Source organism: Phyllobates terribilis, unplaced genomic scaffold (genome assembly GCF_046119375.1).
Source record: "Phyllobates terribilis strain yellow unplaced genomic scaffold, ASM4611937v1 Scaffold_2__4_contigs__length_985480577, whole genome shotgun sequence".
NCBI lineage: Eukaryota > Metazoa > Chordata > Amphibia > Anura > Dendrobatidae > Phyllobates > Phyllobates terribilis.
Genome location: NW_027362762.1, coordinates 443,187,439 through 443,331,617, shown reverse-complemented (window position 1 = coordinate 443,331,617; position 144,179 = coordinate 443,187,439). Strand labels below are relative to the sequence as shown.

General features: G+C 46.6%; 1 protein-coding gene across 1 annotated transcript; it reads right to left on the bottom strand.

The window, feature by feature from the left end:
- Window positions 1–54,763: 54,763 nt before the first annotated feature.
- On the bottom strand, window positions 54,764–129,511 carry LOC141246137 (schlafen family member 9-like). Its single transcript, XM_073669115.1, has 8 exons — window positions 129,459–129,511; window positions 129,165–129,304; window positions 128,996–129,100; window positions 128,652–128,871; window positions 126,758–127,788; window positions 100,496–100,618; window positions 58,198–58,912; window positions 54,764–55,547 (listed from the first exon to the last, which is right to left on the bottom strand). The coding sequence occupies exons 1-8, from the start codon at window positions 129,509–129,511 to the stop codon at window positions 54,764–54,766; spliced, it is 3,171 nt and encodes a 1,056-aa protein (XP_073525216.1).
- Between the last annotated feature and the right edge of the window lie 14,668 nt (window positions 129,512–144,179).

Genomic DNA, 144,179 nt, shown 5'->3' with positions numbered 1-144,179 from the left:
GTAAACTAATTTTGGGCATATTAGCAGTGTGTGGTACGCATTCTATTAGGCCATCTATACTAAGCTCCACCAGCTTTCAAATTACTAATAATTTTTATCTGCATCTTGCCTGGAAAATAATTTTGGGCATAGTAGCAGTGTGTGGTACTCATTGTATTATGCCATCTATACCAAGCTCCACCAGCTTTGAAATTAATAATAATTTTTAGCTGCATCTAGCCCGGAAAAAATTTTTTCTTCCCAATAGTGGTAGCAATAGAAATATGGGGCGCGCTCCTGGCTAACAAAAATATACGCTTCATAAAAAAAACCACCAGCCTTGCGCACTGCATTAATAAGATGGCATCATCGTCTCTCCCGTCTATGCCGGCTAGCATTCCTGTGCCTAAAATACAATGCATGGGTCCGCGCTAGCCACGATGCTGAAGGGTCTAAAGCTGCTGCTAACGCTTTATCACAATTCAATTGGCAGATTTTCACAGAGCTCCTCCCCAACGCCCACCCATCGGGCAACAGTTGCCCACCCTCTCTATGGGATCTAGTGGCGAATAGTTGATGCCATTAATCAGAGCGTCAGTTGCCCCGTCGACGTGGCAAGCATACGGTAAGGCATGGGAAGAGTGGACACGACTAGTAGCAGGCAGACGGGTTGACCAATGTGAACAAGCCAGATTACAAGTCACCATAGAATTTCTCCACCAGCTAATGATGAGGGGCATATCAGGGGCGTCAGCGCAGCGGTGTCTGACTGGAGTAGCATTTCACATCCAACTACTGAATTGGGGAGATGTGACAAAGAGATTCATCATCAGACTATCCATGAAAGGGTGGAAAAGGGGTCAGCCAAGTCAGGAGTGTAGACGTCCCGTCCCGTGTCACTAAAACTGATTTCTCACATCATATCCCTAACACCATTAACATGACACTCACAATTTGAAGAAACACTACTGTCTACTGCATTTGCGATCGCCTTCTTCGGGGCGCTATGCATAAGTGAATTAGTCCTTCAATCCAAAATTACCACCAGTGGAGGCTTATTACACCAGGACGTAGTCATAGCCAATAATGCAATATGTCTACGCATACGCCAATCGAGAATGGTTCCAGCGGGCAGGGGCACTTGGGTACTTCTACAACCCACAAACGGTACACTGAGTCGGGTAACAATGGTAAAAACATATATAACCGTCAGATCACAAAGTCATTTCTTCCTATCACACATTGATGGAACGCCATTATCAAGATACCAGTTCCAAGCTATATTTAATAAATGCATAACATCGGCAGGGAACCACCCCAAAGATTACGAGACACACTTATTCCGCATAGGCGCGTCCACGGAAGCAGCAAGAGCAGGACTGTCAGAAACGGAAGTTCAGAGGATAGGGAGATGGTGATCCACGTGTTTGGCGAGATACATAAGAACGGACTTGTTATCCTAACGTGGTTTGTTTCTTTTACAGGTGACGCTAAGCCAACAGTGCGGGTGATAGGCCACTCGTATATATATTGGGCAGAAAAAAGGGCGAAAGTCCGCCCAGGTGGGAGGAAATTAGAGTTTCATAACACATATTTCAACTGGAGAGGTATTAGAGGCCTGCTATGGCCACAGGTACTAATGGAGGTAATCAAGGTAGGGAGAGAGGCTAGAAGTCCAGTCATCTTAGTTATACAGGCCCGGGGAAATGACCTAGGTCATCACAAGAGCGCATAACTAATGGCAATAATGAAACTAGACACTGAGCGCTTCAGAGAATTTTTCACAAAACTAACTATAGTATGGTCAGAGATTGTGCCGATAGCGGTATGGCAAGGTGCGCGAGACATCACGGCCATCGAACGGACAAGGCGGGTAATAAATATTCGGATGGCAAAATTTAGAAGAGACAGAGGCGGTGTAGTGATACAACACGGACCACTGGAAGGAGATAAAGCAGGCCTCATACGGCCCGATGGTTTTCACTTAATGGATATTGGACTGGACATATTCCTGTCAGGACTCCAGGACGGAGTGGAACAAGCGTTAAGAGTGATGGATGGGGGTCAGAGTCCTGCATACGAGTACGCAGGATCCTCCGTGGCCTGGAAATAGAAAGGACATGTTGGAGAGTTACACTTGTTGACCAACTTGCCGGTGTGGAGACCCAGGGCATGCTGCAACAAGCTGAATTATTTTAGAAATAAAATGCCTTTCTAATGGAATGAGTATAAAGAGTTAATAAAGCTGTGACCGATCCTCACCCATCCAGTTGTAAGAGTTACATTATTGTATTGTCAAGGAAAGGGGGGCGGTAGGGGGGCTGAACGTCTGGGTTTGGTTGGGGTCCCCACAGTCTGCCTAGGCTAGATGCATTTCAAAATTCTTATTAGATACACAGGCGGTGCAGCTTGCTTCGCAGCTGGGCTACTACGCCCAAAGTATTGCCTAGGCTAGATGCAGTTAAAAATTCTACGCTGACTAGCAGACACTGAAGCTTTGGAGCAGACCTCTGAGTAAACAGCTCTTCAGACTCAACCATCTGTGTTACCCCAAGCCATAGTGTATGTAGTTTCTTACAGTTAAAAGGGGGGGGGGGGCAAACCCACCTGGAATTGACGATGCCAACGTCACGTAAAACACAGCAAGGGACTCAAAAAAGAGTCTCCATTTTTTCCAAAAATTGTGGCACAGACACCACTTAAGTGGCATCAATTGCCCCAGAGTTGCTTAAAACGGTTGGTGAAGTGATTTTACCAAATCCTCAAGCTTTTAGTCTCCCCAGGATGACACAGGGGTAGAAAAGTCCTTGCGGATCCATGATTTGTTCATCTTTATGAACGCTTGCGCTTGCGTGCGCTTATCTGTCAGCACACCACCAGCAGCGCTGAACACACGTTCAGAGAGAACGCTGGCTGCAGGGCATGACAAGATCTCCAAGGCGTGAATGGCGAGCTCCGGCCATTTTTCCAGATTGGAAGCCAAAAATGAGCAAGGGTCCAGTGACACAGTCATAGCTTCGATGTTCACTTGGAGATACTCCTGTATCATCCTCTCTAGGCGTTGACTATATGTCAGACTTCTTGTCTCCTGTGGCCTTGCAAAGGATGGTCTAAAAAAGTGGTGAAACGATTCCACAAAATTGCTGTTACCAGCAGATACTGTGTTACTGTTACGGTTTGAGTGATGAAGACTCGACAGTCCCACGGTTGGCAAGTTAGAACTGTGAGATTCACTACGTGCACCACTGGTGTTTTGTGGAAAAGCACATGTAAAATTCTGCAACAGCCTCTGCTGATACTCCTGCATGTGTGAATCCCTTTCTATGGCAGGAATTATTTCGGCAAATTTACTTTTGTACCGGGGATCTAAGAGTGTGGCAACCCAGTAGTCGGGATTACTTCGAATTCTGACAATCCGAGGGTCATGTTGCAGGTAGTGCAGCAAGAAGGCACTCATGTGTCCTGCGCATCCAGGAGGACCAAGTCCTTGTTGTGTTGGTAGCGAGGTAAGAATCATGCTTCCTTCCTCTGCCCTCTCCCCCAAACCTCGCACAACAGAAATCTGATCAAGGTCTCCCTCATCTGATGAGTCTTACATGCCCATCGCCAGTTCGTCCTCCACTTCTTCCTCGGCTCCTGCACTTTCCTCAACAGTTTGGCTGCTGCCATGCAACCTAGTTAATCCCTCTCCCCCACCCTCCCATGCCTGCCGCCTTGGTGCTGCCGACCGTCTGGACCTTGGAGATGTTATCCGTTCCGCATACGACTCCTCCTCTACTTCCTCCACCTCCTCTTGTCCCACCACCTGACTCTGAATTCTGTTTAACGTGTGCTCCAGCATGTAAATCACCAGAATAGTCATGCTGATAATGGCATCGTCGTCAGCACTAAACATCTTCGTCGCCATTTCAAAACTGTGCAGAAGGGTGTGTGGCGCCCCTGAGGGTTCAGTCGCCACAGAGGTACTGCATCTCTCCCAGAGGTGTGGTATCTCACCCTCATGTAAGGAAGGAGTATGGCTCGGGACCCTAACACCTGCATCCAACACATACCCGCAGTGGGGGTAGGGCGAGATTGCTCCTAAGGGAGAGCCAGGTCCCAGGTCCCTAGCTGGTGGGAGGGTCCTATGTAGTGGGTGTGGGTGGAGAAAGCAGCTTAGGGGGGCATATGACAGGGAGAGTATAAATAGGAAGCCATCTTAGAAAGAGCAAGCCAGTCAGAGGAGAATTGACAGGAGCAGAGGCTCTGCATGAGCTCAGCTCCGGAGGCAGGCCTAGCCTGGTAGGCCCAGGACTGAAGGAGAGAAGAGAGGAGTGGGAGGAGGAAGGCTCCAGGAACCGAAGGGACCCTATGAGTAGGGGCCGTGCAGAAGGCCACCCGTACGCCCGCGGCTACCAGGAGGTAGAGGGGTCAGGCCAGATAAGGGGAACCGGTCCCTCAACTAGCGGAGAAACAGCAAGGCTCAACTAGAAACCGGAGGCTGCTGAATTTCATGTACTGCAGGCCAAAGTCCACACCAGTCTCACTAAGAAGGTAGCCACATAGGACCCAGGGGACGGAACACACGTCGCCCGCCAAGGCCCAAGGATACCGGATAGAAGTGTCACTGGGTGTGAGGTGCAGGGAGAAGGCCAGAGAAAGGACACACAGAAGGGGGTCCTGCTAAGTACTCCGGAGCTATCTGGGGGTGTACTGAGCCCCTCACTGAGTATGCACAGCACGACGGGGGAGATTGCTCTGGTACCTGTAATCTGGACTGCAACAACTGTGAGTAAAGATCTTGGGACTGCATCACACGGACTCTGTGTTCATTACTGACTCCCTGCACTACAACCACCATCATCCACCCACACTGCCCTGAAGCTACACTCTTCCTGTGGGGAGTAATAATACCATTGCTGCAAAACCACCAGATTCAGAGAACTGTTCCGCAGCGGCGGCCCCTTTGGCCGCACTCCACAGGTGGCGTAGTCGGACATTATAAAACCCATATATACAAATTACCCTTGGATTGACCGCCCTGGGTCACGGACCGGGTCGCCGCCACAGTGACTACAGCCCCCAGCGTCTACCGGCCCGGCTCCGGGTACCCCATGGCCCAGGGGGCGCGTCAACTTCATAGGTCCCTGATCTGAGACCACTCCTGCAGCCTGATTTGCCCCACCTCTGGATCTCGTTGGCCCAGGCTATACGTCAGAACGTATTGCACCAGGGCTTGTCGGTGCTGCCACAGTCGCTGCAACATGTGCAGAGTTGAATTCCACCGTGTCGGCACATCGCATTTCAGCCGGTGAACTGGCAGGCCCAACGACTTCTGTAGAGATGTAAGTCATTGAGCTGCGGGATGCGAACGGCGGAAGTGAGCACACAGCGACCGTGCCCTCTGCAGAAGGCCATCTAGTCCGGGATAGTGGGCTAAAGATTTATGAACAACCAGGTTCAACACGTGAGCCATACAAGGCACGTGTGTGACATTGCCCCGGCGAAAGGCCGCACCCAGGTTTGCAGCATTGTCGCACACGGCCTTCCCTGGTTGCAGGTCCAGTGGAGATAACCATTCATGAAACTGGGTCTCCAGAGCTGACCACAACTTCTCAGCAGTGTGACTCACATTTCCCAAACATTTCAAAGTAAACACCGCCTGATGCCGTTGAGCCCTGCTGCCAGCATAGTAAGGAGGTGTGCAGGATTCCTTCTGCGCAGTTAGAAAGTGGGTGGCATTACCAGACAGGCTTTGGGTGCAGGTGGAGGACCGAGAGGAGGTTGAGGAGGCAGAAGCAGTGGAGGAACTTCTAGATAAAGAGGATTGACGTACAACTCGTGGGGACGGCAAGACTTGGACAGCAGCCCCTTGTCCTGCTGTCACCATAGTTACCCAGTGCCCAGTCAGCGACATGTAACGCCCCTGTCCATGCCTGCTCGCTTAAGTGTCTGAGGTGAAATGCACCCTGTTTCTCAAAGAAGCGGTGATGTTGTGTGCGACATGCTGGTGGAGCGCAGGCACACCTTTCTTTGAGAAGTAGTGCTGAATGGGCATCTGGTACTGGGGCACTGCGAAGGACATAAGGTCTCGAAAATCCTCTGTGTCCACCAGGCGGAAAGGCAGCATTTCTGTAGCCAACAGCTTGCAGATGGTGAAATTCAACCTCTTAGCTTTGTCATGGCTAGGAGGAAATGGTCTTTTACTTGTCCACATCTGACGGACCGAGGGCTGGCTGTTGTGCTTAGACGGGGTTGAGTAGGGTGTCCCCGGCAAACTTGCCGGTCTGTGAGGAAGATGCAGGCGGAAAAGTTAGGTTGCCTTGATCCAAAGGTGGTGCTCTCGATGTCGGAGAGCGCTCAACACCAGCTGGTGTTTCCACTTCCAAATGAAATGATGACCTGCCAATCACACTGGCTATTGCGGGTAAAGAGGTGACAGGTCTGTGTCCAAAAACATGTGTGACTGCTGTTCCCCCAGTCACAGAGGATGAAGAGGCCGCGGATGCACAAGATGGGGCAGACGGTGGTTGGCCGGCCCGCTAGGCCGCATTGTAGCACAGTGAGCTTCCCACTGCAACTTATACTTCATATCCATGTGACGGTTCATGCATGAAGTACTCAAACTATGGATTTTTTGGCCTCTACTTAGCTTTTGGTGACAAATATTATAGATAACACGAGTTGGGTCATCCTTATCGATCTGAAAAAATACCCAGGCTATGCAAGGCTTAGAGCCCATGCGACATGAAGAGCCACTACGACTTGTGGTCAGAGGCAGAGTTGTGGTTGAGGATGCAGTTCTTGACGTGCTTCCAGTACTCCGTCTCTGTCCAGGAAGGCGCAACCTAACCTCGTCGTCAATAGCATCTGTGACACCCAGCTGCGCTTGGTATCACAGATCCTAGAAGAGTACATTGATGGAATCCTCCACAAGAGGCCCCCATAAACATTCACACATCTCCACCTTCCACCTCAGACCAGCAGAGGGAGCCCATTAGGGATATAAATAGGGAAGGTGGAGCTAGGCAGTTCAGTTCCTCTGAAGAGTTCCTGCAGTAGAGAATCCTAGGAGAGGTCAGTCTGCAGTGGAGCTCAGTCTAGTCTAGAGAACTCAGTTAATAGTTCAGCAGTGGAGCACGAGGCTCCTGTTAGCTAGATTCAGGGAGCCCAGTTAGAGCTTAAGGTGTGCCGGCGCCATGAGATCGGTGAAGCGCGGCAAGTTGCCGTTAGTGTGTATAGCCTAGTGAGAGCCCGAGTAGGCCGAAGGCGAGTGGAGAGTTAGTACATAGGGGGCAGAGGAGCTTAACCTGCTCACCCCGAAGAATTTACCGGACACCGGATCTGAGCTTACCGGGATCTCTATGACCCAGTAAGGCATAACCGGAATCCCTGGAGAACTACAAGTCCCAGGATCGCTAAGGTGCTGATACGTAACAGAGCCAGGAGACGCTTAGGCCCCGCATACTGGGAGCGTGAACTCCAAGTAAAGGCCCTACCACAAGGTCAGCCAGCGCAGGACAGAGACAAAGTTAGGCCTAGCTCCAGGCAGGTCAGAAACTTACTACGCAGAGGCAAGAAACAGGAGGCCCTACACCCGCTCATTGGGGAGGATCCTGATATGCACCCTTCACCCTACAGTGCTCCGGGATGTGCCTGAATTTCCACCAGTAAAAGGTACTGAAGTGACTACCGTGTCCGTTCCCGTTCTTGCTCTGACCCAGCTGGGTCTCGCCTGTCCTGCATTCCCCCTGCATACGCTTTTCTGAGGCCTAGCTCCACCTGTGGGGAGCTATACTATTGAGCTGCCTCATCACCGGCCTCAGTGGACTACTGCAGCGCTGGTGCTTCTCACTAGATACCACAGGTGGCGTCACGAACTCTTATAAAATTAACAATTATCCACCCTTTTAAAGACTGACCCCAGGGTACGGGCCCGGCAGCCGACCACCGCGACATCCCAAAGGCCAGGCAAAGGCCCGCGTACCGAGTCATCCCCATCCCCTGGGCTAGTCCCATCCTCCTCCACCTCCTCTGCTGACCGTAAGTGGGATCTCCAACCTCGTCATCATCACCCTGTGTGTTCTCACACCCGTCGTCCTCAGAGCCAACCTCTTCCTGCCCTGACCGAAAAGTCAAGTTGTCGCTCCAATCAGGTATTTGAGTCTCATTATCGTCTTCATTTATTGTCTCCACCAACAGGAGTTACAGTTTGGGAACGAGGGTCTACATTATGCTCAGAACCTTCTTCATCTGGTCCTGGATCCGACTCTGGGCATCAGTGCAGATCATTTCCTCGTCTGGATTAACAGAAGCTCTGGAGCAGACCTCCGTTTCCCAGGCTATAGTATGAGTAAACAGCTGTGCAGACTCAACCATCTGTGTTACCCCATACTCAGATGGTCAGCAGGAGACTTGGGAGCTGTAAGGAAGCAAGTGCGATTGGGGTGACACCTCTGAGGACTGGAGTATTTGTGATGTTGAAGTTGAGATGGAGGAGAGCCCACTTGAAGGAGCACTTGATATACGTTGAAGCACCTGTTGTTTTTGTGCCTCATCTGGAATTTGTAGCGATGGGTGTGTCCGAAAGAAAGGGATCGTATCACATTGTGCACGAAAAGAAGTAGACAGCTTAGTTTGGCTGGAAGATGGTCTTTCTTCTGCAGATGTTACTCCCCCTGCGGGGGGGGCTTGACCCACCAGCGGACAGGCACCAGTATTGAGAGAGGGGGGCTGGCCGTCAGGGTCCACCGCAGCTCCGGCACAAACCCGGCGACACGGAGGTCGCACGGGCAGGAACAGACGTCGGCTTCGCACTTTTTTGGTTTTAGAAGGGCATGACATGCCTATATCTGTGTCTCCCCCTCCTTTTACTCCTCCACCTCTTTTCTTTTCGCATGACTATATGTACTTGTCACTTTTCCATGTGTTAGTTGTGTCTTCTGAGCAGTTTGTCAGGTTTTGGACACCTTTGAAGGTGTTTTCTATGTGTTTCTATGTGTTTTTCTTTGCCTGCCATTGGTTTTAACGGTGTTCGACGAACAGTTCGACGAACCGAACCGAACTTGAACACTACGGGGGTGGCTCAACACTACTAGTGAGGGCCTTGAGTGGGCCGAAGGCGAGAGGAGAAGGAAGAAGTAGTAAGTGGTCAGAGGAGCATACCAGGCTCACCCCTATATATATACCGGACACTGGGTCCGCGCCTACAGGGACCCTTTACACCCAGTAGGAACCACCGGAAACCCTGGAGGACTACAGGTCCCAGGTTCACCAAACGCTGATTGCAGTACCAGGGCTAGGAGTCACGGAGGTCCCAGCGTCCAGGGAGAGCGATCTCCAAAGAGAAGGCCCTACCACCAGGTCAGCAGGTGCAAAGAGAGACAGTAACCAAGCTAGGCCTAGCTCCAGGCAGGTCAGAAGCTTAACAAGTAAAGCCAAGGATCAGGAGGCCCTATACCCGCTCACTGGGTAGAGTCCAAAAGTGCGGCCTTCGCCTGGAGTACCCTGGACCGTGCCTGCAGCATCACCAGTAAAGGTACTGAAGCTTACCCCCGTGTGAGTGTTCGTCTTTCCTCCGAGACTATCCTGCCGTCTCTCCCCTGCAGCACCATCCACTACACCCCACGCTGCCCTGGTGCTGGCTCTACCTGTGGAGAGCCTCACCATCCCTGCTGCCGTAACACCAGCTCCAGAGGACTGCTCCGCAGCGGCGGCTCCCTCTAGCCGCAATCCACAGGTGGCATCACGAAAACTTTCCCAAATCCCCTATAAAAATCCCCCTTTTTACTGACCGCCCTGGGTCACGGACCGGGCCAGCCACCGTGATATCCCCCGGCATCCAGAGGCCCGGCTGCCGAGTACCCCACGGCCCAGGGGGCGCGTCACACAGTTCAGGACCCCGTCCTCAGATTGAGACTCGGGCAACTCCCGCCAACGAGTCCTCACTGTTTTTTAATGGCAGTTGTAAATATAATAAAGATTGGCCACTGTTGTGTGCTTGCCCCCCAGACTAAAATTTGCCAGCCACTCATTGATTGCAAACTTGCTTATTTTCATGCTGTCTAACTAAAGTAATTTAATAGTGTGTCACCCCAGTCCTGGATGCCACAAATATTAAAGGCTGTGTCTGAGAGCAGGAGGGAGGTTCCCTGGTCAGGGACCATTAGCATGCAGCAACTCCTGTCCCAGGCCAGTAGGGGGAGCAGGCTGCCCCTATAAAAGCTGGAACTGGGGCAGGGTTTGAGAGACCAGAACCCACTTCTGAAGTGAGCAGAAGGGTTCTCAGAGGAAGGGACAAGTCAGCAGCAGCTGAGGAGTCCGTGATGCAGAGGAGAGACTACAAGCCAGGGACAGAGGCGACGAGAGCCAGTCCTGGCTGAGAGAAGCACACAACCAGACAGTGGGGTCCGAGGCTGTCAGGGTTGCAAGCCCAGCAGCAGAGAACCAACCCGCGAGGGATTTCAAGTCCCTTGGCCTAAGAAGCCTGGAGGCTCCGCCACACAGAGGGACCAGTACAGCAAGGAGAAGCAAAGGTACCCAAGGCCCGAGTCGCAAGCCATACAGGCAAAGTACGCGGCCAGCTCAGGGACGTGGGCTATTACACCACGAAAAGGGGGATAGTCAGCAAGAGCATAGAGAGAGAACGGTAGGCCTACACACTCACCCTGACCAGTGGGGCTCGCCCGAATGCTCTCAGATACCCAGGCCCACTCCTAACCGGTACTCTTGTTGGGTCAGTAATAACATCTGCAATAAAGACCCTGGACTGTTTGAAGTGGACTCTGAACTCTTACTATTGCGGCCTGCACTATCACCCCCAGCATTCACCTACACTGCCCTGAGGCTACACTCTTCCCGTGGGGAGTTGTCCTACCCCTGTGCTGCACACCAACACCAGCCTCAGTGGTCTGCCTCGCAGCGGCGGTTATCTCTGACCGCAATCCACGGGTGGCGTAGTCGGACATTCACAAAACACTGATAAATAGACTGCCACAGCATTTGGTCTGACCACCCTGAGCCACGGAATCAGGTTGCCATTACTACCCCCAGCATCGCACAGAAGCCCGGTTCCGGGTGCCCCACGGCCCAGGGGACGAGTCAGCTTTGGCGTCGTCGGCAGGATTGTGACCAACCCGCCACAAACGGGTATTGCGTGCCTGAAAAAGACTTTATACTTACCTGAGTGAAGTTTCCCGCCATTCGGGGCCATTTCCCGCCATTCGGAGCCGTTTCCCGCCATCGGGCGCCATCTTCGGGACGTCGCGCGCGAAGAAGAGGGGCGTGGACGTCAAAAACGCGCGAGACCTGAAGCTCCGCCCTACGCTGAGACGCTGCGCAAGGTCCTGGAAGGAGATCCAGCGGACGCTGACGTCACCAGGACGCGACGCAAAGTCCTCACCCAGAGCATCGCGAGCGGAGCCGCGGCCTACAGAAGAGGATCGCCGGAAGGTAGGCCACGGTTAACTAGGGGGGGAGGAAGATGTCGGACGCGGAGGGTCCCTCTACCACCAGCGTAGCCGCTGCAGCTGTGATGCCGTTTTCCATGCCCTATATCCCCGGAGCGGCCTGGCTGCCACAGTATGCCGGCGAGTCGCATACCTAGGGCAACTTTAAAGAAAGGCTGTAGAGCCTGTTCAAAGTTTACCCCCTGACAGAAGAACAGAAAGTAAGCATACTGATAGGGCAGTTAACTGGTGCGGCCCAGCGGGAGGTAAAGTCTTGGACAGCTAAGGAGAAAAGGACTGTAAAGGGGGTTCTGACCCATCTGCGGGACACCTTTGACACCCGTACCTCAGCAGAAATCAAAATGCGGTTCTATGGCTGTAAGCAGCGAGCCCAAGATAGTATCAGAGACTATGCCCTAAATTTACAGGAAGCCTTGGGGGCAATTAAGCAAGCTGACCCTGGCAGCGTGCAGGATACCGATAAACTGTTGACTGATCAGTTCATAGAAGGTCTGCTGTCCAGCGCCCACAGAATCCAGCTGCGCCTCATGGCCCTACAGAACCCCTATTTGACTTTTGCACAGTTCAAAGATAGGGCCATCCGGGTGCTCCGAGAACCCGCACCAGGTGGCACTGTAGTTTCCCGGTGCCCTGCCATCACTTACCACCAGGAGGCAGCGCCCTACCCTGCAGACCTTGTGGAGGCTGATGCGCAGGCCCTAAACCCATCCTCGCCTGCAAACCTGCACCATCAGGTCCAAGAACTGATAAAGAGTGTTGCTGCATTGACCAGGACCGTACAGTCGTTACAGATGGACCCGTCAGGACCAATCAAGCTGGCTTCCAGTCCGGAGGATGTCCCGTGGCGTCGACGGAGGAGGATCCCGTCGTTCAGAGGGAGGCCCGCCGATCGTTACACTGAGGATGGACAGCCAATTTGCCGCCGTTGCACCCAGCCGGGACACGTAGCCAGGTACTGTACTTTAAATGGGTCCGACCTGGGGCAGAGGGCCAACCCCCAGGCATAAGGTCACCAGGCCCGTCTAATTGGCGTGATAAGTACGTAGGGGGACGCCCGGTTTTACCCGTAGTGCTGGACGGTATCCCCATGAGTGCACTGCTGGACACCGGGTCCCAAGTGACTACCATCCCCTATATACTTTTCAAGCAGTACTGGAGTGACACTGACATAACCCGCTATCCAGGCAGTGACTTGAGCATCATCGCCAGCAATGGCCAGCCGGTGCCGCAGGTGGGATTCAGAGAGATGACCATTAAGATTGGTAAAGTTGAACTGCCGGCACAGGGAGTGATCATTGTGGACATTGACCGTCGAGAAAGTCACCCTAAAATAACCTTGGGTACTAACGTGATTGAAAATTGTCTTTCAGAAGTGATTGTAATTTTGCTGCAGGTGGCGATGAATACGAGCTCCAGCCAACAGAGGGTCCTCCAGAAAGAGATAAGAGCCCTGATGAGACGGCAACAGGTAGAACTGTCTGGTGGTGAGCTCGGTAGCGTGAGGATGAGCGACCCGTTCCCCATTGCCATGCCTCCCAAAAGTGAAATGATGATCTGGTGTCGGACTGCAATCGGGTTAAGAGGGAGAGACTACCAAGCCATGGTAGAACCCGTGTACTCAGACAGCAGGCCCACCATTTTGACAGCCCGGGGGGTGGTTGATGTCCGCCATGGAAGGGTGCCCGTCCGGATCTTAAACATTGGGGAAAGGGAAGTACACTTGCCCCGGTACGCTACATTAGCCAAATTGTTTGCTGTTGAACACAATGCTCTCAGGGTCGTGGAACCCTTGCCTCCATCTCCACCAGTGGAGGATAATGGCTCCCAGAAACACAAGGAGGACTGGTGCCAGAAACTCCACGTGGGTGCTGACTCCACTCCCTCGCACCAAAAACAAGGAGTCTACCGGGTGGTTCAGGAGTACGAGAGAATCTTTAGTAAGCACCCGCTAGACTTCGGCAGGGTAAAAGGGGTAGAACACCACATCCCCACGGGGAGCCACCCAACAATAAAAGAGAGATACAGACCTGTACCCCCTGCACATTATCAGAACGCAAAGGGCATGCTGAGAGAAATGAAAGAAGCCGGGGTCATTAGAGACAGCTGTAGCCCCTGGGCAGCCCCCTTGGTTCTGGTAAAAAAGAAAGACGGTACCATGAGAATGTGCGTGGACTATAGACAAATCAATCGTATCACCCACAAAGACGCGTACCCGTTACCTAGGATAAAGGAGTCTTTAGCCGCACTAAAATCAGCTAATTTCTTCTCTACTTTGGACCTTACTAGCGGGTACTGGCAGGTTCCTGTGGCAGAGGCTGACAAGGAGAAGACCGCCTTCACCACCCCGATGGGATTGAGTGAATTCAACTGTATGCCATTCGGGCTCTGCAATGCACCCGGGACCTTCCAGAGGCTGATGGAATGCTGTCTAGGGCACCGAAACTTCGAGACCGTCCTACTTTACCTGGATGAAGTGATTATCTATTCGAAGACTTACGAGGACCATCTAAAGCACCTGGCCGAGGTGTTCGAAGCCCTGGCAGGCTATGGCCTGAAAGAGAAGCCCTCAAAGTGTCACCTGTTAAAACCGAAGGTACAGTACCTAGGGCACATGGTGAGTGCTGAGGGAGTAGCCCCCGACCCCGACAAGGTTACAGCCATCAAGAGCTGGCCAAGCCCCTCTAACATCAAAGAAGTGAGGCAATTCCTCGGGTTGGTAGGCTACTACCGAAGGTTCATCCCCGGGTTCACTAAGATGGCAGCTCCAATGCAGGACCTCCTGATAGGTCAGTCTAAATCCAGAAGTCACAAGCCACCCTTCAAGTGGGACAAGCCGGAAGAGGAGTCCTTCCGCCGGCTGAAGATGGCCCTCACGGGGGGTGAGATCCTGGCCTACCCCGATTATGGCCAGCCTTTTATCCTCCACACGGACTCCAGTAATGTGGGGTTAGGAGCCGTACTGTCCCAAAACCAACAGGGCAGAGAAAGGGTGATCGCGTACTCCAGCCGGAAGCTGAGGCCCACTGAAAGGAACCCAGAGAATGACAGCTCCTTCAAGCTAGAATTCTTGGCAGTGGTGTGGGCCGTCACAGAACGGTTTAAACATTACCTGGCCTCCGCAAAGTTCACGGTGTACACGGACAACAACCCGTTGACACACCTGGACAATGCAAGACTAGGTGCCCTAGAACAGCAGTGGATGGCCCGGCTATCAAATTATGACTTCACAATCAAATACCGGGCAGGCAGAACCAACGCAGACGCCCTCTCAAGAATGCCCCACCTACCCGAAGGAGAAGAAGACTCGGAAGAGCTGGAGGAAGTAGAGCTCCCTGCGTTCCACCGGTATGGGGCCACTCAGTACTCTCACCGGGTAAGAGACAAAGACCTAACCACCGTCATGTTCAACCCCTTACCCCACCACGGCTGGGCTGAAACGCAAGATAGTGACTCTGCAGTTCGCCTGGTGAAAGACCTGTTAACCCAGGCTGACGCTAGCCCTGGCCCGGACGCTCCAGAGGAAGCCAAGCAGTTATGGAAGGAGAAAAGCAGGCTATTCCTCTACGAAGGTAAGCTGTGCAGAAGGCTTGTCAACCACCGGACGCACGAGCTGACCTGGCAAGTAGTGGTCCCGAGACGGAATGCAGCAATGGTCCTGGAGGCCTACCATGACAGAGCGGGATACTTCGGGTGGAAGAAACTGGAGTTCCTACTGAGAAAGCGGTTCTACTGGATCGGTATGAGAGGGGCCATAGAGAAGTGGTGCAGGGACTGCGGCCCATGTCACCTCAGAAGGGACGACCGTACCAGCCAGAAGACACCCTTGAGGCCCATCGTCACCAGGCAGCCTCTTGAGCTGGTAGCTCTGGACCATGTGAAGTTGGCTCCAAGCCGGTCCAGCTACATCTATGCCCTCACGATTGTGGACCATTACTCCCGGTTCTTGGTGGTGGTCCCGGTTAAAGATTTGACGGCCCAAACGGCGGCCAGAGCCTTCCAACAACACTTCTGCCGTCCACACGGGTATCCGGAACAGGTCTTGACAGATCAAGGTCCAGCGTTTGAGGCAGAAGTCTTCCAGGAGTTCTGCAACCTCTACGGCTGTAGGAAGATTCGGACAACGCCTTACCACCTGCAAACCAATGGGCTGTGTGAGAAAATGAATAATATCGTCATTGATCTCCTCAAGACGTTGCCCCTGGAAGAACGCAGCCTGTGGCCGGAGAAGCAGCCAGACCTGATAGACTTGGACAACCATATCCCGGTGAATGCTACCAACTGCACCCCGGCTTATCTGATGCGAGCAAGACCAGGTAAGCTGCCTATGGACCTGGAGATGGGAGTCCTGACACCCAAGGACACCTTCCCAGATGCGGACTGGGATACGGAACGGCAGCTACAGTACAAGAAGGTACAGGAGAGTGTGGAGAGGCGTCTGGCTCAAGCGAGAGAAAAGCAAGAGAGGCTCTTCAACCAACACGCCCCTGCTGGTCCCCTAGAACCTGGTGAGCAGGTCCTGAAGCGGAAGAGAAGGCTTCACAAACTAGATGACCAGTGGGAGAGCGACCCGTACGTACACAGTACTGCCGTCCAACCACGACAACCCGAAGGTATGTGTAATTACCAAGGATGGAGGAGAAACCACTAGCACTGTCTCCAGAGACCACCTAAAACGGTGCCCCGAGCAACTGCAGAGTCCAAGTGAAGATCAAGATGACCTTGAGCCCGCAGTGGACAAGGAGGAAATGGTCAGCACCATTCTCGGAGAGTTCCCTGGACTCGGATAAATGATGCCATAGTGGTACCCATCCTACAGTTCCTTCAACCTACCCAGCAGGACCCTACAGGAGAGCAGGAAGAACAAGAAGACCAAGCAGCTCCGGAGGCAGAAGAACCCATGCCAGCAGCCCAGGAGAGTCAACCCTCTGCTGACAGTGAGCCTGCCATGCCTGCGGTAAGCCAAAGGACCCGCAGACAGCTGCCTGCCCTGCCTGTAAACCCAGCTAGTAGCTGTACCCTAAATGATAGTGGGGAAAACCAGGTTAGACCACCACCAGATAGTGGGTTACGCAGGTCAACCCGGAGCACTAGGGGTCAAATACCAGCTCGCTGGAAAATCTGAATGTAAAGTATGTAGTTAATGTTTTATGCTTGTTACCTGGTTACTAATACTGTTTTCTAGTTTTTCCTAGTACAATGGACTGACAGGTCATGGACACTGAATGGCCAGAACTACCATGTAGATAGTTGCACTTGGTGCCCTCTTGTGAAGATGGCCACGGAAGAAAAACCTGTCTGGCGTGGCTCCCTTGTGGCCCAAAGTAGTTAGCTCGGCCTTGTCGCCACGCCCAAGGCCAGGAACTTGGGGTTTATAGAGACAGGTCCCCACACCGTGGAAAACTTCACCTTGTTGGGTGATATGGACACCCGGTCACGGAAGCGCCGTGACCTTAAGGACAAAATGTGCTTGTAAATATGTTATGTTATTGTTTATACCCTGTTTGTTGTTGACCAAAAAGGCTTAGTCCCAGAGTACTAAATTTTACTAGGGGGGAATGTGTCACCCCAGGCCTGGATGCCACAAATATTAATGGCTGTGTCTGAGAGCAGGAGGGAGGTTCCCTGGTCAGGGACCATTAGCATGCAGCACCTCCTGTCCCAGGCCAGTAGGGGGAGCAGGCTGCCCCTATAAAAGCTGGAACTGGGGCAGGGTTAGAGAGACCAGAACCCACTTCTGAAGTGAGCAGAAGGGTTCTCAGAGGAAGGGACAGGTCAGCAGCAGCTGAAGAGTCCGTGAGGCAGAGGAGAGACTACAAGCCAGGGACAGAGGCGACGAGAGCCAGTCCCGGCTGAGAGAAGCACACAACCGGACAGTGGGGTCCGAGGCTGTCAGGGTTGCAAGCCCAGCAGCAGAGAACCAACCCATGAGGGATTTCAGGTCCCTGGGCCTAAGAAGCCTGGAGGCTCCGCCACACAGAGGGACCAGTACAGCAAGGAGAAGCAAAGGTACCCAAGGCCCGAGTCGCAAGCCATACAGGCAAAGTACACGGCCAGCTCAGGGACGTGGGCTATTACACCACGAAAAGGGGGATAGTCAGCAAGAGCATAGAGAGAGAACGGTAGGCCTACACACTCACCCTGACCAGTGGGGCTCGCCCGAATGCTCTCAGATACCCAGGCCCACTCCTAACCGGTACTCCTGTTGGGTCAGTAATAACATCTGCAATAAAGACCCTGGACTGTTTGAAGCGGACTCTGAACTCTTACTATTGCGGCCTGCACTATCACCCCCAGCATTCACCTACACTGCCCTGAGGCTACACTGTTCCCGTGGGGAGTTGTCCTACCCCTGTGCTGCACACCAACACCAGCCTCAGTGGTCTGCCTCGCAGCGGCGGTTATCTCTGACCGCAATCCACGGGTGGCGTAGTCGGACATTCACAAAACACTGATAAATAGACTGCCACAGCATTTGGTCTGACCACCCTGAGCCACGGGATCGGGTTGCCACTACTACCCCCAGCATCGCACAGAAGCCTGGTTCCAGGTGCCCCACGGCCCAGGGGGCGAGTCAATAGCATGAGAATACCACTTTAAACTTGGGTTGGGGATCTTCTCTGCAGGAGTTCCCACCAAGTCAGTTTGTGCCAAAGTGACTAATGGCTCACCACCAGCCATACAGTGCCACTATGACTCTCTGTGTGACTACCTTCTACCATAGCCGTGTGCCAGGTGCTGCATGTCTGTTCATTTCCACATTGGGTGTAAGGTTGCTGATGTCATGTCTACAGATATCTGCCGACTTGCCACATGTTCTATTCATTAGAGCAAGATAGACGCATGATACCTGACACTGGCACACATGAAGAGGCAGGTTGTCTGTAGAGATGATGTTATTGGCTCTGCTCACCCCCTGACAATGAGTGGAGCTGGATTACCCATTTAAGGAGAACATACACATTAGATAAAAGTAGTTTGATAGTTGTACATTTTAGTACACATGAGTGGTTACAGTCATTCAAGCTTGCCTCATATTTTCAGTGAGGCTGGGTGACAAATGGACGATCTTTCTGGGAACATCCTTTTAATAAAGATCATAATTTGTGGGGGGGCTATTATACTGTATTGAGGCTGTGGTGGACCATCATACTGCATTGGGGCTGTTGGGACCATCATATTGTGTGCGGGGTTGTGGTGACCATCATACTGTGTAAGGAGTTGGGGTGCAAACAATAAACTGACCTCAGTAACATGTATATAGTCTAACACCACAAGTTGCCGTCATGCAGTTGTTCCTCAAAAACTGCTTAAATGCACTCGATTTGAAAAAGACACGGCACAGATCTTGTTTATCATAATTTAATTCTTCAGCTTAATCCATATTGTAATACATTCAAAAAACTTGCATATCAATAAATAATTATAATAATCAGCATTTGTGAATAAGACCTCCAACGAGGAATATAGGCTTAAAATTAGCTTACGGACAACCTGCCCTGCCTGTGGGGGCTGAATACTCCGGATGATGCAAACTCCAAACAAGTGAGTAGCATTGCCATATTATCACCTATATACTCAATAACAAACAAATATGACACGTCTATTATCCTTAAATGTCAAGGGACTTAATTCCCCCCAAAAGAGGAGAATAACCTTGAGAGAATTAAAGGCCCAAGGACCAGGAATTGTTTTCCTTCAAGAGACTCACTATGATAAATCCGGTACCTTCCATTTTGCAGCCAGACAATTTCCAACTGCTTATTCGGCGTTTAATAAAAATAAGAAGGGGTGTGTGACAGTCTTGGTTTCCTCAACTTGTCCACTGCAGGTGACTAATTCTCACTTAGACCCAGATGGTAGGTACCACATACTGGAGGCCCTCCTTGGGGGCAAATGCATTATCCTATGCAATATATTCGCACCGAATACAGGTCAAATCCGTTTCCTAAAAAGAGTGTTCTCCCTCCTTCGGGGTCTGAGTGCAGCACCTATGATAATGGGCGGGGACTTTAACATCCCTTTTTCGGAATCATTTGATAGACATTCAATAAAGGATTCCTCTCCCCCCAAAAATCTAGTTAACTTGGCAAAAAATTTCAGGAGATTGATCAGATCCCACTCGCTGTTTGATTTATGGAGGATTGCTCATCCTGGGAGAGAGCCTATTTTTTTTTCTACTCTCCCCCCCCCCCAACACACACACACACACAATACTCATACTAGAATAGACTTCTTCTTTGGTAATATTTCAGCTCTTAGGACGATGTCAAAGGCTGAAATGGAACCCATCACATGGGCAGACCACACCCCAATCCTCTTGGATCTGAAAACAACATTTCCATCGGTACGGTCGTGCCACTGGAGACTGAACAAATTTCTCATAAAGGATCCTAATACTAGGCAGATATTATTAGACCATCTAAAATAATTCTTCCAGCATAACATGGGTTCTGTCTCTTCTACCTCGGTTTTCTGGGAGGCACATAAGGCAGTTATGAGGGGCCACTGCATCAGGGAGGGGACTAGGATAAAAAAATAATGCAAATCTTAAACACACTAGACTCTCCTCTCAGGTTAAACGCTTGGAGAGGAAGCTGGTAGCTACTCCGTCTAGAGGAGTCCCGAGGAAGCTGATTGCCACGAGAGAGGAACTGAAAGACCTCGCTATGCATAAGGTTGAAAAGGCGCTCTTATACTCTAGACAAAGATACTACGAGAAGGGCAACAAAGCCCATACTCTTTTGGCCAATCAACTAAAGGACCGCTCGTTGGCCTTGGCTCCTCAGGCCCTTAGAGACGAGAAGGGAATAATTCAGTATCACCATGCTGTTATTTCAAAAATATTTTATAAATTTTATAAAAATATTTACAACCTTCCAGATTCCCTCCTATTTAGCCAGGGAAGGTGGTCTGAGCTTCTGGGGAGCCATCTGTCCAAACTTAATCTGCCGGTCCTCCTACCGGAGTCGGTGGATTCTATGAATAAAGTGATTACAACGGAAGATCTGGAGGAAATTCTTAAAGATCTTCCTTTGGACAAATCTCTAGGTCCTGATGGCCTGATGTATCTTTATTACAAGACCTTTAGCGTGGAACTAATCCCCCATATGGTTAGATTGTTTAACTCCTTCATGGAAGGATCATCCATCCCTGATACCCTTTCCCACTCTTATCTCACCCTTATCCATAAGTCTGGTAGAGATCCTCTAGATTGCTCAAACTATAGACCAGCGGTCTCAGGTCTCAAACACGTGGCCCCTGAGGCAGGCATCTGCGGCCCGCGGTGCACAAGTCTCACCATAGCAGAGAGGAGGAGTTCGCCACTCCATAGTGGCTGTGGCCCTGCGTGATGACATCCCTCTGGCACTGCATGATGACATCACACCAGCGCACAGAGAGCGGAGGCGTGACTCCCCCCCCCATTGCTGGATTTTGCAGGTGACATACGCTGTCTCTGTGCGTGTACAGCGAGATGATAGCGCTGGCTCACATGCAGAGCCGACACTATCATCCGCAGAGGTAAGCTGTACATCACAACTGACAACCTACTTTAACGGCCACGATTGGTATTAACACCGATCGTGGCGGTTTAACCCCTTAGATACCGACATAAATTGTGACAGCGGAATCTAGATGGCTATTTCAGGGGAGGGGCTTACTCTTAAGCCTATGGTAACCTGAGGCCAAGTAATGGCTTTAGGTTAGCCATCTTTGGGGCTGGGAATATGCAGGGTCCTACGTGTGAACTGTCAAGATAAGACAGACAGACCTAATATTCTGCAGTACAGAAGTATTGCAGGATATTAGATCAGTAACTGTAAAGTAAAAGTTAAAGCTACGTAAAAAAAAATATAAATAAAGTATGAAATAAAAGTATTCTGCTACTAAACTTGAAAGTGAAAAAAAAGTACACATTTGTGGTATCTCCCCATATGAAATGATCCAAACTATAAATCTGTACCATATACCTGGCTTACTGTGCTTTCACATTGCGCTCAATGTCCCCATCGGGACATACGTCCAGACCCCCCCCACAAAACGGGATTCAGACATATGTGCCTATGGGGCCATATACTGTAATGGTGCCGACAGAGCGAACGTGCATTCTGCAGGCATCATTTTCGGAAGTGTACATGTGGCGCCCCTGAGGGTTCGGTCACCACAGAGGTACTGCATCTCACCCAGAGGTGTGGTATCTCACTCTCAGGTAAGGAAGGAGTACAGCTCGGGACCCTAACACCTGCATCCAACACATACCAGCAGTGGGGGCCGGGCGAGATTGCTCCTAAGGGAGAGCACAGTCCCGGGTTCCTAGCTGTTGGGAGGAGCTATGTAGTGGGTGTGGGTGGAGGAAGTAGCTTAGGGGAGCACAGGAAAGGAGAGCATAAATAGAGAAGCCATCTTGTTTGGGAGGAGTAGAGAGCAGTCAGAGAGATCAGTCTGAGGAGGAGTTGGGAGCAGGAGCTCTGTAAGAGCCCTGCTCAGATGGAGGGCCTGAGGAGAGGCCCAGGACTGAGGGAGAAGGAGAGAGGAGCAGGAAGGGCTCCAGGAACGAAGAAGGGACCCCAGAGGTACGGGTAGTGCTGGAGGCCACCCGTACGCCCGAATCTACCAGGAGGTGTAGGGGTCAGGCCACACAAAGGGGACCGGTCCCTCAACTAGCAGAAGACTGTACGTCTCAACTAGAAACCGGAGGCTGCAGTATTTCAAGTCCTGCAGCCAACAGTCCATACCAGTCTCTCCAAGAAGGTAGCTATAGAGGACCCAGGGGACCGAACGGACGTCGCCCGACAAGGCCCGCGGGTGGTGGATTGGGACACTTGGTATGAGGTGCAGGGAAACGGCCAGAGGGAGAACACACAGAAGGGGGTCCTGCTAAGTACTCCGGAGATTTCTGAGGGTGGACTGAACTCCTCCCTGAGTAAGCGCAGCACGACGAGGGAAGTTACACTGGTACCTGTAACTTGGACTGCAACAACTGTGAGTAAAGACCCTGAGGACTGCACCCCACTGTCTCTGTGATTATTATCTGCGCCATCACCCCTGCACTACAACGCCCAGCATCACCTATATCATCTACCACATTCCCTGCCCTGGAGCTAATGTGCGATGCTGGAAGCCCTACCCTGGGAGATGGGGGACTCGGAGCCGGGTCCTATGTTGTCGATGGGGTGCAGCCGTGGCCCGGATCCGCTCCGTGCCCAGGGCCGTCACACTAAAAAAATGATGGTACGGGCTTATCCGGGTTGAGTGGCTGATTTCGACTACGCCACCTGTGGCACCTGGTGAAGGCCACCAGCACTGCTGCAGTCCTCTGAGGCGGGATGTTGCGGCAGCCGTCATTGTTACTACTCCCCACAGGCAGAGCAGGGCCTCAGGGCAGAGGGACAGGATGACGAGGGTTGTAGTGTAGGAGGTCTGGTGCCAAGTAGTGCGGTGTAGTGCAGAATAAACAGTCCGGAGGCCATAGGGGTTAACTTCCAGGGTTTTTACTCACGTTGAAGAGTACAGCTGCAAGACTTCTCCCTGCTCCTCGCGAAGTTCTGCGGTCACCAGTAACGGGGGTCTGACAACCTCCGAGTAAACCAAGTGTTCAATCAGGACCCCGCACCAGAGTGTTTCTAGACTTCAGACCGGGTACTTTCCTGTCTGTATGTGTGTGAATAGGCCAGGTCTCCCTCTGGACTTCGCTCAGAAAAAGGGGTTCGAGTGGCAGCTCTGCTTCTTCCGTTACCCGGTGGGATCCTCTGGGCCTACCGGGCTTCCCTGACCAGGACATAGAGTAGCAAGGTCAGGTGGCGGGGGCCGGTACCCCTCTTGCAGCCGGAATCCCTCTGAATAGATCAGCATAGCGAGGACAGGTGGCGTATACCGCTCCGTCTGCATCCCCCTGGGATCCATTTGCGGTGGAGCTACACTCCTGAGCTCTGGGCCTTCTTGGTCTTGGTCCTTGACCGGGCTGAGACATACATTATCTGCAACCTGCCCCTCGACCCAAGGCCAGGGTACGAGGGCCATGTCTCCATCCTCTGCAGGTCCACACAGGATCCACATTCAGGGTGGGAGATTGTGACGCCTCGGTTCTCGGAAGCCCCTGTTTACCCTGGGAGATGGGGGACTTGGAGCCGGGTCCCAAGATGGAGAGATGGGGGTGCAGAAGTTGCCCGGACCCGCTCCGTGCCCAGGGCCGTCACATTAAAAAAAGGGTGGTATGGGCTTATCCGGGTCGAGTGGCTGATTACGACTACGCCACCTGTGGTACCTGGTGAAGGCCACCAGCGCTGCTGTAGTCCGCTGAGGCCTGGTGTTAGGGCAGCCGGCGTTGTTACTACTCCCCACAGGCGGAGCAGGGCCTCAGGGCAGAGAGACAGGATGGAGAGGGTTGTAGTCTAGAAAGCCTGCGTAGTGCGGTGTAGCGCAGAATAAAGAGTCCGGAGGCCATAGGGGTGAACTTCCAAGGCTTTACTCACATAAGAGATGGCAGAAGGAAGGCGACTCCCTGCTCCCCGCGGAGTTCTGCGGCCACCAGGGACGGGGGTCCGACTACCTCCGAGTAAGTCCAGCATTCAATCAGGACCCCGCACCAGAGTGTTCCTGAACTACAGACCGAATCCTTTCCTGTCTGTGTGTGTAGATAGGCCGGGTCTCCCTCTGAACTCCTCTCAGAAAAAGGGCACGGGTGGCAGCTCCGCTCCTTCCAATACCCGGTGGGATCCTCAGGGCCTACCGGGCTTTCCCAACCAGGACATAGAGTAGCAAGGTCGGGTGTCGGGGGCCGGTACCCCTCTTGCAGCCGGACTCCCTCTGAATATATCAGGTGGCGAGGACAGGTGGCGTACACCGCTCCGTCTGCATCCTCCCCGGGATCCATTTCCTGTGGAGCCACACTCTTAAGCTCCGGGCCTTCTTGGTCCTGGTCCTCGACCGGGTTGAGACATTCCTGGTCTACAACCTGCCCCTCGACCCAAGGCTAAGGTACGAGGGCTGTGTCTCCGTCCTCTGCAGGCCCACACAGGATCCACTATCAGGGTGGGAGATCACAGTACTTGACCGCCAAAAGACTTGACTAACAAGGACCAAGAACCAAGATGGCTTTTTATTAAATACGAAATTTACAGTGTCTCTAAAATGAGAGTCCTCCACCCTCACCCACTAACTGGTTCCCCTAACTGTTGGTTCCCCGGTCTCCCTGTAACCAGGAGGGCAGCACCTAGTGTATTCTAGCCCCCCTCTGGTGGAGAAATGTGGTGTTGGATGTGGGGGTTGGGTCCTGACCATCACACTGTTCTTACCTCAGAGGAGGAACACTATACTCCATTAAAGAAGTGCAGCATCCCTGTGGTGGTTGAACCCTCAGGGGCGCCACAAGATCACAATCAAAAGATGACCAAGAGCCAAGATGGCTGTGTATAAATATGAAATTTAAAGTGTAAACTAAATGTGAGTCTTCCACCCTCACCCACTACTTGGTTCCCCCTATCTCTTGGTTCCCCAGTCTCCCAATTCCCAGTAGGGGCAGCACCTAGTGCATAATAGCGCCCTTTGATGGGAGAAGTGTGGTGTTGGATGTGGAGGTAGGGTCCTGACCATCGCACTGTTCTTACCTCAGAGGAGGAACACTACACCCCATTAAAGAGGTGCAGCATCCCTGTGGCGGTTGAACCCTCAGGGGCGCCACACTAAGCTCTGCCTGTGGAGAGCTGAACCAACCCTGCTGCACCAACATCAGCTTCAGAGGCTCTGCACAGCAGTGGCGGCTCCATATAGCCGCATACCACAGGTGGCGTCACGAACTATATATAAAAACTATAAATCCCCTGTAAATAATTCCCCCATTTGAATGACCGCCCTGGATAACGGACCGGGTCTCCGCCACTTTGACATCTCCCCAAGCAACAACCGGCCCGGCACCAAGTACCCCACGGCCCAGGGGGCGCGTCATCTTTGGCGTCACGAACAGGATATGAACCCACCCGTTATCACCGGGTATTGTGCGCCTAGATACTGTGCTCTATACTGAATGTGGCGCCCGCCCCAGAAGAACGGGCGCCATTATGTGCGAGCCAAAAGACAACAAGAAACCACCTCCCATAGTGGGCCGGGTTCCAGAATGGCACCAAAAGCGAGGCCCGCCCCGAGCAACAGTGACCATGTATGTGGATGTGTCTATCAAACTAGGGGGGCCGCCCCAAGGTGTGTCCGACAGCAAGTTGCCATGGAACCGCCCCCGAAAGGGGAGAGGAGAGAAGAAACCTGGGAGACAAGGTGGAGTCTCCAGGAGTCCAGACAGACCGCACCCGGAGGGCAAGATGGAGAGTCAGGAGCCAGCTCCCATCCGTGATCTGCAGCAAGCGGCAAGGCCTTTCACCTTGGAGGAGGCCATGGCAGAGCTATCCCTGGAGGACATCGAATTCCTCCAGGCTGAAATCCAGGAGCTGGGCCGGAAAATGGAGAAGGCCCAGCAGGACGCCATTGCAGGCTGGAAAAAGGAGCTGCTGGAGAAGCTGATGGAGACGCTGCACTCCACCAGCAGCGTCCCAGCCCCGGAGGAACCTGAACGGAGCCAGGAGGCAGAGGACGGTACAAGCGCGGCCACGGGAGCAGATAAGGAGAGATTCCCTGTTCGGGGCGCTGAGAGTGCTAGCCTGCTCCTGGGCTCCCTGGCGGAACCTCCGATCCCGGGCGCCTGCTCCACCAACCTACTCCTGGGCTCCCTGGCAGAACCTCCAATCCCGGGCGCCTGCTCTGCCAATCTGCTCCCCGGTCTCCAGGCGGAATCTCCCGTCCCGAGCTTCTGCTTCACTGACCGGCTCCTAGACCCCCTGGCGGAAACCCAGATCCCAGGCGCTTGTTCCGCCGACATGCTCCTGGGCCCCCTACCAGAGCCACCTGCCCCCGCACCCGAGTGAGTCTATAGAAACACCACCTACGACTGGTCCGTCAGATATGAGGACCAGCAAGGACCCCCACTAGCACCTGCACCTGCACCCCCGGTTACCTGCCCAGGAGGAGAGAAGTTCCGGTGGGATAACCGGGAAGGGGACCTCATGGGGTTCCCCAGAGAGACGCAGGCCCAGGCCCTCCGGAGGGAAGAGCACTGCAGGAGGGAGCTCCTGCAGTTGGAGCGGGAGCGTCACGACCGGCAGGTGCGGTGGGAACAGATGGAGGCCCGGAACATAGAGGCCAAAACCTGGTCCAGCAAAGCGAGAGCTGCCACCCCTAGTCCCCGTCTGGAGGGGATAGTGGTCAAGTTCGATCTGGACGCCGCGTGGGGTTTTGTGAGGGAGCCGCACACCGATCGAGATGTATTCGTTAACCAGCGGGATGTGGAACCCCACCTTCAACAGGGGCATCCCGGCCGAGACCTTTACCCCGGTGACTACGTCACATTTACCCGTCACAAGGGCGAGCGTGGCTGGTATGCCCTCCAGGTATATCGAGTGGCGAAAAGGAGAGACATGCCCCTGCAGCACGAGGCTGAAGACCCGGCTGGGTCAGCCTGCAGGAACCAGGAGTTCCCCCGGAGGGAGCAACCCTGTTAAACTGTTTAGTCTAAAGAAACTGTCTACAGTTACCTGGAAGGGTACAACCCTGCCAGTTTAAAAAGTTAAATTGTGTGCATTTAAGGTTTTATAGTTACCCGTTTGAAAAGACTATCAGGTTATGGACGGTGAATGACCAAAGAACTTTCATCTGTAAATAGTTGCACTTCTTAAAGTGCCCCTTATTGGTTTTATGCAACAACGAATGACCTCAGAACAAAAACCCGTTTGGCGTGGCCGAGGACATGGTCCAACATCTGGATCACCTATGCCCTGCAGCCACGCCCAGGGCCTACGTTGAGGGTTTTCGGACGGGTCCCTCATGTTCACTGAATAGCACCTTGATAAAGAGAATGGACACCCGGTTGCAGATTGTGCTGTAGCCTGTTGAAAAATGTTTTATAAGTGTAAAGAAAGATGTTCTTTAAAAAAAAGTCTTGTAATGTTTTGATAAAAACGTAACAAGTAACGTTCAAGAAAAAGTGCCTCCCATAAAGGGAAGAAATGTTATGTTTATGATCTTATATGTGATGCATCAAAAATTTTGCATGTCTGAAATACCCTGTGTTTTACTCTGTTCCAGCCCGCGGACGTGCTGTGTTTTACCAGGGGGGTATGTGGCGCCCCTGATGGTTCGGTCGCCACAGAGGTACTGCATCTCACCCAGAGGTGTGGTATCTCACTCTCAGGTAAGGAAGGAGTACAGCTCGGGACCCTAACACCTGCATCCAAAACATACCAGCAGTGGGGGCAGGGCGATATTGCTCCTAAGGGAGAGCACAGTCCCGGGTTCCTAGCTGTTGGGAGGAGCTATGTAGTGGGTGTGTGTGGAGGAAGTAGCTTAGGGGAGCATAGGAAAGGAGAGTATAAATAGAGAAGCCATCTTGTTTGGGAGGAGTAGAGAGCAGTCAGAGAGATCAGTCTGAGGAGGAGTTGGGAGCAGGAGCTCTGTAAGAGCCCTGCTCAGGCGGAGGGCCTGAGGAGAGACCCAGGACTGAGGGAAAAAGAGAGAGGAGCAGGAAGGGCTCCAGGAACGAAGAAGGGACCCCAGGGGTACGGGCAGTGCTGGAGGCCACCCGTACGCCCGAATCTACCAGGAGGTGGAGGGGGTCAGGCCACACAAAGGGGACCGGTCCCTCAACTCGGACGTCGCCCGACAAGGCCCACGGGTACCGGATTGGGACACTTGGTATGAGGTGCAGGGAAACGGCCAGAGGGAGAACACACAGAAGGGGGTCCCGCTAAGTACTCCGGAGATATCTGAGAGTGGACTGAACCCCTCCATGAGTAAGCGCAGCACGACGAGGGAAGTTACACTGGTACCTGTAACTTGGACTGCAACAACTGTGAGTAAAGACCCTGAGGACTGCACCCCACTGTCTCTGTGATTATTATCTGCGCCATCATCCCTGCACTACAACCCCCAGCATCACCTATATCATCTACCACATTCCCTGCCCTGGAGCTAAGCTCTGCCTGTGGAGAGCTGAACCAACCCTGCTGCACCAACATCAGCTCCAGAGGTTCTGCACAGCAGCGGCGGCTCCATCTAGGCGCATACCACAGGTGGCGTCACAAACTATATATAAAAACTATAAATCCCCTGTAAATAATTCCCCAATTTGAATGACTGCCCTGGGTCACGGACCGGGTCACCGCCACTGTGACATCTCCCCAAGCAACGACCGGCCCGGCACCGAGTACCCCACGGCCCAGGGGGCGCGTCATACACATACTGGAAGTGGACATTCAGATGCAGTCTATTATGTCTGAGTGTCCGCCTCCTGTAGGCATGCACTCCAGAAAATTATGCAGAGTGCACTTTTTGCTCTGCCGGCATCATTACAGTCTATGGCCCTGTAGGTACATATATCCAAATCCCGTTTTCTTGGAGGGTTCGGACTAATGCCCCGACGGGGACATTGAACAAAAGCGTTTTTGCAGTGTTTTTCACCCATAGCAATAAGAAAGTTGGAAAACACTGATTTTGCAGCTTTTTTGGTGAATAAAACTGACTTTATTAAACGTACTGTGGATTCCTATAATCTCCACCAAAAAATGCCACAAAACCTGGGGAGAATGAGTGCCTCCAGAGCTGAGCTCAGGAGCTGTGTCCGGTCACTCACTGAGCTCAGCTCTGGAGCCGCTCATTCTCCCCGGCTCCTCAGCATCAGCGGTCAGAGGATTATAGCGGGGGACACCTAGGAGAGGTGAGTATATGGATTTTATTATTTTTATTCTTATTTTTACAGGTGGACACTGCGAGATCAGACACTACTACCCTCATCATTGTCCCTGCTGGTGCTGATCGCAGAACCGGCAGGGAACCATGATGAGGGCAGCATTCAGCACCCGGCGTTTGGGAACAGCTGATTCCCAGGCACCGGTACGTGTCACACGGATGACACAGGGATGTCATCCGTGTGGTACATTTTGCGGACCGTGCATCTGCAAAAAAACAGACATGTCAGTATGTGGAGCACACGGACACACGGTCCGTGGAAACACACTGAGATGTACACAGACCAATTCATTTGAATGGGTCTATGTGTATCAATGTCTTCAGCACGTGTGGAAACTGTCACCACTCATACTGGAGATACTAACATGTGAAAGAGCCCTTATATGCAAGAGCAAATTTTGGTTGCAGAAAAAAACACTGCAAAAACGTAATGTGTGATCATAACCTTATCATGAATAAAAAATAATAAACACACCTAAAATGTAGCTTTTCCATCATACTGACTGAAAATAGAATAAAAAATTATCAAAAAGCCATATACCAAAAATGGTATAGCTGAAAACGTCAGATACAGGAATAATCTGCAGGTAAATAGTGTTACAACGTTTCCTGGCAGCTTTACTAAAAGTTCAGCTACTGGGAGAAACTGAACTACATTTCTTTCAAGAGCCATCGGCTTTCAGTCATGCAAGGAGTTGCTTAAGCCTGCTTAGTAAACTATGAGTAGTTGCTGTAAGCACGCTCAGCACTTGGATTGCCAGCTCAATGTGCAGCGCATCTGTGCGGAGAAAATCAAAAGTTCTGGGGCGTGCTTACAGCCACACAGTATAGTGAGCAGTGCTGTGAGCCATGAATGTAACTTCTCCTATGACTGAAAGCCCATAGCTCCTGGGAGGAAATAAGTTAATTCTTTCCTGGTAGCTGCACTTACAGTAAGACGGCCATGTAGCATTGTAAAGATATTTACCTGCAGATTGACTCTATATCTCCAGGTAAATAGCGTTTTCTGACATACAGGTTTTCTTTAATATTGACATGTATGGTATTGCTATGGTGAGAAACTACATAAAGAGATTCTGCAGGACTTAAAGGGATTGTCCATTGCTTTTACATTGATGGCCTATCCTTTATAATGGCTGCAACTGGGTAATGCAAATCTACGCCTATTCAATAAGAGTGGATATGAAGTGCCCAGCCGTGGCCACTATGCAGTTGATGGAGCTGTGTAGTTCTGCTCCGCAAGTGAGCACATACCACGGGCACAGGGAACTGCTGATCAGTGGGGGGAGCTGGATGTTGTATCCCACCGATCAGATATGGATCACCTGTCCTAATGATAGGCCATCAAAATAAAATTGTCTGACAGCCCCTTTAATGATTAAATGGCCACTTCATTGAATAAATCAGTGATATGAGATCAGTGGGGTGCGGGCACCCGGCACATCTCTCAGCTGAAAACTGCTCTGGCAGTGAACTAAGCAGTGTATGGACAGAACACAGCAGCCTCATATATTGCTAAGGCCCCTTTCACATTGTGTTCTTGCCCATGTTCGTTGGTCCCGTCGGGGCTTATGCCCGAACCAATATAAAATGGGATTTGGACGTATGTGCCGATGGGGCAAGCGCAAGATTGCTGATGAAAAACGAATATTTCAGGAAAAGTGGGAAAACTTATATTTGTCACAGTGGTAGGAGAGAGAGCCCAGTGTCTGATTTGTCTTCAGTTTGTCGCAGTGCTTAAGGACTACAATGTGCGTCGACATTACATGACGCAGCATGGAGAACAGTATGAAGCACTGTCTGGCAGACTGAGAGAGGAAAAGCTTCAGCAGCTGAAAGCATCTCTTCAAAACAGCGAAACTTCTTCTCAAGTATTAACAGGTCAAGTGAAGCTTCTGTAAAAGCAAGTTTTGTACTCAGTAACAAGATAGCAAAACATGCACGACCATTTACTGAGGGTCAGTTTATTAAAGACAGTTTTATAAAAGCAAGTGAAATTATTTGTCCGGACAAAAAAAAATGTTGGAAGGTATAAGTTTGTCGACAAATATTGTTGCTAGCAGAATCACTGAATCTGCTAGTGACGATCATCAGCAACTGACTACAGCAGCGCAAAGTTTTGAAGCATTTTCCATAGCGCTTGACGAGAGCATCGGGGTAACAGATACTTCATACTGTGCTGTGTTCATTTGTGGGGTTGATGAAAACCTAAACATAACCGAGGAATTATTGGATTTATTACCAATTAAATGCAGAACGACCGACATTTTTAAAGAACTTGAAGGTTGTATTAACACAGCAGGACTGCCATGGGATAAACTGGTGTCTGTGGTAACGGATGGGGCACCAGCAATGTGTTCTGAAAACATTGGTGTTGTGGGGTTATTGAAAGCAAAACGAAACCAGCTTTCATTGTCAGGTCCTTTCAGTGCTATACACTGCATTCTGCATCAGGAAGCGCTGTGCGGAAAAAGTGAACAAATGAAAGAAGTTATGGACTTCGTGGTTAAGACTGGTAACTTTATACGGGCAAGAGGTCTTAACCATAGGCAGTTCACTTCATTCCTGTCTGATATGGACTGTGAATATGGAGACTTGCTGTATCATACCGAGGTCAGATGGTTGAGTCGGGGAAGAGGGTTGAAAAGATTTTTTGCTTTGAGACAGGAGATAGCGCTCTTTCTGGCACTGAAAGATAAAGACGTTTTCCAACTTTCTGACCCAGCTTTTCTATCTGACTTAGCGTTTCTAACAGATGTCACAGAACACCTCAACGCACTCAACTTGAAGCTCCAGGGCCCAAAGCAGATGATTACAATGATGTTTGATAGTATAAAAGCATTCAGATGTAGCTGTCTTTGTGGGCCCAACAGCTGCAGTCTGGCAATCTGGCTCATTTCTCAGCTATAGAGTCGCTGGTACCAGCTGAACAAGAACGCTTGAACTACTATTCCAATATAATTTCTCAGTTACTACAAGAGTTTGATCGACGTTTTCATGAGTTTCAGGATCTTGAAGCTGAATTTACACTCTTCGCCACGCCATTTGTGGTAGACATTGCTGTCTGTTTCAGAATATCTGCAGATGGAGATTGTGGACTTGCAATGCGACACTGTTCTTAAACAGAAGTATATGGATATTGGTGTTCCAGATTTCTATAGTTTTGTCGCACGAGAAAAATTTCCAAAACTTCTTAAAGCCGCTGCCAGGATCATGGCCATGTTCGGAAGTACATACGTATGCGAACAGTTTTCTCTTCAATGAAGCTTAACAAATCAGCATTAAGGTCAAGACTTACAGACAAACATCTTTGTGCAACATTGCAATTGGCCAACGCTCATGATTTCAAGCCCAATCTTGACATTCTCGTATCTGGCAAACGCTGCCAACTGAGCAGCCAGACTGAATTTTGCGACACTTGAACTGGAAAACTGGATTATTAAAATAAGCATGTGGAGTAAGCCTGCAAATTTCTGTTAAGTTTAAACCTAGCAGTATTATAATACAGTAATGTAGAATTGTTATAGTAGTTCAAATAAATAATTGTTTAACAATAATTTTGTACTGTATTAAATTTGAAAGAAAGAAAATTTCTTTTTATGTGCGGCCCATTTACTCTACCAAGTTTGAGACTCCTGTTATAGACCCATTGCATTTCTCAGCTCGGACTTGAAAATATTTACCCGACTCCTGGCTGATAGATTGAACCACTGGCTTCCGCAGCTTATTCATAAGGATCAGGTGGGGTTTGTCCCATTCCGTCAGGGGAGGGGGATAACACGAGGAGGACTGTGGACTTGGTTGAGGTGGCTAATAAAAACAAGGTCGGGGCGTTTCTCCTATTCTCCTAAGTTTGATGCGGAGAAGGCTTTTGACCGCCTCAACTGGTCCTTCATGTTTGAGACTGTGGTGGTCTTTGAGATTTCGAGGTCTTTTCTAACAGTGCTAAAAGTACTATATAAATCTCTCTCTGCATCAATTAAATTACCCCTCTGTTCCTCCCCGACATTTAAAATCATTAATGGAACGAGACAAGGGTGTCCCTGGTCCCCCTCCTCATTGAACCATTAGCAGCTGCTGTTCGCCTCAATCTCAATATAGAGGGAGTGACAGTAAGAGATATGATTTTTAAAATCTTGTTGTTTGCAGATGATGTGACGCGCTCCCTGGGCCTGTGTTGTGCATGCACGTGTGTGCGGGGAATACCCGGAGCCGGATCGCTGGGGGTTAGAGTCTCCGTGGCGATGACCCGGTCCGTGCCCAGGGTGGTCAATTCAGTGGCAGTCTTATTAGTGAGATAATAGTCCGACTACGCCACCCGTGGATTGCGGTCAGTGGGGGCCGCCGCTGCAAGGCAGACCGCTGAGGCCGGTGTTATGTTTGCAGCTAAGAATGGGATGACTCCCCACGGGAGAAGTATAGCCTCAGGGCAGTTAGTGTGGATGATGGGAGTGATGGTGCACGAGCGTCCCAGCACTGGTAGTGCTCGTGCGGCGAAGAAGCACAGAGACGTGTGGTTGCAGTTTCCAATGCTTTACTCACAGTTCTTTACTGGTCCTAGTCACCTCGGTACTGGCGGTGACTGCCCAAGCCGTGCTGCGTCCACCAGGCAAGGGGCTTGACCAACTCCCAGGCAATTCCAGAGCGTGGCACAGGGCACCCTTCTCTTCCCTTCTCTGGCCGTGCCCCACCAGTGACTCTACGTTTGTCCGGCTGCCTCGGGCCTTCTCTTGGTATGCTGATCTCTGCGTCCCTGACCCTATGTGGTGTGCCTTCCTGGTAGGTGTAGTGAGGGGTCGCACCGAGATATAGTCACGACCGCCGGTCTTTGGCTGAGGATTAGTCACCTCCACCAATTTGGGATCCGGTACCCTGTTCTGCCAACCCGTCACCCGCAATTTCCTGGGCCTATGGGGTTCCTTCTTCTCTCGTGTCTCTGGGCCTCTCTTAATGTGCTGTTCCTTGTTTCCTTTCTCTTCTGTTCCTGTTCTCTCTGCTGTTTCTGGCCTCCACTCCAGGCCTGCCTCGTGGAGCTGGGCCCAGACTGAGCCACAGCTCCCTGTCAGCCCTCTCTGGCTGAACTCCTCTCTGAACAGACTCCTCGGACTGAACACTGTTCTAAGATGGTGCCCACCTTATATACCTCCCTCTATGTGTGAGCCCTGGTGACTAGCAACCAATGGGCTCCTACCTTTGCCCAGAGACCCACCCCTATCTGCTCCTACACCACTGGGTTTTCCTTCCCCTCCCCACTCCAGCCCGGGACAGATGCAGTCGTGCCTGCACTTCTGTCTAGTGGGAGCACCGTTGAGCTGTCCCTCGGAAATGGGGTGTGTGTGGTGCATGCAGCTACTGAGTCCTGGTCCACACTCCATCCTTACCCGGGAGTGGAATATCACACCTCTGGTTTGAGGTGCAATACCCCTGTAGCAGCCAAGCCCTCGGGGTGCTACAGATGTATTATTAACTCTCACTAAACCACATACCACATTGCCCAATCTCCTTTCGACTTTGAAAGAGTATGGAAACCTCTCAGGGTACAAGGTTAACCCCTCTAAAACAGAGGCCCTTCCACTGAACGTTCCACATGATACAGTGGATCATCTTAAACTAAATTATAAATTTCGGTGGAAAGAACAGCAATCAAATATTTGGTGTTCAAAATTTTGGCCTCCTATAGCACTTTATATTCAACTAACTTTCCCTATTTATTTAGAGAACTTAAGGGTCTATTGATCAAATGGAAGTCACTAATAATCTTACTAATGGGAAGAATAGCAGCAATTACCATATATACTCTAGTATAAGCCGACTCGAATATAAGTTGAGGCCCCTAATTTTACCAATTTTTATCTCATCCTGGTATGCATGGCCCCCTCATCCCCAATCCTGGTATGCATGGCCCCCTCATCCCCAATCCTGATATGCATGGCCCCCTCATCCCCAATCCTGGTATGCATGGCCCCTTCATCCCCAATCCTGGTATGCATGGCCCCCTCATCCTCAATCCTGGTATGCATGGCCCCCTCATCCCCAATCCTGGTATGCATGACACCCTCATCCCCAATCCTGGTATGTATGGCACCCTCATCCCCAATCCTGGTATGTATGGTACCCTCATCCCCAATCCTGGTATGCATGGCCACCTCATCCTCAATCCTGGTATGCATGGCCCCCTCATCTCCAATCCTGGTATGCATGACACCCTCATCCCCAATCCTGGTATGTATGGCACCCTCATCCCCAATCCTGGTATGTATGGTACCCTCATCCCCAATCCTGGTATGCATGGCACCCTCATCCCCAAACCTGGTATGCATGGCCCGCTCATCCCCAATCCTTGTATGCACGGCCCCCTCATTGCCAATCTTGGTATTTATGGCTCCCTCATTCCCAATCCTGGTATGCATGGCCCTCTCATCCCCAATCCTGGTATGCATTGTCCCCCTATCCTGTTATGCATGGCCCCCCATCACTGCACACATGATGTCATGGTCCCCGCGGTGTCCTGGAGGCGGCTCAGTGCGGTGGCGTGTGTGCGGAGCCGCTGCTGAGCCCCGGGAGCCGCTGCTCCTGCCAGTTACCTCACCTTATGGACGGGGCGCTGTCAGCTCTGCTCAGGCAGCTCCTCGGGGTGCAGCGCTCGCTGGAGCTCTGCATCTTCACCATCTCCAGCTGGCCCGGGCTGTGCTGCTGCTCCATGGCCGCCGGGTGCAGGTCCGAGTCCTCACTGACAGCGACTACATAGCAGCGGCAGGATCCCAGATAGGAGAACTGAGGAAGGCGGGTAAGATGGCGGAGAGGAGGATGGGGGGCAGCGGTACATGAGGGGGCGGCGGTGACTGAGGCAACAGTACATGAGGGGCTGCGCAGACTGGGGCAGCAGTACATGCTGGGCTGCGGTGACAGTGTGCGCCGCTATTAAAGAAAATGAATATTCACCCCTCTGCTCTCCCATGGGCATGGAGAAGGGTGAATATTCATTTTCCTTTAGCAGCGGGCATACGTGGTAGCTGCAGCAGCCCGCTACTGCGTGTGCCCGCTCCTCCACCGCCGCAACCCGCCCACACCACCTTCCAGAGCCGGTATATATACAGTAAGTATACACTCGAGTATAAGCCGAGGGGAACTTTTTCAGCCTAAAAAATGGGCTGGAAAAGTCAGCTTATACTTGAGTACATATGATAAAATGGAGTTTTTCAAAACCCTCCCAGTCAAGGTCCCCTTGGGTGAACTTAAGCCTTTACAGGCTAGCATTTTACATTTTTTCTGGTGTGAGAAACTTCACAGAATATCTAAACAAATTTTGACTACACATAAACACACTGGTGGCCTGTCGGTACCGAATATTATCAAATACTACTGGGCTGCCTATCTGCGTAGAATACCGTCTTGGGCCTCACTATGGGCGTACAACAAATGGACGGAAATAGAGAAATTGTGGTTGGCTCCTATTCACCCAAACTCATTGCTATGGTCGCCCCATCCCATTAAATTAACAACCCCACTGTTATGCCCCATCCAGTTTACTAGGGATATTTGGACAGCTTGTAGGAAGCGGTTTGGTCTAATCTCATTAAACTCACCAATGGTCTCTTTCATATATCAGCCTCTAATACCTAATAGTTCAGATCCGGCAATGGTACATCCCTGGATATCAGCAGGCCTCTTCAGATACGCGGACATCGTGAATAGAAATACTCTGGAAATCTTATCATTTGATAGTATCAAAACAAAATACTCGATAACGAATCGGGAATTTTTCCAATACCTACAAATTAAACATTTAGCCTTAACCCTCTATGGTTCTGCAAAAGTATCCAGTCCAACTGAATTTGAAATAATATGTAGGAGGAGTCCTTCAGCTAAGGGACTAATTTCTAGCATCTATGCCATCCTTAATGCCCCTCAAAACAGTCCCTTCCCTACATGGTAAGATGGGGATATCTAACCTTGGTGCTGGCAGACCATATGGAATAGGGCGTATAAAACATCCAGATGTACATTGTATAAGGAGAACCAGTACAAAATAATAATGTTTTTTTATCACACGCCGGAACTTTTGCATAAAATGGACCCCCCGTCTCCTGGATGCCTGCTTGTGCTGTTGCTCCTCGGGAGCTTCTCAGGTTCACATTTTCTGGTCCTGTACATTGATTACAGGGTTTCAGGAAGAGGTCAGATCCCTTCTTCAAAGAGTATTATTCACTGATATTCCCCTTGACCCGCTTAAATACCTGCTCAACTTTACCCCAAAGGGAATGGGTAAGAATTCTTCTAAATTGCTGCTCCACCTACTAACAGCGGCCAGATGCCTGATAGCCTTGCACTGGAGGAAGGGAACCCCCCTTTCCCTTCTGGAACTGTTGAGTAGAATTTCTGATATTAGGAGGATGGAATATATGTTGGCCATATTAAATGATAAAGTGACTCTCTTCGACACAATCTGGGCCCCTTGGGACTACTACTGGGCTCAACATAACTGTTGACTAGTTCAAATGACCTTACCCCCCTCTTCCCCTTATCTTTCTGTCTTATGTCTTTTGTCTGTTAGTTTGTAAAACGTAAGTGAATATTTCATTGTTGAAATTGAAGGTTGGAAAGAGTACTCATTGGCAATGGAAAGGCCATGGAGAGAGGAGAGGATGCACCTGATATTGGGGCCTCTCTCAACCTTTAACGTATTTACTGGGTTGTTTCCAGCTGTACTCAGTCTTACAATAAAGAGGGTCTTCCTAGAATTAGAAAAGTTTATATTTCAACCAATATTTTGCAACAATTTTTTTGTAATTTTACATGAATATGCAATATGATGCTTGTTATGTTGTATTCTTTATTACACTTTAATAAAAATTACAGTTATAAAAAAAATTAGCTTCCAGGCTGCTTTAGAGGTGTGAGAGTGGACGATCCAAGCGCACAGGAGTGTGATACTTCAAATGATAAACAGGCAGAGACTCTCTCTGACGACTGATGGGAAGCATACCTGTGGCAATGTTTCGGGGGCCTCCCCCTTTCTCAAGCCAGATCATTTGAAAAAGGGGAGCTGGGGTGACTGTCTTACTGTGTAGGGGAAGTTTTGACTATCATACTTTGTGGGGTGCTTAGGTGATCATTAGGGCTGTGAAGTCGGTAAGCGAAACCTCAGACTCCAACTCCGACTCCTCAATTTCCTTGACACCTACTCCAACTCCGACTCCCTCATACATGGCTCATGTTTAAGTGATAAATTTACTGTAGCACAGATTTATCTCAGCTAAAAGTCTAGACCCTTATATCAGGAATAGGAGAGTCATTTATAGGACATTTCATAACTTTCCCAAATTCTTATGAAAAAAATATTCCCCACAAACTGCATTGAACTACTGTGCCCAATTTATTATAGATTTTAAGAGTTGGTACTCCTAAATGCTACTACACACAGATAAAAATACAAAAAAGCATAATTGGTATTGCTGCAACCATAGCAACTTACAGTATTTTCTAAAATTAATAAACTCATCCTACACGGTGAATTGCGAAAAAAAAAGTCAGATTTTTTTTTGCTGTTCGTCTCTTCTACTACAAAAAAAATAAGTTAATAAATAATTTCTATGTATCCCAAAAGGGTGCCAATGAATATTCCATATTGTCCAGTTACCACATATGGACAGTTAGGAATGAGGCAGCCCCTTAGATTTAACTTTCCTCATATATACAGAGATTTTTCATATCCAGGCTTCACATGAAAGGTTCTTTCCACTATTGAAACTTCTTTTTCTTGCTGTGACTGTGGACAAAGGAGTTTTTCCTTGCAGCCTGCACATGGCATAGAGATGGGTGTGTGCTGTAAGCGCCCCATGGGGTTGCTGGGATTCAGTATATTGTTTTGTTGCACTCAGAGGTTGTCCAAGTTGTACTTCCTAGGTCTTCTCTCTCCTCATTGACTCCCCTTTTGTCACACAGTCTATGTAGGTTTGGGCTGTATAGATGATGTATACTAAGAAATGGCCATTCTATGGGATATGTAGCAAACTTTCATCGGAGGTATACTTTCAGAGTTCAAAAAGTTATGCTGCGTGGCACTCGCTGTAATGTGGGTGGCCGGATAGAATTCCACTCCACAATAATATGCAAATATAGATCCAGCACTCCAGATAAGCGAAACATGCAAATTTATTGATACAGATTAATCCACTCAAAAAACAATTGACGTTTCGGCCAATATCTAGGCTTTCATCAGAACATCAGTGTGATAAAGTCTAATGGACACGTAGAGGTAGCGTTCATGCTAGGAATATTACAGAGGGTGGCACAGAGGCCTGGGGTAACATCTCACATAAGCCTGAAAACAGAGCTGGTGACCTGCACCTTTCTTCTACCTGTAATGAGTGCCCCTGGTCCTTAGTATGGTCTTAGGAAGGATTAAGTCATGTGCAAGTCCTTTGTACTGACCACACATATATTTATACATGTAAATGAGATCTCCTCTGAGGCGTCTTTTTCCTAAGCTAAACAGACAACTTTTTCAACCTCTCATTATATGAGAGGCCTTCCGTCCCTTTTAATAATCTAGTTGCCCGCCTTTGAACTGACTCTAACTTCTGAATATCCATTTTAAAATGTGGAGCCCAAATCTGGATCCCATATTCCGGATGTGGCATCACCAGTGATTTATAAAGGGGTAACAGTACGTTGGGATCGCAGGATTTTATTTCTCTTTTTATACATCCTAAAATCTTATTTGCTTTTGCAGCTGCTGCTTGACATTGAGTACTGCTGCTCAGCTTACTTGTAACCAGAATACCCAAGTCCTTCTCCTGCACTTTAGTCCCGAGTATACTCCCATTTAATGTGTACGCAGCAATAGGTTTACGCCGTCCTAGGTGTATTACTCTACATTTATCTACATTAAACCTCATCTGCCAAGAGTTTGCCCATTCAGTCATCTTATCCAGATCGTTCTGCAATATTGTTTAGCTAAGGTGTTCTCAAAGTTAGATTTAAGGGGAGCCTATAATCTAGTTAGAATCAGAGTGGAGGATGAATGGAAAACAGTGCTCAATACCCCAGAAGGGCATTTCGAGAGTCTGGTTATGCCTTTCGGTCTGATCAATGCACCTGCGGTGTTACAGCATTTCATTAATGATATTTTCCATAATTTGGTGAGCAGATTTGTGGTGGTCTATATGGATGATATTTTGGTTTACTCATCTGATTTTGTGACACATCGGGGGCATGTTAAACAGGTGCTTCAGATATTAAGGGATAACAAACTATATGCCAAACTAGAAAAGTGTGTTCTCGCCGTCCAGGAGGTGCAGTTTTTGGGGGACCTGTTGTCATCTCCGGGTTTTCGGATGGATCCTGAGAATATCCGTGCTGTCCTTGATTGGGACCGTCCCGAGAACCTGAAGGCTCTGGGCTTTACTCATTTTTACCGGAAATTCATCCAAAATTATTCAGTAATTGTAAAACCCCTCACTGACATGACAAGGAAGGGGTCTGATTTTTCCAAATGGTTGGATGCCGCCCTGCAGGCTTTTTCCTCCCTAAAAAGCTGTTTTGCCACAGCACCTATACTCAATCAACCCAATGTTTCCTAATCCTTTATTATGGAAGTTGATGCGTCGGAGGTGGGGGTTGTGTTGTCTCAGGGTCTGTCCCCTGGTAAATGGCGTCCATGCGCTTTCTTTTCTAAGAAATTATCTTTGACGGAGAGAAATTATGACGCGGGTAATAGGGAGCTTTTGGCGATTAAATTGGTGTTCGAAGAATGGTGAAATTGGTTGGAGGGGGCTGTTCATCCTACAACCCCTGGCAAAAATTATAGAATTACCGGGCTCGGAGGATATTCATTCAGTTGTTTAATGTTGTTGATAAAAAGCAGATCACAGACATGGCACAAAACTAAAGTAATTTCAAATGGCAACTTTAGGGCTTTAAGAAACACTAAAAGAAATCAAGATAAAAAATTTGGTACGCAGTAAGGGTAATTTTTTTCAGACCAAGCAGAGTGAAATTTTTTTTGAAATCAATCAATTCTGAGGAAAAAATTATGGAATCACCCTGTAAATTTTCATTTCCAAAACTAACACCTGCATCAAATTAGATCTGCTCGTTAGTCTGCATCTAAAAAGGAGTGATCACACCTTGGAGAGCTGTTGCACCAAGTGGACTGACATGAATCATGGCTCTAACATGAGAGATGTCAATTGAAACAAAGGAGAGGATTATCAAACTCTTAAAAGAAGGTAAATCATCACACAATGTTGCAAAAGATGTTGGTTGTTCACAGTCAGCTGTATCTAAAATCTGGACCAAATACAAACAACATGGGAAGGTTGTTAAAGGCAAACATACTGGTAGACCAAGGAAGACATCAAAGCGTCAAGAACGGAAATTTAAAGCAATGAGTCTCCAAAATAGAAAATGCACAAAAAAAACAAATGAGGAACGAATGGGAGGAAACTGGAGTCAATGTCTGTGAACGAACTGTAAGAAACCGCCTAAAGGAAATGGGATTTACAGACAGAAAAGCTAAACATAAGCCATCATTAACACCTAAACAGAAAAAAAACAAGGTTACAATGGGCTAAGGAAAAGCAATCGTGGACTGTGGATGACTGGATGAAAGTCATATTCAGTGATGAATCGTGATTCTGCATTGGGCAAGGTGATGATTCTGGAACTTTTGTTTGGTGCCGTTCCAATGAGATTTATAAAGATGACTGCATGAATACAACATGCAAATCTCCACCGTCATTGATGATATTTTGGACAGTTTTCTTATCCCATCAATTGAAAGGATGTTTGGGGATGATGACATCATTTTTCAAGATGATAATGCATCCTGCCATAAGCAAAAACTGTGAAAACATTACGTCAAAGAAGACACATAAGGTCAATGTCATGGCCTGCAATCCAATTGAAAATCTTTGGTGGAAGTTGAAGAAAATGGTCCATGACAAGGCTCCAACCTGCAAAGCTGATCTGGCAACAGCAATTAGAGAAAGTTGGAGCCAGATTGATGAAGAGTACTGTTTGTCACTCATTAAGTCCATGCCTCAGAGACTGCAAGCTGTTATTAAAGCCAGAGGTGGTGAAACAAAATGCTAGTGATGTATTGGAGTGTTCTTTTGTGTGTTTGTTTTACATGATTCCATATATTTTTCCTCAGAATTGAGTGATTCCATAATGTTTTCACTCTGCTTGGTCTGAAAAAAATTACCCTTACTGAGTACCACATTTTTTTATCTTGATTTCTTTCATTGTTTCTTAAAGCCCTAAAGTTGCCATTTGAAATGACTTTAGTTTTGTGCCATGTCTGTGATCTGCATTTTTTCAACAACATTAAACAACTGAATGAACATTCTCCGAGCCTGGTGATTCCATAATTTTTGCCAGGGGTTGTATTAGTGTTATTACTGACCATAAGAACCTGTCATATCTTCAATCAGCTAAACATCTCAACCCTAGGCAAGCTAGATGATCCCTGTTTTTTATTAGGTTCAATTTTGTTGTCACTTTTCGTCTAGGGGTCAAAAACGTCAAGGCTGATGCATTGCCCTGGAGCTTCCCTGCGCAGTGCATGACCAAAGTAATGTCTCCCTGTGTGCAGCGCTGACAGGCTGAATGGCATAGGGAGCTGCTGCTCTCTATGCCATGCAGCCGATCAGGCTACAAAAAGTAAAAGTCCCATAGTGGGACATAGTGTAAGAGTAAAAAAAAAGTAGAAAAGTGAAAAAAAAAAAAAAAAATTGTACAAATATAAAAAAAAATTGAAAAAAATAATCTCCCCAAAATAAAAATATATTGAACCCATAATATTTATTTATTATGAAAAAAATAAAAATAAACCAATAAAAGTACACATATTTGGTATCACCGCGTCCGGAACGACCTGGCCTATAAAACTGTCCCATTAGTTAACCCCTTTAGTGAACAGGGTAAAAAATAAAAAACGAAGCAAAAAAACAATGCTTTATCATCATACCGATCAAAAAGACGAATGTAAATAAAAATAGTACCGCTGAAAACATCATCTTGTCCCTCAAAAAACTAGCCGCCATACAGTTCCATCATCCAAAAAATAAAAAAGTTATAGGTCTCAGAATAAAGCGATGCAAAAAATTTTTTCCTAGAAAATAGTTTTTATTGTGTAAAAGCGCCAAAACAAAAAAAAAGATATAAATGCGGTACCGCTGTAAACGTACTGACCGAAGAATAAAGCTGCCTTATCAATTTTACAACACGGCGAGCGGCATAAAAAAAAAAAAGCATAAAAACAATTCCGGAATTGCTGATTTTTTTTTATTCTGCGTCCCAAAAATCGGAATAGAAAGCGATCAAAAAATGTCACATGATCAAAAATGGTACCAATAAAAACGTCAACTTGTCCCACAAAAAACAAGCCTCTTGTTGGCTGACTCTGTCAGTCAAAATATGGAAAAATTATAGCTCTCAAAAATGGCGATGCAAAAACTAGTCATTGCAAAAAAAAAGCATCTTTTACTGTGTGACAGCTGTCAATCATAAAAACCGATATGAATCTGGCATCGCTGTAATCACACCGACCCGAAGAATAAAGTAGTATAATCACTTATACCACATGAAGAACGGTGTAAAAAAATAAACTTTAGGGATGTGCTGGGTTAGGATTGGGGTCAGAATTGGGCTAGGGTTAGGGTTGGGCTAGGGTTAGGGTTGGGCTAGGGTTATGGTTGGGCTAGGGTTGGGCTAGGGTTGAGCTAGGGTTAGGGTAGTATTAGGGTTGGAGTTAGGGTTGTGCTAGGGTTAGGGTTGGGCTAGGGTTGGGGTTAGGGTTGGGCTAGGGTGGAGCTAGGGTTAGGGTTGGGGTTAGGGTTGGGATTTTTTTTAAAAGTAAAGAAAAAAATGATGACAATATGGCGACCAGTGTTGAGCGCAAGCGCTCGCTACTTGAGTTTGCATTGGGTGCTTGGGTATGCACTGAGTATCGTGGGTGTTCAAGTGACATGCTCGAGTCTCCGCCCCATATGCTTCGCGGCCAAAAAAACGTTGCTGAGATCGCCTGCCATGCACGAGCAACCCCGCATGTTTTTTTTTGGGTGTCTAACAACCGTGAAACATGCGGGGCAGGGACTCGAGCATGTCAATCGAGCACCCGTGATACATGGTGCATATGACACGCCCCCTGGGCCTAGTGTGAACGTGTGTGGGTTACCCGGAGCCGGGTCTCTGGGGATTGTAGTCTCCGTGGCGGCGACCTGGTCCTGTGGCTCAGGGTGGTCACGCCGATGGCAGTCTTTTAGGGGGTTTTAGGTTAATTGTCCGACTATGCCACCCGTGGATTGCGGTCGGGGTGTGCCGCCGCTGCGAGGCAGTCCGCTGAGGCTGGTGTGGTGTGCACAGCAAAAGATGGGATAACTCCCCACGGGAGGAGTATGTCCTCAGGGCAGGGAATGTGGATGATGGGAGTGATGGTGCGCGTGCGTCCCAGCACTAGTAGTGCTGGTGGGGCGATGAGCAGGAACGACTCAGAGTCTTCGCAGTGCAGTTCAGGGTCTTTACTGGTGATATTAAGGCAGACCCTCCCGGGAGTACTGGCTAGCATAAGGGGCCTGGTCAGTCTGCGAGCAAACAGGAGTTCCCCTGGCCAGGTGGAGTTGTAGGCCTCCCCGTCTATCTGCACTCTTTCTGGCTACCTTGCTGTAAGCGGGTAGAAGTAGCCCACATCCCTGAGTATACCGTGTGGTGCTCACCCGTATGGCTGGTGACTTGGGGCCTTCTGTTAGCCTCCGCTCCTGGATGGCGGTGCTGGTCTCTTCCTTGTGACGGAGCCTCCGGGCTTCTATGGCCAGAGGACCTGGAATCCCATGCCGGCTGGTTTCTGCTGCTGGGTGGCTATCAGTCCCCACAGCCTCGGACTCCAGTGTCCGGTTATCAGATTCTTCTGCCAGGGCGAGCTCTGCTTAGCTTCTAGCCCCTGGTCTTCAGCTACTGCTCCTACAGAGCTCCTGCTGTAACTCTCCCTGTGTCTGGAACTGTCTCCAGGCTCTGACTCAACTCACTAATCCCGCCCCAGACCCAGTTTATAAGGGCAGATTCCTCCCCTCCCAGGTCTGGGCAGGAGATGTTGCATGCTTAAGGGCTCCTGACCAGAGAAACCTCCCACTTGCTCTCAGACGTATTATTTCTATTACTGTGGTAACCAGACCCCTAGGGTGCCACACATACTCGAGTACCCGATGCAAACTCAAGTAGAGAGGACTTACGCTTAAGACAGCTTATTCAATATGATGACCTAATGTTATCAAATTCTGTCGTACCTCTGGGTTCAAAATGTACAGTATACACCTTGATAAAATCCTTGAGGGGTCTAGTTTCCAAAATGGAGTCAATTGTGGGGGGGGGTTTCCACTATTTAGGCACATCAGGGGCTCTCGAAATGAGACATGGCGTCTGTTCTTGATTCCAGCCATTTTTGCGTTCAAAAAGTCACACAGTGCGCCTTCCCTTCTAAACCCTGACGGGCGCCCAAACGGTGTATTTTCAACACATATGGGATATTGGCGTACTCGGCAGAAATTGCACAACAGTTTTTAGCTTCCATTTTCTCCTCTTACCCTTGTGAAACTAAAAAATTTGGAGCTAAAAGAATATTTTTGTGGAAAAAGTTAGACTTTTTTATTTTCACGGCTTCAAGTTCTAAACGTCTGTGAAGCACCTGGGGGTTCAAGGTGCTCACCACACATCTAGATAAGTTCCCTGAGGGGCAGTTTCCAAAATGGCGTCACTTGTGGGGGATTTCCACTGTTTAGGCACATCAGGGGCTCTCCAAATGCAACATGGCATCCGCTAAATATTCAAGCAAATTTTACATTCAAAAAGTCAAATGGAGCTCCTTCCGAACCCTGCCGTGCGCCAAAGCAGTGATTTTCCACTACATATGGGGTATTTGCTTACTCAGGAGAGATTGCACAACAAGTTTCATGGTGCAATTTCTCCTGTTACCCTTATGAAAATGCAAAACTGGGGGCTGAAAAACATTTTTGTGGGAAAAATGTGAAAATTTTATTTTCACGGCTTCATATTATAAACTTCTGTGAAGCACCTGGGGGTTCAAGGTGCTCATCACACATCTAGATAAGTTCCCTGAGGGGTCTAGTTTCCAAAATGGTATCACTTATGGGGGGTTTCCACTGTTTAGGCACATCAGGGGCTCTCTAAACACAACATGGCGTCCGCTAATTATTCAAGCAAATTTTACATTCAAAAGTCAAATGGTGCTCCTTCCCTTCTGAGCCCTGCCGTGCGCCCAAACAGTGTTTTTTCCCCACGTATTGGGTATCTGCGAGCTCCGGAGAATTTGCATAACACATTTTGGGGTCCATTTTTTCTGTTACCCCTGCAAAAATAAAAAAATTGGGGTCTAAAGTAACATTTTTGTGAAAAAAGTTAAACGTTAATTTTGTTCTTCCCCATTTCAAAAATTCCTGTGAAGCACGTGAAGGGTTAATAAACTTTTTGAATGTTGTTTTGAGCACCTTGAAGGGTGCAGTTTTTAGAATGGTGTCACTTTTGGGTATTTTCTGTCAAAAAGGCCCCTGAAAGTCACTTCAAATGTGATATGATCCCTAAAAAAATGGTTTTGCAAATTTTGTTGTAAAAATTAGAAATCGCTGGTCAACTTTTAACCCTTATAGCTCCCTAGTATAAAAAAAAATGTTGTTTCCAAAATTGTGCTGATGTAAAGTAGACATGTGGGAAATGTTATTTATTAACTATTTTGTGTGACATATCTTTCTGATTTAAGGGCATAAAAATTCAAATTTTGAAAATTTCAAAATTTTCAACATTTTCGTAAAATTTCCGATTTTTTCACAAATAAACGCAAGTGATATCGAAGAAATTTTACCACTATCATGAAGTACAATATGTCATGAGAAAACAGTCTCAGCATCAGTGGGATCTATTGAAGCGTTCCAGAGGTATTACATCAAAGTGACAGTGGTCAGACTTGTAAAAATTGGCCCGGTCAATAACGTGCAAACCACCCTCGGGGGTAAAGGGGTTAAGATCCACAATGTCTTTCACAGGTTTCTGCTCAAGAAATGTATCGAACCTCTTGAGTCCTCACCCCTACTGCCACCCCCAATAATTAGAAATCACAGTAAGATTCAAATTACTTAGTACCAACAATAAACAAGAGAGCTCACAGATTTAGTACCCTATACTTATATTTAAAAATTAACCTTTAATATGTATATCTTAAAATTAGACACCATTAAATACCATAAAAGCAACAAACCACATTATCAGTGCAAACGAATGAAATAAGGTAGTACCATAACAAGGAAAGGTACTCCCCTTACCCTACCTTGCTGCGGAGGTTGGCACCCTCTATCCTGCACAATGGCGCCCCCGCTCACCGACGACTCACCCTGCTTTCCCTATATCACTCTATAGGAACAAAAAATTCAAGTGCAAGGTGCAAAAAGTTGAGGTAGAGATATTTCAGAACCATTAGCAAATAGTAAGGTAACTTAACATTCTAAAAGGAATTGTCACTAGTTATATACCAGGGATATGAAGTATTCCCAGCATAGATTTTTCAATCTCCTTTTTTCTGCTGCTAAATTGGACTGATCAGAGCAGCCGTTATTTTTTACCCTATCATTTGCTAATGTTCTGAAATATCTCTACCTCAACTTTTTGCCCCTTGCACTTTAATTTTTTTTCACTATAGGGTGATATAGGGAAAGCAGGGTGAGTCGTCGGTGAGCGTAGGCGCCATTGCGCAGGATAGAGGATGCCAACCTCCGCAGCAAGGTAGGGTGTTTTTTATGAATGCTTTTTGGAGCTAAATAAAAAGTTATTTGGTGGGACATTGCTTCAAGTATATTGAGTATGAGTATATTGGTTAATTTAAATGATTGAAGAATGTGTCTGTTGTATTTCAAATAAAGTGTTTACTCTGTGTTTATTTATATTTGACATCTTGTCATCACCAACCAAAAGAGATGGGTGTCTGCTAGTCTCATTCACCCAATCTTCATTAGCATTTCTATTCATGTAATTTATGCGGCTGCTGTGAGCTGGTATTTTTAGCCTGGGAAGGTGCCATTTGCAAACATTTTCACTGCCCATAATTAACATCTCACAGCTGGTTCGTTAGCTGCTATGTCCCCACAAACCGCAACAAGCATCACTTTGGACGCAGAATATTTTTGTTGCGACCAAAACGTGGTGTTCTAATTCTGCACTTTTGTTGTCGGTACATGTGAATCCACAGCATATGACACTTCAATCGGTCAAAATCTGCAGCGGAGACTAGCATGTCCGGTACAGAAATTGACATGCTGCGGGTGAGTTTGTGTACGTGGCCATGGTCAAGAGCTGCTGCAGGTTTGAAGCTGCGTGTTTATATAGTGTGTGACAGAGTCACTGGTATAATACATGAGGGGAGGTATGTGTGTCCCGCAGGTTGCTGGCCTGTGTGAACTGAAACAAATAGATTTTCTGCCAGCATGTTGTATGCTGGGGGTTTACCCTTTTAAAGGGTGTGGTTTTATGGGAATGACGTAGAGATGGGAGGGAAGTCATTCCTCATACCTCCACCGTGTGGCTGACCAAGGTTTAAATGCTCAGTCGCCTTTTTTTTCTGTTGTTGAGTTTGGAGTGGCAAAGACTCCAGACTGAAAGGCCTCAGCTCAGAGAGGAGCTGAAAGCTGGGACTGCAACCTGTGTGGTGAAGCCCACACTGCTATGGACTGTGATATCATTTATCTTTTGTTTTGCTAGTAAGGCTGTGTTTATTTTTGCTGAAGCTCCAAGGCTTTATGCCACACAATAAAGCCTGCAGAGAAAACACGGTTCCTGAGTCTACTTCCGGAAGCAGTCGAGTGAGAAGCCTTACCAGAAGCATCAAACCCGCAGCGTCCAGATGTTACAGTATAGTGGATGGGATGTCTAGAAATCCCATGTCCACTTTGCGTACATCAGAGGCTGCGAATCACCCGTGGACACCGACATGCGGTGCGCAAAAAATACGCGTCCAAAGGGCTGCTACGTCTGGATCATGGGCAGAGCCTGAAATTAAAAAAAAAAAAAAAAAAAAAAAATGGCATGGGCTCCTGCGTCATTTTTATAACCAGCAAAGGGAAAGCCAACCACTGGGGGCTGATAATAGTAGCCGGGGAAGGGGCCATTAGCCAACAATGTTCCCTGGATATTAATATCGGCCCACAGCTGTTTGTTTAGCCTTTACTGGCTAGATTACAGGGGGACCCCAGAAAAAAATTGACGTGGGGTCCCCTATAAAATCTACCTAGCAAAGGCTAAACTAGACAGCTGCAGGCTGAAGATCATGGGTGGAGAAAGTTTTTGTTCTTATTCATATTCTCTGAAACTAGGCCAAGAAAGCAAAAATTCTGCCGGGGTATGTAAACTTTTGAGCACGACTGTGTCAGCAGGAGCGGCAGTCGGATGAGAGGAGCTGTAGTCCTCCTCTACCAACCCGGGTACCACTCACACCGCGTTTCCGCCGGAAATTCTCGGCCATTGGCTTTTATTGAAACGCAGCAAATCCACAGCTATCTGTGGGTTTGCTGCTGTTCAATGCAATGGTAATCCGGAGCGGAAATTTCCGCATCATGTGTACAGCACATCTGGATTATCATTGCAATACCTGGCAGACCTATTATACTTACCAGCTGTCGTCTTCAGCTCTTCCCGATGTCGCTCCGGTCCACTATCTTGTGACTGCAACTTCTGACTCACCAGAAGTCAGAGGTAACGGTTACAAGTTCTCAATGTAAGTCTATGAGGGCCTCGTTCTGGCTCTCGGACTTGCATGAAGTTGTGACGTGTGGCTCAATCAGCAAACACTGGAGTGATCTGGCAGGTCACAAACTGCTGGAGACCGACCGGAGCAGTGCCGATAAAAGATGAAAATAGCAGCTGGTAAGTATAACAGGGGCAGAGACCTTGAAGAGTTGCAAAAATCTCCAAATGTGTTGGATTTCTTAACGATGGTTGCAAGCGACTCATTTGCCATAAACTTTAATGCAAGTCACTGCAACTTGTCTGCGATTTGCAGGCTTTATGTATTTACAGCAAAATATGAAAAAAAAAAAAAAAAAAAACAACAACAATCAATCAGTGCTCAAAAATAGTTCCATGACAGCAATATGTAGACAAGTTGCACAGATATTTTTGTCTGTGCAACTTGTCGGAGAATTGTTGTAATGCGAAGTGTCGTTATGTAACTCCAGCTTATAAAAGGTGCAAAGTGGAAAGAGGTAAAAACAAAACAAATCACACTTATTGCTACTTTAAAAGTATTTTATTGCACAAAAATAATCTGATTAAAGATAACATAATTTGACATGGTGAAAAGCAATATTTTCTATTTGTTTTGAATTTAAGCCATTATAGTACATAAAAATGTTAACATTTAATATATGTGTGACATGTGGGCAGCATGGTGGCTCAATGGTTAGCACGCTGGGGTCCTGAGTTCACATGCCATCAAGGACATCTGCAAGGAGTTGGTATATTTCTCCCCGTGTTTGCATGGGTTTCCTCCCACACTCCAAAGACATACTGATAGTGAATTTAGATTGTGAGCCCCAATGGGAACAGTGGTGATAATGTCTGTAAAGCACTGCAGAATATGATGCAAAGCATAACAATAATAATAATGCAATGTGTGATGCGTTAAAATCAATTCTCAGTGATGAAGTGAATGGCCCTAAGCTCCATTATCAAGTAGTCATGCACTAAATCAGTATTTCCCAAACTCCAGTCCTCACGACTCCCAACACATTATGTTTTCAGGATTTCCATAGTGTTGAACAGGTGAGAGAACCAGTGGCAATTTCTGATGCCTTAATAATAATTCCATCACATGTGCAATACTAAGGAAATCCTGAAAACATGATCTGTTGGGGGCCATGAGTTTGGGAAACCCTACACCAAATGAGCATTGAAAAGACTGCAAGGGAGCAGAGCTGCAATGCCAGGCAAAGTCGCATGTTTAGAAACTCTACTTGAAAAACATCTGACAGTGAGGATCTTAGAGGTTGGATCTCCACTGGTTAAAGGTTATGCCACAAATCTGGCATACTTTAACCATATCTTTACTTTATCATTACTTCATCATTACTTTAACCATATCATTAACACCCTACTATGTAATTCTCACACTTTTGCCTCAAATGATGTCTGGTACATTTATTATCAATCTGTCATTGATTTGTTGCATCATCTCATTGACTTCATAAACCTATTCAAGACAAAAGTGTTAGACAGCACGAGTACATCTCCCCAAAGTTTCCTGAATCCAGAACTGCAATTGCTGAAAACCATTTACTTATGTGAGTTTTTAGGAGGTGAGCTAGCCAGATGTTATACTTTAATGAATGGGATTTTCTGATTATCACAATGTAGTATGGTAAGCTGTGGCTTTGAGGAGTATTTGGCCTTGATTTCCCTATTAACCTCAAGATTGTTTAAGAATATTCTTGCCTTATGGACACAGCTCCTTTATCCTCTTGCTATCATGGCGATTTTACATTTATGCGTTTTTTCCCTTCCCTTCTCAAAAGAGCTATAACTATTTTATTTTTTGTCGATATAATCATATGTTTTTTTGCAGGGCGAGTTATAGTTTTGAATGGCATCATTCATTTTACCATTCAATGTACTGGAAAACAGAAAAAATATTCAATGTGTGGTGAAGGTGCAGGAAAAACAAACAAACGCAATACTACAAATTTTAGGGGTTTTGTTTTAACAGCATTCATTGTATGGTCAAAATGACTTGTCAACATGGTTCTCCAGTTCGATACAAAGACAGCTGTACCAAAACATAGGGGTTTTTTTTAGTTTAAGCAGTGGAAAAAAATTCAAATACTTACTTTTTTTTGTAATTGTGTCACTATTTTCAGAGACCTGTAACATTGCATTTTTTAGTCTTGTTTTTTGCCTTTTAAGCTTATATTTTATGGATACCATTTTGGGATAGGTATAAAGTTTTGATTACTTAATATTGCATTTTTTTGCAGAGTTGCAGCAACAAAAAAACAACACAATTTAGGAGTTTCTATTTTTTTTCTCTCGTACTGGAGCTCACTGATCAGGTTGGTTAATTTTATATTTTGATAGATTGGAATTTTACGGTTCTGGCAATACCAAATATGCTTGTTTATTTCTTTTTGTTGGTTATTTATTGTTACTGCAATCACATGGAACGCCTCTCTCTGACTTATACCATACCTCAGCACTAGTGAGTTAGCGCTGAGGCTTCTTAGGTGGCAGAGGAGACTGAACACGGCTGAAGTCACAGCAGCCCGATATTGACAGTTTGTTACAATGTACTTAAATGGTGCAATCATTGCTACATTATAATAAAAGATTTAATCACTATTTGAATAACATTGTTATGTCTGTTCCATTACAGAGCGTTTTCAAAAATATATAAAGTTTTTTAAAACAATTATCAACCGGTTCAAGCTCTAATATAACCAATCAAATTAATGCAACACCTTCCAACCTATCCATGGATTATAATTTCAACACTCTCCTACAATAAGCTGTGCATTTAATTCATATATATGTGTCACAAATGCTTTCTGTATTAACTATATAACAGAGTTTTAAACGGGTTGTTCAGTCTAAAATGAAAAGCCTGCAGTCACTCTGACGGCAGACTTGTGAATCCTACCAGAGCACGCACTGTGTGCTGCAAGGGTTTGTCTGCCTTGGAACGGCTGTCAAGTATGCGATATGCATACTCCTGGGCAAAACCCATCTAGTAGGCCCAGCCGTCAAGTGACACCACGCCTATGCAGTCTGCATTCGAAAAGTCAAATAGCGCTTCTTCCCTTCTGAGCCCTCCCGTGTGCCCAACCAGTAGTTTTTCCACTGATAATGTTGCATGGTGTATTCAGGAGAACTTGCACAACAAATTGTATGGTCCATTTTCTCCTGTTACTTTTGTGAAAATGAAAAATTTTTGGGCTAAAGCAACATTTTTGTGAAAAAAAAGTGGGTTCAAGATGCTTAACACACCACTAGATAAATTTCTTGAGGGGTGTAGTTTCCAAAATTGGGTCACTTGTGGGGGGTTTCTGTTTTGGCACCTCATCGGCTATTCAAATATGAAATGGCGTCCGCAGTCAGTTTTAGTAAAACCTGTAAAATAGTGCTTACCACATAAAGTGACACTGGTCAGAATTGAAAAATTTGGCCTGGTCAGGAAGGTGAAAACAGGTTTTGGCAGGAAGGGATTTGTGAAGAATATGGGGGGGGGGGGGGATTTAATGGCAGCTTACAATCCTCCTTCAGCATGTGTAGCTGTAGCAGGACACTTGGCTCAGCAGGTAGTCCAGCCACACCAGCTAGTATCTAAGCTCATACAGGATGACCTCCTATGGAGCCCACGCCATGTAACTGGTTTGTCAGGTCAGATATGATTTTGTAAGGACAGTTAAGGAGAATATGGAGTTAACATACATCCTAGCCACATACTGGTTACATTTTTGAGATTTCTGGAACGGGTCGAATGCCTTCCAGGCTCTTGATCCGTTCTAGCACCCCAGGGTGGGGAGATCTTGGAAGCCGGGTACCGACACGGTTTGGTCTCCAGGCATAACAGGACACGGTCGGATCCAATGGCACCAGAACCACCGCCCTATGACCTTCCGTTAGGAAGATATGATCCTTCAAGGGTTTTTGGGCGTTTTAGCTACAAACACCCAGGGGGAGGAGAATAAGGACCATCCTGGGGGTGGAAAAGGGGTGTGACCGACCAAGGGGTTAAAAGTCTTGTGTAAAGTCATGTGCTCCTCTCTTTTTGTCATGCTTGCTGTTAACTTCTAAAGGAATGGCCACGTCAAATAACGTGCTGGAAGGAACTGGAACCAGCTGGCAGCCCCATGCGGCCCAGCACACTTGTTGGCACATCAAACCGGTAACTGACATGTTCATCTGCTTAATCTTTTGTAATTCACCAATATTTGCATATCTGACCATTGTATATGTATAACCATTGTGTATATAGTGTTTTGTCTAGTATGCCCTTAAGGCAATTAAATATACAATTTACCCTTGGGTTGCGCTTTTATCTCGATCCACGAATCTAGACGTCCGTGTTCTCGGTTTTAACTTTCCATGCCATCGGGGCTGGTTTCTGGCCCGATATATTTCCATTGACGGACCGGGCTTATATTTAACAAGGAACTAGGGGCAGTCCTACCAGGCTGATTAGGCGCTCTTTCACAGGTGCTAACGAAAGGGGTCTCTCAGGGTTGTGAGCGAGTGTGGTGCCACGTCAGCAACTGTGTGGGCCACATCCTCTCACTCCCCGTGCGACAGGGGATGTCTGTGTCAAACTGACCTTACGTGTTGCTAAGGGGTGCGGAATGTCACGCTGGTGCAAATGAGGAGACCGTACCGCTTTATCCCTCCGACGTAGTAACGTCAGGTGGGGTGGCAAAGTGTGGGTTCATCACAGGGTTAAAAACCCCTATTATAAATGTTGCTCATAAAACCTCAAAATGCACCAAATTATAAAAAGAAAAATACACTCAGAATCTTTTTCTATTTACATACAGCATATGGAGATTCCCAGTAGCTCTTGAGGCAGCACAGACAAAAAGGTTGTTGTTAACTCGGTAGTTTTTAGAAACAGGGTTAATTGCAAACACAATGAGACACTCCAATCCTGAAAAGCGTCGGACACTGTCTACAATGATTGCATCTTGTGTCCGATCTTCTGCTCTTCTGAATGGTGTGACTAGTACTCTTCCCTTCCTTGCACAACTGTTTATCTCTTTGTACAGCAGTTCTTTATATTCCGTAGCTGTAGAATCTGTGCTGCACAAAATAGCGATATCGCTTTGTGAGTATCCATTGGAAAGATATTCGTGACAGTTTTCAGAGACATACTTCACAATATCTGCCTTCACTAGCGTCCAAATTTCACAGAATCCCCCTATCGCATGGCAACAGTCACTCTTCTTTATCAGATCGTTTAAGAAAGGGTCCTTAGCTCTGCAAGCAAATTTGTTCATTTTGGGAAGAATTTTCTCGTAGATTAAATAGGGACTCCGAACCACCTTAGTTAACATGTACTTATTCTGAGATCTGCATTCTGGCAGTCCAGTAGATTTTTCGTGGCATGACTGGAAATTGTCCAAAAAAACCCAAAATACACCACCAGAGTTCTTAACAATATCTTCTGCCTTTTTAAACCAATCACCTTCATTGATATGAAAATTTTGAGCCTCATCAACCACAATGTGCTGGACATTAACCATGTCTTTAGTTACAAACCACATACGAGTCCTGGTCTGACAGATGCCTTGACTCCTGAAAATGCAAAACGATATGATCAAAATAATACATTCACCATATAGTAAAAAATAATTTAATCATCAGGAGTGCCTGAACTTGATAAATATAAGCTAAAGTACCTTTGTGGTTTTGTATCTATGTGTTTTAATACACAAAAAAAAAATCTAAAGATAAGGCAGGTAAAATTGTGAAATGAAAAGAAAGAAAAGAAACACAAATAGGTCCCGAATAGTGATGAGCGAGTATGTTTTGTTAACCCTTTCGGCGAGTATGCTCGGGCAAGCACCGAGAAGTTACAGCTGCTCGGTGATATGTTTGAATCACTCCCGTGTGCATGATTTGCAACTGTTTGACAGCTTTAATACATGTGAGGAATGTTTAATTCTTACACATTCCTCACATGAATTAAAGTTGTCAAACAGACAGCAGTAGTAATCTGATCCTGCAGTCTTGTTATTCCACACCATCCCCACTTCTACTGTCTGTAGGTTAGCAAGAAATACAAATTAGTCTGCATAAGAGCTGTAGAAAAAAAACGGTAGATTTCAAATCCAAATTATTTGCAGAGTTGCTTCATTATTAATTTGAATGAATTGTAGCAATAAAAAAAAAAAAAAAAAAAAGTTATGCTTAGGTACGCACTTAAATTTGCTAACAGTTACCATTTGGGGAAGATCAGTGCATATACAATTGAAACCAGAAGTTTACATACACTACATAAAAATACACATATGCATTTCTTTCTCAATATCTGGCATGTAAAAAGAATAATCCTTTCACGTTTTAGGTCAATTAGGATTACCATAATTTTTAAGATTTGCCAAATACAAGAATAATGAGAGAGAATTTTTAAGACATTTTTATTGCTTACTGCAAAGTCAAAAGTTTACATATACTAAGATATGCCCATATGAGGATGTCATGTGTTTGGAAGCTTCTGACAGATTTTTTGGCAACATATGAGTTCATTAGAGACACACATGTGGATGTATTTTAATGCACACCTGAAAAACACTGCTTCTTTGTGTAGCATCATGGGAAATTCTAAAAAAATTAGCCAAAATATCAGGAAGAGAATTGTGGACTTGCAGAAGTCTGGCTCATCCTTGGGTACAATTTCAAGATACCGGAAGATGCCTCGTACATCTGTACAATCATACGCAAGTACAAACAAGATCAACATCATACCGCTCAGGAAGGAGACGAGTTCTGGTGTCCCAGAGGTGAACGTGCTTTGGTTCGACATGTGCATACCAACTCAAGGACAAAAGCAAAAGACCTTGTGAAGATGATGGCGGAAGCTGGTAAGATGGTGTCAATAACCACAGTGAAACGAGTACTGTATCAACATGGACTGAAAGGCCACTCTGCCAGGAAGAAGCCATCACTCCAAAAGAAACATAAAAAAGCCAGATTAATATTTGCAAATGCACACAGGAACAAAGACCTTAATTTTTGGAGACTAGTCCTGTGGTCTGATGAAACAAAAGTTTAACAATTTGGGCATAATGACCATTGTTACATTTGGAGGAAAAAGGGAGAAGCTTGGAAGCCTAAGAACACCATCCCAACTGTGAAACACGGGGGTGGCAGCATCATGCTGTGGGGTTGTTTTACTGCAGGATGGACAGGTGCACTTCACAAAATAGAAGGCATCATGAGAAAAGAAGATTATGTGGCAATACTGAAGCAACATCTCAAGACATCAGCTAGGAAGTTAAAGCTTGAGGGGACATGGGTTTCTAAATGGACAATGACCCGAAGCATACTGCCAAAATGGTAACAAAGTAGCTTACGGATAACAAAGTCAATGCTTTGGAGTGGCCATCACAAAGTCCTGATCTCAATCCTATTGAAAATGTATGGGCAAAGCTGAAAAGGCAGGTGCGAGCAAGGCGACCTACAAACCTGGATCAGTTACATCAGTTTTGTCAGGAGGAACGGACCCAAATTCCGACCAACTATTGTGAGAAGCTTGTGGAAGGATATCTCAAATGTTTGACCCAAGTCATTCAGTTTAAGGGCAATGGTACCAAATACTAATGAAATGTGTGTAAACTTTTGACTTTGCAGTAAGTAATAAAAATGCCTTAAAACATTCTCTCTCATTATTCTGGAATTTGGCAAATATTAAAAATTATGGTAATCCTAATTGATCTAAAAAGGAAAAGGTTAATTCTGATTTCATGTCAGATATTGAGAAAAACCTGCATATGTGTATTTTTATATAGAGTATGTAAACATCTGGTTTCAACTGTATGGCTAAAAGATTATTTAGACAGAATTCTCTTCAATATTCATGACTGTTGGGGACTTTCATCAAAATCCTGAAAATGTGGATTCAGACATGCCCGTTAACGCAATTGAGAGCAATGAGATAAAAGGAAGTCCAAAATATGTAAGTTTGGACTCCTATTTTAGCCGGATGTCTTTTTATTGTCACAGTATTCTACAATATTCAAACAGAAGCTCCGGATACATTATGTACGGGGCCCAAAACGCAGTGTGAATACTGCCTAAAACAATTTCCAGTTATGGTAACTCTGAACAAGTATATTGCGTAGTAAGCTTCTTTAGGAATTGCTGCAGTAAGGCAGATACAGTGAAGTTACATATACAGAACATGAAACTAAAAATCAATAAAAAGTCCAATTACTATATTTACCTCACAAACTCCGCTAATGGTATATTCTCACAAATGTAGAGAATGTCATCAGGTGGACAGTTATACAAGTTTTTTATTTTCTTGATTATCTCCAGAGCAATCACAGTCTTCCCGGTTCCTGGTGGTCCATGCACAAAGGAAGTCTTATTAAATAAATTCCCTGACAAAATCTTGTACTGTTCTATGGTAAGAAGGCTGAAGTACTCAATCCCAAGCTTGTCACTTAGCACGCCCCTAAAACTAAGAATCACTATAGTGAGTGAATCGAATAATTCTTCCAGAGTGTCCAAATCATCTAATTTATATGTCTCTGGGTACTTGATCTCAGGCCAGGATGGGCTGGATCTCCCATGCTCAGCATCCAGACACAAAAATTTAGGAATTACACAGAACTTTCCAGTGTAGCTTCCAACATTAATTAATTTTTTCTTCAAGGCAAATGCTGTTCCTAGTGAATATTGAAACTCCTCTTCTGACACCTCAGCACTGAAAACGGAGTAGAGTGTTGGATGCTTGTTAGGTGACAAAAGCAAAATGTCGCACACAACTTTTGGATTTATCTTCTGCTCTAAATCCGCAGCCCAGCTCCTGGATACAATGAGTACTGCACTGGAATTTGGAAGCACAGTATTCAGCAGGTCTTCTAAACCAGGGTACTCTGCTTGAAGATCCTCATACAGTTTATCAGGTATTATAGTTATGCCATCAGCAATACCTGTGAAATTTAACACAAAAAAAACGAGTTGTTTAAACAGATTAAAAAAACTAAACAGAATTAAACGATTCCTTGTGTTACTATTCTATTATGGCTAAATAGATCGACACAAAATTGGATGCAAAATGGACATGCACTGAGTTTAATACAACGTACACACTAATGCATTTAACAAAAAGAAGCAAGAGATGTATGAATGGATGCATTAACCTCTAGGGAACAGTGTACTATCATAAAACTCATCACTTGCAGTGACACAGAGAAGACTTTAGAAGACGATTGTAGACTCTGATATGGGACATGCTGAGTGTACAAATGTCATCTTGAAAGGTTTTTCTGTTGCCAAATACTTTTATTTGGTAATTTTCATTACTTGGCTACTTAAAAAATATAATGGCTCCAGACATGTTCTGAAGTTGAAAGGAATATCTCAAGTTGAGCAAAAATACTTGCAACACCCTGGTCCAATGTCCATGTTGGTGGTCCATGGCTGCCAGAGCACAGCCTTGTGAAGCTCCTTCTGCTTGCAGGCATCCCTGGCTCTTCTTTTGATCAGTCAGCCCAGCACGATGTAATAAATAATAATAATAATAATAATAATAGTTTATTTTTATAGCGCCAACATATTCCGCAGCACTTTACAAATTTTAGGGGGGACTTATACAGACAATACAGAATAAGCATATCTCATATCGAACGGAGTGAGGGCCCTGCTCGCGAGCTTACAGTCTATGAGGAAGTGGGGGAGACACAAAAGGTAAAAAGTACATATATTGTATAATGCAGCCTTGATATACTGAATAGGATAAATAATAATACATGGACTGGTCGCCAGCCAGTATGTGTGCAGTCCTGACAGAGGCTTTTATGTGCATGGTTGGTTTGAACCCGAAGTTGAAGAAGATTTTAATATGGGGGAAAGCTGGGATGGACAGAGTGTGTTTAGGTGATACGCCAGTCTAAAGAAATGTGTTTTTAGGGTTCGCTTGAAACTGTGGGTATTGGGAATTAATCGAACTGTCCTGGGTAGTGCATTCCAGAGAATTGGCGCAGCACGCGAGAAATCTTGGAGACGGGAGTGGGAAGTTCGGATTATGGAGGATTTTAGTTTCAAGTCATTTGCAGAACGGAGGGCACGTGTAGGGTGGTAGACTGAGACAAGGGAGGAGATGTAGGGGGGTACTGAAGCATGGAGCGCTTTGTGGGTAAGCGTGATAAGTTTAAAACGAACTCTATATTGGATGGGCAACCAATGCAATGACTGGCACAGGGAAGAGGCATCTGAGTAGCGGTTGGCGAGGAATATGATCCTGGCTGCTGCGTTCAGGACGGATTGGAGAGGGGAGAGTTTAGTAAGAGGGAGACCGATTAGTAGAGCGTTGCAATAGTCAAGACGAGAATGAATAAGAGCGACAGTAAGAGTTTTTGCCGAGTCAAAGGTGAGAAAAGTCCTGATTCTTGAGATGTTTTTGAGGTGTAGATGACATGAACGAGCGAGTGATTTGATGTGAGGAGTGAAAGAAAGATCTGAATCAAAAATGACCCCAAGACAGCGGGCTTGTAGCTGGGGAGTAATGGTTGAGCCACAAACGGAGATGGCAATATCGGGCACAGGTAGATTAATGGAGGGAGGAAAGACGAGGAGTTCAGTTTTTGACAGATTCAGTTTTAGGTAGAGGGAGGACATAATGTTAGACACAGCAGAAAGACAATCACTGGTCTTTTGTAGTAATGCTGGGGTGATGTCTGGAGCAGAGGTGTATAATTGGGTGTCATCAGCATAGAGATGGTACTGAAAACCGAATCTACTGATTGTTTGTCCAATAGGAGCGGTGTATAAGGAGAAAAGAAGGGGGCCTAGGACTGATCCTTGAGGAACCCCGACAGTAAGAGGAAGGAGAGAGGAGGAGGAGCCGGCAAAAGACACAGAGAAGGAGCGGTCAGAGAGATAAGAGGAGAACCAGGAGAGAACCGTGTCCTTGAGGCCAATAGTGCGGAGCATAGTGAGGAGGAGCTGGTGATCCACAGTGTCAAATGCTGCAGAGAGATCCAGGAGAATCAGCAGGGAGTAGTGACCATTAGATTTAGCTGTTAGTAGATCATTAGAGACTTTAGTGAGGGCAGTTTCAGTAGAATGTAAAGAGCGGAAACCAGATTGTAAAGGGTCAAGAAGAGAGTTGTCTGAGAGATAGCGGATTAGACGGGAGTGGACCAGGCGTTCCAGGAGTTTAGAGATAAAGGGAAGATTGGAAACAGGTCTGTAGTTGGCCGTGCAGTTCTGGTCGAGGGATGGTTTTTTAAGTAATGGTTGTATGCTGGCGTGTTTAAAAGAAGAGGGAAAGATACCAGATGAGAGGGAAAGGTTGAAAATTTTAGTTAGGTGAGAGGTGACAGCTGGAGCAAGGGACTGAAGGAGATGTGAGGGAATAGGGTCGCTGGTGCAGGTGGTAGGGCGAGAAGATGCAAGGAGCCTGATCACTTCATCTTCCGTGACTGGTTCGAAGTCAGAAAATGAGCAAGATACAATGTGGCGGGGGGGAGCATGCATAACATTTGGGGATTGGGAGAAAATTTCCTGTCGGATATGGTCAATTTTTTCTTTGAAATAGTTAGCCAGATCGTCAGCGCTGAGGTCGGTGGTCGGGGCCTGTGCTGTTTGATTGAGGAGAGAATGAAACGTGTCAAAGAGTCGTTTAGGATTATTGGAAAGTGAGATGATGAGGTTGTTAAAGTAGGTTTGTTTGGAGAGGTGAAGGGCAGAGTTATATGTTTTCAGCATAAATTTATAGTGGAGGAAATCTTCGGGCAGATTTGATTTTCTCCACAGCCGTTCAGCGCACCTGGAGTACCTCTGGAGAAGACGTGTTTGAGGCGTGTGCCAGGGTTGTCGCCGTCTATGCCGAATTGTTCTTTGTGTAGGAGGTGCGGCTTCATCCAGGGCGCATAGCATTATTTTGTTATAATGCTTCAATGCAGATTCGGGACATGAGAGGGAGGAGATTGGGGCCAATGATGATTGCAACCTTTTTATAAATTTCTGGGTGTTAATGGCGCGTAAATTTCTATAAGTGTGGACGGTGGGAGTGTCTTGAGTAGAGTCACAGTTCTTGACAGAGAATGAAAGAAGATTATGGTCAGAGAGTGGAAGGGGAGAGTTAGTAAAGTCATGTACTGAGCAAAGCCGGGAGAAGATCAGGTCCAATGTGTTCCCGTCCTCCTGTATCACACTCAATCTACTAAACCAAATGATCCCCAACCTTTTTACCTTGAGAGCCACATTCAATTCAGACATAGTCTCTAGCCACATCCAGTGCCCTCCTCTCTCTACCCCCCCCCCCAGAGTAATGACACTCACCATGACCATTGTTATGATAGTCAAAGCTTCCCCACAGCAAGCAAACAGACCATGTGCCCCCTTCCCATACAGGCAGTATCCTTACATCCAAGGGTTTCCACTTAATACCCATTTGGTATTCCTGAATCAGTCACTCTTAACACTATTGTGTCCAACACAATACTTGAATTTACATCGGGTACTCGGGTATGCACCAAGTATTTCGGGTGCTCAAGTGACATGCACAAGTCCCCACCCGCATGTTTCACGGTTGTTAGACACGCAAAAAAAAAACATGTGGGGATTGCTCGCGCATGGCAGGCAATCCCAGCAAGGTTTTTTGGGCTGTATTAGAGCTGCAAAACACATGGGGCAAAGACTCAAATATGTCACTTGAGCACCCGCGATACTCTGTGCACACCCGAGCACCCGATGCAAACTCAAGTAGCGAGCACTTGCGCTCAACACTAGTCGCCATATCATCATTTTTTTTCTTTACTTTTGAAAAAATCCCAACCCCAGCCCTAGCACAACCCCAACCCCAGCACAACCCCAACCCTAGCACAACCCCAACCCCAGCACAACCCCAACCCTAGCACAACCCCAACCTCAGCCCCAGCCCTAGCACAACCCCAACCCCAGCCCTAGCACAACCCCAACCCCAGCCCTAGCACAACCCCAGCCCTAGCAAGCTTTTATTTTTTACGCTGTTCACCATGCGGTATAAGTGATTAGACTACTTTATTCTTCGGGTTGGTGTGATTACAGTGATACCAGATTGATATCGGGTTTATATGATTGACAGCTGTCACACGCTTAAAAATTTTTTTTTGCAAAGACTAGTTTTTGCATCGCTATATTTTGAGAGCTATTATTTTTCCATATTTCGTCCGACAGAGTCATGTGACGACTTGCTTTTTTGAGGGACAGGTTGATGTTTTTATTGGTACCATTTTTGGGCACGTGACATTTTTTGATCGCTTTCTATTCCGATTTTTGGGAGACAAAATAAACAAAAACCAACAATTCAGGATTTTTTTTTGTGTTTTTTTTTATGCCATTCTGCATATGGTAAAATTGATAAGGTAGCGTTATTCTTCGGGTCAGTACGTTTACAGGGGTACCACATTTATATTTTTTTATGCTTTGAAGCTTTTACACAATAAAAACTATTTTATAGAAAAAATAATTGTTTTTGCATCGCTTTATTCTGAGAGCTATAACTTTTTTATTTTTCAGCCGTTGGAGCTATATGGCGGCTTGTTTTTTTTGCGGGACAAGATGACGTTTTCAGCGGTACCATTTTTATTCACATTCGTCTTTTTGATCGCGTTTTATTCCATTTTTTGTTTGCCGGTATGCTAAAGCATCGCTTTTTCTTGTTTTTTTACAGTGTTCACTGTAGGGGTTAACTAGCAGGACAGTTTTATAGGTCAGGTTGTTCCGGACGCGGCAATACCACATGTGTACTTTTATTGTTTTTTTCATAATAATATTTATTTATGGGAACAATATTTTTATTTTTTGGGAATTTTTTTTTAAATATTTTTAACATTTTTTTTTTCTGTTTTCACTTTGACACTTTTTGAAATTTTATACTTTGACCCACTATGGGACTTTTACTTTTTGCATTCTGATCGGCTGTATTGCATAGGGATGCCGCAGCACTTTCTCATTTAAAGATTTTTCTGTATTTTCATGACTATGAAAATTGTACATTCACACTGAAGGCATCAAAACTATGAATTAACACATGTGGAATTATATACTTAACAAAAAAGTGTGAAACAACTGAAAATATGTCTTATATTCTAGGTTCTTCAAAGTAGTCACCTTTTGTTTTGATAACTGCTTTGCACACTCTTGACATTCTCTTGATGAGCTTCAAGAGGTAGTCACCGGAAATGGTGTTCCAACAATCTTGAAGGAGTTCCCAGAGATGCTTAGCACTTGTTGGCCCTTTTGCCTTCACTCTGCGGTCCAGCTCACCCCAAACCATCTCGATTCTGTTCAGGTCTGGTAACTGTGGAGGCCAGGTCATCTGGTGTAGCACCCCATCACTCTCTTTCTTGGTCAAATAGCGCTTACACAGCCGCCTGGAGGGTGTGTTTGGGGTCATTGTCCTGTTGAAAAATAAATGATGGTCCAACTAAACACAAACCGGATGGAATAGCATGCCGCTGCAAGATGCTGTGGTAGCCATGCTGGTTCAGTATGCCTTCAATTTTGAATAAATCCCCAAAAATGTCACCAGCAAAGCACCCCCACACCATCACACCTCCTCCTCCATGCTTCACGGTGGGAACCAGGCATGTAGAGTCCATCCGTTCACCTTTTCTGCGTCGCACAAAGACACGGTGGTTGGAACCAAAGATCTCAAATTTGGACTCATCAGACCAAAGCACAGATTTCCACTGGTCTAATGTCCATTCCTTGTGTTCTTTAGCCCAAACAAGTCTCTTCTGCTTGTTGCCTGTCCTTAGAAGTGGTTTCCTAGCAGCTATTTTACCATGAAGGCCTGCTGCACAAATTCTCCTCCTAACAGTTATTGTAGAGATGTGTCTGCTGCTAGAACTCTGTGTGGCATTGACCTGGTCTCTAATCTGAGCTGCTGTTAACCTGCAATTTCTGAGGCTGGTGACTCGGATAAACTTATCCTCAGAAGCAGAGGTGACTCTTGGTCTTCCTTTCCTGGGGCGGTCCTCATGTGAGCCAGTTTCTTTGTAGCGCTTGACGGTTTTTGCAACTGCACTTGGGGACGCTTTCAAAGTTTGCCCAATTTTTCGCACTGACTGACCTTCATTTCTTAAAGTCATGATGGCCACTTGTTTTTCTTTACTTAGAATTTGTATTATGGCAAGAAAAAAGCAGCTAACAGTGTATTCACTAGGACTATCAGCTGTGTATCCACCAGACTTCTGCACAACACAACTGATGGTCCCAACCCCATTTATAAGGCAAGAAATCCCAGTTATTAAACCTGACAGGGCACACCTGTGAAGTGAAAACCATTTCCGGTGACTACCTCTTGAAGCTCATCAAGAGAATGCCAGGAGTGTGCAAAGCAGTCATCAAAGCAAAAGGTGGCTACTTTGAAGAACCTAGAATATAAGAGATATTTTCAGTTGTTTCACACTTTTTTTGTTAAGTATATAATGCCACATCTGTTAATTCATAGTTTTGATGCCTTCAGTGAGAATGTACAATTTTCAAAGTCATGAAAATACAGAAAAATCTTTAAATGAGAAGGTGTGTCCAAACTTTTGGTCTGTACTGTATATGTATCCTAAAATTTCATTTTCTTATTTACACAAAACCATTTTTTGGAGTCTATATTAGTTGTATATGGAACTACTCTGATAACCTTATTTTTACATCAACATTTCAGAACTTGTATTACAGCTGTATTTTATACAAGTACAGCTAGCTACTTTATCCGGAAAAATTGCTGTAATTCCTAAGAGATGGTCGATTGTATTGAAATTTGGACTCTACATACTTTGGTTCATGAGAAGTAAGAGTGTAATGAACCTCAGTGACAGCAACAAGAAACATCCGTGTGCCGAATAGTCTCACCAACTTGTTGCCTGTAGTGCCGGCGTCCCTGCCCTCTGCTAGGCAGGGACGCTGTTCCCCTCACCGCTCTGTTCCGTGCCCGGCGTCCCTCTCCCGCTCTGCTGGCAGCGCGCGCTCCTTCCCGGCCACTGTGCTTAGGGCGCGCGCGCGCGCCCTCCCTCCCTCTTAAAGGGGCCGCGCGCGCCGTCCTAAGGAGTCCCCGGCCAATGGCCGGAGGACTTTACCATATATAAGGCACCTCCTCCAAAATGGAGGTGCCCGAGCAATGTTGTTTGCACCTGTGTCTCACCTGTGCTTCAGCCCTCAGGTCCCGTTGCCAGTTACCTGCCAGATTCCTGCCTGATTACTTGCTACCTGCCTGCTAGTCTGAGGTCCGACGGTCTGCCTTACTAATCCTGTCAGTCTGTCTAAGGACCAGCCTGCCCGCTCACCTGGGAGCGCACATCAGCTACCTGCCTGCTTGCCTGTGGTCCGACGGTCTGCCTTCCAACTCCTGTCAGTCTGTCTATGGACCAGCTTGCCCGCTCACCTGGGAGCGCACATCTGCTACCTGCCTGCTTGCCTACCCGGAGGCTCTGCCGTCACGTGCTGTGACCACCCGCCTGTCCAGAGACTTCTGCCCGCTCACCTGGGAGCGCTCATCTGTCGCCTGTCCGCTGGTCTTCCTGGAGGCTCCGCCGTCACATGCTGTGACCACCCGTTCATCCAGAGACTCTCGCCTGCTCACCTGGGAGCTCACGTCTATCTTCAGCCGCCACAGGTCGTACCAACCCTATACCTAGAGACTGCCCCGGTCACTTGCCGTGACCTCCAGCCCGTTCACTCAGAGACCGTCCCGTTCACTCAGAGACTGTCCCGTTCACCTGCTGAGACTTCCAGCCCGTCTTCCCTGGTCGCCACCCGCTCCCTTACAAGGACCGCCCCCTTGTATAGTAGCTCAGAGGTTCCGCCTCCCAGACCCGTTACATTGCCCCACCGATCATATCCACTACGAGATAGACTTGCTGTACACCTTTCTGCACGTCGGTAGTTTATGTGTGGTACTTGCATTTCACTCCCACCGAATTCTTTCATTTGTTAATAATGTACAGATACAGTGTGGAGGAGAGTGTTTTCATTGAGAAAACTTATTGGAAAACTAAGTCCTTAAAGAGGTGCCAAAGTGAGTTTCTAAAAGAAGCCTAGATGTCGAAATCCGCTGTCCAAATTGTGTATTTCGTCATTGGTGAATAACCTGGAGCACTAGCATCACTGGATAGACATGATGGAGGACATCTGAAAATGTCTGATGAAATAATTAAAGATGTGAAACAGTGACTTCTGGCATCTCCACATAAATCATTGCACAGGCTTTCCCAAGAGACAGGCATGTCGCATTCCACATGTCAACTAGCGGCCAAGAAAAGTCTTGCTTGCCAGTACAGAGTCACTGTAATTCAGGAATTGAAAGGGCCCGATCAAGAGAAAAGAATTAGTTATTGCTGGATTTGTACTATACAGTGGTGTGAAAAAGTGTTTGCCCCCTTCCTGATTTTGTATTATTTTGCATGATTGTCACACTTAAAAGTTTCAGATCACAAAACAAATTAAAAAAAACCCTAAATTAACTGTGGTTAATCATATTTTGGGGAAGCGAAGTTCAATTTCACCAAGCCACACATAGGGCTGATTACTGCTACACCTGTTCTCAATCAAGAAATCACTTAACCCCTTTACAACCCAAGGTGGTTTGCACATTAAAGACCAGGCCAATTTTTACAATTCTGACCACTGTCATTTTATGAGTTAATTACTCTGGAACGCTTCAACGGATTCCCCTGATTCTGAGACTGTTTTTTCGTGACATATTGTACTTCATGATAGTGGTAAAATTTCTTCGATATCACTTGCGTTTATTTATGAAAAAAATGGAAATTTGGCGAAAATTTAGCAATTTTCAAAATTTTAATTTTTATGCCCTTAAATCAGAGAGATATGTGTCTCGCCCCCGGTGGGGCCTTACTGTCTGGGGCAGTATATATGTATATCACCGTGGCTGGCCCAGGGCGGACAGTGCGCCAAAAAAGGGGGTTTAATAAAATGAAAATAAAAGTTCGTGACGCCACCTGTGGATTCTGGTAAGAGGTTACCAGCGCTATGACAGTCCACTGAGGCAGATGTTAGGGACAGCTTTGATGGGACGGCTCCCCACAGGTGGAGCAGGCCTCAGGGCAGTGTAGAATGAATGGAGGTGGGTGCGCTGGGCGCTGTGGTGCAGGTAGGGAACGATGGCACGGCCAGAGTAATGGACAGAGGCAGGGGGTTTTGCTTCGTTACCTTTACTGGTACAGCTGGTAGATATGGTCCAGGGTACTCTAGGTGAAGGGCGCACTTTTGGACTTCTCCCCAGTGAGCGGGTATAAGGCCTCCTGTTCCGTGTCTGTCTCTGTGTAAGCTCCTGGCCAGCCTGCAACTGTGCCTAGCTATTGTGTCTTGCTTTTTACGCTACCTGTTGCTCTGAAGTAGGACCTCCGGTTGGTAACCACTTTCCCTGGACGTCGGAGCCTTCGTGGTACCTGGTCCTGAGAGTCTAGCTTCAGGTCTGCCAGGGACTTGTAGGTCTCCTGGGAGTCCAGTTAACCCTACTGGGTGTGAAGGGTCCCTGTAGGTTTGGACCCGGTGTCCGGTAAATATACTGGGGTGAGCCTGGTATGCTCCTCTGCCCCCTTTATCACTCCTTCTCTACTCGCCGTCGGCCATGCTCGGGGTCTTCACTATAAGGCAGCTGGCGTACTGCATCTTCACCGCTCTCTGAGCGTCGGCACGCTCTCTGTCTGGCTTCAGAGCTGCTGGAGGCCTAGCTTGCCTCTCCCAGCAGCCTGTATGCTGCTGAACTATTCTCTAACTTTCTCACAACGAAAATGCCTAGCTCCACCTTCCCTTTATATATCCCTATCAAGGCTCCCTCTGCTGGTATGAGGTGGAAGGTGTTTGCATGTAGTGAGGGCCTCTTGTGGAGAAATCCAGCTATGCACCCTTCTGGGTTCTGTGGCACCAAGCGCAGCAGGGCGCCACATTCCCCCCCTAGTAAAACACAGTACTCCCGGACTGAAGCATCTTTTTGCAAAAACAGGTTAACAATAATAACTCTTCCCTTTACGGGAGGCACTTGCTTGAATGTTACATAAGACAACAATAATAACAATAAATATATGTACAATGGTTAGAGTTTTTCAAGTAAATGGTGTCCTTTTCACCAAGAGTACATGGTAGCTTGAGGGACCCGTCCGCAAATCCTCCACGTAGGCCCTGGACGTGGCTGCAGGGCATAAGTGATCCAGGTAATGGACCACGTCTTCTGCCACGCCAAACGGGTTTTTGTTCAGTGGTCAATGACAAGGCACTCCAGGGAGTGCAATTATGTACATGGAACAGTTTTTGGGCTGCTCACAGTCTTCAGCCTCAGAGTTCTTTATGTATATATCCTTACGGGTAACTAGAGATAAGGTTAAGTGTCCATATACTTAAATTGTCCATTTGCAAGGCAAAAACACATCAATAATTAAATGCACAACAATTTTACAATAATAACATACCCCAGGGGTAACTATTTATACCAGGGGTCCTCAAACTTTTTAAACAGGGGGCCAGTTCACGGTCCCTCAGACCATTGGAGGTCCGGAATATAGTTTTTTAAAAAAACTATGAACAAATTCCTATGCACACTGCACATATCTTATTTTGTAGTAAAAAAAACAATACAGGAACAAATACAATATTTAAAATGAAGAACAAGTAAAGTTAAATCAACCGGTATTTCAATAGGTAGCATAGGTCCTCGATAGGCAGGTAAATGTCCCCAATAGGCGGCATAGGTCCTCAATAGGCAGGCAAATGTCCCCAATAGGCAAGTAAATATCCCCAATAGGCAGCATAGGTCCCCAATAGGCAGGTAAATGTCCCCAATAGGCAGGTAAATGTTCCCAATAGGCAGGCTGTTTCCCCCTTATAATGCCATATGCAGGCTGATTCCCCCTTATAATGCCCCAAGCAGGCTGTTCCCCCCTTATAATGCCCCAAGCAGGCTGTTCCCCCCTTATAATGCCCCATGCTGGATGCCACCCCCCCATATAATGCCCCATGCAGCATGTCACCCCCCCATATTATGCCCCATGCAGTATGTCACCCCCCCATATTATGCCCCATGCAGCATGTCACCCCCCCCATATTATGCCCCATGCAGCATGTCACCCCCCCCATATTATGCCCCATGCAGGATGTCCCTTTCCCCCCATATAATGCACCATGCAGGATGTCACCCTCCATATAATGCCCCATGCAGGATATCACTCCCCTGTCTCTATAATGCCCCATGCAGCATGTCACCCCCCCATATAATGCCCCATGCAGCATGTCACCCCCCCATATAATGCCCCATGCAGGATATCACTCCCCTGTCTTTATAATGCCCCATGCAGCATGTCACCCCCCCATATAACGCCCCATGCAGCATGTCACCCCCCCATATAACGCCACATGCAGCATTTCACCCCCCCCCTATAATGACCTATACCTCCATACATTAAAAAAAAAAAAATCCAATACTCACCTCACTTCTCACTTGCTGCCACTGCTCTACTCTGGTCTGGACTCCTGCGTCGCGGCGGCGCTGTCCCGCTCTGCGCTGCCTGTGACGGCACTCGGGAGGGCGCGGTGAAAAGACGTCACCGTGCCCTCTGTCCTGAGACGTCACAGGAAGCGCAGAGCAGGAAAACAGCGGATCTGCGGAGGCACGGAGAGAGGTAAGTATCCGCCTGCCGGGGCCCTGAGCAAGCGGCGGAGAAGGGTGGGTGCTGACACCGCTCTCCTCTCCTCCGCCCATAGCCCGGCGGGCCGGATAAAAGTCCTCCGTGGGCCGCATGTGGCCCGCGGGCCGTAGTTTCAGGACCCCTGATTTACACGATCAGAATTTCCTTCTTCATTCTCTATATCTGGCAGGGGTCTGACATTTGGTACTACGTGTGGACCTGCGTGGTACTGGAATGCCTGTAGTACTGGTATTCGCACTACTTCCCATTCTGTCAGTACTAGGTGTGGATGTGCTACAAGACTGCCTTGACCTCTCTGCGGGACTGGCAAGTGTACCATTAGCTGGGCCTTCCTGCTCTGCTCCAGCCGGGGATCCTTCTTCCTGGAACTCTGCTTGCTGTGGGTAGAAGGTGATTACAGGTATGATTATTGCTCCTCCTAGTTGGGGCCAATCTGCCGGGAAATCTCCTAGTTCAGTGTGCATTACTGCTTCTTTAGGCTCCTCCGGTACGGTGAGAGGCACTTCCTCCTGGGGTTTTAGCAGACCTGGACACAACTTCAGATGGTCCCTGGATACTGTTGCAGTCATTCTTCCTCCGTCATTTGTAATTAAACAGGTCTTCCTGTTATCAAACCTTGAGTTTAACACAGTGTAGGGTTCTCTCTCTTACTGGTCATCAAGTTTGTGGTTTCTCCTTTTTCTTTTTAACACCACTTCTCCTGGTGTGAAGGGTTCTGCGGGTGCACTCTTATTGTAGTGGGCTTCCTGCTTGTCCCTCACCCCAGTGAGACTGTCTTCGACACAGGCCTGTACTCTTCAGTACTGCTCCTGTCTGGTCGTGTCCCAGTCCTCAGTGGACATATCTGCTTCTGGTTCTACTACACCAAGCTCCAGGTCCATGGGCAACTTTCCGGGTCTTGCTCGCATGAGATATGCTGGAGTACAATTGGTGGAACTCACAGGTATGTGGTTGTACAGATCTACCAGGTCAGGTAGTAGGTCTGGCCACTGATTTCTCTCCTCTAGTGGTAAGGTTTTCAGCAGGTCGATGATGATGTTATTCATCTTTTCGCAGAGTCTGTTGGTTTGGGGGTGGTATGGTGTAGTCCTGATCTTTTTACACCCATACAGATGGCAGAACTCCTTTAACAATTCGGCTTCAAAGGCTGAGCCTTGATCTGTCAGCACCTGCTCCGGGTATACATGGGGCCTGCAGAAGTATGCCTGAAACGTCTTCGCCGCAGTTTCTTCCATCAGATCCTTGATGGGGGCGACCACCAGGAACCGGGAGTAGTGATCCACCATGGTCAGGGCATAGGAATATCCTGACCTGCTGGGTGACAGCTTGACATGGTCCAGGGCCACGATCTCCAAGGGTTGAGTTGCCTTGATGGGTTGCAGGGGTGCCTTCTGGCTGCTGTAGTCTTTTCACCTAAGGCTACAGGGTCCACAGTCCCGGCACCACCTCTCAATGGAACTGCGCATTCCTACCCAATAAAACCGACACTTCAGCAGAGTTTCTAGCTTCTTCCAGCCAAAGTGCCCCGCCTGATCGTGGTAGGCCTCCAACACCATCTGGATGTCCATCCTGGGTACTACGATTTGCCACACCATCTCATGGGTCCTCGGGTTGACGTACCTTCGGCACCGCTTCTCTCTATAGATGAACAGCCGGCTTCTCTCACCCCACAGTTGCTTGGCTTGTAGAGACGCTTCCTTCTCCAGGGAGGAACCCTCCTGGGTTATCAGTTCTTTAATACGGCTGATAACCGGGTCGCTGCCCTGGGTCTTCTTCCAGCTGTAGTGAGGCAAAGGGTTTAGCGTCTTACCGCGATGCCTCCTGGAGGCTCGTTGCTCATGGACCATTCCATTACGGTGAAAGGCAGGTAGCTCAATCTCTTCCAGGTCATCCACTTCTTCTTCAGTGTCCGACTGGTGAGGCATCCTGGACAGGGCATCGGCATTCTTGCAGCCCGCCTGGTACTTTATGGTGAACTGGTAGTTTGACAGCCGAGCCATCCATCGTTGTTCCATGGCTCCTAGCTTGACTGTTTCCAAATGAGTCAAGGGGTTATGGTCTGTGTAGGCAGTGAACTTACTGGAGGCTAGGTAGTGTTGAACCGCTCGGGGATGGCCCAGACCAGGGCCAGGAACTCCAACTTGAAGCTGCTATAGTTCTCTGGGTTCCTCTCGGTCGGGCGGAGCTTCCTGCTTGCATAGGCGATCACCTTTTCTTGGCCATTCTGCTTCTCACTTAGCACAGCCCCTAATCCCTCGTTGCTGGCATCAGTGTACAGCAGGAATGGTTGGCTGTAGTCAGGGTAGGCTAGGATCTCTTCGCCGCTCAGGATCTCCTTCATCACCTTAAAGGATTCAGCTTGCTCCTTACCCCACTGGAACGGGGGGTTTCTGCCTCTCCCGGACTGTCCTACCAGGAGATCTTGCAAAGGCGTCGCCTTCTTGGTGTAGTCCTTCACAAACCTCCGGTAATACCCGACCAATCCCAGGAACTGACGTACCTCTTTGAGGCTCTTCGGCCCTGGCCATTTCTGTATAGCAGTGACCTTCTCCGGATCCGGTGCTACTCCTTCTGGACTGACATTGTGCCCCAGGTACTGTACCTTCTCTTGAGCAGGTGGCACTTGGAGGGTTTCAGCTTCATGCCATACCGGGACAGTGATTCAAGTGGTCCTCGTACGTTTTAGAGTACACTATCACGTCATCCAGGTATAGTAGTACAGTCTCGAAGTTGCGGTGTCCCAGGCAGCACTCCATCAATCTCTGGAACGTTCCGGGGGCGTTGCAGAGTCCAAACGGCATACTATTGAACTCGCAGAGTCCCATCGGGGTAGTAAAGGCAGTCTTCTCCCGATCCTCCTCAGCAACAGCTACTTGCCAGTACCCACTAGTGAGGTCAAGGGTGAAAAGTAATTTGCAGACTTTAAGGCAGCCAGGGATTCCTCTATACGGGGTAAAGGGTATGCATCTTTATGTGTAATGCTATTTATTTGTCTGTAATCTACACACATTCTCATGCTTCCGTCCTTTTTCCTGACTAGAACTAGGGGAGCTACCCAGGGACTACAACTATCCCTTACTACCCCTGCCTTCTTCATGTCGTGCAACATCTCCTTTGCCTTCTGGTAGTGTGCTGGTAGTATAGGCCTGTAACGTTCTTTGATGGGTGGATGGTCACCTGTGGGGATATGGTGTTGTATCCCTTTAATCCTCCCAAAGTCAAGTGGGTGTTTACTGAACACCTGTTTGTATTCCTGAACCACCCGATGTACTCCCTGCTTCTGATGGGCAGGAGTGGTGTCTGTCCCAACATGGAGCTGTTGCCACCAATCCTCCACCTGGGTTCCCGGGTCATTAACCTCCACTTCATCTGGTGAGGTTAAGGACTCCGCCGTGTGTATGGAGTTGTTATCTACTGTGTACAGTTTAGCAACAGTGGAGTAGTGTGGTAATCTAACCTCGTCCTCCCCATAGTTTAGGAGGCGTACGGGCACCCTCCCATTGCGTACATCCACCACCCCTCTCTGGCAGTCAAGAGTGTAGGTCTATGCTCCGAGCTAAGGGGCTCTATTACCGCCTGGTAGCTCCGTCCTCTGAGACCTATTGCTGCTCTACACCAAATTAGCATCTCACTCATCGGGGGGATCACAATGGGTATTGTGTCTGTCACCCGTACATTACCAATTTCACCACCTGATAGCTTTACCTGTTGCTGGTACATAAGGGCTCGGATCTCTTTCTGGAGCACCCTCCTCTGCCCTGGCCTGGCGGTGTCAGACATCTGTTGGAGCAAGAACAACACTTCTCCAAAACAGTTACCAACAATATTCGTGAAAAGTACCATATACAAGTCTGTATCACCAGGATTAGTCTCTACTACAATTAGTCCCTGGTCCTTCAGTTCCACTCTTCCCACCTTTACTGCCACATCCTTAACCCCGACTAGGTTAAGGGGGAGGCCATTAGAGGCATAAACGGAAAGGTTTGGATCTGGCGGGTGCAGTTCGTCTATGGACCAGAACCTTTGGTAGAGGACATCAGGCATAATGGTTACCTGAGATCCTGTGTCCAGCTGGGCAGGGGTCGCGATGCCGTCCAGCACAATGGACAGGAAAGGTCTTCCTCCTACAAACCGGCGGTACCAGTTTGATGTGCCTGGTTGCTCTACTCCTGGGTGTTGGCCCTCAGCCCCAGGGTTTTCTCGTTTAAAGGACAGGCCCGAGTGGTGTGGCCTGCTTTATGGCAGCGGTAGCAGATGAAGTCTTCTGGAGGGCGTCGTTGGTCCTCCCACGGGGTGGCGTTGTCCTTCTCCTCATCCAGGGGACATCCTCAGGGCTGTCGGCTAGCAGGATCCTTCTTCCGGCTCAGGCTCCGTTTGTAGCTGCAGGGTACTCATGACAGTGGCCAGGGTTTTACTTAACTGGCGCACTTCAGAGCGTAGGCTGTCCAGCTCACCAGGGGGCACTGTTTGCATCCTTGTTTCAGCCGTCAGTGAAGGAATGGTGGGTGCTGCAGGCTCTGGGGTGGTCCCACCCTGGTAACACTGGATAGCAGTATCTGTGGTTTCCAGGGGCTGCAGGCCCTTTATAGCCATGTCCTTAAGGGTGTCAAAGGTGGCATCTGGATGGTCTAGAGCCCACCACCGTACTGTTCTGCTCTCTTCCTGGGGCTTCAACCCCCGGATGAACTGTTCCATCAGCATTTTATTTTCATTATGGATGCTGGCTGGACTAACCTGTTTCAGGGACCGCAGGGCCTCCTGTAAGCGCCAGGCATTGTCCCGGATACTCTCCTCAGGCTTTTCGACGCAATGGTAGAACCTCATCCGGAGATCTGTCTCAGTGCGGTTTTCAAACGCTGCTTGCAGTCTTTTAAAGATAGTGGACACTGATTCTTGGTCTGCGGCTGGTCAGGTTTCAACTTCGCGCTCAGCAGCACCAGTCAATTCTCCTAACACTACAGTGGCTCTCTGTTTGCCTGTCATAGAGTACATGTCCAGCATGCCGCATATCTTCCTCTTGAATCTGGACAGCGTGTCCGGTTTGCCGTTATACTGGGGGAACCACTTCGCTCCCGGGATATACGGCAGAGCCATAGGTATAATAGGGGTTACAGGCCCTGCGGCTGGAGTGGCCGCTTCAACCTGCTCAGCGCCGGGCGCAGGTGGGACATCGGGACCGTTAACAGATACTTCGGCATTCTGCTGGGCTTCCGACATCGTAACGCCCCCCTAGTGAATCGCGGCCTACCTTCTTTATTTTTCTTCCGGAAGGCCGCAGCTCCACAGGTGACGGTCATCTTCAGGACCTTGCGTCGCTTGCGTCCTACGTCCGGGTGTCCTCTCGCTCCTTCCAGGACCTGACGCTTCCTGGTTCGACATCAGGGCGGGGCATGTCCTCGACTTCGCGCGGTTCCAGCGGTTACGCCCCTCTTCTTCCCGCACGGTGTCCGGAAAGTGGCGGCCACTGGCGGAAAACTCCAGAAAATGGTGGGAAAAGCTTCACCACAGTAAGATATACAGTCTTTAAGGTGCACAGTACCCGGTGGCAACGGGCACGCAATCCTGCTCGTGATGCCAAAAACGAGCTGTCTCGCCCCCGGTGGGGCCTTACTGTCTGGGGCAGTATATATGTATATCACTGTGGCTGGCCCAGGGCGGACAGTGCGCCAAAAAAGGGGGTTTAATAAAATGAAAATAAAAGGTCGTGACGCCACCTGTGGAATCTGGTAAGAGGTTACCAGCGCTGCGACCGTCCACTGAGGCCGATGTTAGGGACAGCTTTGATGGGACGGCTCCCCACAGGTGGAGCAGGCCTCAGGGCAGTGTAGAATGAATGGAGGTGGGTGCGCTGGGCGCTGTGGTGCAGGTAGGGAACGATGGCACGGCCAGAGTAATGGACAGAGGCAGGGGGTTTTGCTTCGTTACATTTACTGGTACAGCTGGTAGATATGATCCAGGGTACTCTAGGTGAAGGGCGCACTTTTGGACTTCTCCCCAGTGAGCGGGTATAAGGCCTCCTGTTCCGTGTCTGTCTCTGTGTAAGCTCCTGGCCAGCCTGCAACTGTGCCTAGCTATTGTGTCTTGCTTTTTACTCTACCTGTTGCTCTGAAGTAGGCCCTCCGGTTGGTAACCACTTTCCCTGGACGTCGGGGCCTTCGTGGTACCTGGTCCTGAGAGTCTAGCTTCAGGTCTGCCAGGGACTTGTAGGTCTCCTGGGATTCCGGTTAACCCTACTGGGTGTGAAGGGTCCCTGTAGTCTCGGACCCGGTGTCCGGTAAATATACTGGGGTGAGCCTGGTATGCTCCTCTGCCCCCTTTATCACTCCTTCTCTCCTCGCCGTCGGCCATGCTCGGGGCCTTCACTACAAGGCAGCTGGCGTACTGCGTCTTCACCGCTCTATGAGCGTCGGCACGCTCTGTCTGGCTTCAGAGCTGCTGGAGGCCTAGTTTGCCTCTCCCCGCAGCCTGTATGCTGCTGAACTATTCTCTAACTATCTCACAACTAAACTGCCTAGCTCCACCTTCCCTTTATATATCCCTATCAGGGCTCCCTCTGCTCTTATGAGGTGGAAGGTGGAGATGTTTGCATGTAGTGAGGGCCTCTTGTGGAGAAATCCAGCTATGCACCCTTGTGGGTTCTGTGGCACCAAGCGCATCAGGGCGCCACATATGTCACAAAAAATAATTAATAAATAACATTTCCCACATGTCTACTTTACATCAGCACAATTTTGGAACCAAATTTTTTTTTATTGGGGGAGCTATAAGGGTTAAAAGTTGACCAGCGATTTCTCATTTTCCAACAAAATTTACAAAACCATTTTTTTAGGGACCACATCATATTTAAAGTCACTTTGAGGGGTCTTTATGACAGAAAACACCCAAAAGTGACACGATTCTAAAAACTGCACCCCTCAAGGTGCTCAAAACCACATTCAAGAACTTTATTAACCCTTCAGGTGCTTCACAGGAATTTTTGGAACGTGGAAGAAAAAAATTAACATTTACAGTGCCTACAAGTAGTATTCAACCCCCTGCAGATTTAGCTGGTTGACACATGCGGAATTAACTTGGCATTGTGACATTTGTACTGTAGATCAGCCTGGAAGTGGGAAATGCACTGCAGCAAATATTGTTTTTTTTTTTAAAACGTTAAAAGTCATTTCAGAGTGTCATTTATTATTCAACCCTTCAAACCACAAGAATTCTGTTTGGTCCCCCTAAAGTATTAAGAAGTAGTTCAGGCACCAAGAATAATGAGCTTCACAAGTGCGGATTAAAGATCTCTTTTGACAGCCTTTTCTGACTATTTAAGACCCTCCCCAAACTTGTGAACAGCACTCAGACATGGTCAACATGGGAAAGACAAAGGAGCATTCCAAGGCCATCAGAGACAAGATCGTGGAGGGTCACAAGGCTGGCAAGGGGTACAAAACCCTTTCCAAGGAGTTGGGCCTACCTGTCTCCACTGTTGGGAGCATCATCCGTAAGTGGAAGGCTTATGGAACTACTGTTAGCCTTCCACGGCCTGGACAGCCTTTGAAAGTGTCCTCCCGTGCCGAGGCCAGGCTTGTCCGAAGAGTCAAGGCTAACCCAAGGACAACAAGGAAGGAGCTCCGGGAAGATCTCATGGCAGTGGGGACATTGGTTTCAGTCAATACCATAAGTAACGTACTCCACCGCAATGGTCTCCGTTCCAGACGAGCCCGTAAGGTACCTTTACTTTCAAAGCGTCATGTCAAGGCTCGTCTACAGTTTGCTCGTGATCACTTGGAGGACTCTGAGACAGACTGGTTCAAGGTTCTATGGTCTGATGAGACCAAGATCGAGATCTTTGGTGCCAACCACACAAGTGACGTTTGGAGACTGGATGGCACTGCATACGACCCCAAGAATACCATCCCTACAGTCAAGCATGATGGTGGCAGCATCATGCTGTGGGGCTGTTTCTCAGCCAAGGGGCCTGGCCATCTGGTCCGCATCCATGGGAAGATGGATAGCATGGCCTACCTGGAGATTTTGGCCAAGAACCTCCGCTCCTCCATCAAGGATCTTAAGATGGGTCGTAATTTCATCTTCCAACAAGACAACGACCCAAAGCACACAGCCAAGAAAACCAAGGCCTGGTTCAAGAGGGAAAAAGTCAAGGTGTTGGAGTGGCCTAGTCAGTCTCCTGACCTTAACCCAATTGAAAACTTGTGGAAGGAGCTCAAGAATAAAGTCCACATGTTAGAACCTTGCTGTTAGGTTTTTTTTCCTTTGCTGGTCACATGACCTTGTTGGCCTATTTAATCCTGCTCCGCCCTTCTGGCTTTGCTGGACTTCATTGTATATCTACTTTCTAGCTAGCCTGTGCTCTGTATCTAACTCTGTTAGTTTGCTTGGTCTATGGACCTCTAGGTTCTATCTATTTTGTTTGTTCGTCTGTCTGCTGCTATTTCTGTTAGGAGGTGTCCCATATTCCTCCCAGTCCTTAGTACTTGTAGGGATTCCCTCCCCAAATCTATAGGTCTCCGTACAGACTAGATTAGGACTTTAGCAGGTCTGATCGCAGGATCAGGTTCCCTGTTACATCGTAGGGATTCAGCTGAGTCTTATAGTAGGGACAGATCTCCTCTCTTTCCTTAGCTTTGGTAGCAGAACATAACAGTAAGTCCAGCCTGTAAATTCTCTAAGGAAAGATTTTTTTTTGTTCCATCATGGTGTCGGTTCAGGATTTGGCTAAACACCTGCAGGGACTCTCTCTGGAAGTGGCCGAGCTCCGTCAGCACGTGAGTAACTGTCCTGGAGCATATTTCTTGGAGCCTAAGGTATGTTTGCCGGATTTATTTTTTGGTGAACATCGAGAATTTTTTTCATTTAAAAATGCTTGCTTATTGTATTTTCGTTTGAGACCCAAGTCCTCTGGGGATGAATCCCAGCGCGTAGGGTTCATAATGTCACTTTTGCGCAAAGAGCCTCAGGAGTGGGCCTTTTCTTTGCAACCTAGTGATACATGCTTCAGATCAGTGGATAGTTTTTTTTCTGCTTTAGGACTATTATATGATGATCCTGACCGTGTGGCATCAGCTGAGACTGAGTTGAGACGTTTAAAACAAGGATCAGGTAATATGGAAAAATATTGTACACATTTTCGTCGTTGGTCCACTCAAACAGGGTGGAACGATTCTGCTCTGAAAAGTCTATTTCTTGCTGGGCTCAGTGAAAAGGTTAAAGACCTGCTAATTGCTTATCCTACACCTGAGGATTTGCAACAGGCTATGCAATTAGCTATACGGGTGGACAGAAGACTGCGTGCTAGGGTTAATGAGAGCAAATCCTCTGCTATGTCAGTTTCTGGTTATGATAATGTGTGTACTAACAGTGGTGAACCGATGGAGATTGGATCGGTGGCACCTCGCTCTCAAGAAAAACACCGTCGTTTTTCAGAAGGCTTGTGTTTCTATTGTGGAAAATCTGGTCATTTGATTAAAGGCTGTGAGCTTCGTATGAAGAAAGAAAAAAAAATGGTCAGTCACGCCCGTATTGCCTGTTTAAATTCCAAGGGTATATTTTTAGCTGCTTCCACGATTGCTCAGGAAAAATTAATGGAATTTCGGGTGTTTGTTGATTGCGGGTCTACACTGAATGTTATTGATGGGGGATTCGTGGAAAAACTCAATTTAAAACCTGAACCTTTATCATCCCCCATTGCTGTGGTTTCTGTGGATGGCTCCCCTTTGAAGAATATTACTCTCAAGGTCAGTGAATTTCCTCTCACTATTAATGGTGTTCACCATGAGAAATTGGATTTGGTAGTGTTGAATAACTTGCCTTCTCCAGTAATATTGGGTTTGCCCTGGTTAAAATTTCACAATCCTGTACTGGATTGGTCTACCAGTGAAATTAAATCCTGGAGCCATAAATGTTATGACAAGTGTTGTAACGGGCGTATTGCAGCTTTGGATAGGGGAGAATTGCCTGTTCCTATTCAGGATTTTTGGAGAGTTTTTTCTGAGAAAGAATCGCAGGTTTTGCCTCCCCATAGAGACTATGATTGTTCTATTGAATTTGTCCCTGGAGCGACTCTTCCTAAGAGTCGTTTATTTAACCTTACTATTCCTGAGAGGAAGGCTTTGGAGGAATACATACAGACAAGTTTGGCCGCCGGTCACATTAGGCCCTCTAAGTCTCCTGTGGCGGTTGGATTTTTTTTTGTAAAAAAAAAGGACGGCGGTTTACGTCCTTGTCTGGATTTTCGTGAGATTAACAAAATTACGGTACGCAATCCTTACCCACTGCCATTGATTCCTGATCTGTTTAACCAGTTATTGGGGGCCAAGTGGTTCTCTAAAATTGACCTTAAGGGGGCATACAATCTGTTGCGCATGAAGGAGGGTGATGAATGGAAGACTGCTTTTAACACTCCTGTGGGTCATTTTGAGAATCTGGTTATGCCTTTTGGTCTTACTAATGCTCCTGCATTTTTTCAGAATCTGATTAATGACATCCTTAGACCTTTGATCGGTAAAAATGTGGTTGTGTATTTGGATGACATTTTGATTTATTCGCCAGATCTGGAGTCTCATTGGCGGAGCGTGCGTGAGGTATTACAGTTATTAATGGACAATTCGCTTTTTGCTAAGCTGGAGAAATGTGAGTTCGCTGTACAGAGAATTAGTTTTTTGGGCTACATTATCTCCAGCAAAGGTTTTGAGATGGATCCGGTTAAGGTTCAGGCTGTGCAGGAATGGCCTAGGCCTATTGGTTTGAAATCAATACAGAGGTTTTTGGGTTTCGCCAATTACTATAGAAAATTCATAAAAAATTTTTCTAGTATTGTCAAACCTCTGACTGATCTCACCAGGAAAGGTGCTGATGCGGTTCAGTGGTCTTCTGAGGCCATTGAAGCTTTTGTGTATCTCAAGGAGAGGTTCACCTCTGCTCCCATCCTTATGCAGCCTGATGTTACTAGGCCGTTTTTGGTTGAGGTTGATGCTTCCTCTGTGGGGGTTGGCGCAGTATTGTCTCAGGATAACGGGGATGGATTACATCCCTGTGCATTTTTTTTCAAAAAAATTTTCGGAGACTGAATTGAATTACGATATTGGTAATCGGGAATTATTGGCTATTAAACTCGCATTTGAACACTGGCGCCACTTCTTGGAAGGTGCGGAATTTCCCGTTCAGGTTCTTACGGATCATAAAAATCTGATATATCTTGACGCTGCCAAGCGCCTGAATGCCCGTCAGGCTAGGTGGGCACTGTTTTTCTCGCGGTTTAATTTCTCCGTTACTTACATCCCTGGTACTAAGAATGTTAAGGCGGATGCCTTGTCTCGCAGTTTTTCTCCCATAGTCGGTGCTGAGAAAGAGGAAAACATTTTACAAGAAGGTGTTGTGATAGCTGCTTTAGACTCCGTTTTGGAAGATGAGATTCTTAAAGCTCAGGAGAATGCCCCATCTAACACTCCTCATGGGAGGTTGTTTGTGCCTGGGACCTTTAGGAGAGATTTGTTTGTTGAGTGTCACGAATCTCGGTTGGCAGGTCATCCCGGAATCTCTGAGACCAAGAGACTGGTGGGTCGCAGTTTTTGGTGGCCTGGATGGCAGAAGGAAGTCATTAAGTGGGTGCGCCAATGTACTATATGTGCTAGATCTAAGTCCTCACATACTCCTGCTGCGGGGTTGCTTTGTCCTTTGGAGGTCCCCAGTGCTCCTTGGACACATTTGGCTATGGACTTTATAACTGACCTTCCCCCCTCTGAGGGTTTTACTGTCATCTGGGTGGTCGTGGACCGTTTTAGCAAGATGTGTCACTTGGTTCCCTTCGTCAAACTGCCCTGCGCTAAAACTCTCGCTAAGGCCTTTGTCAAGGAAATTGTCAGACTTCATGGCGTTCCTACTGACATTGTTTCTGATAGGGGTCCTCAGTTCGTGGCTCGTTTTTGGCGTGCCTTTTGTGACAGGTTGGGAATTCATTTGTCGTTTTCGTCCGGATATCATCCTGAATCTAATGGCCAGACAGAAAGGAAAAACCAGGATGTTGAGCAGTTCTTGCGTTGTTTTGTGGCAGACAATCAAGAGGGGTGGTCTGAGTTTCTGCCACTTGCCGAATTTGCTCTGAACAATCATACATCTTCTTCTGCTGGTTGTTCGCCTTTTTTTTGTTGTTCTGGGAGACATCCGTCGTTTGGGTCGTTCTCCAAGTTGGGATCTGCCGTGCCTGAGGAGGAGAATTTTTCCGGTGATTTGGAAAGAGTTTGGACGGATGTGCGTGGTAATCTTCAGGAGGCCAACAGAAAATCTAAAGACTACTTTGATAGGAAACGACAGGAGGTTTTGTTCGCTGTTGGTGACATGGTTTGGTTGTCCTCTAGGAATCTGCGGTTGAGGATTCCTTCTAAGAAATTGGGTCCCAAGTTTGTAGGGCCCTTTAAGGTGCTTCAGGTTGTCAACCAATCTGCTGTTAGGTTGGAGGTTCCTACCTCCTGGAGAATTAATCCGGTCTTTCATGTCTCTCTGTTAAAAAAAGCTGTTGTGTCGGATGGTGACGCCTCTGCCTCTGTTCCTCCGGTGGTGGAGGACGGGGAATATGAAATTTCTCGCATCCTTGACTCTAGACGGTATAGAGGTAGTTTGCAGTATCTTGTGGCCTGGAAAGGTTTCGGACCCGAGGATAACTCTTGGGTGAGGTCAGATGATATTTCCGCGTCCAGACTTATCAGAGCGTTTCACAGGAGATTTCCTGATAAGCCTGGTCCTAGGGGATCCGGAGGATCCTCTTAGAAGGGGGGGTACTGTTAGAACCTTGCTGTTAGGTTTTTTTTCCTTTGCTGGTCACATGACCTTGTTGGCCTATTTAATCCTGCTCCGCCCTTCTGGCTTTGCTGGACTTCATTGTATATCTACTTTCTAGCTAGCCTGTGCTCTGTATCTAACTCTGTTAGTTTGCTTGGTCTATGGACCTCTAGGTTCTATCTATTTTGTTTGTTCGTCTGTCTGCTGCTATTTCTGTTAGGAGGTGTCCCATATTCCTCCCAGTCCTTAGTACTTGTAGGGATTCCCTCCCCAAATCTATAGGTCTCCGTACAGACTAGATTAGGACTTTAGCAGGTCTGATCGCAGGATCAGGTTCCCTGTTACATCGTAGGGATTCAGCTGAGTCTTATAGTAGGGACAGATCTCCTCTCTTTCCTTAGCTTTGGTAGCAGAACATAACACCACATGAGACACCCAAAGAACCTAGATAACTTGGAGAAGATCTGCATGGAGGAGTGGGCCAAGATAACTCCACAGACCTGTGCCGGCCTGATCAGGTCTTATAAAAGACGATTATTAGCTGTAATTGCAAACAAGGGTTATTCCACAAAATATTAAACATAGGGGTTGTATAATAATTGACCCACACTTTTATGTTTAAAATGTAATAAAATTCAACTGAGCAACATAACTTTTTGGTTTGTAAGATTTATGCTTCTGTTCATAAATCCTACTCTCGTTTGCAGTTTGAAGGCTCTAACTTATTTGCATCTTATCAAACCAGCTAAATCTGCAGGGGGTTGAATACTACTTGTAGGCACTGTAACTTTTTTCACAAAAATGTTACTTTAGACCCAATTTTTTTTTATTTTCGCAAGGGTAACAGGAAAAAAATGGACCCCAAAATTTGTTGTGCAATTTCTCCTGAGTAAGCAGATACCCCATATGTGGGGGAAAACGACTGTTTGGGCGCACGGCAGGGTTCGGAAGGGAAGGAGTGCCATTTGACTTTTTGAAGGAAAAATTTGCTTGAATAATTAGCGGACGCCATGTTGCATTTGGGGAGCCCCTGATGTGCCTAAACAGTGGAAACCCCCCACAAGTGACACCATTTTGGAAACTAGACACCTCAGGGAATTTATCTAGATGTGTGGTGAGCACCTTAAACCCCCCCAAGTCCTTTACAGAAGTTTATAATATGGAGCCGTGAAAAAAAAAAAAAAAATCAAACTTTTTCCACAGACATGATGTTTTAGCCCCAATTTTTTTATTTTCACAAGGGTAAGAGGAGAAAATGGACCCCAAAAACTGTTGTGCAATTTCTCCTGAGTATACCAATACCCCATATGTGGGGAAAGTACAGTGTTTGGGCGCACGGCAAAGTTCAGAAGGGAAGGAGCACTGTGTGACTTTTTGAACGCAAAATAGCTTGGAATCGAGAGCGGATGCCATGTCGCGTTTGGAGAGCCCCTGATGTGCCTAAATAGTTGAAACCCCCCACAAATGACCCCATTTTGGAAACTACACCCCTCAAGGATTTTATCAAGGGGTATAGTGAACATTTTGAACCCAGAGATACGACACAGAATTTGATGACATTAGGACATCATATTGAATAAGTTGTCATTAGTCTTGAGCGCAAGTGCTCGCTACTTGAGTTTGCATCGGGTACTCAGGTATGCACCATGTACTGCGTGTGCTCAAGTGAAATGCTCGAGTCCCCGCCCGCATGTTTCACGGTTATTAGACACCCCCCCAAAAAACGTGCGGGGATCGCTCGTGCATGGCAGGCAATCCCCACGAGGTATTTTTGGCCGCGAAGCATATGGGGTGGAGACGCGAACACCCGTGATACTCAATGCATAACCGAGCACCCGATGCAAACTCAAGTAGTGAGCACTTGCGTTCAACACTAGTTGCCATATCGTCATTTTTTTTTTTTTACTTTTGAAAAAAAAAAAAAAAAAAAACACCCCTAACCCCAACGCTTATTTTTTACGCCGTTCCTAGTGCGGTATAAGTGATTAGACGACTTTATTCTTCCGGTCGGTGCGACTACAGAGATACCAGAATCATATCGGGTTTTTATGATTGACAGCTGTCACACACTAAAAGACACATATTTTGTAAAATCTAGTTTTTGCATCGCCATATTTTGAGATCTATAATTTTTCCATATTTTGTCCGACAGTCATGTGACTGCTTGTTTCTTGGCAGGATGAGTTGACGTTTTTTATTGGTGCCATTTTCAGGCACGTGACATTTTATGATCGCTTTCTATTCCAGCTTTTGGGAGGCAGAATAAACAAAAACCAACAATTCAGGATTTTTTTTTTTATTATTTTTTTATTCTACTCCACGTGTGGTAAAATTTATAAGGTAGCTTTATTTTTCGGGTCAGTACGTTTACAGCGGTACCACATTTAGATCGTTTTTCTATGTTTTGGCGCTTTTACACAAAAAAAGCTATTTTATAGAAAAAATTATTCTTTTGCATCGCTTTATTCTGAGAGCTATAACTTTTTGATTTTTCGGATGATGGAGCTGTATATGGTGGCTTGTTTTTTTGCGGGACAAGATGACATTTTCAGCGGTACCATTTTTATTTATATTCGTATTTTTGATTGCGTATTATTCCATTTTTTGTTTGGCAGTATGATGATAAAGCATTGTTTTTTGCTTTGTTTTTTATTTATTTCTTTTTTTACCATGTTCAATGAAGGGGTTAACTAGTGCGACAATTTTATAGGTCAGGTCATTCCGGATGCGGTGATACCAAATATGTGTACTTTCATTGTTTGTTTTTTCATAATATTTATTGATGGGTACATTATACTTTTATTTTTGGTGGATTATTTTTTTTTATTTTTATACTTTGTCCCACTATGGGACTTTCACTTTTTTTTATTCTGATCGCCTGTATAGCATAGGAATGGAGCACCATACCTGTGCTATGCAGGCTGTCAGCGCTGCACATGCAGAAGATACTTTGGTCATGCATTGTGCATGACCAAAAAATCTTCCTGCTGTCTGGTGACCCGGATGTTGTCATGACGACATCGGGTCATCATGGCAACATCCGGGAAGCCACGGTAGACAGCGCTGGAGGCCGGAAGAGGAGGTGAGTATTGTGATCACCTCCCCTTAGCCACCGCAATGCTGCGATCGACTTCGATCGCAGCATTGCGGGGGTTAATGTGACAGGAGTGGTGCAGGACAGCTCCCTGCACATAGTTCTGGGTGTCAGCTGTGACAATCAGCTGACACCCGGCGGCGATCGCGCCCGCACAGCCTGTGTGCGGGCGCGATCGCCATGATGTACTAATACGGGTCAGGCTCTTAAAGCCCAGGGCACTGACGCGTATTAATAAGTCATGGGCTTTAACTGGGTTAAGTTCAGCTGACTGATTCAGCCCTCCACAGCAGTGCCAGTTTCTCATGTGGCCCCTTGGGAAAATGAATTGCCCACCCCTGCTCTGTAGCATTGAACAGAGGTCACAGCTCAACTTGTGTTATCTTTGTCTAATATTTAAATTTGTTTTGTGATTTGAAACACTTAAGTGCGACAAACATGCAAAAGAATAAGAAATCAGGGAGGGGGCAAACACTTTCACACCACTGTACATACACACACAAAATAGTAGCAAACCGTGCCAGTTGTTTTAAGGTGCATTCACTTGGTGTTGCCAAATTGTGTTTTATGATGTGAATAAAGCAAGCAAAACTTAAAAACTTCGATATTAGACATAAGCAGATTGATCCGCAGAGGACTGATTTTGAATTTCCTGAAAATTCAAACAAACAATCTGCAATTTGATTTGCAATGAGCTGCAAAAAAGAAAAAAAGTGCCCAGCACCATTTCACATGTCATGCACACTCAGTGAGCAGGCTACTGGCATCTGGCGCAGTGACGTGGGTTTCCCCATACTGCTGTGCAGCAATTCAATTACATGGTATAGCAAAACATAGGGGCTGGCCAAAGAATCACATTTTATGCTTGTACTGTGTAGGGATTGGTGCGCTCAGAAAATAAACCGGATTGGCATAGAAAAAGGCCTAATGCAATTGTGATGTACAACTTCAGTGCTGATGTACCAGATTGAAAATGGGAGTGATAGTCTCAGTCTTTGATTAGAAATCCAAGATTCAAGTGACATACAGTGAAGTGATGTGACTGAATATACAGGTGCATCTCACAAAAATTAGAATATCATCAAAAAGTTAATTTATTTCAGTTCTTTAATACAAAAAGTGAAAACTCATATTATATACAGTCATTACAAACAGAGTGATCTATTTCAAGTGTTTATTTCTATTAATATTGATGATTTTGGCTTACAGCCAATGAAAACACAAAAGTAATTATCTCAGTAAATTAGAATACTTTATAACAACAGCTTGAAAAATGTTTTTAAAATCTGAAATGTTTCCCTACTGAAATGTATGTTCAGTAAATGCACTCAATTCTTGGTTGGGGCTCCTTTTGCATCAATTACTGCATCAATGTGACTTTTCTGTTGTGTTACTTTTTCCGTACACACACAAATATATATAGATTTTTTTATTGTCTTCATTTATCAATAAATGTTATATTTTATACTATCCTAGTTCCTGTGTCATATATGTAGGTTATTAGAAGTGAGTACTGATTTGAATGCAAGTGTTGCTTGTTTGAATGCTGTGAAGTCATCTTGAGAATGTGTTTTCTTCCAACACCGCTCTTGCCGAAGCAGTTTAGTGAGGTTGTTCTGCCAGGGTTGCCTGTTGACTCGTTGCGCCCTGCCATGCATTAGAGGGGCGATCGAGTCAATAGGTGATGCGAGAGTGGCCTTGTAGAAAGCAGTGGTGCTGTCTGTGTCATGAAGTGAAGATATGGATGTCAGTGGTAAAACAGTCAGAGTTTGTGTGCGTCTAGATGTGCGAGGTTTCTGCAGGGGTGTGCTAGTTGCTGAACATGGGTGACAGGTGAGGAGGACAGGGATGAGAAAGTGAGAACATGGTGGTCAGATAGGGGTAGGGGGGGGGATTGTGAGGTCAGATAGGGAGCAGAGTCAGGTGAAGATGAGGTCTAGTGTGTGTCCGTCTGTGTGTGTGGCTGAGGAGGACCACTGAGTAAGTCCAAAGGATGAAGTAAGCGACAGGAGTTTGGATGCTGCTGACTGGCGAGTGTCAGTGGCGATGTGAAATCGCCCATGATGATTGTGGGAATGTCAGCAAAGAGAAAGTAAAGAAGCCAGGTGGTAAATTGGTCAATAAAGGCAGTGACTGAGCCTGGAGGTCGGTATATGACAGCCACTTGGAGGTTGGAGGGAGAGTAGATGCGGACAGAGTGGACTTCAAAAGAAGGGAGAATAAGAGAAGAGAAGTAGAGGAAGAGTAGGGCTAAAGGTGCAGTTGTTAGAAAAGAGAAGACCCACTCCTTTACCATGTCTGTTACCAGGGCGAGGAGTGTGGGTGAAGTGCAAGCCACCTTAACACAGCGTAGCAGGGGAGGAAGTGTCGGAAGGTGTCAGTCATGTCTCTGTGATGCCCAGGAAGGAGAGATGATGAGATGTAAAGAGGTCGTGGACAAAATGGAACTTGTTGCAGACAGAGCGTGCATTCCAGAGTGCTCCAGAGAGAGGGAGCAGGGGGACCGATTTTGCGTAAGAAAGGTTGCGGTAGTTTGCAGTTGGTTTGATGCTATAGGTGGGAGAATTGGTGGAAGGTGCGAGTTGTGGGGGTCCAGGATTGGGAGATATGTCGTCAGCAGTGAGGAGAAGCAGATAGAGGGAGAGCAGGTGGGAGAAGGAGAGCGTCCGACTTGTGTTATGTTTTGGTAGGATAGATCTAAGGTTGAAGAGCAGGTCTGTAGATGAGGTCAGGTGGGGAGGTAAGAGGGCAGGAGAGATGATGACTTGGTTAGAGGGTGCTGGGGTTTAGGGATAGCGAAGGAGAGTGAGAATTAGTGTGGCAAAAACAGTAAGGGCATATGTAAGCATAATGACTGTTAAGTGTGAATGAGAAAGAGAATCTAAGTACAAATAGTAAATAGTTATCCGTACCTTCTGGTCACTTCCAGGCCATTTCTGGCATAGTTCATTTTTAGCCCCTTAAAAAGCAACCCTTTAAAAGCCAGACCTGTCTGTGCCAGACTTGGCTCACTTGACGTATGGAGCTCTGGCAAGCACATGTGGTGGGTCTTGTGTGCAGGAAGGGGAGGAGCCGCAGGAATACTGCTCACAAAAGCATGGGTGGGGGTGGTGGGAGTAATTAGGACAGAGGCTAAATGTATTCAGGAAGCAGACAGCTAGGGACCAGTGTGTGTTGGGATCAAAGGATTGAGGTGATGAACGTTCAGATTGGATCAAACATACCAAGGACAGATAGAATGAAATTAGCAGGAATCAGTGGATACACAGCAGATATTGGATACAGGGAACATACCGGGAGACAGATACAGTTTGGAAAAGGCGGTCAGATATGCAGCATGGGGTTTGCAGATGGGGTCAGATGACGTACTGGGATCTGTAATCTGTAATTTACAGCATCAATACCACCTTAATAGCTACTGAATATCACAGGGGAAACAGAATAAGGGGAAAGAGTGCTGGTCATTTCACACACAGAGGAACCTATCAGCCAAATCATGGATAACGCTGAAGATGATGAATCTGTGTTGGTCAAAACCTGGGAACAAGACCGGTGACTATGAGTTGAGGTCATCAGAGGAGGTTGCTGGTATCGGTTATACACAGTGAAGAGGATGTGCGTAAAAATTATACTCTGGGGCCAAATCAGCTCTGGAGCAGTTAATGCCGCATGAGCTGTTGGTGGAGGAGGCTCTACAGCACTTGAAATGTTTGGTCGTGGAGGTGGCGAGTCATACAAGCGGCTTCTCATGTGGGAGTTGTTTAGCATGTTGCCGCTAGAGGATTCTTTGACACTCTGCTGGAGGAAAGCCATGAACATTCTGGCTTTAATAGACTAGGAACTACATAGAAATGGTGGTAAGAGGCAATAAAGTGCAGGGAGATGCTCACCTGATGCAGTTGTGTACCACACAACAATAAGTAGATTTGATTATATCAGTTGCTGCAGTTCCACGGGTTAAAAAAAACAATAATATGCCAGAAGGAAGTAAGTGGGTCCTCTGCGCTGCTGATGGATAGCCAAAAGAAAATTCCAGGAGACGAGATAAATTATTTTGGATTTCTTATCGACGAGTTGCAAGGTCATCCGACTTCATCAGGAGAAAAAAACAAAAAAAACCACACTCTAGAGCAAATGCAAGTGCTCTAGTGTGTATTTTTTTCCTGATTAAGAAGATGGATGACTTTGAAACGCATTGATAAACTGCAATGATTCATCTAGTCTCTTGGGATTTTCTTTTAGAGCTTCATCAGTGAGGACATCACCTACTCATTTAGCAAAGTGAAGTCGGCCAGCAATCAGAGCAAGCTGCATCATGGTCATCCTCAACTTCAGCGCGTTGTACCCCAAGTACGCCTCCTCCTCCATCAAATTGGCAGACAATCACCGATTGTATGTCACGGAAACAAGTGTATGTTCCCAGTCATCCGCTGGTTTACCAACAAAACTCACATCTTGTTAAGTTGCTGGTAGTGCAGCCGCTGCCTTACCAGGTTGTGGATTCTGCTGCCCTTTCAAGAAACAATGCAGTGCACTCCGCCTCACTGGAAGATACCAACCTGTTATTCCTTACAAAAAGGGTTTCCCACTGTCTGGTCTTCTCTTTGAGTTCAAAGCGTACTGCACTATAGATACCTGGAGCAGCAACTATGGCCAGGGACAATAAAGGAGTTTCACAGTTCACTGGGTGAATGTTCACAGTCGGTGAGGCTTCTGTGACTGTGAGCTACGCTGCTTCTCTTTCTCCTTCTACAACTCCTCCGGATTTACAAAAAAAAAAAAAAAAAAGGCTTCCAGAACACCACAACACAACCTGCTCAAATTTGATACTGTATATGTTGCAGCATTAGTATGAACAGTCTAAAGCTGTGACGGACAACATCATGCAGCATTCAAACTGGAGTGTTGATTGCTTTGAGATCTGACAGTAGCAGCTAGTAAGGGATGCGTTGTTTCCAGCTGAAACCTTTTGAAGAGGCGACAAAATTTGTCAGTAGGGCCTAGTGTGGAATCAGTAATGTAATCCCACTAACATTTATCCTGAAAAAAAAAACAACAACTTACCAGCATGCAAGACTGGATGGAGCAAGAATAGCAATTTGCACCTGTTCAGCACCGCCTTGTCTGTGGGGGCTCTCAAGGTCTATGTCACATGCTGCATGTTTTGGAGGAGGAGGAGCAGGTGGAAGTGGAGGAGGACATAGTCTTGGCACAGAGCGCAAAAATAATGATTACTGCAATGCTAGCCATGACAATCAATCGTCATAGGGGGTTACAACAATGAAACAATGGGACCCCCTGTTGTGCTGATGGACATGGCAAGCCGTATGCTGCAATGCTTGTGGGAGGACAGGTGTATTGTTAACATGATGCAAAGTGATGACTACTAGATAGGCAAGCTTTTAGACCCTTGCTATAAAAGCAAAATGAGGGAAATTATTCCAACTTTCAAAAGGGAGTTCAAATTTGCTTACTTCATGAATAAGCACTGTTGAAAGCTCTGCAAAGCTTTTGCCAAGCAAATGCCTGCCACCCACATGACTGACCAACAGACCACTCTGTGATCCATGCATACATAACGTTCCCCTAAGTCAAAATCAATCAGGCATGGATTAGTGCAGACTTTCATGCATGATGGCTGATGCCAAAGATTAAAGGAACTCTGACAGCACAGGATGCTCAGTGTATTAAAGGTGTGGCCAATCATTTAAATACATCTTCCCACCTGCTAGTTTCCCTCAATCTCTACCGCCCCTCTTCTTTTATTGACAGCTCTGGCTTCATAGAGCTAGAGAAGATTGGACATAGATGGAAAACAAGCAAGTGGGAAGGTGTATGTAAATGATGGCCACATCTTAATGCACCGAGCGCACCTGTACTTGGTTTGAACAGTCATCCTATGCTGACAGAGTCCCTTTAAATCAGCCATACCATCTGTTTGCCTGACCATTGACTGTCATCTACACTATTCAGCTGCAGTCCATGCAGATGGACCACACTCTGCAGGACATGTACTCCCTGTCCATCATGTCATCTATATTGTAGTTTTGCTGCTGCCATTGCTGGCTCTAAACTGCTAAGCATCTCCTTGTTCTGTCCTGCTGCAGCCACATACCTACTGGCTGCCCACTGTTTTAGTGTTAGATTTATGTACCCTCAATAAACAGCTCTCAAAATAGGGCTAGTTTTTTTTAAAAGGCTTAGTGAAAAGCCATAATTTATTCACGTTCAAAACAGTACTCCCGTTTTCTCTCCAGAAAAAAGGGGATGATTTTTGGAAGGCTTGATTAAAAAAACCTTTGTATTTGCCTAATCATTTTGTGATCATCAAACCAGTTGTAAACTCCCCCTCACCCCCCAAAGAACATTTCTCATTCCTTCTTGAGTAGTCATAACGTCTAAAACAGTGCAATTGTTTTGACTTCAGAAAAAAAGGGGATAATTTTTGGGCAACTTGATAAAAAGCCTTTACAATTGCCTAATTAGTTTGTGATACGCAAGCTAGTTGTGTACCCCAAAAAAGGAATATGTTTTTCACTTCTAGTTAACAGGCCATTACTTCTTCACATTCAAGACAGTCGAGAACATCTATTTGTTCTTCTTAACTAAAGAGATAATTTTTGGAAGTCTTATGAAAAAGATATAATTTCTTCTTTTAGCAAAGCTCTTTACACTCCACAGACAGGAATAATAGTTACATCCAACCGTGTGATAGCATTTCTTCATTTAAGAGCAATGAGACAATGTAAGCCTCTGTCACACTATGTCACAATGGTCAATTCATTGAACAAGTTAAACAATGGTCAGGATGCTTTTTTGAAAATTATAAAGTTACAAGGTATTTCGGGGGTTATATACTTACCAATTGATTTATTCTGATTTTTTATAATTGGAGTTAGAACATTTTTTTTACTGCAATATTGGACAACCAGCATGTGCCTCATGGATCAACCCATTATAATTAAAAATTTAACTCTATGAACTTGTATCTTTTTTTTTTTAATCTTATTAATGGCATTTTGGAATCCCAAACTGACAGTATACATTAACCCCTTTACGACATAGGGTGTATTAGTACGTATCTGTGCCCTGGGACTTATGGACCAGATATGTATTTATACGCCGTGGCGATTTCGCCCGCACACAGGTGTGCAGGCGCAATCGCCGCCGGGTGTCAGCTGATTGTCACAGCTGACACCCGGTGCTATGTGCAGGGAGCGGTCCCGCACCGCTCCCGGCACATTAACCCCCGCAATGCTGCAATCAAAGTCGATCGCAGCATTGCGGTGGCTAAGGGGAGGTGATTGGAATACTCACCTCCTCTTCCGGCCTCCAGCGCTGTCTGCCGTGGCTTCCAGGATGTTGCCATGACGACTCGATGTCGTCATGACAACATCCGGGTCACCAGACAGCAGGAAGATTTTTTGGACATGAGCAGTGCATCTCCAAACTATCTTCCTCCTGTCCAGCGCTGACAGTCTGCATGGCACAGGGATGGTGCTCCATTCCTGTGCCATGCAGGCGATCAGAGAAAAAAAAAGTATAAAAACTGTCATAAAGTGAAAAAAAAAAATTGTAAAAATATTTAAAAAAAAAAAATCCACCAAAAATAAAAATATAATGTACCCATCAATAAATATTATAAGAAAAAACAATAAAAGTACACATATTTGGTATCGTCGCATCCATAACGACCTGACCTATAAAACTATCCCACTAGTTAACCCCTTCAGTGAACACGGTAAAAAAAAAAAAAAAAAAACCGAAGCAAAAAACAATGCTTTATCACCATACCGCCAAACAAAAAATGGAATAACACGCGATCAAAAAGATGAATATAAATAAAAATGGTACCACTGAAAACGTCATCTCGTCCCGCAAAAAACAAGCTGCCATACAGCTCCAACAGCCGAAAAATAAAAAAGTTATAGCTCTCACAATAAAGCGATGCTAAAAAATATTTTTTTCTATAAAATTGCTTTTATTATTATGCAAAAGTGAAAAACATAGAAAAACTATATAAATGTGGTACCGCTGTAAACGTACTGACCTGAAGAATAAAGCTGCCTTATCAATTTTACGACACGCGGAACAGAATGAAAAAAAACAAAAAAAAACAATTCCTGAATTGTTGGTTTTTGTTTATTCTGCCTCCCAAAAATCGGAATAGAAAGCGATCAAAAAATGTCACGTGCCTGAAAATGGCACCAATAACAAAGTCAACTCATCCCGCAAAAAACAAGCAGTCACATGACTGTCTGCCAAAATCTGGAAAAATTATAGCTCTCAAAATATGGTGATGCAAAAACTAGATTTTACAAAAAATGTGTCTTTTAGTGTGTGACAGCTGTCAAATCATAAAAACCCCATATGATTCTGGTATCGCTGTAGTCGCACCGACCCGAAGAATAAGGTCGTCTAATCACTTATACCGCACGAGGAACGGCGTAAAAAATAAACTCACGGGTTAGGGCTAGGTTTGGGGTTAGAGACCCCATTTTGGAAACTAGACCCCCCCAAGGCACCTATCTAGATGCATAGTGAGCACTTGGAACCCCCAGGTGCTTCACAAATTGATTCGTAAAAATGAAAAAAAGTGGGTTTTTTTTCCACTTTTTCAATTTTACGAATCAATTTGTGAAGCACCTGGGGGTTCCAAGTGCTCACTATGCATCTAGATAGGTGCCTTGAGTGGTCTAGTTTCCAAAATGGGGTCACTAGTCGGGGAGCTCTAATGTTTAAGCACACAGGGGCTCTCCAAACGCTACATGACATCCGCTAATTATTCAAGCAAATTTTACAATCAAAAAGTCAAATGGCGCTCCTTCCCTTCCGAGCCCTGCCGTGCGCCCAAACAGTGGTTTTTCCCCACGTATGGGGTATCTGCATGCCCAGGGGAAATTGCACAACAAATTTTGGGGTCCATTTTTTCTTGTTACCCCTGTGAAAATAAAAAAAATTGGGTCTAAGGCTGCGTTCACACATTGCGTATTTTCGCGCGCTTTTTCAAAATATGAAATGTGCCTTGTGTCTGCCAGCAAAGTGAATGGGAAATTCACTTTGCCGTTCAGACACTATGTGATTTTACGCAGCGCGAAAGCGCAGCTGCGTAAAGAATTGACATGTCAATTCTTTACGCAACTGCGTCCTGCGCTTTCTCCTATTGTGCCCATTATAAGCTATGGAATTACGCAGCGGTGTTCACACACTGCGTAATTCCAGCGCTTTTTTATGGAGGCGCAGGACAAACTATGGATACTCACCTATCCGATGGATGGGAGAGCCGTCCGGTCTGGTCCCGCCGCTTCCAGCATCTGCCGGTGAAGCGATCAGGTAGCTGTAGCTTACCGGCTTCCGGTCAGCTGATTTACAAGCCGGTCACGTGACAGTCAGCTGATCGCTTCACTGCAGATGCTGGAAGCCGCGGGACCGGACCAGACGCCTCTCCCATCCTTCGGATAGGTGAGTATCCATAGTTTTTTTTCTTTTAAAGCAGTGTATGTATTGCAGCCAGAAGCTGTCTGTACATACACTGCTAGGGGGACACAGACGCACAGGACACAGACGCACACATTACATTACATACATACACATACATTACATTACATACAGGTGTCAATGCTCCTCATACTTCATTTTCTCCTGCACCTCCGTAAAAAAAACGCAGGAAAAAACGCAGTGTGTGAATGGAGGTGCTTTTTTTACCTGCGTAAAAAAACGCAGGTAAAAAAAAGCAGGAAAATACGCGCGCGTAAAAAAACGCAGGGAAATACGCAATGTGTGAACGCAGCCTTAAGTAACATTTTTGTGAATAAGGTAAATGTTCATTTTTTTCTTCCACATTCCAAAAATTCATGTGAAGTACCTGAAGGGTTAATAAACTTCTTGAATGTGGTTTTGAGCACCTTGAGGGGTGCAGTTTTTAGAATGGTGTCACTTTTGGGTATTTTCTGTCATAAAGACCTCTCAAAGTGACTTCAAATGTGATGTGGTCACAAAAAAATGGTTTTGTAAATTTTGTTGGAAAAATGAGAAATTGCTGGTCAGCTTTTAACCCTTATAGCTCCCTAACAAAAAAAAAATTTGGTTCCAAAATTGTGCTGATGTAAAGTAGACATGTGGGAAATGTTATTTATTAACTATTTTGTCTGACATATCTTTCTGATTTCAGGGCTTAAAAATTCAAAATTTGAAAATTGCTAAATTTTTGCCAAATTTCCATTTTTTTCACAAATAAACGCAAGTGATATCGAAGAAATTTTACCACAATCATGAAGTACAATATGTCACGAAAAAACAGTCTCAGAATCAGGGGGATCCGTTGAAGCGTTCCAGAGTAATTACCTCATAAAGTGACAGTGGTCAGAATTGTAAAAATTGGCCTGGTCATTAAAATGCAAACCACCCTCGGGGGTAAAGGGGTTAAGCACATTAGGGGCATTGTCTCCTATAAGCTTATGAAAAAAATATGCTCCTTTAGTGTTATAATTGCTACTTCATTTGAACATTTAGGGTATGTGCCCACGATGCGTTTTTCAAGAGTTTTTGCTGCGGAATTTTCCACAGCGTAAACACTTGGGAAACGCATGGTAAGCCTTCTGCCATGGTCCCCTATGCAATTCCGCACTTTTAATGCCCATGCTGCGGATTTTTCCGCAGCGTTTATGCTGCGCTCAAAAATCCGCAGCATGTCCATTAATTTTGCGGAAGCGGTGCGTTTTCGCCGCCATTGACTTGCATTAGAACGCGCCAATTCCGCAAGGCAGCATCTGTACTCGCATAATTGGCGCGTTCTAATGTGCAGATGGTACATGAGTGTGGAGATGAGAAGACTCTCATCCACACCCAGGTACCATACAAACTGTAAAAAAAAGAATAAAATAAAAAATAAAGATTATATTCACCTTCCGACGGCCCCCAGTCTCCTTCCCTGTGCTTGCCAGCAGACTGAAGGACCTGCGCTGACGACAGGTCTTTCAGTGCAGTGTCCCGCGATCAGCTGGCAGCCAGGAAGGAGCGCAGCAGCACACGCTGGGCCATTGGAAGGTAAGTATAGGTTTATTTTTAACCATTCTAAAGGTCACACTATATAAATCCATGCTGTTTGCATGGATTTATATAGTGTGACCTAGTTGTCAAGCACTTTCAAAGTGATGCTAAAATCACTTTGAAAGCGCTTGTCAATCCGCATGCGGAAAAGCATGTGAATCCGCATGTATTTCGCAGGAAAAAACGCATGTACAATCCGCATGCGTTTTTTCTGCCAGGGAGATGCAGAAACGCTTCAGAAATTTTCTGCTTCATTTCTGCATCGTGGGCACATAGCCTTAGGGGCAAAGCTGAAAAGGCAGGTGCGAGCAAGGCGACCTACAAACCTGGATCAGTTACACCAGTTTTGTCTGGAGGAATGGGTCCAAATTCCAACCAACTATTGTGAGAAGCTTGTGGAAGGAGATCCCAAACGTTTGACCCAAGTCATTCAGTTTAAGGGCAATGGTACCAAATACTAATGAAATGTATGTAAACTTTTGACTTTGCAGTAAGTAATAAAAATGCCTTAAAACATTCTCTCTCATTATTCTGGCATTTGGCAAATATTAAAAATTATGGTAATTCTAATTGACCTAAAACGAGAAAGGTTTATACTGATTTCATGTCAGATATTGAGAAAATCATGTGTCTTTATATATATAGTGTATGTAAACTTCTGGTTTCAACTGTAATGTGAATTTAAAATGGTTATTCTCAAGTTGTCTCTTGAACAGCTCACAATTCTGCAACCTCCTTACTTTCTGGTTTCAGGCAGGATGGACACTTCTCCTTGAGTAACAAAACTGTAGTATTAGTAGAACTATAAAGCTCAGCACAAGTAGTAACACATTCAGCTCTCATTTTTTTGTTCTGGAGTCTATACTGCTATCACTGTATTTGCATATAGAGATAACAGTGCATTTTAACAAGCACACAGCACCAGACAGTGAGAGAGACACAGGAATTGTGACTATAGCACTGATAAGAACAGCTGAGAGGGAGAGAAGTGAGTAACTAATTGCTGTATGGAAATCAATGGGATGGAGAGAAGAAGCTGGTGGTGTTTAAGGCTATGTGCCCACGATGCAGAAATGCTCAGGATTTTTTTCCTGAGAGTTTCTGCATCTCCCTGGCAGAAAAAATGCATGCGGATTGTACATGCGGATTGTACATGCGGATTGTACATGCGGATTGTACATGCGTTTTTCCTGCCAGGGACATGCGGATGTGAAGCGTTCTTCACATGCATTTCCGCATGCGGGTTGACAAGCGCCTTCCAAGCGATTTTAGCATCACTTGGAAAGTGCTTGACAACTTGGTCACACTATATAAATCCAAGCAAACGGCATGGATTTATATAGTGTGACCATAAAGAATGTTTAAAAATAAAAAAATAAATCTATACTTACCTTCCGATAGCCCCCGGAGTCTTGCTTCGCTCCATCCTGGCTGCCGGCAGCTCGCGGTACACGGAAGGACCTGCCGTCACATGACTATGACGTCAGCAAAGTGTCCTTCAGTCCACCGCGATCTGCCGGCAAGTGAAGACAAGGAGACCAGGGGCCATCAGAAGGTAAATATAATATTTATTTTTTATGTTATTCTTTTTTTTGTTTTACAGGTTCTGTGGTACCCAGGTCGGGAGGAGAGTCTACTATCCTCCACACCCGGGTACCATCCGCACATTGAAACGCTTGGATTCCGCATGTACAGATGCAGTGATGTGGAATCCAAGTGTTCCAATGAAAGTCAATGGTGGCTTAAAACGCAGCGCTTTCGCTAAATAATTGGTAGTGCTGCATTTTTTTCCGCAATGATAACCCACAGTGTAAATTTCCGCAGTATGTGCACAGCACATGCGGATTATCATTGGGGAACATGGCAGGCCTTCTACCATGCGTTTAAGAGTTTCTGCAGCATTTTTGCCGCTGCGGAAACGCTTAAAAAACGGATCGTGGGCACACAGCCTAAGAGTTAAAGCAAATCTGTCAGCTTACACATGTTACCCAAACCATCGGCATTATGTATCAGGCACTGGCTGTATTTAATAGCCGGTGTAGACCGAGCTGCGCGGGTGACTAGTCGTACAGGTAGGTCCCCGGCGACTTCTCCCTAGCCGCTGACCGTGACTGGCAAGCCTCTGCCTATATGTGCGAACAAGTACATGCTTGTCAGTCACTGTCAGTGGAAGGGTAGAAGCCGCCAGGGACCCGCCTGTACGACTAGTCAATAGCGCAGCTATTTAAAGTATGTTTACACTGTGGCGTTTCAGAGACAAACATACCTGGCCGAGATGCAACAGCCAGTGCAGGCTACCCACGGTTTGGGCATCATGTATCAGCTGACCGGTTCCCTTTAACTCCTCTCCTGGAATGTAACTACTGCACTCTCTGGCCCATGTCTTGGCAGGCAGTCATGGAAACAAGATGTACACTTTGAAGATAAAAGCTCTTACAGCAAGAGAATGACAGCAGATAGAAAAAGCAAGTCAAATGCAAACTTGCTTATTTTCATGCCAACTAATTAAAGCAATGTGATAACTTAAGAATACCTCTTTAAGAATAATACAATTATATTAATATGGAGCCTATAATGATGAATGAAAAAAATGTAAAGAGTAGTTTTGAGCGAGTATGTTCTATTAACCCTTTCGCCGAATTTGCACGGGCCGAGCTCCGAGTATTTACAGCTGCTCGGTGATATGGTTGAATCACTCCCGTGTGCATGATTTGCAACTGTTTGACAGTTTTATTACATGGGAGGAATGTCTATTTCTTACACATTCCTCTCATGTAATAAAGCTGTCAAAACAGTTGCAAATCATGCACATGGTAGAGATTCAACCATATCACCAAGCAGCTGTAAATACTCGGAGCTCGGCTCGTGCATACTCGGACAGAACATACTCGCTCAACCCTAGTAAAGAGCAAAACAGTGAGAAAGTGTGATTGAGTACATACTGCCAAACAGACTTTTCTTCAACTTGGGTAACGTTTCCAGGCCTTTCTTGTTGTACACAGGCTTAGCCAGTGGTGGTTTTTCATTAATGCTTAGGCTTTCAAATTGTAATTCCAGAGAAGGATCTATGGAAGCAAGTGTTACAAATATTAAAAAAGTGACAAAAATAAACAAAAAAGTAAAAAGTTATATTTATATCCAACAGTAATATTTATATGTACTGCAAACAGAGGTTTTTAACCCCTTACAGACATCCGCTGTACATGTACGGCCCAACCTGTTAGCGGGTGTATGGAAAGGACTCACAAGGTGAGCCTGACCAATCCCCAGCAGCTAATGGCTGTGACACACAGCCAGGACCTGGATCTCACAGCCGCCAGTGGATCGGAGCTCAGCCTGCGACCGTTAACCTGTTCAATGCCACTGACAGCGGCATTAACAGTGGACAGGCATGAGGGCGTCTCATTCTATGCAAAGCGATTGCAGGGCGCTGATGTGTTGCTATGACAGTTGAGGGTCTGTTTAAGACCTCTGTTCCTGTCATTATGGAGCTTCTTTGAATGAAAGCCTATGGCTGGGCTTCAAAGCAGACTGTCATTTTTACCATATACGGCAATACTAATATATTGCCGTATATAACAGGTGATCAGATGACCGCAAGTTCTTTTTTATTCAAAAGGATTTATTTTCCATTTTTTAACCCCTTTGTGACGTGTGACCTAATAGTACGTCATGGTGACGTGGGCCGATTGGACCAATGACATACTATTAGGTCATATGGCGATCGATCCCGCACACAAGCGGTGAGGGGCGATCGCCGCCGGGTGTCTACAGATAGTCACAGCTGACACCCGGTGCTATGTGCAGAGAGCGGTCCCGCACCACTCCCGGCACATTAACCCTCTCAATGCTGCGATCAAAGTCGATCGCAGCATTGCGGGGGCAAGGGGAGGTGATCGCAATACAAGGGCATGACCAAAATATCTTCTGCATCTGCATCGCTGACAGCCTGTATAGCACAGGGATGGTGCTCCATCCCTATGGTATACAGGCGATCAGAGTAAAAAAAAAAGTGAAAGTCCCATAGTGGGACACAGAATAAAAGTCCAAAAAGTGTTAAAAAAAATTTTGGGAAAAATATTGAAAAATAAAAAATCCACCAAAAATAGAATTATAATGTACCTGTCAATAAATATTATTATGAAAAAAAACAAAACAAAAAAGACAAGTACACATATTTGGTATTGCCGCGTCCGGAACGACCTGACCTATAAAATTGTCCCACTAGTGAACACTGTAAAAAAGAAAAAAAAAAAGAAAAAACGAAGCAGAAAACAATGCTTTATCACCATACCGCCAAACAAAAAATGGAATAATACGCGATCAAAAAGACGAATATAAATAAAAATGGTACCGCTGAAAATCTTGTCCCGTAAAAAACAGCTCCATCAGCCGAAAGATGACAAAGTTATAGCTCTCAGAATAAAGCGATGCAAAAAATAGCTTTTATTGTGTAAAAGCGCCAAAACATAGAAAAACTATATAAATGTGGTACCGCTGTAAACGTACTGACCCGAAGAATAACGCTGCCTTATCAATTTTACCACACGCGGAACAGCATAAAGAAAACCCCATAAAAACAATTCCTGGTTTTTGTTTTTTCTGCCTCCCAAAAATCGGAATAGAAAGCGATCAAAAAATGTCAAGTGCCTGAAATTGGTACGAATAAAAACGTCAACTCATCCCGCAAAAAATCAAGCCGTCACATAACTCTGTCGGCCAAAATATGGAAAAATTATAGGTCTCAAAATATGGCGATGCAAAAACTAGATTATACAAAAAAATGCGTATTTTAGTGTGTGACAGCTGTCAATCATAAAAACGCGATATGATTCCGGTATTGCTGTAATCGCACCGACCTGAAGAATAAAGTCGTCTAATCACTTATACCACACGAGGAACGGCGTAAAAAATAAGGGTTAGAGTTAGGGTTGGGCTAGGGTTAGAGTTAGTTTTTTTTTTCAAAAGTAAAAAAAAAAAAGACGCCGATATGGCGACTAGTGTTGAGCAGATTGTACATGCGTTTTTCCTGCCAGGGACATGCGGATGTGAAGCGTTCTTCACATGCATTTCCACATGCGGGTTGTCAAACTCTTTCCAAGCGATTTTAGCATCACTTGGAAAGTGCTTGACAACTTGGTCACACTATATAAATCCATGCAAAAGGCATGGATTTATATACTGTGACCGTAAATGAATGGTAAAAAATAAATCTTTACTTACCTTCCGATGACCCCCGGAGTCTTGTTTCGCTCCGTCCTGGCTGCCGGCAGATTGCGGTACACTGCACTGAAGGACCTGCCGTCACATGACTATGAAAACAGCGCAGGTCCTGCAGTTCACAGCGATCTGCCGGCAAGTGAAGGCGAGCGCACCACGAGACATCAGAAGGTAAATATAATATTAATTTTTTATTTTTTTTTTTACAGGTTCTATGGTACCCAGGTCCGGAGGAGAGTCTCCTCTCCTCCACACCTGGGTACTATCCGCACATAGAAACGCATATTATGCGCATGTACAAATGAACTGACATGGATAATATGCGTTCCAATGCAAGTCAATGGCGGCGATCACGCTGCGTGTCCACAAAATTAATAGACATGCTGCGGATTTTTGAGCGCAGCATAAACGCTGCGGAAAAATCCACAGCATGGGCATTGACAGTGCAGCTTGTCATTGGGGACCATGGGGGACGGATTACCAAGAGTTTCCCAAGCGTTTACGCTGTGTAAATTACGCAGCATAAAAGCTTGGAAAACACATAGTGGGCACACAGCCTAAAAGCCATCCCACCAGAATCAAGGTGTACCCAAATCTGGATGGTTCTAACCTTTAGTATTAAAACTTTAACCATGTGTCAGAGTGACATCAATGTGAATAAAGGTTGAGCAGGGCCGGGTCCCGAGTGGATACCCAGCAAATGGGAAGATATATTAACGTTATGTCCAGCTCAAAGAAAGGGAGGCCACACTCTTACCTGAACTGAGTGCAGAAACCTGAAACTTAACCGAAATAAATGAAGTGGAGTATAAGTTGGTATGTACACAAAATAGGAGCATGTTCACACTGGCTATTAAGTAACCCATGCTATATATTTGCACTATTGCTTTTACTTATTTACTTACAGTAAAGTATATGTTCATTTTGTTTCGGTCTTGGATTTTGTCTGTTTAATGGCCAGTGTGAACATGCTCCTATTTTGCATGTATACCAACTTATAACTCCAGTTCATTTTTTGGGTTAAAATCAATAAATTCTAGTTGCATAGAACAAATTAACAACAACTATACCGATTCCCATGTCCATTACCCGCTTGAAATGTCATTAAGGACATATGATGGAACTAAATATACAGAAGGCTCTGCTGGGAATGCTATTGGGCAGTGTCTGCTATCGCAAACCACCATCCCCACACCTTATCAAACTTATAAGCACATCTTCGATTTGTAGAGGACTTTATATATTGGAACACATTTATTGATTAGTTGCAGCCAGTGGATCATACAGGGGACTTCTATGCCATTATAATTATTTTTCTAGCACAGAAAAACTGAAATCTAAAATAGTCTAAAACACAACACCCAGAATAAAGTCCTTTAATTGAAATAAACACACAATTCTTTATTGTTCTAAATTAAACCATACCTACCATCACACCCATTCCAGCTGAAACCAACGATCTCCTGCAATAAAAGAAAAATAATAAACCAACATCATCCTTACCTTTCGATGGTTCCCAGGACAGCTCCAGCTCTACTACATCGAGATGACAGGCTGGATCGCAGCAGAACGCTGCCATCCAGCTTGCCATGCCGCAGGCAGACACTGAGAAGTGCAGGCATGCTTGCGCTCCTCAGTGTCAGACTGTGACGGCATCCAGATGAGCCGAGTGTCTCACGCTCACTGCATGCGCAGGAGAATTCTCCTACACTGTCAGTGACGTGCATGAGGTGAGCTGAGTTCATTGGACATGAACTCGGCTCATCTGGATGCAGTCACAGCCAGACACTGAGGAACGCAAGCATGCCTGCGCTTCTCAGTGTCTGCGGCATGGCAAGCTGGATGGCAGCTTTCTGCTGCGATCCAGCCTGTCGTGTCAATGTAGCAGAGCTGAAGCCGTCCTGGGAACCATGGAAAGGTAAGGATGAGGTTGCTTTATTATTTTTCTTTTATTGCAGGAGATCGTTGGCTTCAGATGGAATGGGCGTGATGGTAAGTATGGTTTAACTTAGAACAATAAAGAATTGCGTGTTTATTTCAATTAAAAGGACTTTATTCTGGGTGTTTGTGTTTTTTTTTAACTTTGACTATGGGGTTAGTAATGGGGGTGTCTTATAGACGCCTCTCCATTACTAACCTGGGCTTGATGTCAGCTGGCATTATAAGCTGACATCAACCCCAGCCCTATTACCCCACTGCCACCACTACAGGGCAGTGGGAAGAGCGAGGCTAAGAGCCAGAATTGGCGCATCCTATGGATGCGCCATTTCTGGGGCGGCTGACGGCTTGTTGTTTCTAGCCTGGGAGGGGGCCAATATTCATGGCACCCTTCCTGGGCTATTAATATCAGCCCCCAGCTGTCTGCCTAGCCTTTGCTAGCTATTAAAATAGGGGGGACCCCACGTCATTTTTTTGGGGGGGGTCCCCCATTTTAATAGCTAGTAAAGGCTAGGTATTCAGCTGGAGGCTGATATTAGTAGCCTGGGAAACTCCGTGGGTACTACCCCCTTCCCAGGCTTCAAACATCTGCCCCAGCCGTCTGCTTAACCTCCGCTAGAGACTAAAATTACGGGGAACCCCACGCCAATTTTTTTTTTAATAAATCCTTTTAGTGTTAAAATAATGACAAGTACAGTAACCAACACTATCACTGTACTCATATATGTGACTGACATGTTTCTATCTATCTAATCTATGTGCGATGCTCTATCTTTCTGTTCTAAATTGTCGGGTACCGCTGCTGAATTGCCAGCCGGCTTTTTTAAAGAGACGGTGCATGAAAACACTTGTTTTTTAAAATAAATCCTTTACACTAAATGACAAGTACAGTAAGCAACACTGTCACTGTACTTATTATATATGTGACTGACATGTTTCTATCTATCTAATCTATGTGTGAAGCTCTATTCTTTCTGTTCTAAATTGTCGGGTACCGGTGTATGCCGCTGCTGAATTGCCGGCTTTTCATGTTTCACTGTGAGCACTGTTTCCATCGATTTGGGCAACCACCTCCCCAATACATTCTACATTATTGTTAGTTGTTTTCTTTCATGTAGAATTAACCTACAAGGAAAGAAAGGGTTTATTTTCATTCCGATATTTGTGTCCCATTGACTTGCATTGGTTTCCGGTATCGGAATCGGCGATATCCGATAGTCAAAAAGTATCGGCCCGATCCAATCCGATCCGATATTTCCTGATATCGGAAGGTATCGCTCAACACTACTAGTCATCATAACCGGGGAGGAATTAAATAAATATAAGAATGTGGTCAAATATATAATTTTAAAGAGATTTATGCGCCCAATAAGACTTACAGGGAGAAGTTGTTTGGACATGAGTGGCTTACCTGTCTCTGTTATTAGAGGATCATTGTTTAATGCAATAAATTGTTCTAACTTTTGAGAAACAATAAACCCCCAAATACTTATCAGCCACAGGTAAAGAAACATCTCGAGTCTGGCTCAGACTACATGAAGGCAATGCAGGGAAAAGAACCAATTTCTGCCAATTAACCTTTCTATCAGAAAATGACCCAAATTCATCCACCAGATATACTAACGTATCATCTGCATATTAAGAGACTTTTTCTCTTAAGGACCCTCAGATAAAACTCTTGACGTCCAAAGCCTGCCAAATAGCTAGGGCCAATGGCTTAATGGCCACAACTACGAGCAGAGGAGACAAGGGGCACCCTTGCTTAGTGCCTCTTCGCAAAGGAAAAAAGGTTGTGATATATCCAAGTTAGTTTGAATTCTTACTCTAGGAGAATCATATAATAATTTAACCCAAGTACGAAAATTGAGATCAAACTTGAGGTGTGACTGCAGTGAATGCAAATATATTCGGGTCGCCACAACAACGCAAAAAAATGCTGTGAGAAGTGATGAAAACATTGTATACAGTACAGACCAAAAGTTTGGACACACCTTCTCATTTAAAGGTTTTTCTGTATTTTCATGACTATGAAAATTGTACATTCACACTGAAGGCATCAAAACTATGAACTAACACATGTGGAATTATATACTTAACAAAAAAGCGTGAAACAACTGAAAATATGTCTTATATTCTAGGTTCTTCAAAGTAGCCACCTTTTGCTTTGATGACTGCTTTGCACACTCTTGATGAGCTTCAAGAGGTAGTCACTGGAAATGGTTTTCACTTCACAGGTGTGCCCTGTCAGGTTTCATAAGTGGGATTTCTTGCCTTATAAATGGGGTTGGGACCATCAGTTGTGTTGTGCAGAAGTCTAGTGGATACACAGCTGATAGTCCTACTGAATAGACTGTTAGAATTTGTATTATGGCAAGAAAAAAGCAGCTAAGTAAAGAAAAACGAGTGGCCATCATTACTTTAAGAAATGAAGGTCAGTCAGTGTGAAAAATTGGGAAAACTTTGAAAAAGTCCCCAAGTGCAGTTGCAAAAACCATCAAGCGCTACAAAGAAACTGGCTCACATGAGGACCGCCCAAGGAAAGGAAGACCAAGAGTCACCTCTGCTTCTGAGGATAAGTTTATCCGAGTCACCAGCCTCAGAAATCACAGGTTAACAGCAGCTCAGATTAGAGACCAGGTCAATGCCACACAGAGTTCTAGCAGCAGACACATCTCTTCAACAACTGTTAAGAGGAGACTTTGTGCAGCAGGCCTTCATGGTAAAATAGCTACTAGGAAACCACTGCTAAGGACAGGCAACAAGCAGAAGAGACTTGTTTGGGCTAAAGAACACAAGGAATGGACATTAAACCAGTGGAAATCTGTGCTTTGGTCTGATGAGTCCAAATTTGAGATCTTTGGTTCCAACCACCGTGTCTTTGTGCGACGCAGAAAAGGTGAATGGATGGACTCTACATGCCTGGTTCCCAAAGTGAAGCATGGAGGAGGAGGTGTGGTGGTGTGGCGGTGCTTTGCTGGTGACACTGTTGGGGATTTATTTAAAATTTAAGGCATACTGAACCAGCATGGCTACCACAGCATCTTGCAGCGGCATGCTATTCCATCCGGTTTGCGTTTAGTTGGACCATCATTTATTTTTCAACAGGACGATGACCCCAAACACACCTACAGGCTGTGTAAGGGCTATTTGGCCAAGAAGGAGAGTGATGGGGTGCTACGCCAGATGACTTGGCCTCCACAGTCACCAGACCTGAACCCAATCGAGATGGTTTGGGGTGAGCTGGACCGCAGAGTGAAGGCAAAAGGGCCAACAAGTGCTAAGCATCTCTGGGAGCTCCTTCAAGATTGTTGGAAGACCATTTCCGGTGACTACCTCTGGAAGCTCATCAAGAGAATGCCAAGAGTGTGCAAAGCAGTCATCAAAGCAAAAGATGGCTACTTTGAAGAACCTAGAATATAAGACATATGTTCAATTGTTTCACACTTTTTTGTTAAGTATATAATTCCACATGTGTTAATTCATAGTTTTGATGCCTTCAGTGTGAATGTACAATTTTCATAGTCATGAAAATACAGAAAAATCTTTAAATGAGAAGGTGCGTCCAAACTTTTGGTCTGTACTGTATATCCCAAAATAGTATCAATAAAAGCATTGTCTCGGCCCCACAAAAAATGAGCCCTCTCACAGCTCTGTTGACTGAAAAATGAAAATGTAACAGGTCTCGGAAAAAGGTGATACAATCCCTCCAAATTAATTTTTTTTGTTACAAATTTTTAATCCCCCCCCCTCCGATAAAATAACAAAAAAAACTGCATAAGTTTGGTATCAACGTAATAGTGCTGATGAGGAGAATCATATTGGCAGATGAGATTTACCATACAATGTTCGCCAAAAAAACAATTCCCCCAAAAAAAACAAAAACAAAAAAAAGACAGAATTGCCTTTTATTCCCCTCTTAATTTCAGTACACTTGGAATTTTTCCCCCGATCTTCAGTACACTATGCAGTAAAAGGAATGGTGTCATTCAAAAGTCCAATTCATCTCACAAAAAAACAAGCCCTCATACGTCTATATGAACAGAAAAAAAGTTATGGCTTTTGGAAGAAGGGGAGAGAAAAAATAAAAACACAATAACGGAAATTGCCCATGTCAGTAAGCGGTTAAAGTACAGTATATAGCTAGATTATTTACAGTATAGATATAGAATATGGCAGCATTACTTATAAGTAAAATTCAAAGCTGCATTATTTGTCTGTATAATACATTTTGCACTACATGTTTGGTAGTATTTTGCAGCTTATTTTGAGGACCGTTCCAGCAGTGTCAGCACTGGCTCTCCTAGGGCTCACGTGAGATTATGTCACGTGAGCCCTGCGCCCAATCAGCGCTGGCTTCACTCTCTCCACCATTGAATGTTTTGAATATCAAGAAGAAGTCAGTGGCCAATCACAGCTATGACTTCCTCTTGAGTGAAGCCAGTGCTGATTGGGGGCAGGACTCACGTGACATAAGCTCACGTGAGCATCGGGCGAGCGAGTGTGGACACTGCTGGAACAGTGATAGCACCGGAGGGGAGAATAAGTGTTATTATTTTACTGGCACAAACATGTTAATTAAGATGGGGTTGTCCGAGAAATGAACAACCCCTTTAAATGGGCTGTAAATCCCTGAGATTGGTGGGCAATGAGCACCGGTAACTAGAGATGAGCGTTGTTCTACTCGAACTGTTCGCCAATCTCAAATTCGAGCTGTTTTGGGCGGTGTTCGAGCCGTTCGGCGAACACGAACAATTTGAGAAAAATTCGGCTGTTCGAGGTTATGTTCGATAACTGTTCGTGCACCAAAATCATAACTGGATTTTTTCTCAGTAATGATGAAAATTAATGTTAATACGCAGTTTGAGTGTACAGCGGGGTGGGGGGAGGGGCAGGGGATGGATCTCTGCAGGAATAATGAAGATCTCCATTTTTTTTTCTCTTTCCCGCATTTACAGTGGGGAGGTGCAATCTGTCAGCCTATCAGCAGCGCACACACGGAGCGAAGTGCTTTTTTTCACACAAGCAAGGGCATGTGTCATTGGCAGTGTATGTCACATGTCCTTGCCCTATAAGACCAAGCCATTTTCCCCGTCGCCACCATTTTCTCACTGCTGCAGCTGCGTGTTAGACGGCACCGCTGTTGCTGTGTGCGCTATACCTTGTTAATTTCAAGCCAATTTTCGCACAAATCTACAGATAGCTTGGGAGTAGGGAATAGTTGTGATTGCAGTCCTTTTAAGGACTAGGTTACAGCATTTCCTATGACTTACCAGGCAGGTCTGTGCTCTTAAATAGATAGATTGTGGGAGTAAAGACTAATTGTAATTGCAGTCCTTTTCAGGACTAGGTTACATCAGTTCCTATCAGTTTTTGCCAGGCAGGTCTGTGCCAGTGCTGTGCAAGTTTTTTTCACAGCATTTGGCTGAATCTAGCAAAGCTAATCCTTTTTGGCCTATTGCAGAGTGTGTTAGTCAGTGGAGTAGCCTATCTGTGTTGCAAGATGTAGCGCCGGCGTCCCTGCCCTCTGCTAGGCAGGGACGCTGCTCCCCTCACCGCTCTGCTCCGTGCCCGGCGTCCTCTCCCCGCTCTGCTGTCAGCGCGCGCTCCTTCCCGGCGTCCTCCTCCCGCTCTGCTCTCAGCGCGCGCTCCTTCCCGGCCCCTGTGCTTAGGGCGCGCGCGCGCGCGCTCCCCTCCTCTTAAAGGGGCCGCGCGCGCCGCCCTAAAGAGTCCCCGGCCAATGGCCGGAGGACTTCATCATATATAAGGCACCTCCTCCAAAATGGAGGTGCCCGAGCAATGTTGTTTGCACCTGTGTCTCACCTGTGCTTCAGCCCTCAGGTCCCGTTGCCAGTTACCTGCCAGTTTCCTGCTAGTTACCTGCCAGTTACCTGCCTGTTTCCTGCCTGAATACTTGCCTGAATACTTGTTACCTGTCTGCCAGTCTGAGGTCCGACGGTCTGCCTTACTACTCCTGTCAGTCTGTCTAAAGGACCAGCCTGCCCGCTCACCTGGGAGCGCATATCAGCTACCTGTCTGCTTGCCTGAGGTCCGACGGTCTGCCTTACTACTCCGGTCAGTCTGTCGATGGACCAGCTTGCCCGCTCACCTGGGAGCGCTTCTCCGTTATCTGCCTGCTTGCCAGCCCGGAGGCTCCGTTGTCACGTGCTGTGACCACCAGCTATCTCAGAGACTCTTGCCCGCTCACCTGGGAGCGCATCTCCGTTACCTGCCTGCTTGCCAGCCCGGAGGTCCCGTTGTCACGTGCGGTGACCACCAGCTATTCCAGAGACTCTTGCCCGCTCACCTGGGAGCGCTTCTCCGTTACCTACCTGCCTGCCAGCCCGGAGGTTCCGCCGTCACGTGCCGTGACCACCTGCTATTCCAGAGACTCTCGCTTGCTCACCTGGGAGCACACATCTACCATCTGCCTGCTAGCCTACCCGGAGGCTCTGCCATCACAGGTCGTACCTACCCCTTACCCAGAGACTGCCCTGATCACTTGCCGTAACTCCCTGTCCGTTCACCCAGAGACTGCCACCCGCTCCCTTACAAGGGCCGCCCCCTTGTATAGTAGCTCAGAGGTTCCGCCTCCCGGACCCGTTACAGTCCGCCTCCCGGACCCGTTACAGTTTGCTCGGGCCATGGAACCCGGTGGCACCCAAGCTCCCTCGCTCACGGACCTGTGTCATGAACTGTCCCGTCAAAGGTCCCAACAGGAGTCCATCCTGGGTCACCTGCGGAATGTCAATACTCGCCTGGACACTCTGACTGCACCACCTGCAGCCACTGCCAGTACCATGACTCGCAACCCGGCAGCTCCGCTACCCACTAATACCATGGTAACCTATCCCGGTCCCCGGCTGTCTGCACCTCCTCGCTTCGGAGGCGACTCCGTCCAGGCTCGGGGCTTCATAAATCAGTGCACCCTGCACTTTGAACTTTTGTCCCATCAGTTTAATTCCGACCGGGCCAAAATTGCCTTTATCATGTCCCATCTCACCGGGGAGGCCCTGGCCTGGCTAAATCCTCTATGGGAGAGAGGAGACCCCCTGGTGTCCAACTTGCCTGCTTTTCTCTCGGCTTTCCGGAAAGTCTTCGACGAACCCGGACGGAAGACCTCATCCGCATCCTCTCTGCTACGCCTCCGTCAGGAGGGTCTCACCGTGGGCCAATATGCCATACGGTTCCGCACCCTTGCCTCGGAGCTGGCTTGGGATAACGACGCTCTGGTATCCGTCTTCTGGGAGGGTCTGTCCGGTCGTATTAAAGATGAACTTGCTGGTCGGGACATTCCTACCTCTCTCGATGATCTAATAACCCTTGCCACCCGGATTGACCTACGGTTCCAGGAGCGTGCCAAAGAGGTCACCCGTGAGAGAAGGATTCCACGTTTAGCTCCTACTTTCCAGAAACCCGTCATTCCCTCCATCTCTCCCCAGGTACACTCTCCTGAGCCTATGCAGGTCGACCAGAAGATGGTCAAAACCCGTCAGGACTCACGCCGTGCCGAGGGGAGCTGCTTCTACTGTGGCAGTAAGGAGCACCGGATCCGTGCCTGCCCGGAGAGGTCGGGAAACGCCTGTGTCTAGGTTCGCTCAGAGAGGTCCACCTAGACAAGAATAAATCCTCTCCATCCCTGCTGTTGTCAGTTTCGATCATCTACGGGGAGAACCGTTATTTCGAACTAGCCCAACTTGACTCTGGAGCAGCCGGGAACCTTATTTCACAGTCCCTGGTTGAGAAATACCGCATCCCCACCAAACCTCTGGCTGTACCCTTGTCTGTCGCTGCCGTGGATGGGGGCCTCTTACCTCGCCCCATTCAACTCATCACCGAATCCATTACCCTGCAGGTGGGAATGCTGCATTCTGAAAGTATCTCCTTTCATGTTCTGCCTGGACTCTCTCACGCCCTCTTGCTAGGTCTGCCCTGGCTCCAGAGACATGCACCCGTGCTAGACTGGCAAACCGGAGAGGTCCTTCGCTGGGGACAAGACTGTCATAAAACCTGCCTGGTTCCCGTCCATCCCGTCCGTCCCTCTCCTACCCCAGCTAATCTACCTGGACTTCCGATTCCTTATTGGTCTTATGCAGATGTCTTTAATAAAAAGGAGGCAGAGACATTACCACCACATAGACCATACGACTGTCCCATCGATCTACTACCCGGTACTACTCCTCCCCGTGGGCGTATCTATCCTTTATCCGCTGCTGAGACCCGGTCAATGTCCGAATATATTGAGGAGAATCTGGCCAGAGGATTCATCCGGAAATCTACCTCCCCGGCGGGAGCAGGCTTCTTTTTCGTCAAAAAGAAGGACGGCTCTCTCCGTCCCTGTATAGACTATAGAGGCCTAAACCTGATCACGGTGAAGAATAAGTACCCCCTTCCGCTCATTCCAGAATTATTTGATCGTCTGAGGGGGGCTAGGATCTTCACCAAACTGGACCTTCGTGGGGCGTACAACCTGGTTCGTATTCGTCAGGGGGATGAATGGAAGACGGCATTCAACACCCGGGACGGCCACTATGAATACCTGGTAATGCCCTTTGGTCTCTGTAACGCTCCTGCCGTCTTTCAAGAGTTGGTCAATGACATCTTCCGGGACCTTCTCTACTCCTGCGTAGTGGTGTACCTGGACGACATCTTGGTCTTCTCTCCGGATCTCCAGACTCACCGGAGGGACGTTCGTCAGGTCCTGCTCAGGCTAAGGCAGAACCATCTCTACGCTAAATTTGAGAAGTGCCTCTTTGAGCAGACCTCGCTTCCGTTTCTGGGCTACATTATCTCTCAGACCGGCCTACAAATGGATCCTGAGAAACTGTCTGCCATCGAGAAATGGCCCCGACCGGAGGGGTTGAAGGCCATTCAGCGATTCCTGGGCTTCGCCAACTACTACCGCCTCTTCATACCACACTTCTCTTCCCGGACGGCCCCAATTTCTGCGCTCACCCGTAAAGGTACTAATCCCAAAGAGTGGCCACCCGAAGCAGAGGAGGCCTTTCTTTCCCTTAAACAGGCCTTCTCTTCCGCCCCGGTGCTGCATCGCCCAGATGGCAACAAGCAGTTCTTCCTGGAAGTTGACGCCTCCTCCTCTGGAGCCGGAGCGGTACTTACTCAAAAATCATCTTCCGGGAGGATGGTAACTTGTGGCTTCTTCTCTAAACTCTTCTCCTCCTCTGAGCGCAACTATTCCATAGGAGACCGAGAGTTATTGGCCATCAAACTGGCATTGGAGGAGTGGCGTTACCTGCTCGAGGGGGCTCTTCACCCGGTAATAATTTACACTGACCACAAGAACTTGGCTTACCTCCAGCATGCCCAGAGACTTAACCCGCGCCAAGCCCGGTGGTCCTTGTTTTTTGCTCGTTTTGATTTTGTCCTTCATTTTCGCCCGGCTGACAAAAACGTCAAGGCGGACGCCTTGTCTCGGTCCTTTCTGGTGTCTGATCTCGAGGAGGATCCGAAACATATCATCGATCCCGCCAGAGTAATGCAGGTGGCTCCCGTGAGTCTAAATCGTCTTCCTCCTGGTAAGACGTTCGTACCAGTACCTGATCGGGAGAAGATCCTACACTGGGGTCATTCGTCTAAACTAGCTGGCCACGCCGGTCAGAAAAAGACCCTCCAGCTTATTACCCGGCACTACTGGTGGCCTAACCTGCACAAGGATGTAATAGACTTTGTTTCTGCCTGTGTGTCCTGCGCCCGCAACAAAGTTCCGAGACACCTGCCGGCCGGCCGCCTCCTACCTCTGCCAGTACCTGCTGCCCCCTGGCAGCATATAGCGATGGACTTCATTACTGATCTGCCCGTCTCTGCCGGTTGTACGGTCATTTGGGTGGTCGCTGACCGCTTCTCCAAGATGGCTCACTTCATTCCACTGCCAGGTCTTCCGTCTGCACCCGAGCTGGCTAAAGACTTTATCCGCCACATCTTCCGTCTTCATGGCCTGCCCCGTCACATCGTGTCGGATCGTGGGGTACAATTCACTTCCCGTTTCTGGAGAGCCACTTGTAAACTACTAGACGTCACCCTGGACTTCTCTTCCGCTTACCACCCACAGTCCAATGGTCAAGTGGAGCGGATCAATCAGAACCTGACCAGTTACCTTCGGCACTTCGTTAATGCCCACCATTCTGACTGGGTGGATCTCCTGCCATGGGCCGAATTCTCGTACAACAATCACGAGAGCGAGTCTTCCTCCAAATCCCCGTTTTTTGTAGTCTACGGTCAGCATCCTCGGATCCCGTTTCCCGTCTCCACCTCGGCGGACAATCCGGCTGCGGAATCTCTTGTTAACAAATTTTCCTCCATATGGGAGAGTACCCGGTCCGCACTCCTTCTGTCATCCGAGCGTATGAAAAGACACGCTGACAAAAAACGTCTGGACCCTCCTCAATTCCGCCCTGGGGATAAAGTCTGGCTCTCGTCCAAATATGTCCGGCTCAAGATCCCTTCCTATAAGTTAGGGCCTCGGTTCATCGGCCCACTGGAGGTCATCAGTCAGATCAACCCGGTGGCCTATAAATTGAAACTCCCGGCCAACTTACGGATCCCTAACTCCTTCCATGTGTCTCTCCTCAAACCTGTGGTGCTTAACTCTTTTTCCAAGTCTACAGGTACGCCTCCTGCTCCGGTTTCTGCTGAGGACGAGTTTGAGGTAGAGAACATTCTTGCCACCAAAAGGGTAAGAGGAAAGACCTTTTTCCTGGTAGATTGGAAGGGGTTTGGTCCTGAGGAGAGAACGTGGGAGCCCCGGGAGAACATCCATGCCCCTCTCATCCTAGCTAAATTTCTGTCTGGCCTAAAAAAGGGGGGGCCTAAAGGGGGGGGTACTGTAGCGCCGGCGTCCCTGCCCTCTGCTAGGCAGGGACGCTGCTCCCCTCACCGCTCTGCTCCGTGCCCGGCGTCCTCTCCCCGCTCTGCTGTCAGCGCGCGCTCCTTCCCGGCGTCCTCCTCCCGCTCTGCTCTCAGCGCGCGCTCCTTCCCGGCCCCTGTGCTTAGGGCGCGCGCGCGCTCCCCTCCTCTTAAAGGGGCCGCGCGCGCCGCCCTAAAGAGTCCCCGGCCAATGGCCGGAGGACTTCATCATATATAAGGCACCTCCTCCAAAATGGAGGTGCCCGAGCAATGTTGTTTGCACCTGTGTCTCACCTGTGCTTCAGCCCTCAGGTCCCGTTGCCAGTTACCTGCCAGTTTCCTGCTAGTTACCTGCCAGTTACCTGCCTGTTTCCTGCCTGAATACTTGCCTGAATACTTGTTACCTGTCTGCCAGTCTGAGGTCCGACGGTCTGCCTTACTACTCCTGTCAGTCTGTCTAAAGGACCAGCCTGCCCGCTCACCTGGGAGCGCATATCAGCTACCTGTCTGCTTGCCTGAGGTCCGACGGTCTGCCTTACTACTCCGGTCAGTCTGTCGATGGACCAGCTTGCCCGCTCACCTGGGAGCGCTTCTCCGTTATCTGCCTGCTTGCCAGCCCGGAGGCTCCGTTGTCACGTGCTGTGACCACCAGCTATCTCAGAGACTCTTGCCCGCTCACCTGGGAGCGCATCTCCGTTACCTGCCTGCTTGCCAGCCCGGAGGCTCCGTTGTCACGTGCTGTGACCACCAGCTATCTCAGAGACTCTTGCCCGCTCACCTGGGAGCGCTTCTCCGTTACCTACCTGCCTGCCAGCCCGGAGGTTCCGCCGTCACGTGCCGTGACCACCTGCTATTCCAGAGACTCTCGCTTGCTCACCTGGGAGCACACATCTACCATCTGCCTGCTAGCCTACCCGGAGGCTCTGCCATCACAGGTCGTACCTACCCCTTACCCAGAGACTGCCCTGATCACTTGCCGTAACTCCCTGTCCGTTCACCCAGAGACTGCCACCCGCTCCCTTACAAGGGCCGCCCCCTTGTATAGTAGCTCAGAGGTTCCGCCTCCCGGACCCGTTACAGTCCGCCTCCCGGACCCGTTACACAAGATATACCACCTGTGTATAGAATACCAATTTTTTTACTGCACCTAGTGAAGTAAAATCTTTTGGGCATAGCATCATTCTATTACTCCATCTATACTGACCTCCATCAGGTTGCAAATTGAATATAATTTTTTTCTGCATCTAGCTCTGAAAAAATATTTGGCCTTCTAGCAGTGTGTGGGACTTGATCTATTAGTCCATCTATACTGACCTCCATCACGCTGCAAATTCAAAATCATTTTTTGTCTGCATCTAGCTCTGAAAAAATATTTGGCCTTCTAGCAGTGTGTGGGACTTTCTCTATTAGTCCATCTATACTGACCTCCATCAGGTTGCAAATTAAAAATAATTTTTATCTGCATCTACCTCTGAAAAAATATTTGGGCTTCTAGCTGTGTGTGGGACTTGTTCTATTAGTCCATCTATACTGACCTCCATCAGGTTGCAAACTGAATATAATTTTTTTCTGCATCTAGCTCTGAAAAAATATTTGGCCTTCTAGCAGTGTGTGGGACTTTCTCTATTAGTCTATCTATACTGACCTCCATCAGGTTGCAAACTGAATATAATTTTTTTCTGCATCTAGCTCTGAAAAAATATTTGGCCTTCTAGCAGTGTGTGGGACTTTCTCTATTAGTCCATCTATACTGACCTCCATCAGGTTGCAAATTGAATATAATTTTTTTCTGCATCTAGCTCTGAAAAAATATTTGGCCTTCTAGCAGTGTGTGGGACTTGTTCTATTAGTCCACCTATACTGACCTCCATCAGGTTGCAAATTCAAAATAATTTTTTGTCTGCATCTACCTCTGAAAAAATATTGGGCTTCTAGCTGTGTGTGGGACTTGTTCTATTAATCCATCTATACAGACCTCCATCAGGTTGCAAACTGAATATAATTTTTTTCTGCATCTACCTCTGAAAAAATATTTGGGCTTCTAGCTGTGTGTGGGACTTGTTCTATTAGTCCATCTATACTGACCTCCATCAGGTTGCAAGCTGAATATAATTTTTTTCTGCATCTAGCTCTGAAAAAATATTTGGCCTTCTAGCAGTGTGTGGGACTTTCTCTATTAGTCCACCTATACTGACCTCCATCAGGTTGCAAATTAAAAATAATTTTTTCTGCATCTAACCCAGCCAATAGTTTTGGCCTAATACCATAGTTTGGCCACTCAGCTCTGCTCGGTTCCCATCCATTGTTTTTTTGTGCAAACAACTCCAGAGTTGTGAATTAGTTAACCACCAAAATGAGTGGAAAAAGGCCTGCTGCTGGTGGAAAGGGGAATAGGCGTGTTGGGAAGGGGAAAAAAGGTTGTGTCCGTGGGGTAGGTGTTAAAGCAACAGTATCATCTGCAGAAGAAAGACCATCTTCCAGCCAAACTAAAATGTCTACTTCTTTTAGCGGACAATGTGATAAGATCCCTTTCTTACGGCCACGCCAATCGCTACAAATTCCAGATGAGGCACAAAAACAGCAGGTGCTTCAACGGATATCAAGTGCTCCTTTAAGTGGGCTCTCCTCCACATCAACTTCAACATCACAAATACTCCAGTCCTCAAAGGTGTCACCCCAATCGCACTTGCTTCCTCACAGCTCCCAAATCTCCAGCTGCCCGTCTGAGTATGAGGTAGAACAGATGGTTGAGTCTGCAGAGCTGTTTACTCATACTATAGCCTGGGAATCAGAGGTCGACTCCAGCGCTTCTGTGAATCCAGACGAGGAAATGATCTGCACTGATGCCCAGAATCTTTATGAGTCGGATCCAGGACCAGACGCAGAAGGTTCTGACCATAATGTAGACCCTCATTCCCAAACTGTAACTCCTGTTGGTGGAGACAATGAGGAAGACGATGATGAGACTCAAATACCTGATTGGAGCGACAACTTTCGTTTTTTGTCAGGGCAGGAACAGGTTGGCTCTGAGGACGACGGGTGTGATAACGCACAGGGTGATGATGATGAGGTTGGAGATCCCACTTACTGTCAACCCACAGTCAGCCAAGAGATGAGGTCAGCAGAGGAGGTGGAGGAAGATGCTAGTGACGACGAGGTCAGGTTGTTCCTTCCTGGACAGAGACGTAGTACTGGAAGCACGTCAACAACTGCATTCTCAAACACAACTCTGCCTCTCACCACAAGTCGTGGTGGCTCTTCAGGTCGCATGGGTGCTAAGCCTTGCATAGCCTGGGCATTTTTTCAGATCGATAAAGATGACCCAACTCGTGTTATCTGTAACATTTGTCAGCAAAAGCTAAGTAGAGGCCAAAAAATACATAGTTTGAGTACTTCATGCATGAACCGGCACATGGACATGAAGCATAAGTTGCAGTGGGAAGCTCAGTGTGCTACAATGCGGCCTAGCCGGCCGGGCCAACCACCGTCTGCCATATCTTGTGCATCCGCAGCCTCTTCATCCTCTGTGACTGGGGGGACAGCAGTCACACCTGTTTTGGGGCGCAGACCTGCCACCTCTTTACCCGCAACAGCCAGCGTGATTGGCAGGTCATCATTTTCTTTAGAGGTGGTAACACCAGCTGGTGTTGAGCGCTGTCCGACATCGATAGCACCACCTTTGGATCAAGGCAACCTAACATGTCCGCCTGCATCTTCCTCACAGACCGGCAGTTTGCCGGGGACACCCTTATCAACCCCGTCTAAGCACAATAGCCAGCCCTCGGTCCCTCAGATGTGGACAAGTAAAAGACCATTTCCTCCTAGCCATGAGAAAGCTAAGAGGTTGAATTTCACCATCTGCAAGCTCTTGGCTACAGAAATGCTGCCTTTCCGCCTGGTGGACACAGAGGATTTTCGAGACCTTATGTCCGTCGCAGTGCCCCAGTACCAGATGCCCAGTCGGCACTACTTCTCAAACAAAGGTGTGCCTGCGCTCCACCAGCATGTCGCACACAACATCACCGCTTCTTTGAGAAACTCTATGTGTGACAGGGTGCATTTCACCACAGACACTTGGACGAGTAGGCATGGACAGGGGCGTTACATGTCGCTGACTGGGCACTGGGTAACTATGGTGACAGCAGGACAAGGGGCTGCTGTCCAAGTCTTGCCGTCCCCACGAGTTGTGCGTCAATCCTCTTTATGTCAAAGTTCCTCCACTGCTTCTGCCTCCTCAACCTCCTCTCGGTCTTCCACCTGCACCCAAAGCCTGTCTGGTCATGCCACAAGCTTTCTAACTGCGCAGAAGGGATCCTGCACACCTCCTTACTATGCTGGCAGTAGGGCTCAATGTCATCAGGCGGTTTTTACTTTGAAATGTCTGGGAAATGTGAGTCACACAGATGAGGAGTTGTGGTCAGCTCTGGAGAACCAATTTCATGAATGGTTGTCTCCACTGGACCTGAAACCAGGGAAGGCCGTGTGCGACAATGCTGCAAACCTGGGTGCGGCCCTTCGCCGGGGCAATGTCACACACGTGCCTTGTATGGCTCACGTGTTGAACCTGGTTGTCCAGCAATTTTTAGCCCACTATCCCAGACTAGATGGCCTTCTGCAGAGGGCATGGTCGCTGTGTGCTCACTTCCGCCGTTCGCATCCCGCAGCTCAGCGACTTACATCTCTACAGAAGTCGTTGGGCCTGCCACTTCACCGGCTAAAATGCGATGTGCCTACCCGGTGGAATTCAACTCTGCACATGTTGCAGCGACTGTGGCAGCACCGACAAGCCCTGGTGCAATACGTTCTGACGTATAGCCTGGGCGAACGAGATCCAGAGGTGGGGCAAATCACGGTTGGAGGAGTGGTCTCAGATCAGGGACCTATGCACCCTTCTGCACAGTTTTGAAATGGCGACGAAGATGTTTAGTGCTGACGATGCCATTATCAGCATGACTATTCCGGTGATTTACATGCTGGAGCACATGTTAAACAGAATTCGGAGTCAGGTGGTGGCACAAGAGGAGGTGGAGGAAGTAGAGGAGGAGGAGTTTTATGCTGAAGGGCTAACATCTGCAAGGTCCAGACGGTCGGCAGCACCAAGGCGGCAGGCATGTGAGGGTGGGGGAGATGGTTTTACCAGGGCGCATGGTAGCAGCCAAACTAGTGAGGAAGGTGCAGGAGCCCAGGAAGAAGTGGAGGACGAACTGATGGAAGACTCATCAGATGAGGGAGACCTTGATCACATTTCTGTTGTGCGAGGTTGGGGGGAGAGGACAGAGGAAGGAAGCATGATTGTTACCTCGCCACCAACACAACAGGGACTTGGTGCTCCTGGATGCGCAACACACATGAGTGCCTTCTTGCTGCACTACCTGCAACATGACCCTCGAATTGTGAGAATTAGAAATAATCCTGACTACTGGGTTGCCACACTGTTAGATCCCCGGTACAAAAGTAAATTTGCAGAAATTATTCCTGCCATAGAAAGGGATGTACGCATGCAGGAGTATCAGCAGAGACTGTTGCAGAATCTTACCTGTGCTTTTCCACAAAACACCAGTGGTGCACGTAGTGAATCTCACAGTTCCAACTTGCCAACCGTGGGACCGTCAAGTGTTCAGCACTCAAACCGTAACAGAACCACAGTATCTGCTGGTAACATCAATTTTGCGGAATCATTTCACCACTTTTTTAGCCCATCCTTTGCAAGGCCACAGGAGACAAGAAGTCTGACACATAGTCAACGCCTAGAGACGATGGTACAGGAGTATCTACAAGTAAACATTGAAGCCATGACTGTGTCACTGGACCCTTGCTCTTTTTGGGCTTCCAATCTGGATAAATGGCCAGAGCTAGCCACTTACGCCTTGCAGATCTTGTCATGCCCCGCAGCCAGCGTTCTGTCTGAACGTGTGTTCAGCGCTGCTGGTGGTGTGCTGACAGATAAGCGCACACAGCTCTCCACTGATAATGTAGACAGACTCACGTTCATAAAGATGAACAAATCATGGATCCGAAACAAATTTTCTACCCCTGTGTCATCCTGGGGAGAGTAAAAGCTTGATGATTGGTTAAAATCACCCTACCAACCATTTTAAGCTTTCAAATTACTAATCATGTTTATCTGTATCTTGGCTGGAAAATAATTTGGGCTTTGTAGCAGTGTGCAGCACTGATTCTATTAGGCCATCTATAATAAGCTCCACCAGATTTAAAATTACTAATCATGTTTATCTGTATCTTGACTGGAAAATAATTTGGGCTTTGTAGCAGTGTGCAGCACTGATCCTATTAGGCCATCTATACTAAGCTCCACCAGATTTAAAATTAATAATAATTTTTAGCTGCATCTAGCCCGGAAAATAATTTTGGGGCTCCGAGATGCGCAAGACACATAAGTGCCTTCTTGCTGCACTACCTGCAACATGACCCTCATATTGTCAGAATTCGAAGTAATCATGACTGCTGGGTTGCCACACTCTTAGATCCCCCAAACTTTTCGATCAACCTTTTCATTTTAATAAAGACCAAAAAAATGGTCATTTTTGAAATTATAAGCATTAGCAGGTTATTAGAAACTGAAATCAAACAGTTTTCAACTCAAAACTTTATTCTAGGTGATGTTACATTTTCACATAGGACCCCTTGTTCGAAAGGAGCTTCTGAACTCTCTTGTCCATTGAATTTGTCAGGTTTTGGATGGTTTCTGCTTCAATTGTTTTGCATGAGGACAGAATACCCTCCCAGAGCTGTTGCTTAGATGTGAACTGCCTCCCGCCATCATAGACACTCCTTTTGATGATGCTCCAGAGGTTCTGAATGGGGTAGAGGTCAGGGGAGCATGGGGGGTCACACCATAAGTTTGTCCCCTTTTATGCCCATATCAGCCAGAGATGCAGATGTTTTATGTGCAGCATGAGATGGTGCATTATCATGCAAAAAAATGATCTTGCTGTGAAATACACGGTTCTTCTTCTTGAACCATGGCAGGAAGTGCTGTTTGAGAAAATCCACATACATTATGGAGTTCATCTTTAGCGCCTTCAGGGATCCTAAAGGGGCCGACAATCTCTCTCCCCATGATTCCAGCCCAAAACATTACTCCACCTCCTCCTTGTTGGCGCTGTAGCCGTGTTTGCGTGGGGTGTCCATCAACCAGCCATCCTCCACTCCATCCATCTGGACCATCGAGCGCTGCACGGCACTCATCCGTGAACAAAACAGTTTTGAAATCAGTCTTCATGTAATGTTTGGCCCACTGGAGCCGTTTCTGCTTGTGTGAAGTGGATAGAGGAGGTCGACAGGATGGCGTATGCACAGCTGCAAACCTCTGAAGGACCCTGCATCTTGTTGTTCGGGGGACGTTGGAGGCACCAGCAGCTTCAAAAACTTGTCTGCTGCTATGACAAGGCTTTTTTGCCGCTGCTCTTTTAACCCGTCGTAATTGCCTGTAGGAAAGAGTCCTCAATTTGCCCTTATCAGCACGCACACGTGTGTACTGTGAATCAGCTACATACTTCTTGATTGCCAAGACACTTCATCCTGATCATCGCACAATGTTGATTATAGTCATGCCTTGACCTAAACACTCCACAATTTGTTGCTTCTCAGCAGCCGACACATCCTTTTTCTTTCCCATTTTGGCAGAAAATGTAGGCTGCTTAATAATGTGAGACAGCCTTCTTAAGTAGTCTTGCCTTTCATTGGACACACCTGCCAAACTAATTAGCACAGGTGTCTGCAATTGCTTACAGTGATATAAAGAGCCCTGACACACATCACCATCAATGAGTTTAACTGACAAACAAACAAATTCTTCCCTTATCACTCCTAAACACTTTTTGCATAATAATTTGGAACACAGTGTACATGTGCTTTTCCACAAAACACCAGTGGTTCACGTAGTGAATCTTACAGTTCTAACTTGCCAACCGTGGTCTGTATGGAGTTGTTCAATAAAGGGCCCAAAATTAAGATAACATAGATGGGAGAGGTCTCTATGAATAGGAATTCCTAAGTATTTGATACCCTGTGAGGGCCAGGCAAAGTTGGACTGGATGGAATCCTATATGGATTTGGGGAGGGAGACATCGAGGGCCTCAGACTTCGCTGCATTGATTTTAAAATTTGACCATGTAACAAAGTGATCTATTTCAGCCATAACAGCATGGATGGATATATGTGATTGAGTGATATATACTAGGACATCATCAGCAAATAGAGAGCACTTGTACTCGGTGCCTCCCACCTCAATCCACCTAATATTGGGGTTATGGCGAATTGATGAGAGCAGGTGCTCCGTCACTAGGATGTATAAGAGAGGGGACAGAGGACATCCCTGCCTTGTCCCATTGGTGATTGTAAAAGGTGATGAAAATGTTCTGATGCACCCCCTGGGCCTTGGGACACCCGGAGCCGGACCCTTTTTGGTGGATGCTGGTGGTTGTAGTCTTCGTGGCGGCGACCCGGTTCCGTGGCTCAGAGTGGTCAAACCAGTGGCGGAACTATTTATGTGGTTTTGATGTTTAAATGTCCGACTACGCCACCCGTGGATTGCGGTCAGAGTGAACCGCCGCTGCAGGGCAGACCGCTGAGGCTGGTGTTGTGGGTGCAGCAGAGCGTAGCATAACTCCCCACGGGAGGAGTATAGCCTCAGGGCAGTGTATGCGGAGGATGGGGGTGATGGTGCAGGGCAGCAGCAGTAACGACACGGAGTCAGTGATGCAGTCCAGGGCCTTTACTCACAGTTCTTATTATCCAGACCACGTCTGCAGGAAACGGCTGCCCACGTCGTACTGTGCTCACCAGGTGAGGGGCTCAGACAACTCCCAGATAACTTTGGAGCGCTTCACAGGACCCCCTTTGTGTGTCCTTTCTTACCAACCCTTCTGTCCGGCTGCCTCGGGCCTCCTCTTGGTAAACTTGGCGCCAGTTTCCCTGACCCTATGTGGTGCCTTCCTAACGGGTGTAGCGAGGGGCTGCGCCACATAAAATGTCACAGCCTCCGGTTTCTAGCTGAGGGTCGTTTCCTGCCTCCACTAGTTTCGGGGACCGGTCTCCCCCTTTGGCCTGACCCCTCCACGCAGGTGGATTCGGGCGTGCGGTGGCGACTCGCCCGTCCGCACCCCTGGGATCCCTTCGTTCCTGGAGCCTTCTCCGCTCCTCTTCCTTCCTTCTCCCTCTTCCAGGCCTGGGCCTCTGTTACTAGGCCCGCCTCCGGAGCAGAGCTCACGCAGAGCCCCTGCTCCCTGCCACTTCTGCTCAGACTTCTCTGCACTGAACTAAGATGGTGCCCACCTTTTATACTCCCTTCTCAATGCACCCAGGAACTGCTTCCTCCCTGCTCCTGCACTACAGGGTTCCCCTTCCTCAGTGTTCCCTCCCCCCACTCCAGCCAGGGACAGGGACTGTCGTGCCCATCTCAGAGGCATATTGGTCGCCCTGCCCCACGGCAATGTGGTGTAATGCATGCAGGTGTCGGGTCCTGATCCACACTCCATCCTTACCTGAGAGTGAGATATCACACCTCTGGGTGAGGTGCAATACCTCTGTAGCAACCGAGCCCTCAGGGTGCTACAGTTCCATTTATCTTCAGCCTAGGTGACGTATTGTGATACAGGGCCGTGATTTTGGCTATAAAAGGGTCCCCTAGACCCCTACCCCAAGCTTTTTAAGAGAATCATATATGGCGTGCCAGGAGACTCTATGGAATGCTTTCTCAGCATCCAACGAGAGTATCTAATTACAAATTTTTAACTGCATCTAGCCCAGGAAATACTTTGTGCCTAGTAGCAGTGTCTGCTAGTCAGCGGATTATCCCGGCTGTTAAGCAAGCTACACCACCTGTAGTTTGGACACTTAATTTTTTCAAAGGAAATGCTTCGGGACCACGGGATACTCAGTGAAGAGCATCAGGAGGCACCCCAAGGCATAGGGGCTGGGACTGGCAGTAGGATGCCTTGCGGTGGACAGCCGAGCTCGATCCTTATAAAAGCTTTTTAACTGCAGCAGCTTTAGTGGACGCTACTGGAGCTGGAATTACGCGGCTGCTGGCATGAGACTTGCCCTCCAATAGATCCTTGTAAATTGATTTAAAGAGTATTCAAATTAGAGAGACAATTTAAATTAAAAAGCTTAGAGCTGCCTCCACCACAGGGGGGCTCGCTCGACCCACCAGCGGACAGGCACCAGTATTGGGAGAGGGGGGCTGGCCGTCAGGGTTCACCGCGGCTCTGGCACAAACCCAGCGACACGGAGGTGGCACGGGCAGGAGCGGACTGAACGTGTCGGCTTCTCACTTTTTGGATTTTAGAAGGGCATGACATGCCTATATCTGTGTCTCCCCCTCCTTTTACTCCTCCACCTCTTTTCTTTTCGCATGACTATATGTACTTGTCACTTTTCCATGTGTTAGTTGTGTCTTCTGAGCAGTTTGTCAGCTTTTGGACACCTTTGAAGGTGTTTTCTATGTGTTTCTATGTGTTTTTGTTTGCCTGCCATTGGTTTTAACGGTGTTCGAAGGTGTTCGACGAACAGTTCGGCGAACACACGGTTGTTCGACGAACCGAACCGAACTCGAACACTACGGGGGTGGCTCAACACTACCGGTAACCTAGTTATGGCTGTTGATGTTACATGCTGGCTGTATGATACAACCAACACTTGACTAATATGTAGCAAGCTCAGCTCCTCACTTGCTTCATACAAGCACCTTGACAGTGACATGTTGTTATGTCAGTGTGCACGAATGGTTAAGAGGCGTGTTTCCATACATCCATATGTTTCTTTTATACATATAGTGTAGGTGATACTGCTGTAACAGCAGCATTGTTCTAGCAGCAATGCCTTCATGTAGAACTGTGCCAAAACATCTACTGCAATCAGACAGCTAGAGTAAAAGGTTAAAGGGAACCTCTCATGTGGCAAAACGCTATTAACCTGCAGATATGGAGTAATGTGCAGGTTAATACTGTTGTGAACCTGCCCGGCGCCTGCACTAAGAGCTCCGCTTTCGTAGGAAATTAACTTTAATCCTCCTGACAGAGTTTGGGTTTCAGTTCTGATGGTAGTGCCGGCACGGTTTCAATCACCGCTATGTTAAGTGAGCTCTCAAGGCTGGCAAGCACTATTTTTTTATGCTAAAATGTTATGTGGTCAATAAGAAAACAAAAGCAAAGACGATTTACCTGAATCTGAGCTGGTCATTTTCTCTATCCACTCAGATGCCGTCAGTTGCTTTGATTGCAGAGGTTTTCCCAAACAACCGTCAATTGAATCTAGAATCCAAGACTGAGGATGTTTCACAAAGCCAAGACAACATAATGGCTCCACCTCCAAAAAAATGACGTATCCGTTATGATTGCTCTGATCCCAAACATCTTTAATTGTGAGAGTGTAAAACTCCTCTTCTGATTTGCAGTCTCCAAGGTGCACAAATATAATGCCTTCCAAATAGTTCTTAATAAATAATTCAAGATCTAATTTTTTAGTTCCTCTTGAACAACCATGTACTACTTTGTTATCATCTACTCCGATAATCAAGCATCCTCCATCACGGTTTCCAAATGCTGAGAAATATATTCTAATTACGTCTTTGAATCTTCTTTGAAAACCATCTGATCTAAAATCTTTGAATTCTACATGATCTGATTCTCCAAGCTCCAGTTCTTCACCTAGACACAGAAACTCTTTAGCCATCAAGCTTTGTACACCATGTTGCCAATCACTTGTGACACTAGAAAAACGCGCTCTTTTCGCTTTTCCTCTCTTTTTTTTTTCTATCAGGTTCATCACCTGTGAAGCATTTAGCATTTCCTTTGAGGTGAGGTTTCGTGCATATAAACCAGTATCTAGAGTGCAAAGTTTAGGATAATCTCTTTGCGTATTCCAAGTTTTAACAAATATAATTAAATTTGATTCTTCCTGTGAGAAATCACAGAATTCACTTACATCAAATTTATACACAAGTTCACGTAATATGTTTTCAAGGTCCTGTCCTAGCCCATCTTTAGTGTAAATGAACTCTTCATTAGAGATTTCAATCAATACTATTCCTCCTCCAGAATTTAGTAATGCACAGACAGCTCTACTTATATTTTCTCTCTCCTGGGTACTTTTTTCTTTGTTCATTTTTTTCCTTTTATGTTCACCGAGCACAGCTTTGCCCACATTAAGCAGTCTATCAGGGTACTTTGAATTTTGGTTTAAATAATGGTCACTGGGGAGAAAAAAAACAAACAAAAAAAGCGGTTGTTACCAATAATTAATCTATAAAATCAATAACTCAGTATAAGCAATACTTAAAGAGAACTTGTCAGCATGATTTAGTAATGTAAAGAGGCATGGCCATAATGGCGCTGTTATACAGAGCAAATCGATATCTTTTGTGAAGAAAATAGGCATTAGTCCTACCAGTAATTGGTTTCCATCATGACAGCACCATCAGGAGGTCGTCCTTCATATACTTGATAGGCACAGGAACACACTAGAGGTTAAAAGGCCCCTCCCTCCACCAACCACCAGTGATTTTCCAAGTACCACAACAGGATGGATGTAACAATTTTTTTCAGTTTCCTTCTACATACGTTACCTTCACATAGCAGACAGGAAATTTAAGGGAGGGAATGTAATGGGTGCTGTCACGATCGACTCCTGGAAAACCAATTACCGGTAGGACTTATGCCTACTTTCCAGGATATCCCTCCTGACAGCACCATCAGGAGAATACCGGAGGATACAATCAGGGCATGACTACTGCTTGAAGGACCTTTCTTCCGAAGGCCATCTTTTGCCCTGATAAAATGTCCAGTTTATAATATCTGCAAAAGGTGTTAAGATTTGTCCATGTTGCAGCTCTGCAAATTTGGTCCACAGGCTGCCCATGATGTGGCTACTGCTCTAGTAGAATGGACTCTGATGTTGTCCGGAGTAGATCTTCCTTCTGATGAATAGGTGAGGCTGATCACTGACCTAACCCATCTAGCCAACGTTGCTTTTCACGTCTTTTTTCCCTTATTTTTGCCTGCAAATTGTCTTAACAGATTGAGATCTATTCGCCAGTCCTTTGTGGTTTTCAAGTACTGGAGGACTATTCTTCTGACGTCTAAGGAATGAAATGTAAGTCCTTGACTATTCTTATGGTCTTGGCAAAAGGAGGGCAAGACTATCTGCAGGCTCATGTGGAAAGTTGTTACTACTTTCGGCAAGAAGGTTGGATTTAGCCTTAGGATAATGCATTCTTCTAGGATCCGTAGGTATGGATCTTTGATGGAAAATGCCTGTATTTCCTCTATTTGTCTTGCTGTGGTTATGGCAACCATAAATTTTTAAGGAGAGAGATTTTACGTTTGAATTCTCAAGAGGCTCGTATGATGGTTTGCACAAACCATTTAGGACAGAGGCTTTAACTGTGGGTCTCATCTTACTTGTGCCCTTAATTAATCTCTCAATCCAGGGATGTCCTGCCACTGGATAGTCCATGAAGGCGCTCAAAGCAAAATTTTGTACTTTCAAAGTGCTAGGTCTCAGGCCTGTATCAAATCATGTATGGAGAAATTCCAATATATTTGGAATATTGGGGCTAGAGATTTCTACCATCATTTCCTGCTACTGTGCACAAAACTTCTTCCAGATCTTCCAGGAAATCATTTTCAACAAAGGAAACCAGCTTATCCTGGGCCAAAACTGTAGCATTACTATCACCTTGGTTTGACCCTCCTGCATCTTTCTTAGAACTGCCGGAATTAGGGGTAAGGGAGGAAAAGCATAAGCAAGGTTCATATCCTATTCATGTGACAAGGCATCTACCCCCGTTGGCTTGTCCTTTTGATTGTGGGAAAATAATTTTTTTGTTTGAGTTTTTTCTTATGGCGAACCAATCTAACTGACTAGTACTCCAACCATGTATTTTGCGATGGAATTCCTCCCAATTCAGCTCCCATTCTGACTGTTGAACAGCTTTCCAACTGAGAAAGCCTGCCACGGAATTCTAAGACTCCTTCGGTGTATCACTGTCACGGATAGAACCTTCTCTGCCCACTGAAATATTTTCCCAGCTAAAGCCTGTAGATGGTGACGTCTTGGTTCAACCTGTGTCTGAGGAAGGCTATTGTCGTGATATTGTCTGGCAGGATTCTGATGTGTTGGTTTTTAGGCTTAGCCGGTATCTTTTTAACGTCCCCAGACTGAATGGAGCTCTCTGAAGCGTCCACGACCAATCAGCACAGCGGTGTTTAAATGTGGAGCCAAGATCGGTGATTGGTTGCGGCCGATATTTAAATTTGGCGCCCAAATAGGTGATTGGTCGCGGGCAGCGCCAGCGACCAATCAGCGATTTTTAACACAAATGTCCGAATCTTTGTAACACCATGCGGATACTGTGGGGACATCAGTGGCTAGGGTGTCAAGGGAGGACCGGGGAGCGGCGCTGCGGGTCGGAATACTTCTGCTGCGAGCAGTCGCTCATCTCCCGGCTTCTCGCAGCGGAAGTATCCGACCAGGCAGAGGAGCTCCCCGATCCTCACCAATACGATTCGCTGATTGGTCGCGCTCTCCGCACGCGACCAATCAGTGATCTTGGCGCTAAAGTTAAACACTGCTCTGGTGATTGGTCGCGGGCGCTGCCCGCGACCAATCACCGATTTGGGCGCCACATTTAAATAGCGGCCGCGACCAATCAGCGAGCTTGGCGCCAAATTTAAACAACGCTCTGCTAATTGGTCGCGGATGCCGGCCGCGTCTAATCAGCATTATTGGCGCCAAATTTAAACACCGCTCTGCTGATTGATCGCGGTCGCCGTCCGCGACCAATCAGCAGTATTGGCGCCAAATTTAAGCCCTGCTCGGCTGATTGGTCACAGTTGCCGGCCGCGACCAATCAGAGATTTTGGCGCCAAATTTAAACCCCGCTCTGCTGACTGGTCGCAACCGCCGGCCGTGACTAATCAACATTGTTGCCGCCAAATTTAAACACCGCTCTGCTGATTGGTCGCGGTCAATCAGCATTATTGGCGCAAAATTTAAACACCGCTTTGCTGATTGGCCGCGACCACGACCAATCAGCATTATTGGCGCAAAATTTAAACCCCGCTCTGCTGATTAGTCGCGACCGCCGGCCGTGACCAATCAGCAATATAGTCGCCAAGTTTCAACACCGCTTTGCTGATTGGTCGCGGTTGCTGGCCGCGACCAGTCAGCGATTTTGGCGCCAAATTTAAACACCGCTCTGCTGATTGCGCCGGGTCTGCCGCATACATATTCTAGAATACCCGATGCGTTAGAATCGGGCCACCATCTAGTTTCATGAAATAATTTTAAAAAAAATTGACGTGGGGCTTCGCACTATATTTGTGTCCAGCCAGGTACAGCAGGCAGGAATGGGCTGCCCCCAACCACCAGCTGCCTATTTGTACCTGGCCGGACACAACAATATAGGGAAGGCCTTTTTTTCTTAATTATTTCATGAATTTCATGAAATAATTTAAAAAAAAAATACGTGGGGCTTCGCCCTATTTTTGTGTCCAGCCAGGTACAACTAGGTAGCTGGGGGCTGGAATCTGCAGCGCAGGGAGGCCCAAGCTTTCTGGGTCCCCCCCCCCGCCCCCCGCTGCAAAATGCAGTCCGCAGCCACCCCGGAAAATGGCGCGTTCATAGAAGCGCCATCTTCTGGCGCTGTACCCAACTCATCCAAGGCCCTGGTGTGGTGGCTCACTGGGTAATAAAGGGTTTAGGGCCAGCTTGGCATTATCAGCTGGCCCTAAGCCCGAAATTCATGGGGTCACGCCAATATTAGACATGACCACCATGAATTTCTAGTAAAGTATTTAAAAAAAACACAACACCCAGAATAAAGTCCTTTAATTGAAATAAAGACACAAATCTTTATTGTTCTAAATTAAACCATACTTACCGTCACGCCCATTCCAGCTGAAGCCAATGTCTTCTGCAATAAAAGTAAAATAATAAAGCAACCTCATCCTTACCTTTCCATGGTTCCCACGACAGCTTCAGCTCTGCTACATCGAGATGACAGGCTGGACCGCAGCAGAACGCTGCCATCCAGCCTGTCATCCCGCGGACACTGAGAAGCGCAGGCATGCTTGCGCTCCTCAGTGTCTCGCTGTGACGGCATAAAGATGAGACGAGTTCATGTCCAATGAACTCGGCTCACCTCATGCACGTCACTGACAGCGTGGGAAAATTCTCACGCTGAAGCGCTGAGTGCAGGAGAATTTTCCCACGCTGCCAGTGACGTGCATGAGGTGAGCTCATTCATGTCCAATGAACTCAGCTGACCTCATGTACGTCACTGACAGCGTGGGAGAATTCTCACGCTGAAGTGCTGAGTGCAGGAGAATTCTCCCACGCTGTCAGTGACGTGCATGAGGTGAGCCGAGTTCATTGGACATGAACTCGTCTCATCTTTATGCCGTCACAGCGAGACACTGAGGAGCGCAAGCATGCCTGCGCTTCTCAGTGTCCGCGGGATGACAGGCTGGATGGCAGCGTTCTGCTGCGGTCCAGCCTGTCATCTCGATGTAGCAGAGCTGAAGCTGTCGTGGGAACCATGGAAAGGTAAGGATGAGGTTGCTTTATTATTTTACTTTTATTGCAGGAGATCGTTGGCTTCAGCTGGAATGGGCATGGTGGTAAGTATGGTTTAATTTAGAACAATAAATGAATGTGTCTTTTTTTCAATTAAAGGACTTTATTCTGGGTGTTTGTGTTTTCTTTTAACTTTGACTATGGGGTTAGTAATGGGGGTGTCTTATAGACGCCTCTCCATTACTAACCTGGGCTTGATGTCAGCTGGCATTATAAGCTGACATCAACCCCAGCCCTATTACCCCACTGCCACCGCTACAGGGCAGTGGGAAGAGCGAGGCTAAGTGCCAGAATTGGCGCATCCTAAGGATGCGCCATTTCTGGGGCGGCTGACGGCTGGTGTTTCTAGCCTGGGAGGGGGCCAATATTCATGGCACCCTTCCTGGGCTATTAATATCAGCCCCCAGCTGTCTGCCTAGCCTTTGCTAGCTATTAAAATAGGGGGGACCCCACGTCATTTTTTTTGGGGGGGTCCCCCATTTTAATAGCTAGTAAAGGCTAGGTATTCCGCTGGGGGCTGATATTAGTAGCCTGGGAAGCTCCGTGGGTATTACCCCCTTCCCAGGCTTCAAACATCTGCCCCAGCCGTCTGCTTAACCTCCGCTAGAGCCTATAATTATGGGGACCCCCACGCCAATTTTTTTTTAAATAAATCCTTTATTTTAACACTAAATGACAAGTACAGTAATCAACACTGTCACTGTACTTCATATATATGTGACTGACATGTTTCTATCTATCTAATCTATGTGTGAAGCTCTATTCTGTCTGTTATAAATTGTCGGGTACAGATGCTGAATTGCCGGCCGGCTTTTTTAAAGAGACGGTGCATGAAAACACTATTATTTTTTTTGATAAATCCTTTACACTAAATGACAAGTACAGTAAGCAACACTGTCACTGTACTTCTTATATATGTGGCTGACATGTTTCTATCTATCTAATCTATGTGTGAAGCTCTATTCTTTCGGTTCTAAATTGTCGGGTACCGGTATATGCCGCTGCTGAATTGCCGGCTTTTCATGTTTCACTGTGAGCACTGTTCCCATCGATTTGGGCAATCACTGTAATGCCACAACCACCATGGCTGTGGCATTACAGTGAGTGGCAGACAATCCCTGCATGATTGGTGCTCAAAATAGCGCCAGACATGCAGGACACGCTTTTGGTGCACGAACAGTTATCGAACATAACCTCGAACAGCCGAATTTTTTGCAAATCGTTCGGGTTCGTCGAACAACTCGAACACCGCCCAAAACAGCTCGAATTTGAGATTGGCGAACAGTTCTAGTCGAACACCGCTCATCTCTAATGGAGACCTGTGATCTCTTTTTGAAAGCTAGAACTCTGTCTCTGAGTTCCTTTTATTTTTTTCCTGGTAAGAAGGACATTTGCTGTTCCGAATCCAGGAGGATTCCTAGAAAGATCTTTTGTCTTGCCAGGATGAGATCCAATTTTTACCAGTTTATGATCCATCCCAGGTTTTTTAAAACTAAGACGGTTGATGTTAATTGCAGTCACCCCAGCAGCTAAAAGCCAGTTTTACAGGAAATCTTCCAGATACTGGATACCAGGGGTATCAGAACGGCCAGTGGTTTTTCCTTCCATACCTGGCAGTCTAGATGCACCGGTAACCTCAGTTGCCCTCTGATAATACTTTAAATAGTATTGTCTCATTTGTCTTCAATCTGAATAGTCAAAAGGCATCTCCTTTTCAATTGGGATTTGGTGCTTTTATTTCCAAAACTCGGAATTGCATTCCAGGCTGGAACGCACGCCAGGTACTAGAGGTCTGCACGTCATCACCTCTGTAACCGTAAATGCTCCTGCATTTGGTCTCTTTGGCACGCACAGGAGCCATATGCGAGGATGGGTCAGTTTGAGCAGAGAGCCCCGCCTGGGGAAGCGGCTCACCTCAGCTTTACTGGACAGGCTGAAGGACACCTTGATCAGCAGGGGTGTCGGGTTCCGGACACAATGCAAGGTAGGAAGGAGAGAGATGCAAGGATACCAATCCCAATCCTCCCGTGCCCGGCATCAAGAACTCCCGCTCGACTGGAAGTATGCGTCTGTCCCTGATAAGGACAGGAAAAAGTCTGGTGGTTGGTGGAGGGAGGTGCCTTTTAACCTCTTGTATGTTCCTGTCCCTATCAATGTTATAAAGGACGACTTCCTGATGGTTGCAGCTGTTCTTTAATCCACATTTGAAATTTTTGCGTAATTAGCTTTAGGGGCACAAGGCCGGATTTGTAGGTAGGGTCATTGGCTGCTGGTCCGGCACCTGCATGACACAATCACTGCTTTGTGAGTGACCGGTCTCCTGTTTGAACTTTCACAATGGCACCATTCATGCCGTAGGCAGTGCTTGTGCAGATACACCTCTCAGTAGTCCTCAATTAAATGGCGCATGTGCTGGGGCTCTTTGGCCTTTTCTTGCACTGCAGTACTTTGCTCTGACAGGGGCAGAGAAATATGCCTGCACAGTAGCGCGATGCCAGACTCTGTGTGGAAGACATATGACTAGTGTTGAGCGATACCTTCCGATATCAGGAAATATCGTATCGGATTGGATCGGGCCGATACCCAAAAAGTATCGGATATCGCCGATTCCGATACCGGAAACCAATGCAAGTCAATGGGACACAAATATCGGAATGAAAATAAACCCTTTCTTTCCTTGTAGGTTAATTCTACATGAAGTAAAACAACTAAGAATAATGTAGAATGACATGAAAAGCCGGCAATTCATCAGCGGCATTCACCGGTACCCGACAATTTACAACAGAAAGAATAGAGCTTCACACATAGATTAGGTAGATAGAACCATGTCAGTCACATATATATGAAGTACTGTGACAGTGTTGCTTACTGTACTTGTCATTTAGTGTAAAGGATTTATTTTAAAAAATATTAGTGTTTTCGTGCACCGTCTCTTTAAGAAAGCCGGCCGGCAATTCAGCATCTGTACCCGACAATTTATAATAGACAGAATAGAGCTTCACACATAGATTAGATAGATAGAAACATGTCAGTCACATATATATGAAGTACTGTGACAGTGTTGCTTACTGTACTTGTCATTTAGTGTAAAGGATTTATTTAAAAAAATATTAGTGTTTTCATGCACCGTCTCTTTAAGAAGGCCGGCCGGCAATTCAGCAGCGGTACCCGACAATTTATAACAGACAGAATAGAGCTTCACACATAGATTAGATAGATAGAAACATGTCAGTCACATATATATGAAGTACTGTGACAGTGTTGCTTACTGTACTTGTCATTTAGTGTAAAGGATTTATTTAAAAAAATATTAGTGTTTTCGTGCACCGTCTCTTTAAAAAAGCCGGCCGGCAATTCAGCATCTGTACCCGACAATTTATAAGACAGAATAGAGCTTCACACATAGATTAGATAGATAGAAACATGTCAGTCACATATATATGAAGTACAGTAATAGTGTTGATTACTGTACTTGTCATTTAGTGTTAAAATAAAGGATTTATTTAAAAAAAAATGGCGTGGGGTTCCGATTAATTTTAGGCTCTAGCGGAGGTTAAGCAGACAGCTGGGGCAAATGTTTGAAGCCTGGGAAGGGGGTAATACCCACGGAGCTTCCCAGGCTACTAATATCAGCCCCCAGCTGAATACCTAGCCTTTACTAGCTATTAAAATGGGGGAACCCCCCAAAAAAAATAACGTGGGGTCCCCCCTAATTTAATAGCTAGCACAGGCTAGGCAGACAGCTGGGGGCTGATATTAATAGCCCAGGAAGGGTGCCATGAATATTGGCCCCCTCCCAGGCTAGAAACACCAGCCGTCAGCCGCCCCAGAAATGGCGCATCCATAGGATGCGCCAATTCTGGCACTTAGCCTCGCTCTTCCCACTGCCCTGTAGCGGTGGCAGTGGGGTAATAGGGCTGGGGTTGATGTCAGCTTATAATGCCAGATGACATCAAGCCCAGGTTAGTAATGGAGAGGCGTCTATAAGACACCCCCATTACTAACCCCATAGTCAAAGTTAAAGAAAAACACAAACACCCAGAATAAAGTCTTTTAATTGAAATAAACACACAATTCTTTATTGTTCTAAATTAAACCATACTTACCATCACGCCCATTCCAGCTGAAGCCAACGATCTCCTGCAATAAAAGAAAAATAATAAAGCAACATCATCCTTACCTTTCAATGGTTCCCAGGACAGCTCCAGCTCTGCTACATCGAGATGACAGGCTGGACCGCAGCAGAACGCTGCCATCCAGCCTGTCATCCCGCAGACACTGAGAAGCGCAGGCATGCTTGCGCTCCTCAGTGTCTCTCTGTGACGTCATCCAGATGAGCCGAGTTCATGTCCAATGAACTCAGCTCACCTCATGCACGTCACTGACAGCGTGGGAAAATTCTCACGCTGAAGTGCTGAGTGCAGGAGAATTTTCCCACGCTGTCAGTGACGTACATGAGGTGAGCTGAGTTCATTGGACATGACCTCGGCTCATCTGGATGCCGTCACAGCCAGACACTGAGGAGTGGAAGTATGCCTGCGCTTCTCAGTGTCTGCGGGATGACAGGCTGGATGGCGGCGTTCTGCTGCGGTCCAGCCTGTCATCTCGATGTAGCAGAGCTGAAGCTGTCGTGGGAGCCATGGAAAGGTAAGGATGAGGTTGCTTTATTATTTTACTTTTATTGCAGGAGATCGTTGGCTTCAGCTGGAATGGGCGTGATGGTAAGTATGGTTTAATTTAGAACAATAAAGAATTGTGTGTTTATTTCAATTAAAGGACTTTATTCTATACTTTACTAGAAATTCATGGTGGTCATGTCTAATATTGGCGTGACCCCATGAATTTCGGGCTTAGGGCCAGCTGATAATGCCAAGCTGGCCTTAACCCCTTTATTACCCAGTGAGCCACCGCACCAGGGCCCTGGATGAGTTGGGTACAGCGCCAGAAGATGGCGCTTCTATGAACGCGCCATTTTCTGGGGCGGCTGCGGACTGCAATTTGCAGCGGGGGTGGCCCAGAAAGCTTGGGTCTCCCTGCGCTGCGGATTCCAGCCCCCAGCTGCCTAGTTGTATCTGGCTGGGCACAAAAATAGGGCGAAGCCCCACGCATTTTTTTTTTTAATTATTTCATGAAATTCATGGAATAATTAAGAAAAAAAAGGCTTCCCTATATTGTTGTGTCCAGCTAGGTACAAATAGGCAGCTGGTGGTTGGGGGCAGCCCGTTCCTGCCTGCTGTACCTGACTGGACACAAATATAGGGCGAAGCCCCACATAATTTTTTTTTAATTATTTCATGAATTTCCTGAAATAATTAAAAAAAAATTGACGTGGGGCTTTGCACTATATTTGTGTCCAGCCAGGTACAGCAGGCAGGAACGGGCTGCCCCCAACCACCAGCTGCCTATTTGTACCTGGTTGGACACAACAATATAGGGAAGCCCTTTTTTTCTTAATTATTCCATGAATTTCATGAAATAATTAAAAAAAACAAAACGTGGAGCTTCTCCCTATTTTTGTGTCCAGCCAGGTACAACTAGACAGCTGGGGGATGGAATCTGCAGCGCAGGGAGGCCCAAGCTTTCTGCCCCCCCGCTGAAAATTGCAGTCTGCAGCCGCCCCGGAAAATGGCGCGTTCATAGAAGCTGGATGCTGTACCTGGCTGGCATACAAAAATATGGCGAAGCCCACGTCAAAAGTTTTGGGAAAAATTAATTAAAAAATAAATAATAATTTAGGGACTGCATCTTTATTAACTCCTCAAATGTCATTTAGTGTTAAAATAAAGGATTTATTTAAAAAAAAAAAATGGCGTGGGATCCCCCATAATTTTAGTCTCTAGCGGAGGTTAAGCAGACGGCTGGGGCAGATGTTTGAAGCCTGGGAAGGGGGTAAAACCCACGGAGCTTCCCAGGCTACTAATATCAGCCCCCAGCTGAATACCTAGCCTTTACTAGCTATTAAAATGGGGGACCCCCCCAAAAAAAATGACGTGGGGTCCCCCCCTATTTTAATAGCTAGCAAAGGCTAGGCAGACAGCTGGGGGCTGATATTAATAGCCCAGGAAGGGTGCCATGAATATTGGCCCCCTCCCAGGCTAGAAACACCAGCCGTCAGCCGCCCCAGAAATGGCGCATCCATAGGATGCGCCAATTCTGGTACTTAGCCTCGCTCTTCCACGCTGCCCTGGTGTGGTGGCAGGGGGTAATAGTGGTGGGGTTAATGTCAGCGCCAGCTGCCATGAAGCCCAGGTTAGTAATGATGGGCGTCTATAAGACACCCCCATTACTAACCTACAAAGTGTTAAAAAGAAAAAACACACACTACACCCAGAAAAAAATAATTTATTTGAAATAAAACACACAATTTTATTTAATTCTTAGTTTACTAAAAATAATAGTTACCTGTCCACGTTCCTGCGCTGATCTCCCATGCACAGCTGTCACATCTGGAGATGGTGACAGCTGTCATGGCTGCTGTAAGCTCACGCTGCCGGGAACACGTCCGCTCCCGGCAGCGGGAGCCACTGACTGAGGTCACCGGAGTGCATTCAGGCAGCGCAGCTCCGGAGACCTCCTTTACGGCACTGCTGTACCGTGGGAATTTCTCACGATACAGCAGGGCCGTAAAGGAGCTAACCGGAGCAGCGCTGCCTGAACTCCGGTGAACCCTTACGGCCCCGTCATTCTAGCGGCGGCAGCGGTTCAGAGCGGTCACATTCTATGTGGCTGCTCTGAACTGGAGATCTTCGTGGGACACTCGTGGACTACTACGGAGGGGTAAGGATAAGGTTGTGGTTTATTATTTTATATTTTATTACAGGAGATCGATGGCTTCGGGGAATTAGGTGTCTAGGTGAGTATAGGTGTAGTTTTTTATTTTTTACTTTATTTTAGGTGGCGATCGGCGGGGACAGGTAATGTATGAACTAATTTCTTTTAGGTAACCACTGGCCACCAATGACAAGTATTTAACATTTATTGGGGACACAGTAGGGCAATTTAAATAGCAGGATCAGGCTGATGGGAACTACTGCTCCCATCGAGCTGATCCTGCTGGCAGGAGTGGACGGGGGACAGACATAGGCCGATGGGAGTAGTAGTGTCACATCGGCCTATGTCTGCCTGCACGCACAGACACCGCGCACACATCGCACAGACACCCCGCACAGACACATCGCACAGACACCGCACACACCCGCACAAACATCGCACACACACCCCGCACACACACTAATCATGACGGGTCTGGGAGGTGAGGCTGACCTGTGCGGCCGTGGGAAAGTTCATGTGAGTTCATGCAGTCAAGCATGAACTCACATGAACCCTCTGAGGGCACCGCGGCGACTTCAAATGAACAGCTGATCGGCATCACCTGATACCTCAGCTGTTCATTTGAAATAACCGGCGGGAAAGCGCAGCACAGAACGGGAAAGCCGGCGGTGAAGTCTTTTCACTGCCGGCTTCCCCGCCCGGGTCCTTCGCTTCTTGGTGCTGCGCTCCCCGCCCGGTCCTAATTTACGATTGGGATTGGAGGTGGCGAGGGGAGCGGAGGATCGGGGTGGGAGGCTGCGGGGAAGCAGTATGGGGCTGTGTGATTGTTTAAAAGCCGGCGGCTTTTAAACAATCAGGAGAATTCTCCCCCGCTGGGATGGCATTCTGATGACAGGCTGGATCGCGCTGCCATCCAACTTGTCATCCTTCACAGACACTGCAGAGCGCAGGCATTATGGGAACTTCCGATTCCGGTATCCGATATTGTAAAAGTATCGGAATTAAGTATCGGAATTCCGATACCGCGAATATCGGCCGATACCCGATATTACAGTATCGGAATGCTCAACACTACATATGACGTGTCATCCACACAAAGCAGTGCAGGAGGACGGCAATCACAAGAGGAGAGGAGGCACCGGATCAAGACCAACGACGCCCATCGGACCGGACCACCCTGTAGGAGAGTATAATAAAAGGTCTTTTTCTTGTAGGCCAGATTTGTGCATATATACAGCGTAATAAATATTATAATACATAATATATATATATATATATATATATATATATATATATACACACATACATATATATATATATATATATACACATACATACATATATATATATATATATATATATATATACACACATACATACATACATATATATATATATATATATATACACACATACATACATACATATATATATATATATACACACATACATACATACATATATATATATATATACACATACATACATACATATATATATATATATATATACACATACATACATACATACATACATACACACACACACACACACACACACACACACACACACACACACACATACACATACACATACACATACACATACACATACACACATACACACACACATACACACACACACACACACAGGGACGTCCAAAAGTAGGTGGACAGAAAGTGTAATAATGTTATGAAGGGGGAGATTTATCAAACATGGTGTAAAGTGAAACTGGCTCAGTTGCCCTTAGCAACCAATCAGATTCCACTTTTCATTCCTCACAGACTCTTAGGAAAATGAAAGGTGGAATCTGATTGATTGCTAAGGGCAACTGAGCCAGTTTCACGGATCTAGTTTTCACAGATAGATCTCCCCCAAATCTGTTTTCTTTTCAGATAATTCAGATAACACATAATGGCAAATAATGTAAATACAGATCAAAGAAAATGGATTTTAACAGAGTATTGGAAATCTCAAAATGCTGAAACCGTTAGAGCAAATTGGGTTGAAACATTTGGTACTCAAGCCCCAAAGAGACAAACCATTTACTGCATTCGTGACAAATTCATTGCCACTGGCTCAATCCTTAATGCTCCAAAAACTGGTCGACCCAAAACAGTCTGTACAGAAGATAATAAACAACTTGTTGCTGAAACATTTGTTCAGAGTCCAAAAAAGTCCACCAGAAGAGCTTCTGTGGAATTGGGAATTTCACGAGTTTCTATCATGCGAAATCTATTGGGTGGAAAGCTTATCATCCACATCTAATTCATGGTTTGTTGGAGGATGATCCAGACAGGCGGCTGCAATTTAGTGAGATTATGCTTAATGAAATTAAAGAAAATCCAGTAATTTTAGATATTATGTGGAGTGATGAAGCTTCTTTCAAATAATCCGACCATATTAACAGATATAATTGTATTTACTGGTATAATGAGAACATGCATTAAACATTAGAGCAACAACTAAATGAGCCTGGTGTCAATATTTGGGGTGGTATTTCAAGTTTTGGTGTTTTAGGACCAATATTTTTTGATGGAACAGTCACAGGAGATACTGTAAGTATCTCGAAATTCTAATGAATCAAGTTCTCCAGTTACAGCAACAGCCTAATTCAAATGACCTTTATTTCCAACAAGATGGGGCCCCTCCACATTATTCAAGAGTAGTCTGCGAGTATCTTGATGAAACATTTCCTAATAAATGGATTGGCCGAAGAGGCCCACTTGATTGGCCGGCACGTTCAGCAGACTTGACCCCAATGGATTTTTTCTTTTGGGGAGTACTCAAGGACAAAGTTTATAGTCAAAAACCAGAAAGTGTCAGTGATTTGAAAAATTACATAAGAGATGCATTTCAAGAAATTAATACCCAAAGAGACTTGTGCAAAAAAGTTTGTCAAAGTGTAAGAGGCAGACTTCAAAGCTGTGCAAATTGTAATGGAGAACAGTTTGAGCACCTGCGTTGATAAAATTTAAGGGCTTTTGTATTATTGTTCAGAATAAAATTTAATTGTCAATGTTATGCTTGTGTTAGTAAATATAATTTTATATGTAAATCAAAATAAATGTTATTTTCTGGCCACCTACTTTTGGACCAAATAATAATAATAATAATAATATATATATATATATATTACACACACACACACAGCTCAAAAAATAAAGGGAACACTTAAATAACAGAATATAACTCCAAGTAAATCAAACTTCTGTGAAATCAAACTGTCCACTTAGGAAGCAACACTGATTGACAATCAATTTCACATGCTGTTGTGCAAATGGAATAGACAATAGATGGAAATTATTGGCAATTATCAAGACACCCTCAGTAAAGGAGTGGTTCTGCAGGTGGGGACCACAGACCACATCTCAGTACCAATGCTTTCTGGCTGATGTTTTGGTCACTTTTGAATGTTGGTTGTGCTTTCACACTCGTGGTAGCATCAAAAGGACTCTACAACCCACAGAAGTTGCTCAGGTAGTGCAGCTCATCCAGGATGGCACATCAATGCGAGCTGTGGCAAGAAGGTTTGCTGTGTCTGTCAGCGTAGTGTCCAAAGGCAGGAGACGCTACCAGAAGACAGGCCAGTACACCAGGAGACGTGGAGGGGGCCGTAGGAGGGCAACAACCCAGCAGCAGGACCGCTACCTCCGCCTTTGTGCAAGGAGGAACAGGAGGAGCACTGCCAGAGCCCTGCTAAATGACCTCCAGCAGGCCACAAATGTGCATGTGTCTGCACAAACGGACATTTGCCACAGAACACCAGGATTGGCAAAGTCGCCACTGGCGTCCTGTGCTCTTCATAGATGAAAGCAGGTTCACACTGAGCACATGTGACGAGTCTGGAGACGCCGTGGAGAGCGATCTGCTGCCTGCAACATCCTTCAGCATGACCGGTTTGGCAGTGGGTCAGTAATTGTGTGGTGTGGCATTTCTTTGGAGGGCCACACAGCCCTACACGTGCTCGCCAGAGGTAGCCTGACTGCCATTAGGTACCGAGATGAGATCCTCAGACCCCTTGTGAGACCATATGCTGGTGCGGTTGGCCCTGGGTTCCTCCTAATGCAGGATAATGACAGACCTCATGTGGCTGGAGTGTGTCAGCAGTTCCTGCAAGATTAAGGCATTGAAGCCATGGACTGGCCCGCCCGTTCTCCAGACCTGAATCCAATTGAGCACATCTGGGACATCATGTCTCACTCCATCCACCAACGTCACATTGCACCACAGACTGTCCAGGAGTTGGCGGATGCTTTAGTCCAGGTCTGGGAGGAGATCCCACAGGAGACCATCCGCAACCTCATCAGGAGCATGCCCAGGTGTTGTAGGGAGATCATACAGGTACGTGGAGGACACACAAAATACGAGCCTCATCTTGACTTGTTTTAAGGACATTATATCAAAGTTGCATCAGCCTGTAGTGTGTTTTTCCACTTTAATTTTGGGGGTGACTCCAAATCCAGGCCTCCATTGGTTAATAAATTTGATTTCCATTGATGATTTTTGTGTGATTTTGTTGTCAGCACATTCAACTTTGTACAGAACAAAGTATTCAGATCTAGGATGTGTTATTTGAGTGTTCCCTTTATTTTTTTTTTAGAGAATATTAAAAAAAATATAGATAGATAGATAGATAGATAGATAGATAGATAGATAGATAGTACAGACCAAAAGATTACTCTGTATTTTCACGACTATGAAAATTGTACATTCACACTGAAGGCATCAAAACTATGAATTAACACGTGTGGAATTATATACTTAGCAAAAAAGTGTGAAACAACTGAAAATATGTCTTATATTCTAGGTTCTTCAAAGTAGCCACCTTTTGCTTTGATGACTGCTTTGCACACTCTTGGCATTCTCTTGATGAGCTTCAAGAGGTGGTCACCGGAAATGGTCTTCCAACAATCTTGAAGGAGTTCCCAGAGATGCTTAGCACTTGTTGGCCCTTTTGCCTTCACTCTCCGGTCCAGCTCACCCCAAACCATCTCGATTGGGTTCAGGTCTGGTGACTGTGGAGGCCAGGTCATCTGGCGTAGCACCCCATCACTCTCCTCCTTGGTCAAATAGCCCTTACACAGCCTGGAGGTGTGTTTGTGGTCATTGTCCTGTTGAAAAATAAATGATGGTCCAACTAAACGCAAACCGGATGGAATAGCATGCCGCTGCAAGATGCTGTGGTAGCCATGCTGGTTCAGTATGCCTTCAATTTTGAATAAATCCCCAACA

Bases quoted from the DNA above. Each gene is read 5' to 3' on its own strand.
- LOC141246137 (XM_073669115.1), bottom strand. From the start codon at position 129,511: ATGGGAGCTGAATTGGGAGGAATTCCATCGCAAAATACATGGTTGGAG. The intron at 128,872-128,995 runs GTAAGATGAGAC...CCATAACCACAG, and splicing joins GAGATTAATTAAGGGCACAA to CAAGACAAATAGAGGAAATA. The intron at 127,789-128,651 runs GTACTTGAAAAC...TTTTCTCCCCAG, and splicing joins GTCAGAAGAATAGTCCTCCA to TGACCATTATTTAAACCAAA.